Source organism: Anoplopoma fimbria, chromosome 1 (genome assembly GCF_027596085.1).
Source record: "Anoplopoma fimbria isolate UVic2021 breed Golden Eagle Sablefish chromosome 1, Afim_UVic_2022, whole genome shotgun sequence".
NCBI classification, from domain to species: domain Eukaryota; kingdom Metazoa; phylum Chordata; class Actinopteri; order Perciformes; family Anoplopomatidae; genus Anoplopoma; species Anoplopoma fimbria.
This window is the reverse complement of record NC_072449.1, coordinates 17,759,107-17,881,808: the sequence shown is the minus strand read 5'-3', so window position 1 is coordinate 17,881,808 and position 122,702 is coordinate 17,759,107. Positions and strand designations below refer to the sequence as shown.

Here is a 122,702-nt window from a genome sequence, read left to right as displayed (position 1 = left end):
GATCTTCTGTGAATTCCATGTGTAATAAATAGCATTGCATCAGCCTCTCTTGAGAGCACCTCAGTTTTGTACCATATGTGGCCATAAATGACATAACAGGTAGCTCATAGAGTGATTAGGATGGAAAAGTGACTGAAACCCAAGTCAGTACAGTAAAAAACTAGGTTTTTGTGGCAGAACATGCAGCTATTCATCACATGAATGTGTGAAAATATCATCATATATTTCATGTAGTGATAATCACCTATTTTTATTCGGTATTATCAACCATCTGGTGTAGATACCAGTAACATGAATAAATGAATTATACTAGCGTTTTCTGACATCTGATAGATGAATTACCTTTAGAGTCATCGCTGTAATAAACTGTTGACATCTGGTATGTGTTTGTCAGTTAAACGACATGTTATGCATATTGTTTGTCTTATTTTGTTTTAACAATTTTTTAGATAGTTAAAGGTAGAGGGTCAGGAAACATGCTCAGGTGCCTATTACCTAATTCTTAGTTCCTTATCATAAGTACCATTTATAAGCATTATAAAAGACACCATGTTACCTTTCACTCCGCCAAATGTTTTCAGTATTAGGTCACATGCAGTAGGCTTTTCGAAAGCGTGAGCCAGACTGCACATCTGAATATTATTATCATGAAACACAGTTTCCATGAGTGGAATTGAGATGTATAGTCATAGAGTTGAACGTTAAGTTGAATTTTTAACAAAAACAAGTTAAATGTGTATCCTGGCGAGAGAACAATTTGAATCACACAGTACAAACCGCAGGAATATCACTTAATATATTTTGTTATTTCAACTTAAGTTCATACAGATATCCGACTCAATATTGTTTTCGTAAAATGTCAAAGATCAGTCTGGATTTGGCAAAGATGCACGAGTGCAAACCCTGTCACAAATGCATTAGCTTTTAGGATGTTGGGTCCTTTTCATTGTAGAGGATAGCAACAGATGGTTTGGCTTGAAGAGGAAATCCTGTAGGGTTTATTTTTCTGTGGCTTTTTCTTGTATGATAATATTCTCATGGTGGTTAGTATTTATTATGCAGATACACGCATCTCCAAACCAGCAGGGTGTTCCAGTAACATTATGAGGAGTTCCTCCAAAAAAGATGATTCTGTCAATATCATGGAAAGATATTCTGACAGAATGCCACAAACATTGCCTCCATGTGAGAGTGATTTCATGCTTATGTTCAGAGTCAAAACTTCACAAAGGAAAAATGCCCTGACAAGTCATTGAAGCGTGTTTGGTCGACCCTGGATTGATAGAAATGTGTCAAATTACATCCTCTGATTTTAAGCAGGTGAGAAAAGCTTGTGACATAACGCTATTTTCTTCATGTAAATGCACTGACATTTTTGGAAACAAGCTTTTGAGAAATAGAAAGCAGTGTCGGATGACAACATTGTTTGGAACCGTTCTAGTCTGTGCTTACAATTTACCTCATTGTTACCACAGAGTAATCGATAAAATGTGATGTGTATGACTTCGTCCAAGAGCCTGTGTCCTGAACAAAAGTTTATAACTGTAAATCAAGAGAAAACTGTTTGCGTGCATCACAGCAGTGCTACACTATTCCAGTCTTTATCTTTGTTCCAGCTGATTTTAATTTCTATTAATACACTATGATTCCTTATTTTCTAGCAATTTTTAAACAATAATTTCATGTTGGTTTATTGTGAGACACTGATGATGAAATGCAGCATGTGTGAAATTGCTTTGGCCTACACGATAAATCAACAAAACTAAAACTTGGAAAAGGTAAGTGAAGAGGGATTTGAGCTCTGTATGGCTGAAGTTAAGGATAGGATCACTCCAGATCTTAGTCCTGGAAACTGCATTGCATTTGTAATATTTGTTCCCAAAATTGAAATTTATTGGGAAAAAAAGTTCTATCCAAAAGGTTAGCAGCACTGTTTAGTCTTCACGGATTGTCAGTATTCCCAAGGCATAATGAATTACCCAGCAAGCCATGTTTTCATTTACAGTAATCTACTGAACTCACTGTTCCACTCAACTGACTCCAAAAATACTTTCTCATATGTTCAGATAATGTAAAACCTTTCGTCCATGTTAGATAAAACGCCATTTGATCTGTACTCTTCCTGAAACCAAACTAGATTGTAAACTGCAATAAATTCACACCATTCATGGAATGTACTGTATGTTGAACCATTCTGTTGTCACTTTAGCAGTCAACAAAACAGCTGTTAGGGTCCGTGTCTTGTAGCAAAGTGTTCATGTCGGTCTGTAATACTATCTGTCTGTAATCCTACCAAGTCTCTACACAACTGCAATCATGAACACAATGTAGCAGTCCGGTTTGTCAACACATGCCATTCTTTAGCAATCCTGTTGCTGAATGTTATTTGACCGTGTATTGGGCATTAGAGTCTGCCAACCCGGCTTTGATGTTCCAATGCAATTTCATCATATGAAAGGCCAAAACACGCTCAAGCAGATGTAATCATTTGGTGCACTTTTTTTTGCCAAAATGACCTTGAAATTATGGAGGATTGATTCAGTCCTTTTGAATTTTGATGCTTCCCAGATGCGGATTCATTTTTGTGTCAACAGCGCTTTAGTATTCACTAGAAAACCCAGTTTGACATGAGCATGTTTGTCTGTTTTGTAATATACATGATTAATGTTTCTTTTTTTTTTGGGGGGGGGGTGTCACCCAAAACAAGTTTAGATTAGGTATTGCGTTTGGTATCGACATTTATTTTCTGTATCAAGTTTTGTCCAGCAGACACAATAGATTTGTATTCAGCTGATACGTTTTTTTGTAAACATTTAGATCTTATTGTAATTTATTTTTTGCATTACACTTGACACCTTGTTTTAATTTGTGTCCTTTTTGTTTGATTTTGGTTTGTCTGTCAGATGCTTAAAGAGCAAGTGTCCATCTACAGTATGTAAACACAATTTGGACATGTTCACAAAAGTTAATTGTTTCCTCTTGAATGGATAACCTGAGACACAAGTTCAAATAAATGTTGTCATACATTTGGGAGTTTTGAATTGATGGTGAACTGCTGATGATCTGTGTAATCTAAATGTACACTGGGCTTTTACCAAAGAGCAACATCTCCTTTAATTCCCCCCACAACACAAGCACAGCTGAATCAATAACCAGAGGCCTCGACCATCTGTCGAGAGGATCATCAATTCATTTAGCAGAAAACCAGTCGCACATTCGTTATCAAACCTTAAAAAAAACAGATTAGTAGCTGATGGACCGTATAACCCCTTTACTCTTTATGGTAATTATATTTTTCTTGTGAAACAAGCACAGAATTTGTACAGTCCCATTTTGCATTTGTGACAGTAGCATATAACGAGGGAAGTTTATTTGAATGTGATCCAATTTTTCTGGCTCTCTTGTTCATAAACTGCATTAATGTTTCCCTGGAAAACACATTGAGTATTTTAAATTGCCGGGTTGAGAAAAGTTAACTTATTACTTATTATAAGCACCTGATATTTATATTATATACATGGTCTTTTCTGTAATTATAATCTAAAGCTGTTAGCTACATTATATGTGTGTTTGTACTTGAAAAATGCCATTACATTCCTTAGGCACTTCACAAATACTCAGGTGATAATCTGCTCTATGATATGATGAAAAAGTTTATAATTCAGCTGTTCAGAAGTGTTTCACTCTGACTGAATTTAGCACTTTGACCAGAAACCTGTAGTGACGGTGTGGGGGTAATGATAATAGTTATTATTACATTAAGTATGTTGTAGTACTCAGCCAATGGTGAAATCCAAACCATCTAAACTTAGGGATCGGACAAAATGAAATACTAAGACGAATACTATTTATTACTTTATACTGAAATGACTTGTTACACCTCTTCCATGTAGAAAACTAAACTGTATATTGACTTGATGATGTCCCTTAAGCTCTCTTCATTACTTTATTTTTGAAAGTATATGTAATGTATAACTGTCTCTACTAGTTTACATGTGACTCCACTGTATCCTGTTACTTCACAGAAATTTTAAATAATTAACTTCAGGCTTCACACATAGTACAGTTTTAGTGGAAACTATTGTTACATTCACTGTTAAATGGGTCACAGTTTGCAGTTGTCTCATCCATAACAATACCATTGGCCATAGTTCTGTTGGTCTTTTCAATGTGACTTTTGTGATCTGATGGATCAGAACGGAACTCAGACATTCCTGATCAGATAGTGATTGGATATATTTCATGGTCAAAGGAACAATTGTAAAATGGTGGGTAAACACATTTAATTTCCTATAAATTTTCACAATAAAAGTCTGTGCAAAATCACGAAATTTGGGGTTTTCATCAGCAGTAACTCAAGGACTCAGACAGCAGGTCTCAGCTGTACGTGTGTATGGGGACCAACGTTTGATACATTTCCTCAGATTTTGACCACATGCTGTCAACATCTTACTGGGATTCACACTCAATGTGACCAAAGCCACTTTGGCCTGTGGTCTGGCTGATCGGATCTCAATGTGAGCAAGATTCAATCTGGGAGCATACAGACTCAACAGTTTATGGGTCCTGGCATGATTAGAATACAAAAGTCGCATTGAAAAGCAAAGTGTAAATACGGCTGTACTCATATGTAAATGTCGAAGTGTCCCTCCCTAAAAGAGCATTTAATCGATAATCGAATTTATGTTGAGTAATATTCCTGATATCCTCTGAAACATTTCAAACAGTAGACTATGTGTGTTCCTCCCTTCTTGCCATTACCTGGTGCCTGATGTTTTAACGGTTTATCAAAAGCTGAGGCGTGAACAGAATCTGGGAGGTTTCTATGTGATGATGTAAAGACAGAAAACAGGTGGCAAAGTTTTCAGGTGCTCTTCAGTTGATGCTCATGTGACAGACTGCATGCATCAGATTTTAAATTCCAACAGCACAAAACCAGCAGCAAAAGGTCGCTATTTATATATTACAGATACCCCCTTATAAATTGATCAAATCTATAAAGTGGATATGATTAAATTATGTAAATGATATAGATGAAAGTTTAACTGAATAGTGTGAAATTCTGTTGGAGTTGTTGGGACTTCAGTACACGCTACAGAGTGAATCTTCTCTGACCTGAGTACAGACAACGTCCAGCAGAGTTACTGCAAAGTTACAAATGGAATTTACATGAAGTAGTGACAGCAGAAGTGACGTACTGCTGGTTACGTTTGCCATTTTGACTATTTAAAGCAACCGTATTATAATTCCTTTTAGCTTTCTCTAAACAGTCGCAGGGTCACCATTTGAGGCTCCAAAATTAAAACAAGGTGTCCAAGCAGTTTGAGGGGCCTCATTACACTTTTGGTGGGTGTTCTAACATTAAAAGCAATAGATGTACTTCAAAACACGCCTGTCAGACGCTTTCAGTGCATTTGGGCCTTAAACTTTAATTTGAGTGTGTGCATCCACATGAGATCATCTATGTAGAAACTGTAATAAATGCTTCTTGTTTGGTCTCAAGCAAGTAAGATTCCAATTGGATTGTCTGCCGACTAAGGGGTGATGAAGGGGGTTCATATGAAGAAGTTGATGTCAATGTTTATTTAATCCTTAAAGTATGCATGCTAAAGGACATGACAAAGACATTCTCCTACTCTCCCATGCAATTCTTAAAAGTAATGTTCTCAGTAAATATTCCAAATAGGGCTAAATCCCACCTCTCCTTTCAATGTTGTTTCAGATGTTTGCCTATTTAGGCTTTTATATGGAAGACATCCTTTTAGGCGCAGAGTTACAATGTGTCTGCATTAGTGCGACTTTACGAATTCCTAGAGAAAGCTACTCTGCCAGCGTGCTGACAGACGGGATACCCTGCAGCACAGCACAGCTAAAAGCTTATCACTTTATTGTTTTTATTGTGTTTAGCTTTCCCAGGATGTCTTACTTCTAATGAGAGTGATTAATTAACTTCTCAAGAGGTCATGTGAAATGACTTGCTGCCTGCCAACCGGTGCTTCAATTCTCATTCATCTACTGTGAAGCTATGTGGTTTTATATGATAATCATAATAAATCAATATAAAATGATGTAGAACTCAATCAACAAGTACTGTATGTAAATATATACTCTGAATACAACTCCTGGAATATCTCATGATATAGTAAACATATCAGAAATCTCTTTCAACAGTGTGGGCAGTGGTCTCTTAGTGCCAATATTTTGGATATTCCAGAAACTGAATTGGATAAATCTGTGTGGTGGCATGTTTAAAATTTCAGCCATTGATTAGTTATATATAAGCCAGAATCAGTGATAATGGTAACTTGCTTAATCTAATACACATAAAAAAAAAAGCATCCACCTGAAGAAATGCTGTATAAAACTAGTGGCTTTACTTCGGCCTTTAGTCACTTACTGCACGTGTCAGGTTAACCTCAAACACCGTCTTGTATTCACTTTAATTTACAACGCTAACATAATTTATTATTTTAAGTATTTTTCAACCATACTTAAAAAAAAGGATGGAAACTTTTTCACATGGTAAAATCCTTCTTCCTCACTTGTCTAAAAAAATGATGTATGTAATCTCACATTTTGACATATGAAATCGAGAACAATGACAGTTCTGTATTTCTTGTTGTTTTCCCTTTTATTTCACTTGTGCACCTCACAGTTTAATAAATCCTCGCTCCGTGGTATTTCATAAATTATGGTTCGAATCAATACAATGAGAACAATAGCTTCCTTGATTTGTTTTTTTACAGTTGTTTTGGCTGCTGGAGAATCATCTTGGAGCGTAGATTAAACAAACTCTACTGCACCGCATCAACAGATTACAAATGAGTTGTTGACACATACAGACATGTGCATGCAGATAATTAATCTCAATTCCCAAAAATGTCATTTGAATCGCCAAGACTATGTTCCCTTTGATATTAAAGTCTAGACGTTACTTCGAAAGCATGACATCTAAAACGAAAAACGTCACCTTTGTGGCCCTCTCATGCTCCAAGTTATGACAGCACTCCTTTACAGTCTTGGTCTGCTTGTTTGTCTTGACAGAAAAACATCCACTGTTAGTGGTCTCCGTGCCTTCTGGCTGTGTCTCATATTGAGTTATTTCATTACATCAGTCTATGTGTTGTATTGGGCCCAACTTTCTCTTGAGCTCTTGATTACTTTTTAAATATTTAGATAGAACAAGTACATTTTTGACTAGTGATATGATGGTTAGGATTTTGCATTTAACCAGGGCTGCTATACATTTATATACTCCTAGACAGTTGCTGTTTGTTTCATGTTACTGAAAAACAGAAACAAAACTTCTGAAGTTAGACAGTGCACTATCTTTATTTAAACTTTGATTTCATTGTAAATGTTCATTATTGGACATGTTTTTAAAAAAAATGTTTTATTAAGAAACGTTACGGACACAACCATACAGAGTTTTGTCTCATAAAGATCGATATATACATTGAAGTTTTAACTTTTGATAAAAAGGCTTTTTTGTCCACTCAATTGTTACACTGATTCGCCAAAGTCATAAATTATGATGGAATAACGCATGGTGTTTACACCCTCTTTCTCGCAATTTAAATTTCATCACTCTAACTATTTCACCTTTAAACTGAACCAAATGTTGGGATGCTATCCTTGTGACAGTCATCCAAAGGACATGAAATTCTATCTATATCTGTGAATTTCTTTTTTGTTATAAAGTAATGCATGCATCTGCCCTTAAAAACGCCACACAAGTAATAGCGTAGTATTTTTACACTATATCGTAGTATTTTTACAGAGGTGACCAGAGTGAATCAGGAGCTCTCAGAGCTATCAAATAAAACATTTTAACCTCCATGCCAGCAGTTAGATGTAAGAAAGTGTCCAATAGGTGTGTACCATGCCATAGTTACACCCAAAGCATTTTTGTGTTATTTCCATGGCAAGGTCTGTGGAATAAAAATCTGTTTCGTGCTTTTATCGCTTTCTTTCAGTAACATAGTTTGTATTGCCTGTCAAAATTCATAACAAAAGTCATTCTACTCTGATGATTTATAAAGCAACTACAAAAAAGCTTGCAGTTCTCATTTTATTTTTGTTCCCATTTTGACACAAAGTGTTATTGAGCTTTGATTTAATATAACATTGACATTTGATATCACATCTCTGAGTTTATAATGGCCAGCTGTAGTGGGCTTTACTTTGTGATTAATGAGCTTATAGTGAAGTCACCTTGTGGCAGACATGATGTAGACTGACTTGGAGTTTCCATTTATGTTTTATATTTTCATGCTTGTACAGTATCCGACCACATGAGTAATTAGCAATTATTTCTTTTTACAACATATGCACGCATAGTAGATCATGAAACTCTATGGCATGTGAAATGATTCCTTATGATCTTGTTAGCAAAAAACAGGCAGCTTTTATTTTTACTTTGCTATAAATACTGGCAGGTGAGCCAACCGGCTGTTATTAGGGTTTGCACTGATCACGCACCATTTGCTGTCATTTGTCAGCCAACAATCGTTCACTCTGCCAAGCTTTCACTACCTCTCAGAGATGAGCAGACTGGACCGAACGAACCACAGAGGGCACTGATTAGATGAGACGAAAAGCATTCTGTTATAAGAGTATGGGAGAGAACATGGCAGGAGAAGCAAAAGTCAATGAGACTGACAAAGTGGGCCATAACAGTGGACAGTAACCCATGTTAAGATTCCTTTATGAACCTGTTCACCGAAAGCCTTGAGATACTGTTGAACCTGTAACATTTCAAAGGAAACTGGCAGATAGGAGTTGTAATTGGATCTGTGATTATAAAAAAATAGGTGCATGTTATGAAATGTATTCCCAAAAACAATAAGGTGAACAGTAGGACAAATTATGGTTTAACAGATGCTGTTTTCGATGCCTCACTCGGGCAGATATGAATGCATAGTTCCATATAGTGTTATTACCAATTGGCAACCTCTGGTGCTAAGAAATCAAGCCAACGCGGAAGGGCCCAAAACTGCAGTTCCTCAAATGGTCACTTGAGCCTGGCTCCTAAAGTGAGTTTATCCGCATTGAACCCCTGTGTTAAAATTACCAACTTTACAGCAGAAATAAACACATAAACAGCCTTGTACCAAAAATAGTTTTGGTCTCTATAGCTTATATCCCTGTTAATGACAACTGTACTGGGGTGGATTTTTATATAACTCACCCATTCAATTTATATTAAGGTTTAAGCCTAATCGAGGGCATGGACGTTTTGAGTGACATATGGGTGCCGTTACAGGTAACAAGCCTCTAGCTGTCTCCTCTTCTGTGTCTCCCAGGCCTGCCTCAGCGTCACCATCGATCCACCTCTTCGCACATTTTTAGAGTTAGGCTGTGTCATCACTGCCAAGATGGCGACAACTGGAGCCACCCACCTCGAGCTCTTCAGAAACCTGTGGGTGACGTCATGAAGACTACTTGAGTATTTTATACCGTCTATGGTTACCATATGTCAATTGCAATTAAAATCGAGCCAATTCCAATATCCTCAGGTGTTACGTAATTGGGTACATTTTCAGATGCAATCGAATGGGTGGGTATAAAAAAGGCATGTAAATGAGAATGAAATTGCTTTTATGAACCAAAAGCCTTTTAATTCAATTAATGTACACATTAAATCTAAATATCAAACCCATCTAATCCCTTGTAGTTATTTGGCCACCTTGCCATTTGCCTTTTCAAAGAAGGCCTACAAAATACGGAGCTGTGAAATCTGGTGCTTCTTCTGTATCTGTGTGCCCCTCCACCACCGTCACTACCCACTCAGGAGGGATTCACCTATTATTGCAACAAGATGCTCATCAAGGGGGTTAAGCTCCGGTGTACCCTTGTTAGCCTGTGAAAGTTTATGGGGAATATACCTGAGAATAATGTAATTGCTTCAATCATTTCCTTTTGTGGTTAATTTCTTTGTTGCATGTTTAGTTCAAAATATGAGTTCAATTTGATCGTAACCATTTTGTGTTTGGTTTCCTAGGCTGTTCTTGAAAAAGAGAAGTAAAGTTTTGACATGGATTGTTGAGTTGAATTTATTAACAAGTGAAGTTCCAGGGGCCCTGGTTTCCTGCTACGATCCAAAGATATAAATATTAGGGGGACTGGAAATTCCTAATTACCCAAAGGTATTGTTGTGTGTGTCTATTTATCTCTGTTGGTGCTGTGGTGGACTCGGGACAAGTTTGAGTTATTTCCATGTCTTCTGCTTAGCGAGCAATGTATATTAATTAATATCAGCACCAGGCCCATCTTGACATTGGTGGAAATCCTATTCACTGGCATCATCTCCCGTGTACAAATATGTTTTGTTTGTGAGTGCTGATTTCTTGATAGTTAATTGTTTTCCTGCATAGTTATCCAGTTACATTATTTTATTTCATGCAGAGAAAGTCTCGTGAATTTTCTTTGAAGTTTAATTCACAACAAACCAGAGAAGATTTCATTTTAATCATAATACGGCTGTCAGACAGTATTTGTTGAGAGAGGCATTGCCAGGAAATGAGTCAGTTGTGTTCCACCAGTGACTCTGAGACACGCTATTAAATGATTTACTCAACCTCTGGTAGACATAAAGTCAACATTAAATTCCACTGTTTTTATTTCTAAATATGGGACTTTTCAGACAACATTAATAGGTTTCTAGGGAACTGTCACTTAAGGATGCACATTATTAACAACGGTGAAGGTTTTATCATCACCAGAGGAAATTAGAGGAAGCACTTCTTAGTTTGAGCTGCGTGTTCATCAACATATATCTTTCTAACCGATCAGCAAATATCTACGTAAACAGATGATGCAGGGACAACATACATCAGGTGTATAGGTGGAAATATTCAGACAATCATGATCATGGATGTGGTGTGACAAATTATTGTGCGAATAAATATTTTCGTGGGGTTACTACCTACAAAATCTGAGATTAGGTTGTATGATTGTAATATTGGACATGCATCAGTGGTCCATCCTTTTGTCTCATTGGTCTATTAGCACATAAAGCTTCCCTCAGGTAGAAGTGCATGTGCAGTTTGTCGTGCTAATGTAAGAGCAGGCCTGAAAGCCACTAGATATAATTTACATCTATTGCTAGACTCCCCCCGACTCTCAAAGGTATCATGTCATTTGAGGCCCAAGCTTGTCTCCTTAGTCCATGCCTCCTCATTTACAACTTGAAAAGCCAAAAGGTAGTTGGCAAATGGAACATTGAGCCAGTTGCATCCTCTGTTTTAAAGAATGAAATGATAGTAAGTCTTAATTATTCATAATAATTCTGTTCTTAGGTGGGTGCCAATACTTTCTTTACACTGACCAGTGTGCAATGCTCACAACCTTAGAGAATAGCCAGACACAAGCTCAGTCACAGCTGTACTCCAAGCCACCCAGCAGAAAGGTGAAGGAGCAGCAACCACTGTATAGGTGCTGTGCTGGTCTGGCTGAAGCTTTACTACAAGTACAGATAATGTTTCTCAAGCTGCGTGCCCACTGGTGATGGATAATTCAAAAGCTGGTGTCCATTAATATCGCATTCTTTGCTGCCTTCTCAGCTTGCTCCTCATTGGCTTGGGGTGATGTCAAACAGGGCTATTGCCAGTTCTCAAAAATCACAGACTGGAATAGCATGCAGCTGGAAAGAGACAGTGATGACAAGAATAAGCACATCTTCACTGAAAACCATCCATATGCTTATCTGGATATGATTTTGGAAATGACTTAAGTTAGCGTGATGCTGCTACAGCATATTTATCAGTGGTCCTGTTTGATGACACATCATCTATCTCACGGCCAGAGTTTGAGAGCTCTTTGTTTTTGGAGTCATTGTCCTTTGTGCCGCTTGACAGTAAAGTTCTTTCAGATAAGTAATATGATAGCATTAATTTAGATACAAGCTGGTAAATAATCGTAAAGCAAGAGAATAGCCACATATTTAATGACAATTTTTCTCAACTGATATGGCAATCCATTTCTATTCAGCCTGTCACATCTTGAATCACAACCATCTAGGGTAGCATACAATTGTTATCTTTTGTTGAAAACAGAATCAAGAAATCGGTTCCTGATGCAGCCTCAGCATAAATATATTGTGTATTTTCAAGCTATAAACTCCCATTGTGTGCTATAAAGGCCATTTTGTAAAACATTAATTGTGGTAAAAGCAAAAACATTCCCTATAAAAGATCTGCAAACGGCCACAAGATACATGGCTCTGTGATGCTTTAAAAAAGGACGCTTCTGCTGACATTGCTGTACTTACTGAGACTCCTGAGAGGCTCTGACCTTGATTTAGTGAATTACTTTTTTAGGAAATAATAATAATAATAATTAAGCCTTTATTAGTCCCACAATGGGGAAATTCAGTTCTCTGCATTTGACCCATCCTGGAGGAGCAGTGGGCTGCAATGAAGCGCCCGGGGAGCAATTTTGGGGTTAGGTGTCTTGCTCAAGGACACCTCGGCATGTTGCCAGTAGAGGGGTTCGAACCACCAACCTTGTGGTTGCGGGTCAAGCGCTCTACCTCATGTGCCACAGCCGCCCCAATATGGGGGCAAATTATCTCTTTTGGCACAATGTACAGAGTAGGTAGAAAATGTTTGGTCTCAGGTTCAAGTTTCCGACCTCCGGAATTCTGAACAAAACATAGACCGATTACTTCATTTTTAAAGATAAGTTAGTCCTGCAGAGTCCTGTTCTGTATAGCTAAAATGACAAAGTATTTACAGAGTCCTGAAATTGAATGCAATTGTGTGATTCTTCAAAAACAAAACCAAAGTTTGTTGGTAACTGAAGTGTGAATGCACCTATAGTAATGCACCTGTAAAGTTACAGTTGTTTAACAAAGAAATGTATGCCACCTGTCACATCAGTCTATGGTGGTCAACACATGACATTGCGACAGACTGTGACAGCAGACATCAGTTCCTTCAGAAAACAAAAAGGAAAAAAAACTGGCACATCCTGGGCACGTCTTAGTTCACATTTTCCTCTCGTCATTCCCTCCAAGGCGATTACAGCTGCTGGAAAACAAGAGAACAAGAGGCACTTCAGGAGTAACAGAAAGTGGGGGGTGTCTACATTCTGAGCAAGCTGGCAGTGCTTACTTAATTAGCTCACATACAGAACAATAATGCCAAACCCTTCCTGAGCATGTTCACTGGACATATCACAGACATTACGCAGTGGTTATGCCCCATTAAGCATTCATATTTCCCTGCCAAGACCCACATCCAGAAATTAACAGGCCAGCTTATAGCTAGATGAATGTGAGACAACTGCAACAATGTGCCAAAGGAATTGTCAGGAAAGGGGCCTCTATTGTTGAATAGTACATCTGTTTCATGAGGAAATGTTCACTCTTAAGTCTTTTCTGTCACTGCCACCCCGAGTGAACACAACTAATGTCTGTCGAAACAGCAGTGCGAGTAAATATTGGCTGAATTGTGTGCTTGGAAAATAAATTCATTAGAAACATTTGCAAACCTGGCCCCAGAGTGTACCGTTTGGATTATGAGATACCATAGGTCAGCGTTCACCCAACAAGCTTGTATCTGTCTTAAAACATTAAATTCAAGAGTCTGCTCTCCTGAAGGTTTGTGAAATCAATGGAAAATGTGACTTAAGCACAAAAGGTGAGAAGAACAGTATTTGCCACAATAAAATAGCTGTTAATCATAGAAGTAGCCATCTGAAAAGTAATGTTGTTATTTATTGGTTTGACATTGGGTTTTATGTCAAAACCAGGGCTCAGTTCCCAAACGTCAAGAAAATTACTCTTATGAAACTACTATTGGGTGCTCATACTGGCTAACCTAATCTGGCAATGCCTACATAAGGCTTCCAGAGGCTCCAGACCAGGGCCCCAAAGTTTCTGAAGGCCCACAGAGGAAAATAGGTGTGCACAGCCCTTCCCTGCAAATTCAGTACAGTGTGGTGGCTAACCTGGCCTTTACTCCAGTGTAGATAGTGTGGCATTACTGCTGCTGCTGTTTAATGCAACAAAACAGGATTTACTCCCCCAAAAATATTCCTGTTAGATGCTAGTAGATAGAAGTAAATATGGCAAATTTCCTTGTGTTTAAACCAATAAAACAAAAGGGATGTAAGGTGTGATCTAATTGTATTGTCTGAACCGTCTTGAGTAGATTAAAACAGTGAGCTCAATAAAGCTATTTAATGAAAGAAACCGGCTCATTAATGCCTAAAGAACGGAGTTAAGGGATAATGTGCAGGGTACAATAACGTTGACAAGCAGCTACTTTCTTATTATTTAGTTAATCTCTCTTGTGAAAACAGACTGGAAGGAAAGAGAAATAAATACTTAATAAATTAAACAGTATGCCACAGCTAGTCAGAAGGAAAAAATAGGTGTTTTTTTAATAAGTGGAAAGCACTGGATAATCCGTCTAATAAATGTTCTATCGGAGCCTTAACCATGCACAGAATCTCCTGGGGGAAATTTGGGAACAGGGGTCATAATTAATAACAGGGCTGCAAAATCAGGCTGGATATTTCGCAATGTGAAGCTTAGCAAATCCAAATTATAACAAGACTCGAAGGCTGCAATGACATTTGTGGTGCCTTTGAGGATTATGGTGGATGATCAAACATGAATTTTCAACGTTAATGAGCAGATAGTTTTGGTAAATCACACAAACTTACCATTTGCTTTGGCTTTTTTGGAGGCATCAATCAACAGCATGTGATTGTCAAATTAGTCCTTTATATTAAACTGGTTTAGATATGTGCTTAGAATTTTAGATCAGAAGAAAAGGTTTGATTTCCTCTGCTGCACTGTGTTAAATTATTCGAATATATTATTTACAGGCCATATGTAGAGTAAAAGAAAAGTTACTGTTACAAAATGACATCCCTCCTCCACATACTGGCTATAAAGACTTCCCGTTGATAAGCCAAAGATAAAATGAGGCGTAAAGTTACGCCCCTTTTAGTTAGAAATCCCAACTATGTGATTCCAGGATAGTGTTTTCTAGCTGAGCCTTATTTCCTGGATGTTGCATTGACAAAAACAAAACCATACGCAACTACCATGACGAAGAAATAGACTTGATATGGCCAACTCACGCCGGTATCAAACTGGATGTGGAAGCTCCGACGTAAACCAGTTGGGCTGTTCATACAGGACGTGCTCACGATCTTCAGTGATTCCATGCTGGTCTTTTGTTTTTTTAATCTCTGTGTGCCATGAGCAAATCTGGCAGGAAAAGCTGATAATCTACTATAAACAAAGGAATCATATGTAATATATCATATAAATGATCTCATTCTGATAAATGATAAAATATGCATCCCATTCTTTGGACTTTACTCCCATCTCTCCCTGCTGTTCTCCCGGAGTTTCAATTACCCTGATTACCCACATGATAAAATTTCAAAATCCATCCACTATATTTATTAGAAATAGCCTGGTGTCACTGCTGTTTGTGTTTGAGGTTTTTGAACTATGTACTTATAATATGTATTTGTCGATTGTGTCAAAACAGAGCGATGATCAGACAAACACACAAACCAAAGCAGCTCTATAGAAAACAGCAGAGGAGCAGAAATGCTTGTTGACCTGTTCTGAAAAATGCTTCTAGTGTGACCAGCCACGCAAATGGTTACCACAGCTGATAACTCTCTTAACGTATATATGGCATGTCAATAATGTATTGGGGCAGACTTGAACAAATCCAAACATTTCATTTAATTTGTAATTTAGGTAAAGGTGTGTGTTAGATTCAATGTAATCATCATATTGAAAACGGCAGCGGTTTCATGCCTGCTCTTAATTGCTGATGATATAAAGTTATTGTATATTGGTGTCCTTTTGTGAACATTTTGTTGGGTGCTATGGATAAAATGAAAGTGAACAAAGCCAAACTGGCGCCCCTAACTGTCACAAGCATGTTTCTATAAATTTTAAGCCACAATTGCCCCTCACAATTATTCAAATACTGTATGATCTCTGTAATGTATGTGAGTAAGTTTCTTTCTAGTTTCTTTACTCTCTTCCATACATTTAAGCTGCACCAAAGCTAGAACAATAGTTGATCCAGTGCAGCACTGCTATCCGCTGTAGCTATTCTAGGAAATGTACATGGCCTTCTCTCCCAAACAACACATAAAATACAATCTGCATTCAGATACGGGGCGGCTGTGGCACATGAGGTAGAGCGCTTGTCCCGTAACCACACATGCCGAGGTCTCCTTGAGCAAGACACCTAACCCCAAGTTGCTCCCGGGCGCTTCATTGCAGCCCACTGCTCCTCCGGGATGGGTTAAATGCAGAAAAATAATTTCCCCATTGTGGGACTAATAAAGGCTTAATTATTATTATAATTATTATTATTATACACTTGTACACTAAATGTATTTACTGTTCTTGTGATACTCTACTCTATGACATTACGAGTGCTGGGGTTTTATCAGATGTGATCTCGCTCTAGGTAAACATCAGACCTGGCATGCAATTCTTTAGCAGCTGCACAGGGAATGTAATGACTTTTCAACAGAAGATACACTCCTTACAGAGCAGGCATATGTGCTTTATGACCAGTTTAGATGTATAGTTTGATACTGCAAAAAATGGAGAATGGGGATGAAGTTTTTCTGAAGGGGACCATTTGTTGACCTTTAATTATCTAGCCACTGCAACGCCTCCGTATCAACACTGCATATCATTGCCAATGTTGAATCAGTATATTAACCTCCTTTACCACAGGATCGAGATCTGTTTTGTTTGACCAACACAGCGCAGTTTGTCACACAGTTGCTCCTGTTATTCATTTTATGCTTCTGTCTTTATTTTAAGCAACCTGCCCCAAACCTTTTGTGTGCTCTCATATGACTCTATTTTTCTGTTTTTGTTTACTTTTTATGTGTAATTGGGTTTAATTTCATATGTAAATAACAAAAAAAAAATGAAAAATGAAATGTGAAAAATGGGATTACTGTGGGATGTCTTTGTTGCTCTGTTTCTGCTGGATGTGCATGTAGTGAGGTGTTTGCTAACACATGATAAATAAGATGATCTGTTGATGTGGCTTTGTTTTTGATTATTTCTTCCCCCTTGTGGTCAAATTGTTCATTGTAGTAGATGCTGCTTGTTTCTTTTTTTTTTGTCAGATTCATGCCCAGAACATAGATTTTACTGCTTTTGCCATACCTGTAACTGAAACCAGCTGGCATGAAGATCTAGTGACGCATCCAATCCATACACACACACACACACACACACACACACACACACACACACACACACACACACACACACACACACACACACACACACACACACACAACCTCAAGACCTATCTCTGTTTCTTTAAGCACTAATCAGATGTCAGATGAGGAGAGCGCTGAGAATGAGACACAGAAACAGAGAAAGATCTTTATTTGGTTATAAAAGTCAATTTCTTGAAGTTCCCAAGATGGATGTCGTGGTTCATTTTGACTGTTTTGAACAAGCCCACTTTTGGAAAGTGTCTCGTTTGAGGGTGTGACCCGCTTTGACCTGGTGTGAGAACTTGCTGGCTTATCTTTAGATTGGCTCAGTTTGACGCAGTCTTTCTACAGTCTGCCATTGATTCATGGTCACCCACTAATAACACACACTGAGTAAAATAAGGTACTTAGTACTTATCACACTTGGTGAACTCCCTTTTGTTGGCCACAGAGCTGGCCCCAAGAGTTCCGTTATGGGGGACATAAGGAAATTATAACAATGTCAAGGAAGTGTGTTAGTGTGCATGTTGGAAATGAGTGTCACCGCACTTAACTGAGCCCTGAGAAATGGGTCGAACTAACTGCAATCGAATTTCACTTGGGTCATTTTTTCAGAACCTTAATCTGTCGAAGCAGGAAATTCCAATTTTGTTGTTGCTTTATTTTCTTTATTAGCCTTTAATTTAGGAAACAATGGTTTAAGTTTATTTAAATGCCCATAATTTCAGCCTCACTTAATCAGTTTTCCCAAGTCTTAGGTCACCACGACAACATGTTGTTAATGTTAACATCTCCGTTAATGGTTGAGGTTAGTCTCAACATGTCTTTTGCTAGATGCGATCCAACATGAGGAAAAGTCGGTTCATCAGCATTTTATATTGCACATGAATTTGGCTACCTACACACTCTCTCTCTCGTGTGCCACATTGCTGGACTTTCCTGCCAAAGAAAGCCTGAGAAACACAAAATTAAACATTCTAAAAATATTTAAGCCTTACTTCTGTGAATCCTGTCATTTCAAAACTGTTTTCTTTTTTCTTCTTTTTTTTAGAAAGGGAAAAGTTAGAACTTCTTAGTGGTGCATGCACCGTTCATTTTTAATTAACTGGTGTGATGGAAACCATTGAGCAGATTCAGAAATTACACTCAATACAATAATGGCGATGGTTCAGTTAATTTTTCCAAATACATTTTGTAATCATTTTTACACCAAAACCTGTAAATCACTCGCTTTTAGCAATACAAATACTTTCCAAACTTCTTTCATTTATGGGTCTTTTTCCCTGTTGTAAATGTATTGACTTAAAGTGAGCACATAGTTGTTCATCATCTTAAAATTATCACCGGTATATACCAAAGTCCTGAAATGCTATAAGGGCAATTTCATTTGAAAACAAGACAATCAATATAAAACAAATATCGTGCAATGATGCTTTTGTTTTGTCTTATGTTGTAAGACAGGGGTGCATTTTGGTCCTGCTTGGCGGATCAGTGACGACCGCTTGGTTGGAGACTAATATCGGCCTACACTCTAAAGATTGACTGTAAAGAGCTCTCTTGAGAAGAGATGTGTAAACAAAGACTTAAGATCCATATTTTAAATTAATTAAAATTAGAAAGCGGTGACTAACTATCGTACAAATATGATACTTATTGTACAACTGGTAACGCTGAAACCCAGACCCTGAATCATAGACCTTGTCTAGTTTGTGGGTTTGACCTTTTTGTAGTGTCATCAGATTAATACTGATACAACCTATGAATTTATGATTAAATCGTTTACTAGAGCACAACGTTCTATAGATCTAGCCTCTTCATTTTGCTCTCAAAGTGCCCCAGAATGATGCATTTAACTTTTATTTCTCTACTAAATGCGTATTTCCAAAGTCTCTGAGTAATCATGTTAAATAATCGCGATCTTAATTCTTACCAAAATAATCTGGATATGGATTCTTTTCAATATTTGAGCAGCCCTACTACAAGGCAAAAGCTTTCCACATGAACCGACAAGAATACATTCACAGCTTTCATAGTGGTGCTCCTCCCAAACAACTAATAATGGAAATGACTGTTTAAATACACTGGTCTTGCTTATAGGATGGTGTGATGAATTATAATTTATTTTTGTATGCAAATACTGAATTTTCAAACTGAAAACACAATTTGTCTTGCCCAACAATGAAACAGAGAAGTTACACATAGATAAACTGAGTAATAATTGTCATTAAAGAAAAGGTTACATTCCTAATGTGTGCCTTAATTTGCACTATATGGAACCAAACTCTGGCTTCACCGTTGATGCGATTGTAACCCATGTCGTGAATTCCAGGATCACTGCAAAAGTTGAACGAGAATGGATAGATAGAGACTTGGATGGTTTACTTACGTATGTGCATGCAAAGCTCTCTTAAAGTTAAAGTCTTGAAGATGTTAATGCCAAACGTGAGTCACCGTGCTGCCTGGTCTGGCTCTTAACAGAACTCATCAGTTTTCCCTGGGTGCCTGAGTTTTGGTCTGATGTTCACTGGAACTTGCTTTGTATACGGAGCAATGTTAACTGCAGAGAAACCACATCTGGAGTGTGGTCTGGATGTGTGTATCGCACTTTGGATGTGAACCAGCCTCAACACTGTCTGTGTGTGCTGGTGACACCACCGACCATTAAAAGTATGACGTTTGTACTGCACCAGGGCAATCTACCAGTTTTCAATGGTTTTCACTCTGCAGTGTCCCACTGCACAAAGAAGGAGACTGTAGACTTACACGGATACGGGACCTCCATCTATGGTCTGACCATTTTGGTTGTTTTTATCAAGTTCTTTAATAGCTGAAAACAAATACAGCATGGATGGACCTCAAACCAATCTGTACAGTGTCAGCTTTACATCATGAGAAGATCCAAGAATCTTAGCATGCAACTTATGCTAGAACTACCCAACACTGCTGGCCAACTTCACTGTTTACTGCATGATACTGATCTCAGAGCTGATCCAATACAGCACCAAACAGCAAGATGTGAACACTTACCCAGTGAACAAAGGTTCATTGTCCCAATAGAAGACCATGTGTAGACTGTTAAACAATAATGTTCCCTCCTGCTACAAGAAAATACACAAAAAATAACACCATCTGTATCACTATACTAGTTGTTTGAACCCTAAGTCCATCGGAGGCAGCTAAATCAGTTCACCGTGGATGCCACCACTAGAAGTAATATGTTTCTGTTCAGGGAACAGATGTTGAATTATACCACGTCACATTATGTACATACGGTACGAGTGTGTTGGAAAGAGAAACTGGGAGCAATAGTCTATACAATTTACATAAAATTAAATGAAGTTGCATAAACATGTTGGAAATTGAAATCACCTTCTCTATGCAAAAGTGCCAGCAGCTCAGAGTAATCATTTGCCGTTATTCCAACATCTGAACAATGTGAATAAACAATGTAATAAAATCTATTTGAGAGTCACTGTCTGTTTCTCTATACAGTGAATAGTTACGAAAATCACTTCACTATTTCTGAATCTCTGTAAGCTACATGCAGCTAAACTGTGTATGTACATTGGTTGCTTATGGCAACACAGTATTTATCATAGCTCTAACTCAAAATCATTTCAAATTTCCTGTCAAGTTTACTTCACAAAAGCACATCATTTTCACATGTTATTGTGCATTGCATTTAATACTGACTTAAAGTACCTCATACTGTGCTTGATACTGAAGCGCACCTGAGGTACTGTGCTTTCTTGTGTCACCATGGCTGGATGGATGTGTGATGTGAGAACACACAGACACGGAGAAAATGTCCTGTTTGACCATTACTTCATTCCAGAAAAAATAAATAAAGTAATTAATCAAATTTTAATTGCCTCCTTATTTATAAACCAAACAAGCAATTAAGTGTTTTTTCCATAACTGCATTGACATCTATCCATGACTCTAACTCATTTCAGCAGATAAACCCAATTATCTATGTTTTTAAAGCAATGCTGCTGTTGATCAGGTCATTTTAATTCAAATATTGCAACTTGGCTGGAGTTGCATGGCTTGTCTCAAATTGGTTGCTGAACTGGAACTGAAACTAAAATGTTGTGTTTAATGTACAGGAGTAATTATTATGTCTGTTAGTAAATAAAACCTCTAGTGCCTTGTAATTTAATACACTTCTACTCAGTGAGTTGACATGGTTTCTGGTGGTTAACTCAACAGTTGTCTTTATAGACTTAATTTCCCTTCTACCGAAGCCAAAAGCACTTGGAAGGTTGATGTGGATTATGTTGTGATGCTCTGCCAACAGTGGGCCTGCAGATGGAGACCCATTAAAGCAAGGCTTTAGTAATCCTTGGTTGTCTCGAGGAGAGAACCAAAATGCCTGCACATTGGGCAATTTAAAAGCAAAATCCGCCACAGTCTCTGTGGATGTCTAATCGGTGCACTAAAGAAATATATTCCCCAGTGCATGCTATATTGACCAAGAAAGCTGATCTCTCCTGCTGCTTAGTTGTGCCAACTGTGCCTAAATGAACCAGGAAGCATTGCTCGAGAAAAAATTTCCTACGTTTTATAAATAAACAAGTTAAAAATAAATGAATGTCAATGAAGGAAATATTCTTACATCTAAGTAGAAAAATACAACCGTACACATTCTGAATTAAAGTTTCTCTCTTACATAGAACTAAGTCGTGCTTAATTGCCTTGTTGAGTCATCGTCAAACACTCTTTATTTAAACTTGACAAAAATTGAAATAAATCTTGTATTCAGTGAGATGTGCTGTTTTTCCTTCGCTGTACTCTCTGCCTGTGGAGCAGCTGCCCCGCTACAGCGGCTCCTTGGTGGCTCTCACTCATTCTTTAGAGGAAGAAATTTCAATTAGGGAATGACATTGACAACTATATCCCCAAAACACCCTGCTGGTCTTTTCCAGTTTATCTAAGGGAATCCAAAAAAGGTCTCCAGCTTGAGTGTGGAGGAAAACTTTCATGCATAGTAACAAACAGTCACGGCTCGCTCTCTGGGTTGTCGTCGGTGACAGCATCCAATGAAAACTCCCCACTCTGACATTCACTACAGCAAAATTATTCAGTTTATGTTGGCATTGGAAGGTAATTTGAGCAAAGGCTTCACCATTCGATGTTTGCTCTCAGCACGCCCGATTCTGGAAGGTCCCCGCCGGCCACATCCTCCCCGCTGAAACCTAGAGCGGCCTCCCACTGGCTGAATATGGATCAATATCAGTCAGCCAAAACATCGTAAAATGTACACTGTAAAAAAAATCCTTGTCTGTGACATTCTCTACACTCATATTTGGGGTGCCATTTTTTACTATTGGAAATGTAACTCAAGCAAAGAGACCAGGGATATTTTTGAGTGGCATTGCAATCCCTTAGCTACTGAAGCTGAAGTAGCACTCTTTAGTTCTTCCTTATCTCAAGGACGTCACTGTCATGCAACTGGAAGAAGGAAGAACAGATTTTGCAGCTACGCCCTAGAAATGATTGGCCAGTGACCTATAACTGGTGAAAGAACAACATTGGTTGTATTTGAGTTTGTCTGCTAGCTTTTAACCACACATTAGCCCAGCATAAATACTTGTACTTCCTTGTGTAAAGTTAAACAAACAGTAAAGTTGCTGTAAAGATACTGTCATGAAATACCACCAGTCTTAATTCAAAAACAAAAAGGTACAATTAAGATAAGTTATGTACACAGGTAAACTAATGACATCAAATTAAGGTGAAACAAATGACTGACCAGATTTTTCAATAGTGACATTGAAGTTGAACTTGTTAGCTGAGAATATGCCATCGTGACTGAACCTCAAACTACAGTCGAAATGTTATATTAGTTTTTCATCTTGGAAAATGGAGAAAAAAAATTGATTTTGTCGAGCTGTTACAGCAAGTGTTATAAAGAAATCACAGTTTACGGTACAATTAATAACAGTAGGATTTGCGTGACCCATCATCCTCCCTTACCAAAGTCTATGTTCAATTTCAGCCTTTTTGGCAAAAACAACATTCAACTCAGCCCAAAGACGGAATTCGAGACATGAGCTAAAATAGACATTTAGACTTGCAAATAAATAAATGGAGAAAAACACTACCCTCATCCAGAATACGCTTTTGCTTCCCAAACAGAACAGTCACCTGGGGCTTTTGGTCTTAAATAACATGTGGAAAATATATTACCATGCAGGATACAGTATTAGGTCAGTGTCCTCCTGATGTTTGGCCGTAACTAAGAATTTACTGTCATCATAAGAGTTCAAATGTTTGTTGACTGTAATTGTTTTGGGGACTTTTTCAGTGTGTTTTTTGTCATGAATCTGATGAGTTCACTGAAAAAAAAAGATGGTTCACTCTTTAGAAATCTTCATTCCAGTATGTATGATTATAGGAATATTATAGCAGATATAAATTGGCACTGGCTATGAATGAAATGTTTGGACACAATGGTACAATAGGATCACAGGTGTGCCCTGAGAAAAGCAAAGCAAAACTTAATTGTTTAATCAAAGTAAACAATTCAATGAGCGTATATACAAACCTGTTGTGGTAAGTTAAAATCCAAATTTTCCTCAGGGGGCTTTACAACATGAACAACATATGCTACCTTTTGTCCTTTTCAACCCTCCAAAAACAAACATCTTTAGTGATGGAAAAAATTGAAAAATCCTCTCCCAGGACGGACAGGCGTACAAAAGATGTTGATAGATGTTGTGTAGAATAGACCAACATAATACAATTTTTATTATAGACAATTCATGTGACAAACAGATGTCAAGTTGGTCAAGATTTTTCTTCATTTGCTTATGTTGTGTCTTTGTGCAGGTGTTTTCTTAATTTGCAGTGCATTGAGCTCTCAGGGCCACCATACACTTAATTTGTTTATATTCCTATCACCTATGTGTTTTTGACAACAAGAACTATTTTAGATTAACAAGAATAATTAATTAAACCGATGTCTGTCATTTATGTTTATAGTCTTGTCAATCAGACCCTTGTAGTTTCCATTATTTAGGTTCAATCCAACAATAATGCTTGACTTTGTTTTTTAAAGTATCTTGTGCGGTAGAATTTTTTTTTTGTTTTGAAGTTTAATTATTTTCAACTAAAAGCCTTTATTTTCCAAAAACGACAGTGCGCCTTATAATCCGGAGCGCCTTATAGTATATGGATTAATTCTTAAAAGCCTTTAATTTTCTCAAAAACCGCAGCGATTACAGTGCGCCTTATAATCCGGAGCCTGGGCACTTATATTGTATGGATTAATTCTGGTTGTGCTTTGACTGACCTCGGGCTAAACGCGGTTTTTTCACCTGTGTGGTTTTATTGTAGATTCACGGCGCTCTGTCAACATGTTTTAGTAGACTTAGTAAACTACAAAGCCAGAGACCCCTCTTGACCATCTGAAGCAGCAGCATTATCGGCCACCGTAGTCTAGGGAAGTGCCGTGATTCAGAAACTGGAGTAATACATACTGTGACTTCACCATAATATTACAGTGTGTGTGTGGTCAAAGATTATTACTAAGGACCCAACCTGTCAAGAGACACGCTTACGACACGGACTTCAAACTCAAGGCTGTCAGTCACGCAGTAGAACATGGGAATAGAGCAGCTGCGAGAGAATTCAACATTAATGAATCAATGGTAGGAAGTGGAGGACGTTTGACTGACTGACTGTTTTGTTTCGCTTAATGCGCCTTATAGTCCAAATAAGGTGCACCGCCTTATATGAAAAAAGATCGAAAATTTCATTGACAGTGCGCCTTATAATCCAGTGCGCCCTATAGTGCGGAAAATACGGTATATATAAATAACTAAAAGTGTTGTATGTTGTACAAAGTTCTTGAAATGTGCGCATTAGTGGCATGACAAGTGTAGGGTGATATTGTAAGGATGCCTGACCTTACTTTAAGGAAATCGGCATTAGGGAATATGAACTCCAATGAGGGACGTCACCACTATGAAGGATACTGTATGTCTTGGAAAGCAAAACCCATTAGCATGCTTGCAACAGCCCGGTCTGTCAGGTTTGTGTCTGAGAGAGTAATGACTTTGGCTGCAGCTCTTGCCAGTGAAAACTACCTCTGCTCAACCTCTTCTACTTGAAATCCCAAAAATGTGTCCCAGGGCAGAACAAAAAGATGAACAATGACATCCTTGTCTGCGGTGAGGTGGTTCCTTAGTTATGGCTAAACATGTTAAGGCAAGATGAATCTGCTCAAAGGTGATGGAACTCCGATTGAAATCTGCTATCGACACAAGATCTGTGAATCAGTCAATCTGTCGGGAGTCGTTAAAAGGGATTTGTTGGTATTAAATAGCCCTAAAACATACTTAAGAAAATACAGTGAGGCTTTTTGTTGCAGTTGTTTTTCTTAGCAATCATTTTTTGTTCACCAGTGCGTAAACAGGCATTTGCCAAATACTCTGCCAAAAGTGTTTAGCCATATTAAAATGGAGGTCCAACAGCCTGTGTTGGTGTGATGATACAGGTGACGGGGCATGTACAGGTAATACTAGCAAAAGGAGAATCCTGCCATTATTGATTTGGCTCAGTATGTTGAGCTCCGACTTTGAAACCCATGAAAGAAATATTCAAGCCATATTCACGATTTGGTGATTTAGTTTGAAGTTACTGTTAAAAGCACATTGGACTGGTTGTGAAGAAACTGTATAGTACAATGATTAATGGTCCATGGGTCAAGTCCTCGAGAGCTCTTGTTACAGGACTGACGATGACAATTATACTCATGAATACTCTGAGAGACTGCACAGACCTGCAGGCTGATGTTTCAAGGGTTCTTTGCTCTCGGTCATCTATGCTTGATGCCGTCGGTTTTCTTATTTTGTTACTAGAACCACTGTGACTGGCTTCCACATTTGGGCTGCCAGGCACAGTGCACTGCTAGTTCCAGCAAATTCCTACAGTCAGTGAGTTTGTAATGTCTTGCTCTGAGATTGTGTAGACAGATGCTAATAGCTGCTGTGTTCTTTTCTTTCCTCATCTTGATCACTTGATTAAGAGAAACAAAGAAAACTAAGGTTTCTGCCTGTGTTGAAAACCAACCAGTAAAAAAAATAGCCCATGGATAACATATTACCTGGGTATGTTGTTTGTTCTTCTTCAGTCTATCTTTTGACTCTTAGAGATAAGTATGCTCAGTATTCATGCAAATGCCTGGCAGACAGCTCAGTTCCTTCTGGATGAGGGAGAGGGGGGGGCTGTCTATCCCGCTCTCTCCCTCTGTGTGTGTGTCTCTTTCCCTCTCTCTCTCTTTCCTTGCTGGCAGCAGCGACTGTACTGTTGGCAGGAGTGACCAGAATAAAAACAGCAACACCAGACACAGAGGAGGGAATAAAGCAAAGTGATCTATTGAGTCGTAGGCTCTGCCCTCTCTTAATTACGTTGACTCTCATATCCTTTCCCTTTTTTCACCTATTTGCTCGCTCTGTAAGGCTTGTGGTGATTAGTTAGGAGAGAATAAAACCAGCTGATCGGGAGAGGGACGGTGCATTTTCGATCGAGATGGCTAACAGAAACATTCTGTTGCTCCTCTGTGGACTCTTCCTCTTAGCATTGATTCAGCCCTCTCTTCAAGGAGGTAAGTGTGTGCTACAGGTCAACTGAGGCATTATTTTTGCTGCATCAATCACAGACTTAGAACAGGTGCAATGTTTTTATCTCTGCCTCTTTGTCCCTCAATGACATAAAACATCTGAAGTACTTGAAAGCTTTGCTGATGATTATCAGCTATAAGGTATCAGTAAGAGCTTTCACTGAATTTGATTGAAACATTTTATACAATATATAAACCATTTATTATTTATATATTGCAGTGTAATTTAATGTAAATCTATATGAAATAAAAGTATGGTGTTTAGAGAAAAGTTTTTTTAAGTGTTTCTTTTGGCTTTATCCCATTTATAATTTAAAACAGACAGTTCTGCAATTGCATCGCTGTGTAGTTTTGGTTTGGTGACATGAATGCATTGATCGTATAAATCCACATGTTGCAGTAATGAAAATTAAAGACCCGGCTGATCTTCTGCACCCTCACTGGAGCCCTAAATAGTGGTGCTTCATCTCACTACTGTTGAAGAAGACTAATAGAAAGAGAGGAAGTCTTTCTTCCGTTGCTGCTAAGTTAGAGCTGAGGTTCAGCATTGTCCACAGTCGGACCAGAATTTTTTGTCCCATGGCTTTAATCTGTTATTGAGTTTAACATTAAGAAATAACCCTGCATCATACATTAATAATAATGCCAATTCGATACTAAGTAACTTTTCATTTGATGGTTCTCTATACTATTTTGTCAAGGATATGCAATTTTATTTTATTCAGACAGTTAAAGCACATCCATTCACACACCCATATGCATACAAAGTGTATGTTTACATGGTTGCAACCCTATACTATAACATGTCAGGGCGAGAAGGTTCTCCAGCTGGTCTCCTTTCACTTAGAAAAAAACACTTTGTTTAAATTCTCCCCAAAAGAAAGCTTTGAGCTTCTTCTCTTGAAGTAATAGCACTGTTCTGCCTATTTAAGAAGCACATTTGATGGGTTAGCTTCAAGTGCAGTTAAAATGTATGGCTTATCTGTTACAGGCAGTGTTAGAGAGCAGTGAGCATGCCTTTCCTCCCACTCTCATTCAACCTAGGAGTTTGATTTTTCTCTCCTCTCTGCATTGCTTTGATTAGGTTCTTGGTCTCTGTTTTGGCTGAGATTCTTTGAGTAATTCAGCTCCAAACTGGAAAACATGCTTATCATCTGGGGCTGGGTATGATAGAATCAAGTCCATGTTCTGTTGTATTTATTTGCTTAAAAGACCCAGCTGTTGGTGTTCCTTATCGTCCAGTGTCCTTTTAGATGCATTATGTTTAGACTGTTAGATTCCTAAAAGAAACATTTAGACCATATAAAGTCTCATTGTTTCCTAGTTATGTTTGATCACTTTTCCTTTCTTCTTTGTGCCAGCCACTTTGAGGTGCATTCAAGCAAATTATGCAGCAGGTAAAGGAGTCAGCAAATATCAAAATTGGCTTTGCAGCAAAACTTCAATCTCAAGTTAGTGTTGAGATTGTCTTCGATAACCTTTCTATGGCCCTCAAACCAATTACATCTGTGTCTGTAAACTCTAACTAGAAAAAACAACTCTCTTGAAATGTCCAAGGGTCAATCGTCTGTGAGTAACATGAACCTCATTGTCACCCAAAGCACTTGTTTAATGCCTCTGCATAGAAAACACCTCTAACACTTGTGAAATTCAACCTTGAATTATGGTGCAGTGCAGGGCAAGTCTGAATGTTTTCCTTCGACAAGTGTAAATGAGTTATGGTCCTAGAGAAAACATCTGGGAAGGCGTATGTTAATAAATATGCACCCAGTCATGTTACCCTATAAACCCTCAGGTAATGTAGTATGTTTGCTGATGCTCCCTTGTACGATGGAGGAGGATGTGTTGACGCAGCTTGGGCTCAGTGGCCTCTATTATTTATTGCAACATTTGATAACCAAATCAGACCCAGACCTTTGACGGCGGATAAAATTCTTTGAAAAGATTCCTCAATTTAGGAGTTAAATCAAGCTCACTAGGTATTTGCAGATTCTCTTCGAAATTATACCAATATTGTCGTTCATTATTTACTTTTACACTGTATCAAGTATCATCTTTCTCTGTTTCTTAACTTGATATATGTTGTATTCCTCCAGAAAACCTCATCATCCAGCTGGTGGACTTGTGCCAAAGTCATTAGTTTGGCTTTTATGACAGAAACAGTTGAGCACAATGCTGACGGGCAGGTGAAAGGTGAAAAGGGGAATATATCTGCTCTGTTCCTTCACAGTTTGCAAAGACGTATAGGGGTTGTGAGATGTTTTGTTTAGTGCTGCTAGAAGCCAGCTTGCCTCATTTGGCACTGGCCAGGTTCAGCCCTGAGATTTCAGAGGAATTCAATACATTAATCAGTGACACTTGCCTGGCTCTCTGTGAAGCTAAAAACAAACAGTGCAGATTGGCTGACATGCCTTAGTTGTCAGATGTTAGATGCCTAAACTGATTGTCTTGATTGCCCAAGCAAGTGGTGCTTCAGGCGTTATTCGTAGTGTGTGTTGTGGACACCTCTCTGGCTGTGATTACTCTTCTAGCAAGGTTGAGTGCCAACCACAGCATAGTGGATTAATTTGACACACACCATTGGCATCCCAGTGCCTAATAACTCTAAAGAAATAGGCCATCTGAGCAATACATGGACCTTTTTCCTTAGTGAGCTGTTGTTAACTTTATTGAACTTCTTTCATGCCCGCCCCACAAAGTAATTTTTAATTTGTTGATGTTTAGTGGTTTGGTCTAATTTGTAGTGAGGTGACCTCACTCTGTACTCATTTGGGAAAGGAGCCTTTGGGTTACAAGCACTGACTGACCAAGGTTGCAATTGTGAAAGACCTGTTATTCCATGTATTCATGTCTTACTCTGGCAAACATCCTGGGAATTAGGATATTGGACAATTTCATCCAAAGTTTGCAGTTTTACAACAAAGCATGTTGGCTGGCTAGGAAGTCACTCTCAAAGCACCTAGACAGAAGTGATTACTAACATTTTTCCTATCACCATTTTTACTGTAACTACTCTTAAGAGTGTTGTAGGGAGAAGACCAGAGGTTTGGTATGGATGGGTTGTTTCAATTGACATGTAATTCAAACGGACTGCATTGTAAATGTCTAGAATACAACTCCTTTGCACTAAACTCAGACTTTTTGACTGAAGGTAGTTTTATCGTTGTAACCTGATTTACTGTTTGATGCAATCCAAGTCTTTCTGAAATAAATGGCTGAGTGTAAGAATGTTTGATCATGAATCAGTGTGTCAAACGCCTACAGGTTTCTCACAAAGGCATCACTTTTATATATGCAAATATAGGGCATGTGCACAATTATTTTAAGGGTATTTACATAGTAGCAAGTCTGCACTATTGCTGAAAAAAACACGTCAATTAATAATTTCTTTAGCTCTTACTTTTTGGTTGTGGATTAATGTCAATCCTAACATCCCAGTCAGATGTTTGGTCTGCAATCAACTGCGGCCAAGTGTTCAACAAAGAAGCAAATTAACTCAAAGGATTCATTCCAGCCACTCTGCAAGCAGCCCTCACCAGGCTGTTAGCTGCAGCGAGCAGCCCCACTGGGCCAGCAATCTGAAATGACTCCCAACAGGAATGTTTTCATCTTGATCCGCCAATGCCCACTGATGTCCAAGTCCGTCCAGGTTTACAAACAACGTGACAACATAAGCACAGCAATAATTAGAAACTATTTTAATAAAAAGCCATAACGGCATCAGTGCATGATGATGAACTGATGAGAAAAGATTGTAATAAAGTGAAATTTGGATTAAACATATTACATCAATGTAATCAAAGTCCTCAATGAAAACAGTGTGGGAGAGGGCGCGGTAAACATGGCACATGAGGCCTTTGGCATCAATAATTTGGTCTTAACCAAACAGAACAATTTTGTAAGTGTTTTGTATGGTTTAAGCAACACAACTACTGGAGAACATGGCCAGTTCTCATAAATGTTTGCAGACTGGACAGGATGATCATGAATTTTGTTCTCTTTCACATAAATCTGCTATTTTATCATCCCCTGTTGAACTATGTAAACTGCTTTTGTCCTTGCCAGGATATTGTAAAAATGGAGCTGTCAATATCTTGCTCATAAATCTGATTGATGATTCCTTACTCAGTTATGTTCTTTCTCACAATTCAGATGTTGGTCTACTATTTTACATTCCAATGCGTGTTTTCAGTTTTGAAAAAAGAATCTTGCTTTATGTCCTATACTCAGTGATATTGCTGCTCCAACATCATATATATTTTGTTAAAAAAGCTTCAGATAGAGGGGAAAAAAAGACAGCACATTGAAATTTGACATCTCTCACAATAGTGAATGTAGCTCTTTACCGTCCATTTGACATTGCACCTATGGTCACATTAATTCGTTTATGGAATGGAGTCGTAATATAAATTTTTATTCCACTAGCTTTTGTGATATCACATTGCTGTTATCTTCAACCATGGCATATTCTTTCGTCATGTTCATCTCTGAAAAGCTTATACAGGAGAGTCCACTGCTGTTACTAAACCCTTTTTTTGGTTTAAAATCCATGTCTTTCCTGATTCTATAATGCTACCCTGTCAGCCCATGGGAAGACTTCACCCAAGACACCCAAAGGCCAGCAATTAAACAATGACAAGATTAAAACCAGGTTTTTTAGACTTTAAAATGTTGCCATCTGTGGGCTCTGAGTTTGTTTGTCAGTGCAAACATCAAACCGATGTTCTACTTTAGAGAAGTGTGACTAAGACAAGGTTGGGCAAGTGTAGAAAGCCAAGGTGGAGTCAAGTTTAGGAAATCTGTGGGCAGGACATGAATTTGGCATCGGAGGGTTCTGCTTTCTGTTTGCAGTTCGAGTAGTACTTATCACGTTGGAGCAGGCTTTGATTGAAAGCAGTCAAACAGATAAGCAGGTAAATGTGTGGAGAGCAAAAGAGGCGAAACACATTGGCCGAAATGCGTTCTCGGAACCAGCCGGTATTTACCGACGCTGATTTGGATTTTTAAATAAGCTTGTAAACTGGTTACTTCTGAAACAATCTGTACATGTCGTCTCTCAACTCAAACTCTATTATTGCAGCTCAAGTTGCTAATCGGACTGTACACAATGAAAAGTGCATGGAAAAGGAAGTCTTGGCCCGGATATCCGCTGGCTACGCTGGAACCCATCAAATATAGACCCTTGCCCCCAGAGTGTTATCCATCGTCTGTCCGATAGCTGATGGGTTCTGGTATTGGGTTGAGATGGGAGCAGGAAAACGATGGACTTTCTCAATCTAATTTTAACTTTCTTTAATGCTCCTCACACTGTCCTCTTCCACCCTCCACATTCTCTGGAAAATAGACAGTGCAAGGGTGGCTGATTGTGGGCCAGCTGTCACATGTCTGATAACGGGAGACATATGGGTGCCAGCAACCGCAGTGTTTGCTTCACTGCACTGTTGCTCTTGGTTTCAGTATGAGAGCTTTCCTTAAAGAGAGAATCCAAACCTCATCTTCTGGGACAGTGGTTTTGGATACATTTGAATGTAGCATGTTTGCCAAAATATTTTTTCATTTTATCAAAAGTGATGGAAAGGGTTGTGTAAATGTCAGGTGGTCAAAGTGGTGTTAATACATTACAGAGTAGTTTTCCTCAGAACTTACCAAACTCTGAGGGGTGCAGCACTCTGATCAGATATGGTGATTGTACTGTAAGTCTTTTGTAGAGGATGGAGCATGCTGTAATAACTCGTGTGAGGTTGCATGTGTGAGTGTAGTGTATGTTCTCTTTAGAGTACCATGCAAATTGATCCATCAACTCTTTGACTTTTAATTATTTGTGATAGACCAATTATTAAACAACCACAGAGCAGGGTGGTAGACATATAACATTACTCACCAGCTTGGTGTAGATGAAGTAAAACTAAACGTCTTAAAGTCACAAAGAGTCATTAACATAGGAGGAACTATGGGAAAAAAAACGTAATTGGCTTTGGCTTTATTCAATAACAAAACAAGTACTAGCATCCAATTACCTTACTTCTCTTCTATTCTGTCATTATTTATGGGCCCAATAACCCATATCCCCCATAAAAAATGTTTAAGACAGTATAAAATTGAACTAAACATAGACTGTGGAATCAGTGAATCACATTGAATCACACTGTAACATTAAAAATTTGGTTGAGTGCCAACCACAGCATAGTGGATTAATTTGACACACACCATTGGCATCCCAGTGCCTAATAACTCTAAAGAAATAGGCCATCTGAGCAATACATGGACCTTTTTCCTTAGTGAGCTGTTGTTAACTTTATTGAACTTCTTTCATGCCCGCCCCACAAAGTAAATTTGGTAGATTTGGGATTTATTAACCAAGGGAAAGTGTAAAGTGGTAACAGGACTTTTCCCCCTAAAGGAATTAATCACCCTTAAACACTTCTGTATTATAAAAAAAACCTAATGCTGTTATTCATAGTACTGGGGTTTGCTAAGGGATTCTAGGAAATGATCAAGACACCACAAGACAAAACAGGCTGAGGTAAAATGGACATTTCTTTAAGTAAATTATAACATTTTCAGACATAGTTGCAAACACAGTCCATAACGTTAACCCAGCCACCATGTCCCCGTGGGCTTCCAAATGGGCTGAACTTTGTACAACCCCAGTGAGAACCTTTACATTTGAACACAAGCTTTGTAGATATTTGTATATGCTTACAAGTGGTATGGATGGCAGCAATCATCCTCAAGGAATGTATAAAAGTAGATTTTTCTTCTTTTTTTCCCCTTACTTTTTTAACCGTGTTCAAAACTTCACTTTTTGCCTTTTGTGTGAATACTTACTGCCTCTAAAATGAGTGCTAAATCCTCTGGCTCCATGGAAAGTAGCTTATGTGGTGGTGAAATATCACATCCTTGTCCCTGCAGCAGCTACTCTTGCTGGTTGGTTGGGTTAAAGTAAATGTATTGTGAGATTGGAAAAAAACATGATTTTGAAGATAATTTATTATTTAAAATGGTAACGTACAAATATAGCACATGCACTGAGGATTGCCCATATGGGCCTCAGTCTGTTGCCATTTTGAAGATGTACTGTAGCGTTCATATCCCTTTGACTTATTTTCCTAAAGCTGTTGACTGGCGGCATTCCCTGCTTACTGACACCCTGTCCACTGTGAGTGTTATAGTTGGAGAACATTCAAGTACAAAGTGGAGTGATGATAAATCCAAATCACTGTCAGGATTCCTGTGAGTGCATGTACATCAACACCCTCTTAATGAATTCAGAGCAACTCTGGACTCAAACTGCAAGAGTAAGAAATGTCTATTCAGTTCACACATCATTGTATTTAACTGATGGCAAGAAGGCTTATTGCTTGCTGCTGTCATTTATGGATGCTTCCCTGACTTTATCACATCATCTATTTTAACAACTTTTACAATTTTCTCACATATCCTGCTGTATTACAGTGTAATGGACCTGTTCCAAGCTGAATAATATTGTTTTAAGAAAGAGATTATATCCTTTCATTCTCTAGTTTGCTAAGCTTGTACAGCACACATAAGGCTGTATTCAACATTCTTACTTTCTTATCCTTTAATAGAAAAAGCCCTTGTTTTGGCAAGATCAGGTCACTTATACAAGTCACAACATGAAAATACATTTATTCACTAACATTAATCATATTACAAAAACTCATGGCAGGCTCTTGACTGGAAATGACTGGCTCGTCTAATCTTTTCTGCTTCTGTCAGTCCCTCAACCACATTTTAGTGCATTCATATGACCTGGCCTGGTTCACAAGGAACATAAGCGCATGATGATGATGACAATAATTAAGATAATCATAACGAAATCTTCAAATGTATTGACATAGGTCAGGTCACTTGGCCGATGTCAGAATGTGCCTTATTTGGATTCACAGTCTCAATGAACCTAATGCACTCTGTAGCAGTGGTACAGTAGATGGATGGGATTCTATGCGAGAGGAAAACCGGAGCAGACACACATTCCCCTCTTACCTCGCTTGCAGTGCAGAGACAGGAAATCCTCCTTTTGATTGTGAAATGAAGGAGCAGAATTGAGAACAATCACTCCAACTGCTGTCGTTTGGTGCCTGCACCTGAGTTCCCTGCCATGAAGCCAATGGCGTGGGCAAACGAAAAGAGACACAAACACATGCACACACACATTACTTGCATTGACTTAGCTGCTTGATAATAAAATACATCACCCTGGACTTTATTATTTATTCCTCATTTTTATTTGAGCCTGCAGGATTCCGAGTGCTCTTCAGTAAGTCCTCATTATTACAAGGCCAAATCCCAAGAAAACTGATTAGTTCTACTATTCTCTAGCTCCAAGATCTGAATGATTCAGGATGAGATAAAAGTCAAGCCTCTTATCTATCAATATGTTCATTTAAGGAAGATTATTGTGTCCAAAGCCACAACAGCTGCCATAACTGTTCCCATTTACACTGCTGCTGGAAAAAACTAATTATTTCTACCCAAAATTAAGGAATTCTTCCTTTATTATTTTCTTTAAAAGCCAGATAACCAACATTTATTTGTTCTCAGAATCCTGTATATGCTGTTATATCTTCAAAACCCACCCAACAGTTGATCCTTACTTCTGGATTATGCACTTCACTGGTTTCCTCCATTGATTGGCACTCTCTGCTCATTTTCTTAACCACACCAGTACAATAGAACTGATGTGATCTTGGCACAAACCCATTAAATATGTCACAGCTTGTTAGTGAAAAGGTCAAAGCCTTCTTCATTGCAATGGAGCAATATTTGCTGGCATTCTTAATAAACTGCATAGGTTTTTGGCATTCTTTAGTGGCATGTGTCATCAATTTTCATTCAACTAAATCAGACAGTAATACCTTGTAATGTTCTTCCCCTATTGGCCACACAAGTGGACAGAACTCAAAGCACAGTGTTCACACAGTATTCATTAATAAACACATGAACGCCTTTGACATGTGGTTTAAATTAATTGGCCTCCCAACACATGCGAGGGCCATTAAACATAATCACTGTGGTCCTGCGGCCTCATTCTCTTCATTGTGTTTAGATTTTTGTGATATGAACCATGTTTTTCCCTCAAAAATATAACTCTGTGTTTTTGGCCTAAACTCACCAGTCTCATGGGGTTTAGCTGTTAGTTGTCCCAGAACAACTGGAGACACTTTTTTTCAGTTTTCCTTTCTTTCAATCCTGTTGCTGGTCTTGCATAAATGAGGCCATGATGTCTGGGATCCAGAACGACCATCTCAGGAGTTACTCTGGGCTGCAGCCAACAATCAGTTGAGAAATTAGGCTAGGGGATGCAGGTGGGGGTTGAGGGTGTCCACATTGCTGCTGCAATTTTCTGAGAAAAGGTCTCCAACTGCAATACAGAATAAAACCAATTGGAATTTCCACCTGATTAAGTCTATAAAGTAGTTTTTTGTTGCTTTCACTTTGCGTCCGGCTGGAGCTGCTTTGATCTTGTTTCATTGTGTGCCCAATCACCGCTATGACCTGGGGCAGATGTGTATGCCAAGGACAGATTTTTATTTTGATGTTTTTCATAGATGATGAAAGTGTTTAGGAATGTGTATCTATTAAATTGGGTCATTGTTCAGAAATGTTGTTGCAAGCATTATAATTAAAGAAGAATAAAAAGAAGACTTTTACGACTTAGAATAGTTTGACCACACTCTTTACTAGTGTCCCTCATGTTGGTGATAGAGGACCTTTTTTTGACCTTTTCTTTCTCTGTGTTGTGTTCCAGGTGTGTATATACCACCTGGTGCGGGGATCGGACAAGGAGGCGCTGGACCAGGAGGCGCTGGACCAGGAGCTGGATTCTTTCCAGGTAACAGAGGCTCCAATGATTGTCTGGACAGATTAAAGAAAAACAACACAGACACAACAAGCAAAGTCTGTTTGTCTTTAGTAATGTTATAACTGTTTACGATGATGTGACAGTAATTGTTTAAAAGGGCTCACTCAAAGTTAATGTGCTTCAATCTTCTGCAAAACCCCTAAACCATTAGTGCTTTTTGTCTTTCCTAGAATCACAAACTATTCATATACAATACTACAAATACTCAATGCCATTCATTTTATTAATTGGCAATTAAATGCCAACTTGCCAACTACAAAAATGAAATGCGTTCTAATCTTGCTGTACTCTTGTGTGTACTATTAATGCTTCTAAACAACAACTACCAACAACTTACATTGTATTACTTTCATTGCAATATGGTCACTTTTAGTAAGTGGAACATAGATTTTGAAGCACACACACACACACACACACGTATGAATGGACGTCTGCTCATTCATATTATAAAAACTACTATGCATACATATATAAAATGACATTACGCGCCACAACACGCTCTCCTGGTGCCCTGAAATAAATTATGACGAAAGTTAGCTGGTTTAATGATAAATTGCTGGGCCAAAAAACTGTCCATTACACCATCACATATATGCCCACCATGACTCTACTCTGTATGATTTCTGTTTTATAAGGGTCTGCTGGAGGAGTCCCTTTCGGCTATAAACCGGCTAAAGCTGCAGGTGAGTACATTACATTACAGTCATTTAGCAGACGCTTTTATCCAAATCAGTAGTATATTACATATCATTCACCCATTCACACACTGATGACAGGGCTACCATGCAAGGTGCCACCATCAGACTCTAACTAACATTCATGCAACATCCAGTCCACACCGATGGCAAGCCTTCGGGAGCAACTTGGGGTTAAGTATCTTGCCCAAGGACTGCCGAAGCCGGGTATTGCTCTCCACTACGCCACAGCCGCCCCCCCCAAATTATGTGTTGAGTAGAAGAGACATTAGATTTATGATTTATGAATATTTTACATATTGTAATGTCAGTCATAAAAACAGTGTTGCTTTCCCAGGGTCCTGATTGTCCAAATGGCCATTAAAACATTTGTACTTCATGCTCAACCACAGATATTCTATCTGGTGTTCGTCATTTCACACTTAGATAGCGGATAAACTCAGCTCTGCATGCACAGTCCACTTTAGAAACCGTTCACCATCCGTAGGCAGTGTCCTGGCATGGGTTCAGCTCCCATTTGCTGAACAAGTTTGACCTTGTTCAACCTTTTTATAGCTAGAAGTACTTAAGCCCTGACTGCAGGAAGAAATTATGTGTTGAGACTGTAATTATGATATTCTTATACTGTTAGTTGAAATTTGTTAGTGGGTTTTGTAATTAGTTTTTGTCAAAGAACCCAACGGTCTCACATTTAAGGCACGTTAACTAAAACACAAAGAAATAGTTCTACAGACAAATTCCCTCCCAACACTCAGCTTTCTTTCGGGCAGATCTGAAGGAAACAGATGGTGAGACTTCCTTGTCAAACCACCACTAGCTAAGAATAATTAAATCCAAGGGATATCGCTGTTGCAATAAACAATGTGTGTGTGGCCAACCACAGTTGTTTAGCCAGTTTATTGGAAAATACTATGAGGTTTGAGATTCGCAAATGTGAGGCCTGTTACACATTTCTCAGTGGTAAGTAATGATTATCTGGATCTTAGCGATGAAAACCCTAAATGGTAATGACATGACAACATGACATGAACATTGTTAGCAAATGATAATGATAATTTTTGAAAACAATAATAACAATGCCAGTATGGATCACAATCACACCTGTCACTATTTGCCCCTGACAGTAGGAGGTTATGGTGGTGGAGGCCGCGGTGTGGGGCAAGGTGGTCTGGTGCCAGGAGGTGTTGGGCATGGTGGCTTGGGTGTTGGAGGACTGGGTGCAGGTATGAAGATTTTAAAAAAGCCTTGCTGACACTTTCTTGTTTTAGAAGAGTCAATCAGCTTATAATGTCTATGAAAAGATATCTGCAGAATGAAGAATCTGTTTGCAACGGGACAAACTCTCTGGTTTCCATTTGTACTGCAAATAGTATTTACCAGTCACGTTTGGGTGAGCTTTGGTGTAGAGAGCAAAAAAGGCAGAAAATATTGGCCGAAATGCATTCTTGGAACCCATCCGCTATCGTCTGACCATTCTACATTTTATCAGCTAAAAAATAAACTTATAACTGAGTGTTAACTGGCTACCAATTAAATAATCCGGTCGTAGACAGCTCACAACTCTAACTCCATTCTCATGTCTCAAGTTGCTAATCGGACTGTAAACAATGACCAGAGGCTAACTTTTTGTCTTTAGACTAATAGCTGATTGGTTCCAAGATTGATCGACACACAGCTGCCTTGAGAAGCTGCTGAAATTACCAATATTCAGGCCTTTTCTCAAAGATGGCAATATCATTAATTGAAATAAGGCATGAATGCCTATGAATAGAGACACAAAAAGGATTTCACAATCTTTGAAAAGAGGAAAACTGTGTCAAACACTGCCTTTAGCCTGTAGGTCTTTGAATTGGCATTTGAATCTTGACACTTCCATTGAGACAAAATGGAACCTGTTCTCCAGTTATTAGTGTGTGTGTGTGTATATATATATTTATATATATACATGTTAAAAATGTCAATATTGCAGGGCAAAAGCATTGCCTCACATGCATTTTGCTTGTTTTCCCCCAACAGGACAAGGTGGAAAGCCGCCTAAACCAGGTAATTTGGTACATTTATCATCATTGTATTGAGTCTTGTGTAAAGTGGTGTAAAGTAAAAGAAAGAGCAGGTTTTATGTTGTATGTACTTACAATGCAGTAATAGCTGAAAAGCAGTACTGTTAGAAATTAGTTTTGTTTATGATAAGTTGGTAGGAAGGAAATATAAGGTATTGTTATGGGGTGGATAAAGTAGGTAAATGTATAGACTACATTATTTTTCACATACCTACATAATAGGAAACCCAACACAGATGCAGGGCACCAGCTGAAGAGAAACAATCTTTTGATTGGTTGTCACCAAGTTTTCCTTATCACCCCTGTGTTTTCGTCAGGGTTGGTTTACTCTGGCTTGGCAGCTGTTTAGTGTGTCTTGACTGGGTGGGACCGTGCATAGATTCCACGACTCCTACACCTCTGCTTTATTAGGGAGTGATGATTGGCAAAGTGCAAATGGCCATCAACGCCTGCCAAACAATGGTGCCAGAGCACTGATTAATGTTATTGTATCGTCGGACTCTTACAATATCTGGAAACCTCCGTGTTGAAATTTACCGCGGCACCTTCTCTCTGATATAATACAGTACATATTTTCCTTTGCCCTATCATTGTCTGCGTTGCATTGGGACTTTCGCAATGTTTAGGAATCGTTTAATTCCGTAAGCATTGCTGATACAATCTCAGCCTCCCTCTATGTGTTTAGAAAGATAAGGAACCAGGCAATAGTCTTATAGTCCTGATAAAACACGGAGCGGGTTACAGAAGGGTCCCACTGGACAGGAAAGCCATATTGTGAAAATGACCTAATATCCAGTATTTGGTTGAGGTTTATTTTGGCGGGGAGCAGCAGAAACTTACTTAGGAAGTATTAACTTGGCTTTTGAATGCATTGGAGTTTCCCTTTAGTGCATGGCATACAATGTTAAAAGCAGCTCCTTGTGTTTTTAGATAACTGCAATGTGGGTCTGGGTGCTCCCTCACACACTAGTCTCTGTTGTACGAAAAAAAAAAAGGAAAAGCTTTTACACACAATTCAGGGTCAGCAAAGGTTTTACACATTTTATTAAATTAAAGTAGTGACTTAAATCTCACTAAGGGGTTGTAATATTTTCCGCTTCATGGTAATTGTAATGGTGTTCAATATCCTGTGAATGTTGGTTTCCATCAGTGGTGACTTTTCATATTGGCAATTGCCATTCCATCTTTATATCTTCTACTGTGTAGAAGTATTACATTACTGTACAATTGTATGTCTACAGTTCACCAGCAGGTAAGCCTTTCATAATGGCAGGTTAAATATAAGGAAAATATAAGCTTCCGGCATCTACGGTGAAGTTGCAGATTGCATGCTTAGTTTCAGGTGATTATGCACCAATGAAAACATGGATTAATATTATGTTCCATTTCTGCCAATAAATTGGGCTACATCCTGCATATATCTTGCACGGTAGTTGGATTCTTGCACTGCCAATATTGCAGGATCACATTGAAATCCATCTTCTGGGTCTTCAAGTAATGTGTCTGTGTCTGGGAAGCCAGTGCACGGACAAATAACCTTCCCATGATAAGCTACACTGCCAGGCAGCTATGAGCGCAGCTTAAGTATGTGTGAGGCGACACAGAGAGGCGACAACAAGGGCTGCTTCTAACAAGGTTAGAATAAGAGTGTAAGAGTTTTATTGACAGACGGTTCATCCAATCACCTGCCAAGTACTTTTTTCAAACTGTTTTTATTAAAACTTCTTAGATGGTTTAGTGTAACAAACCATTCGGGGGGTCAAGTTACCACTCTTGTCCTTTGACCGGTAATGTATAAAGCAGGATTCGGTTACTTAAACAACAAACACTGGTAAACTACTCTTAGATGCACAGTTCCACAGACGTACACCTTGCCTGGCCAGTAATGGAGAAAAGCAGCTGGCTATGTGAGTAGCGTGACTGCAGTGAATTGCACCGTAGCTCATGCAAGACCTTGTAAATGTTAGACTAATTGTGAAGCCTGTCAGCATCCAGCTTTGACATTACACTGAAAGCTGGAAAGAGGAACTTACACTTCATGAACAGCTGTTGGATACCGTCTCCTTTCCTGTGTTCCCTGAAGCAAAGGTGAATTCAATCCTCATGGAGTTATTTCCAAAAATTGGCTTTTTTAGGCGAGCCTCTTGTCACTTTCAGGCAGACTTTGAGGCAGTTAACAAGAACCATAGCGGTAACTGTTTTTGCTTTTGGTGTAGTATTATTTTACCATTACAACAGTCTGTTTTAGATTGAGACAGAATGTTTCTGGATGGGATATCTACCGTATGAGTCCGTGCTTAGCTGGCCAGTTGACTCCCTGAGAACAATACAAATTGAAGATGATAGAAAGACAACATGCTGTCCGTCCCACCTTTCTCTCACTGTCTACAAAACTGAGCAAAACTTAGAGCAATGAAAAATCATCTGAGCTGTTAGAATCTGTAAGCAATTTAATTTAGCATTTCTTTGCCTAGATCATAGATCACATAGTAGATGGTAGAAATACTATATTCACCACCCTTGTGTAACTAATATTTTCTCCATCCCTATGATAAATGAGAGTCTACACGACTACTTATAAGACACATCTCTCATTATTGCTATGCTATGTATAACATAAAGGTTGTGGGAGGTGTGTTTCAATTGAAAATAGTGATCACTAAAGGAATGAAATTGACGGCTGGCAGAAGGTTATTTGGGGCTTCCCTTGATTTGGCATCAGCAGTTTGCCCGAGCAGACACTCCACGACTGGCCGGCCCAAACTATGTTTGTCGTGGACGTTTTTGTACTAGCTTTGTTGTTTTGTAGTTGGTCCTACCTGGAAATTGACAATGTGAGCCTGCTAATATGAGCCTACTGCTGTCCACAACCTAGCACTGTAATGCAATACGACTCAGCAGCACCCAAAACTACTGCCTCCTCCATTAAAGTAGGATTTGTTGTACTAGACTGCATAAGCTCTAGATAAGTATGCCAAATTACCTGGAGGTTGAGTTTATAAAGTCCTGACTTCTTATCTCGCCTTTATTTTGGCTCTTCACTGCCTCTTCACATAATGATGTGAAGTAATGAAAATTAGTACAAAATAGTCGCAGCAATTATGCGCAAGATAAAATCATGCCTAGAAAAACTGCAGCACACATAGAATTTAGAATGATGGATTACATTGGTCAATGCTGCAAATTGTCTCTGAGTTTGGAAATCTGGGATACTTTGGATCCAATCTTGGAGACTCCTGTGACTGCAGACCAACGTGCAGCTGACAGAGAGTTGTAGCTTCTGATTGCAGAAAATACGAAGGTGGTTTTCACAGCCTGTGTCCAACACAAGCTGGTACTCAATTCAAGGCTTTTGCTTGAAATATGGCTCATGTGCAGGTCACCACCCATCCATTCGTTTTAAAGTATACATTTTGGATGATTTTCCATAATGTACATATTTGTACAATTGAATACGTACAGCCCATGAATTCGCCTGTTTCTTTTGCTTCAAACCTTCCGATTGATATCAGCTTCATTGTTTAAAGAAGCTTTGAGTGTCTGCTTCACAATAAGAAGAGCGAGTAAAGACGGAGAAATGGAAAGATAAAATGGACACTGAAGACAGAGAAGAGACAGGGGGAAGCAAGGAGGAGAGAAAGGACCTGCGACTCTTGTGAACATACTGCTTACAGTTTATGTCTCACACACACACACACACCCACACACACAAGTTTTATATGCATTCACAGAACACACATGCTCAGAGAGCTTGCTGAAAGAAAAGAGACTGATCGATTGCTGATGAAAGTGTTTGGCCAAGATAAGATGAGGTTGGAGGAGGTTTAGTCTCCTGGAACACATATGCTCTTCATTATTGGAGCTCAGACCTGTCCTCTGAGCTGTCAGAGAGTAGAAGCATCTGCACGTGAATGTGCATAACCCTGAGTGTATGTAAATATGTTCATATGTGTGTAATTACAAACGTGAGCACATGTGCACACAGACACATAAATACTGAATATGTATCCAGATATTGGTTTGGGGACATAGAGTGTCTCAGCACACAGACACAAGCCATAAGTCAAATGTTGCTTATTAAATCAAAAGAACTGTGTGAAAGATGAATTTTCCTTTATTCAAACCAACTTATCTTTCCTCCCCGTTTTCTCAATCTGTTCTCCACTGAGACTCAGTGTCAAGCTTTCAATATCTTGGAACTTGAACTGTCTGCAAAGGAGACTTTTTTAATTTTTAAATGTCAGATCCAAACCACCCCCACCCTCGACTCACCCAATATATACACAGCTTGTTTGTTCACATTGGAAATTCCTGTTGCTTCCCCAACTCTTTTTATTGAATGATGTCACCAGATGTTGTTGTTAGTGTCTTGGATAATCTCACTAATCCATCTCAAGAATGAAAGAGATATTTGAGTAAAGCAAGCTAAAGATTAGAGCTTTATTTGTTTTTCTTAGTGTATAATCAGTCAGGCACGCCACACAATACAGTTACTAACTGTGGTATTTTTTGGCACTGCACCGATACCATCACTATGAATCTATAACAGCTCTCCAGCTTTTCACCAGCCTGATCTATGTCATGTTTGCATGATAGTTCTCTTGTTATCACGTTACCACCAGTATGATTTCCATTTGGTTAGTTGATGAGCCATCCGTTAGCATGCTCTCACAGCCTCTCCCCTGCTCCGTTTGCCAGCAAGTCTGGAGCAACGACCCAATCGTCCATCTGGCAGCACAGCATAAGTGATGTTTATGTAGTGATGGAGAAAGAGTCCATGAAGACAGATCACCAGTTGAATGACCTCGTTGTAGTTATAGGTAGAAGTTGACTCATAAATTCTAGGTTATTGGAGGAGTTGAGAGTTTCTTTTACATGCAATTTTTTTGTGTGTTCCCCGCTGGGTGAGTATAGCTGTAGCTAATCAAAATGTCCAATGCAAGGGGGAGAATGTTGCATCATAAGTTGCATCACAACCTAAAGCAATACTTTTGAAATGCAGAATGGTTTTAAATAGTCAACAGGTGTCTGTAGTAATTCTTGAATTATATTTTTGCTAAATCTTGTGTTCCCAGTGCAGTTGTAGTCATTTTTAAAAGTTGTATTTTAAAATGATATGACTCATTGACATTATCTCACCTCAGTGAGGTGTTTTGGGTTTCTGGATTTCTCAATACTTGATGATTTGTGAAGATGAAGGTTTTTTTTAAATTACTTTAGCTTTGGCCATATACAGCAGGTGTCTTGATGTGTTAGCCCATGTTGCAATACCTCTACATACATGTAATGCACAATATGGTAAACAGCTTTTCCACTGCCAAAGGCAATTTAATTTCCACTTGTTTTCCTTTGTAGAACATCCAATATGTTTGTCATATTGTAATGCCTCAGATTGCTGCACAAAGATCATAGCCTGTACATGAAATGCTTTTGAGTCTGACTTAATGAAGCTAACGTCAGTGTTTCAATGTGCTTGTTTTGAGTCGAGCCGACCTGCTGAACACTAGTTTCAACCCTGAGTTGTCAGGAAAAGTATTCAGTAGGATTACAGTTAGATGCATACGTGGACCATCTGGAGTAGGAAACACACTCGGCCAACTTTACATACCATGGCTGTGTTTGTTGACTGTTTTTTCACCCTATGCATCATTCGCACATTTGAACTTCTCTAGGCATGGGACATACTTATTAGAAATTAGCAGTTTTTCTAAACTGGATTTTCTTAAGTGCACATGTACTCTGTTTACTACTGTTTACTCTAATGCTTGCAGTGTGTTTGCCTTGTCTGCATGGCTTTACAGTACATGCTGTTAGTGTGTGTGCCAAGCTAAAATGGGCGATGGTATAAGCACTGGGTTAGTGATACTCTTCAGATAGACTCAGGGACTCAGTCTTGGCAGAGCCTTGTGACATTCCTTTAGAAGTGGATAAAAAGTAGAACAGCAGAGGCTCTCAACTCTGAAACTTGGGAAAAGGGAGAAGTGTTTGGTCGACTTGAAAGCTTATAGCATAGCTTGTTCTGCTCTATATGACTTATAGCATAAACAATGACAGCACAAACTCAGTGGATATGGGGTAACGCATGGTGTACAAATTAACAAAGTTTGAATAAAGGGACAGGACTAATGGTCTTTGCACAGATGTGTTTGAAATAAAGCATGTGTTTGTGGAGGTGAGGGACTCACAAGGATTCAGGCTTGTGAGGTCAGACAGCCACAGACGTCACTGGGAAACGCAACCTACAGTAGTTTGGCACGGTGGCAGTGCTTGTAATCCACATAGCGTGTAATGGTTACAGTTTACGTTAATTTGGGGCCATTTGTGAGACCCCTCAGAGATGATGTATGTGTTCTCATGCCAAAATGTGTGGGTTGATGAGACCTTCCAAAGTTGCTTCATCGTTGTAAGTTCTGACAACATTACGAAACAGAGCGTGTTCTCTTCTTTAGTATGACGCCATTGTCCCCTATAGAGATTTTTTAATGATGAGCCTTACCAACAATGGCTACATTGATTTGGATCTGGACGCTGCCCCAAAAGCAAAGATGTAAGAATATGAGGAGACCTTCAATCCTTTCCCTGTTTGTCTGTAAGAGCTCTGACAGTTGTGCACTTGGGGTCGTCTGGCAAAGAGGGAGGCTGAGGCTTTGGGACCTCTCATTGATAGTGTCAATGACTCCATGGAAAAGAAAAGCGAAAACAATAAAAGGCTTGCCGCCAAAGTTTGGCTGCCTCACGCCAGCCAGAGTGGAAGACGGTTTGTGTGTAGTGGTGTGACTGTGTGAATGCTTAATTAGTCCAACATGCGACCAGTCCAGCTTCTCCCTGCTCAGTGCCTGTGACTGACAGCATAGAGTACCTGGAAGTGACAAGGAGCAGGGGAGGTCACAGGAGAGGGAGGGGGAGAGGAAGCAAGGGGAGACTGAATGTGTCCACTTGTCTCACGCGATCTGGAATCACTACAGCACCTCGCATCACTCTGCTTGATCCGGCTTGTACTGCGTTACCTCGTAAGAATGCAATCCGTCCACCAACTTGGAAGTGGAACAGTGTGATAATTTGATACTGATAAAAAGTATGGTGTCATGGCAGTGAAGGACATAATGATGGGCTTTGCTTTCAAAGTGAAAACTTATATGGGACCACAGTCGAAGAACAGAATCTTCCTGTCAATTACGGTAAATGCTGATCCTCTGGGGACCTCCTTTGAAGATGAGGTTATCATGAAGATTTTCCACCAATGTATTTGCTATTGCAGCATTTGCACTGCCATTGCAGCCTCTCTGCTTCGTGCAACCGTCCTTTACTCTTTGTGTGATTATGGTTTGAGGATTTGTTCAGCAAATCCAGTGTTGAGCTAAAGACTTCCTTCTTCTGTGACTCTCATGTCATTTTTCACATTGTCCCTTGGCTTTTCAGAAAACAAACATTTATTCTTAGACTGTTTGCCTGATTAAATATGAGCTAAAATAAGTAAAACGGTGAGAAACAAGTCCCAAAAAATGTCCTGGACATTCCAGAGCTCCAGCCCCAACGTCTGCTTTCTGCAGGTCTGCCGTCAGTTACAGTGGATCTCTGCCATGGAATTCTTCGCTCTCTTAAATTAAGCCCTTCACCAGGCCCAGCTGGATCACAAAGTAGAGAGAAGGGGAGAGGGGGGTCAAATCCATCATTCACTTCTCACGTTTGGCTTCCTCTGGTTGCTGCTATTACCACCTCACGTCTGGTCGGAGCAACCCCTTCACAACTGTTGCAGTGAGAAGAGTGAGAGAAAAGAAAGAAAGGATGGAGAAACAGGGAGAACAAGAGAGAGAGAGAGAGAGAGAGAGAGAGACTGATAGCCGAAGACAATGTTTTGATTAATGTTTCTTGTACTCTGAAACAGGGGATTACCTTACCTAACCCCAACGGAGCATGAGCAAGACGTTTCAGTTTTGAGATTGAAACCAGATTTTTTTTCTGTTCACACTGGCTCACATCCATCACTTGTACTGGACCAGAGTTTGAGAACATGACTGGTCTCGCTGAAAGATCTTGTCATGCTGTCTGGCCAGTTTTATTCCAGTGTCAGACTTCAATTTAAATACCAATGCACATGACATGGTACAGCAAGAGGCAATGAATATGGCGGCCTGTCTCTCATCACATTTTCATTCCTCTAAAACCAAGACTACTTCTTTGTCAGAGAAGGTCTAGACTTGTGTACTCTCACTTTCACACCATCCAAAATTTCACCTCAACAATCTGCAGGTGCACTTCTAACTGCACAGCTGTGAAAGCCAGTGGTCTTTTTCTGAATGGAATCTGGATAGCAGGCCATGTGTCTGTCACACCTTTTTTTTCAAATCTAAATTGAGGAAACTATGATGCATTGGAGTTCTGCATCACATACCTTCCAATCTCCTTGGCCCTGAGTCCCCCCTCCTGTGTAGTATTGGGTTTCCATCCTCCCCATCTTGTATTCAGAGTTTTGACCCATTTGTAGGGTTTGCTGGTCCAAGGCCTGTAAGCAGTTGGGGTTTCAAGTGATCTGGCTTCCTTTTATACCTTGAGAGTCACAGAGAAAATAAACCACTACATTATTGTACGGATATCCTTCAGCTTGTCAGCAATCAACTAAATACTGGGAGCAGCACCAAGGAAAAGTGATAATTTGATACTAGGGTCAAGGTGCAGAGTTTCCATGTGTGTGGCTTCTGACAACAAACAACGTTAGTGTCGACTTGCAATAATGTGTTAGCGAAGACAGGTCTATTTGTGTGAGCTGACGTTCTGTAACGATAGTAGTAGTCCAACAAAAGCATGCTTGTTTGAGCTGACAGGATGGCGTAAATATGGCTAAACAGAGAGCTTTTGTACAAACACTTTACCATCCTCCCATATATACAATCGTTGGATGGATGCCAAACCAACAACGGTCCAGATTTAGTTAGTGTGTCCTCTCACTTTGACCCTGAAAATACAAAACCTCCAGAGTAGTATTTGTTACTTGAGCGCTTTTTATTTTCCCGGTGTCTAGTGATGTTAGAACTACATACTGTAAAGTTTATTTTCCTTTCTAATGTCTAAACATTGCCCAAGGCCTGCACTCATGGTCACGCACACAGACACACATCCTCTCAGGCTGACTTCTGCGTGTCTGCATCTCGTCTCCTGATCTCAAATCAGAGAGTTGAGCTCAACGTGGCAGGTGCCGGTCGACCCTGAGCGAGATGCCAGAGCCAGGTTGGGTCATGCACATGTAAGCACAGGTGGGCCAGATGATGGATGAATGAGCTTAAAGTCTCCACTGCTGCCTGTCTCGACTCTCTTCATGTTTCTCTTCCATTGACACATAATCAGGCAGACTTTGATGTATATTTCCAACACTCACAATGACAAAACGCGTACACATCATGAGACATTCTGTAATCTGGAGGCTAGACCTGACAGTGAAGTTGTAAAGAAACATTTAAATCCAGACATAGTTGTTTTAAGAGTTCCAGACATCAACAGTGTTCCTTAATTCTTGTAACTATCTTGTTTTTGTCTGTTTTCTTTCAATTATTTTATATTTTAATGGTATGTGGAGCTCACTGATAAAAATGAGACGAATAAGACAGATTCCTTGTGTCAGTGCATGACACACTGGAAAAGGGAAAGCCCTAGATCACTCTGATTTATATAAGAATTGATTACTGTTATTATTACTTCGAGGTGCATCTGGGGATGGTTGAGCAATCGAGGAGAATCGAGCTGAAAGCTTTGAAGGAGATGGATTATTGCAAGGACTCCTAGCTTAGCGTCTGGGCTCGCATTGCATGCTGAGTTTCTTTGCCAAGCCCTTGGCAAGGTCATTGCCCATATTTGTTTTGACTAGGCTAGGTCATGAAACTCCACACTTCCAACTTTCTCTCTGTCTTTCCCAGCACATTCCTCCCCTTCATCATTACCTGCACCCTGCAGATTGAAGGACTCAAAGCTCTCACCCTCCAGTCTGAACCCCCCACCGCAGCCCCCCACTCCCTTGTTCAGCTTTATTCCCATGCACACTTGCTCTCACCCCATATTTTTTGGCTTACAAGTATTGATAAAAACAAGTTCCATGGTGGACTAGCCCGCTGGCAGCATTGGAGTTTCCTCTTGTTTCAGAAGCATTCATTACTCCAACATGTTTATCTCTGATTGGGGAACTTGTTCAGCTCACAGCTTCTTTCAATACAACTCAGAGAAATACAATTCTGAGAATCATTTGCCCCGATATGTATTACAACATGGAGTCTCTTGTTAGCCCTAGAAAATAGGAATATATCACTTTGACATTATTCTGGAGAAATATCTCGATTTGAATCACATCCCCTCTTCACTCACTTTGAAGAGTATTCTATATATTATCTTTATGCATAAGGTTATTGTCTATACATTTGGACTCGTACTTTCAAGGATTGCACAGTTTTTCAATCCATGACAAGGTGATGAGCGATTTATTTTAGGTTTGTTCCCTCTTTACTTACTTTTCCAATTTCGCTGTATTCTCACATTCTTTTGTTCTTGTCAGCAAGCAGAACCCCAAGCTGGTATATAACTAATTAAATGTCATTGATAACCATTGATTAGTTTGGGACTTTTGGTGTTGGAAAAAACAGACTGCTCCCTCCAGTGTTTCAAATACAGCACAAGAAGATTATTTCACCATTGTTTTAGATGTTTTGTCTCTCCTGTTTTATATCAGTGGGGGTCAACTGCAGTCCTTGGCTCTAGAAACATAAACTTTTTCGATCAAACTTAATTAAGTACACATGATATTGTGTCATATTTTGTCTGCTTTATTTGGATTTTAATGTACAGTTTGTAGTACTTGCAAGTCCTGGAAAATGTTTTGATGAGTGATGTTTTGATGAGTGATGGGTTATTGTTATTTAAGGTTATTACTGCTGAATAAATCACTAGTATTTAATTTAAACCACAATGACTAAAGCTATGCTTCTTTCCTTTGACTCCCCTTGCCCTCATCTACAGTTTGCAGTGCAGTAATTCTCACTCCATTTCTTTCTCACTACTCTACTACCCTCCATCTTTTCCATCCAGGTTATGGCAATCTAGGAGCCGGTGGTCTTGGAGGTGGTGGCCTGGGAGGTGGTGGCTATGGAGGAGGTGAGAGTGAACTCAGCATTTACTTGACTGTAGTGTAGAACATTATATTCTCTCTATAAAAACATACAACATACAACAAACTTTGTTTCATTTAGGTGGTTATGGTGGTTATGGTGGATATGGTGGCGGCACAGGGGGCTTTTTCCCAGGAGCTGGACAGAAGGCTGCTAAAAGAGGTACAGCAGATGGCCAATGGCACCAACCAACACCTGGTGGATGGACTTCTCTTAAGTTCTTTACTCCTTTGAGTGTATTTATAAATTGAAAGATGGAAAGATGTTGCTTCAGCTGACCATAGAATTTGTCAAATGTCAAAAACTATGAATGTAAGATACAATTACACTAGAAAATTGCAGAAATCAGTTTCTTAATATTTTTAACTATGTAAAATAGTTGTGTGCATTAATATTTACTTTAGGTTTGAAGTCTTGGGTCGTTGGTTATTTGATGCCACCCTTGGAAACACCAAAAAAATCACTTTTTCCCTGACTTATAAACAAGCATTTTTTTTAAAAAGGAGGCTCAACAAAAGTGATGGAAACTCGGGGTCATCAAACATGATAATGTAATATTTTTGGTTGGAGCGAGACACTGATCCTGTACCGCTTGGATTGAGTTGTTTGTTTTGATGGCTGCAGTGATGTTTTGTAGCTTTCCAATTAGTCTCAACCTTCAAGTAAAAATGCCTCAAATTGCAGGGACCCAAGTTTGGTTCCCATATTTCTTGTGCAGAGGTGGAATGGAAATGATATGCTATTTAGAATGAACTTTTACGACAGATTATCTCTTCCTAATGTTAAACGATTATGTTTTGTGTGGTTTACTGAAAGCTTCAGCACTTTAAGGTTCAAATTGGGGGAATGAGTTATAAGTATGAGTACAGGTGCAGGAGGCCCTCTGCTACCACATGGAGGTAAGCCGATTCTTGGCCTGATGACAGACTACTGTACGAACACACCTGTGTGAACTTTGATAGATCTGCATGCTTTCATCTTATGAGAAAGCCCAAATGACTGTTTTGCATTAATGGTAACTCAGCATGAAAAACACTGTTTGGCAAACTTATTACATTTTTATGGTGTACCTGAAAACCTTGGACTGTTTGAACTTCAGCAAAGCCCAGCGTGACCTTAAGCGTGCAGCATACACGGCGATAAGGGCGGAGTGGGATTTATTGAGGCGCATTAGGGTGTATTGGGTTCAAACTACAAAAGAAAACATGTTTGTGACATCAATTACTGTTACTGAACCACTGAAATACAATATGTTTACAAAAGAAATAAAGCCTGTGCCGTGTATCTGCACATAATTAGCTTGAAATTAGACAGGGTGATTAAGCATGGCCTCTTGAGGGCCTGATCATGGCCAGGATTGTACTATGGCAAATAGCCTACTCTAAAGTATTAGTTGGCAATGACAAAACTGTAGATTCTTGAAATCAGTCTGCACTCATTTCATGACACTCAAAATATCAATTAATTCCTCTGAAAGAGCATGGATAAAACAAAACATTCCCTCACCCAATCTCCCAGGCCACATACTTAAAGGCAGTGCGCAATGTCTGTCTGGCAAAGTACAGGGAGTTTAAGATAAAAAAAGTTACAAAAAAAAGTTTAGACAAACAAACCAATGTGTTTTATCCTGCTGCCAAACTCTCTTGCAAGTCAAGCTGACAGCTCATTTCCTCCATGAGGGGATAGCCAAAGAAATGAGGCATTTGATGAGGCAAGGCGAATGCCATGCATGCTGGCTGCCTCTCCTGATTAGATTAAACTCAGCCATGTTGTTTTTGATCATCGGGTGATGACAGACCTTTAGAGCCAGATTAGCTGCTCTCAATACCAATGGTCAGTCTAAGAATCTGGCTACCTGCTGAAGAGATGAGGTCTGGCACAGGCCACACACCTGCTCATCACTGCTTCTCAGCATCACAGGGCCCCCTAGTGGCCATGACATGTTCCTCTATAGAATACTTGTGTTGTCAGGTTTTCATTACTCTGATGGTCAACGACTATGACCTCAAACCTGAAGTTGTAAATTCATATTCTGTATTTAAGTATGTGCACTTAATGCTCAAACAGGGGCTGGAGGCACTGGGCTTGGGGCAGGAGTAGGACCCGGAGGCACAGGACCTGGAGCCGCAGTGCCCGCTGGAGGCAAGACACACACGATACATTCTTTTTATGTCATTTTGCAGTGTTTTAGTTTATTGTACTGAGATTTATGCCTCCTAAGGACTTGAAACCCTGCTCACATTTCCTTTAACATTTCCACTTTATGCTTTAGGATGCTACAATGTCTCATACCACAAATTGGCTCTTCGTCAGGTATATGACTTGAATGATTTCTCAGGCCAAGAGCCACATTGTACTATGTTTGAAGCCCAATGTGGCTCTTGGCCTGAGAAATCATTCAACAAATTAAAGAAAGTGGTTAATGTTGTTGAGAGTTCTTGGGAGGCAGGAATCATAGTTACAGTTGTTTGGATTTAGCACCAAACAAGAAAGATGTGTGTATTTTTTTTCACACTGTATAAATGTTTGATGTGCTTAGTAACATTTTTTATTTTTTTCAGTGCCTGTTATTCCTCAGACAGGCCTTCCAGGAGGAGGTGGTGCTGGAAAGAAAGCTGCCAAAGTGCCAGGTTCTGTAGACTAAACAATAAACTCAAAAGGCTGAAGACAGACAGGATGCAGTTCACTAGCAGCAATTTATTTTTTCATTGCATGTGTCATATGGGTCATGAACATGGCAATTACTTTACATCATTGCACTTCAAAAACAACAGAGTTTATTTGATTTGCTTAACAGAGCAAGGACACATAGAACTAAAGAAACATGCACACATAATGTCTTGTGGGTGTGTGTATAAATAGTATATACATTATACATGTATACATACACTAGCCTCTGAAATGCAATGTCTCTTACTATTTGTTGGTATAGGTTTTGCCTAACTTTATCTCTTCTGTGCTAGTAAGAAACTATGAAAAAAATAGCTAATTTCTAAAAGTCAACTTGACTCTTCCAAAGAGGATTTTACTGATAAGATATGATATAAACAGCTGAGATATCATAAAATAAATGAGCCTATGAAGCCAAACACAGCAGCACCTCTGTAGATACAGTCAGTAGTCGCATCAAACACAGAAAGATTACAGACATATAATAATTAATATTGTCAGATGCTGGCAGCACCCGCCCGGCTTTGCTGCATCCTGCTTGGCTCTTTTTGTGGTAGTGTTTTTTCATAGTAAATGACAGGCATATAATGTTCCTTTTCTTGTTAAATTAATGCCTAAAAAATTTGATTATTAGTGCATGCTTGCCAGATCCCTCTCACATTTTTAATGTGGATGCAGAAGTGTAGTACAATCCTTTCTTTGTTTGTTGCAGGTGTGGGTGTGCCTGGACTTTACCAAGGTGGACTGGTGCCAGGACAAGGTTTGTCCTGTTCATAAATTATCTCATGCACTATTTCTCACTATTTGTCAAGTGTTTCATGTGACTGATCAATGCTTTTGCAAACAAGTACTGTACAGGGATTTAATGAGGCTTTTCTTATGGGGGTTTGGGGGTTTTATCTTATGGCTCCTTCAGGGTTTGGTGGACGTGGAGTTCTGCCTGGGGTGGCCACAGGAACTGACCTAAATTCCAAGTCAAGTAAGATTTAGTTTTTTAACTCATGATGAATTTTGAATTTCTTTATTTCCCACGGAATGCCTCTTGTATTTTTACTTTGGAGCATTATTTTCATTTTTATTAGCTTTCTTCGAAACAAAATAACAAAGCAAAACATGGGAGCACAGCAGTTCTACAAAGATGTAACGGTGTATATATATACATATATACATATACTGTATATATATTAGGGGTTAAATATATATGGATAGATGGATGGATTGATAGATTGACAATACACAAAAAACAATACTTCAATAGAAAATACAAAGATATCCTCAATAAATTAAAACAGAATTAAGTTATAAGTAGCAGTAGATATTATATCCACAAATGTCTGCAGGTTATCCAAAAACGAATGCTGCTGGACCACAATGGTACAGGTTCTAATTTGTTTCAAGGCCAGTGTCCATCTTATATTTACATTCCAACAATGATTTTTCCTTTTCCTTTTTTTCACCCCGTTAAAGGTTTTTTTGGGGGGAATCTTTCCTGTTCGGATGCATGCATCCTGCTACAGAGGATGTCATATGTTGTACAGATTGTAAAGCCCTCTGAGGCAAATTTGTGATTTCGGGCTATACAAAATTAATTGAATTGAATTCAAGAACAAGCTTGAGAAAACATAAGGCTAAAAACATGAGTGTCTGATTTCTTGCTGGCAGGCCATTCTTTCAGTGTCTGATTGGATTATGTGATTTATCTCATGCAGTTGGAGGGGGAGGACCAGGAGGTCAAGGACCAGGTAACCTTATTTATGATTATTGAAGTATTACAAACACATATGTAGTTGTATTTGTGTCAATATTATTGGTATAAGGTGACTAGGATTTAAATTGATTTATTCTGTCACAGGAGGCCGCGGTTACGGTGGACCAATGCAGCCGGGAGTGTTCCACGGATACCCCCTCAAATCACCCAAAGTGCAAGGTGTGATCTGGATCTATAACTGTGTTATCCAAGAGTTGAACTCTTCAGTTCATATGAATGATGATGATGATGATGATGATGATGATGATTACGATATATTCACAGCGACTATTTCAACTTTTTCAATGTTACAGTGCTTATTTCTATCCAGCAAACATCTTACTCGCCCTAGAAAGATTATTTTCTTATTGTTCTGGGTGCAATAAAAAAGCAGAACTTTGCCTCCAACACATGCAGTAGATGAGCCAATCTATAAAACTTTGCTAAAATATAGTAAGCTTGCCAACTCACCCATGTCCATCAGGCAGCTGAAAAATCAATGAAGGGATGACATGTTTACAAATTTATTTGAAAAGATCTATTCTATTATTATGATTTTTTTCTTACGCTTCTCTAATTTGTATCAATGTCCTAACATAATCACAGCTGTGTGATCACTAAAATAGGGGTCTTGCCTTTGACATTTTATAGATTTTTTTCTGGCATTTCTGCCTGTATTTGATGGTTAAGAGGAGAGATTGATGGTAGAAATGGAAAGAGACAGTGGCCGGACTTTTGACCGCAATCTTCAGCCATACTCAAACATGAGGTTTTCAGGGTATATGTGATGTGATTTAGATTGCTTACATTCTTTATATATTTAGACATCTGGAGAATCTGGTATGCTTTACATTTGTGTATGAGAATTACTATCTCATGGCTTGTCAATTTTGCTTAGGCTTATATAGGTCATATAAAGGCAACAGTATTACATTGAGACTGTTTCATAACCTGTTAAACATTCCTTGTATTAACTTTAACTTTTTGTTGCTTATGATTATGTGTATATATGCACAGAAATCATTACGGCTCATAATTCTCTCAAATGCTGTTTTCTCTCTTCAGGTGGCTACGGAGCAAAACCTGGAGGTGGCAAACTGCCTTTTGGTAAAAATATGTTTTTTGAATTGTATTATTATTATTATTTTATGCAAACATTTGGTATAACTGTTGCATCAGCTCAATGATTAATGAAGCGTCACATTACAATGTTTCAGGTTACGGCTTTGGAAATGGTGGAGCTGGACTTCCGGGAGGAATAGGTGGCCCTGAGTCAAGGCCTGGATATCCTGTTGGAACTGGTGTGTGTTTCCAAAGTGTATTGTTAATGGATATGGAGCAGAAATATAGAAGAAAAGACCAAAAAATACATTATGTATTTTACTTTCTGCAGGAGTTGGACCCGGGGGCATCTCACCCGCTCAGGCTAAAGCTGCCAAATATGGTAGCCGACCACTTTGATTACCAAGACAATGTTCTTCTATCAAGAAAAACATAATACAAGTTGTGTAAAATTAATACAGAACATATGTGTATCTAAAGCTTGTGCTCTCTGCTGCAGGTGTTGGTGGTGTTGGAGGTGTGGGTGGTGTTGGAGGTTTTGGCGGCACAGGTGGATTGTATCCAGGGCAGGTGCCAGGAGGTATGATGTCTAGCAAAGACATAAAAGACAAAACTCTTTAGCCATGTTGGAGGCCTCATGAGTGAGAAGTTCATTGTCTTCTTTTTTGTTTTTTTCGATGTACTTTAGTTTAAAAATGTTATTATATGCTTCCCTAATTTTAAATATTTTACAGCGGGGTATGGAGCTGGGTCCAAGGCTGCTAAATATGGTGAGAACTTTCATGTTTTTTGTATCATGTAAGCTTATTTAAAATCCTCTTTTTTTATTATCTATTCACTCATCCTGTAGCTGAAAGGTTTAGCAAAAACCTTTCCATTTATATTGACCTGTAGGAGTACCCGGAGGTGTACCAGGAGGGGTTCCAGGAGGGGTTCCAGGGGTTTCCAGGAGGGGTTCCAGGAGGGTTTCCAGGAGGGTTTCCAGGAGGGTTTCCAGGAGGGGTACCAGGCGGAGTACCTGGAGGTGGAACAGTGGTTGGTGGATATTCACCAGCAGCTAAAGCCGCCAAATATGGTATGATGTATAAATGGCATGATCATATGCACTTTTTTTGACATAACATTATGTTGTTATTGGAACTCTAAAATGTGTACTTATGTCTTCACAAGTATAAACATCTGTACACTATGTGAAGTAAGTGTAATCTATAATTGTGTTTTGTCTCCCTTGGCCATATGCATTGAAGGACAATTAGGGGCCGGAGGACAATTAGGGGCCGGAGGACAGTTCGGAGGACAGTTAGGGGCCGGAGGACAATTAGGGGCCGGAGGACAGTTCGGAGGACAGTTAGGGGCCGGAGGACAATTAGGGGCCGGAGGAGGATATTCTGCTGCTGCCAAAGCTGCTAAATATGGTATGATGTATAAATGGCATGATCAAATGCACTTTTTTTGACATAACATTATGTTGTTATTGGAACTCTAAAATGTGTACTTATGTCCTCACAAGTATAAACATCTGTACACTATGTGAAGTAAGTGTAAGCTATAATTGTGTTTTGTCTCCCTTGGCCATATGCATTGAAGGACAATTAGGGACCGGAGGAGGACAGTTAGGGGCCGGAGGAGGACAGTTAGGGGCCGGAGGAGGACAGTTCGGGCCCGGAGGAGGACAGTTCGGGGCCGGAGGACAGTTAGGGGCCGGAGGAGGACAGTTAGGGACCGGAGGAGGATATTCTGCTGCTGCCAAAGCTGCTAAATATGGTATGATGTATAAATGGCATGATCAAATGCACTTTTTTTGACATAACATTATGTTGTTATTGGAACTCTAAAATGTGTACTTATGTCTTCACAAGTATAAACATCTGTACACTATGTGAAGTAAGTGTAAGCTATAATTGTGTTTTGTCTCCCTTGGCCATATGCATTGAAGGACAATTAGGGACCGGAGGAGGACAGTTAGGGGCCGGAGGAGGACAGTTAGGGGCCGGAGGAGGACAGTTAGGGCCCGGAGGAGGACAGTTCGGGGCCGGAGGACAGTTAGGGGCCGGAGGAGGACAGTTAGGGACCGGAGGAGGATATTCTGCTGCTGCCAAAGCTGCTAAATATGGTATGATGTATAAATGGCATGATCATATGCACTTTTTTTGACATAACATTATGTTGTTATTGGAACTCTAAAATGTGTACTTATGTCTTCACAAGTATAAACATCTGTACACTATGTGAAGTAAGTGTAAGCTATAATTGTGTTTTGTCTCCCTTGGCCATATGCATTGAAGGACAATTAGGGACCGGAGGACAGTTAGGGGCCGGAGGAGGACAGTTAGGGGCCGGAGGAGGACAGTTCGGGGCCGGAGGACAGTTAGGGGCCGGAGGAGGACAGTTAGGGGCCGGAGGACAGTTAGGGGCCGGAGGAGGACAGTTAGGGACCGGAGGAGGATATTCTGCTGCTGCCAAAGCTGCTAAATATGGTATGATGTATAAATGGCATGATCATATGCACTTTTTTTGACATAACATTATGTTGTTATTGGAACTCTAAAATGTGTACTTATGTCTTCACAAGTATAAACATCTGTACACTATGTGAAGTAAGTGTAAGCTATAATTGTGTTTTGTCTCCCTTGGCCATACGCATTGAAGGACAATTAGGGACCGGAGGACAATTAGGGACCGGAGGACAGTTAGGGGCCGGAGGACAGTTCGGAGGACAGTTAGGAGCCGGAGGACAGTTAGGGACCGGAGGACAGTTAGGGACCGGAGGAGGATATTCTGCTGCTGCCAAAGCTGCTAAATATGGTATGGAACTTTTTTTGTCAACCAAAGATAAAATCCAATTAAGATCAGAAACATCATTATTTTGTTTTATACACTCAAAGACAAAAACATGTTCACGTTTTTCAACATGAAAAATGTGAATATGAAATGTTTCTAACCCATGCTGCTTATATGAAAACTGAAACTATAGCCTACAGTAACACAACCACACTCGGTTTGTCACCGTTCTCCCAAAAGCTAGCTAATTAGATAAACTTGTTTTCCACAGGAGGTTTTCACAATCACAAATTCTGGAAGATTTCGCCTTATATGCATTAATACTTTAAAACTTTTTTGTGAAAAAGAAAATTAGTTCTCTGTTTAATCCCAAACAGGAGCCCAAGGAGCAGGACTGGGAGGCACAGGAGGATATGGAGGAGCAGGAGGACTAGGAGGTGGAGGATATGGAGGAGCAGGAGGACTAGGAGGTGGAGGATATGGAGGCACAGGAGGACTGGGAGGTGGAGGATATGGAGGCACAGGAGGACTGGGAGGTGGAGGCTACTCTGCTGCTGCTAAAGCTGCTAAATATGGTAACTGGAATTCAATCTCTTGAAAAGGAATATTGCAGACCAAAACCATGCATTTTTAATAGTATTTTAAGTGAGTTTGCATGATTACATGACATTTTTTTTGCATTAAAGGTCCAGGTGGTGCAGGGGTAGTTCCAAGTGGTGGTGCAGGTGGAGGAGTAATTCCTGGAAGAGGCCCATTTTTACCAGGATATGGATGTAAGCATGCCCCACAGACCTTTGATCTACATGAGTAATAATATTCATTTAGCAAAATTCTAAGATCAAGTTTCAATCTAACCTCATCTGGGCATGTTGTGTTGCAGCTTTAGCCGCTGGTGCTAAACCTCCTAAATATGGTGAGAATGTGATCTTTACCATTTGAACTTGCAATGATAACCATGTCATAAGGTGTGGCCTGGTTTTTTTTCTCTTATACAGTGCTGATCTACTCACTATTTCATAAATCAAATGTTACAATCACAAATTCTGGAAAATGTGGCCTTATATGCATTAATACTGTAGATTAAATTTTGTTTGCTAAAATGGTAATGACAATTTACAAATAAATTCCGTCATTTGTAACTTTTTTTTTTAACAGTGAACGAGACATTATTTCTCTATTTAATCCCAAACAGGAGCCCAAGGAGCAGGACTGGGAGGAGGCGGAGTTCCAGGGGGAGCAGGGCAGGTTCTTCCTGGTGGTGGTGGCGGCTATGGAGGTAAGTCATCAAACTGATACATCAGTGCAGACAAAAAGGTTTTGTACAATGAAAGTGTTTCTACTGCTTCCTTCTGGACAGTTTGATCAAATTCATTCACAGTCACAGACATTATGTTGCCTTCCAACAGGTTATGGAGCTGGTGCTGGAGTCAAACCACCAAAGTATGGTAAGATGTTTTTGTGATTATTTTTTGACTTCCAACAGGTTATGGAGCTGGTGCTGGAGTCAAACCACCAAAGTATGGTAAGATGTTTTTGTGATTATTTTTTGACCAATTCAGCAATCTTCTGAATCATCTTAATGCTTTCTAGACCTTAACTTAAACCATTGATAAGGCGATGAAGATACTTATGTGGTAGAGACAGTTAAATCGAGAAAAACGGGATGAGCTGGAGTACCTGGTCTAGAAGGAGTTGGAAGAAACAGCAGCAGAAATAAGCACAAAGTAATTTAAATGCTACACATTCAGCGACACCTGCTTAACTCCCCTTGAATAGGAGTTTCAGGTGGAGGTGGAGCAGGGTTGGGGACAGGAGGACTGGGGGGTGCAGGAGGAGTATCTGGTGTAGCACCAGGACTAGGAGGTGGTCAATACTCTGCTGCCGCAAAAGCTGCTAAATACGGTAGGTGAAAACAGCATAAAAAATGTCTCATGAAATGAACTTAATCTGATAGGAAGGTTACGGTTTTCAAACTGAATTAGGGGTTTCAGGAGGAGCTGGAACAGGATTTGGAACAGGAGGACTGGGAGGGACAAGAGGAGCAGGAGCAGGTCCTGGTTTTTTACCAGGACAAGGAGGTGGACAATACTCTGCTGCCGCAAAAGCTGCTAAATACGGTATAATAAATAAATAAGCACACATTCAAAGACATTCAATATTGTCTTAACTTAACTTATTCTGATAGGAAACAATTTTCAATGATTAAAATGTTATTTTCTCACTTACTTTATCTCATCCGTTTGTTCTTAGATTGCAATAATTAAACTAATCATGTGACCTGCTCCATCTCACTTAATTAGGAATTGCAGGAGGAGCAGGAACAGGGTTAGGAACTGGAGGAGCAGCAGCAGGTTTTTTCCCAGGACAGGGAGGTGGACAATACTCTGCTGCCGCAAAAGCTGCTAAATACGGTATAATAAATAAATAAGCACACTTTCAGAAATGCATAAATTGTTTCTGATTCTGCCTCACTTTATCGTATCCTACTTAGATTTGATTCATTGGTGCATAAACTACATATTCATACTCATTTATTCTGTATAAACTGATTTTAATAGGTAAGACACAGTTTTGTGTATTGTACAATTAATTGAACTTCATTTATTTTCCTTAATTATGTGTAACAGGAGGAGCTGGAGCAGGCTTAGGAACAGGAGGACTGGGAGGGACTGGAGGAGCTGGAGGAGTTTTACCAGGAGGAATCGGGGCTGAAGGTACTGAATGTGCAGTGTGTATGGAAAGACAGTAGAAGCACGATGATTTGTCATCATACAAAGTGACAAAGTTGGTTTCAAGATAAAGATATTGATGAAGGTATGTTTTCATGCAGGATATCCAGGCGGTGTAAAACCACCAAAACATGGTAAGAACCTGGTAATCATTCAGTCATCTTATACTCATGAAAAGGTCATATTTCCTAAACCACCTGCTAAGTAAGGTAGCCAATACCTGACCTGTCTGGGTCTGCCTTCTAATTCTATTGGTCATTACCCAAAGCTCCTGACCATAGGTCCTCCCAATCAGGAGAGGACCCCTGAGCTAGTCTGGGTCTCCATTTCATAACCGCTTTGGATCTGCTCTAAGTCAGAATCTCACCTTACTTTTCTCTATCAAGGCCCATTGGACCAATTTGCCTTGAGTAACCATTTCATGGCTTAATACTAATGCAAAGATAGCATTTCTTATCTGCTGATAAGTTACGCCATTCAATTACTGTTTAACCTTAATTATTCACAAACAATAATGACCGCACCTTAAATATACATAATAGGTTGTTAAATAACATTAAACAGCATTTTATAGGATCAGTCCCTGACAAACAAAAAGTAAGGGCTCCTTTCTAGATATTCCATTTGTGGTGATTATTCGCCTGTCACACAGAAAGAAACACATTGCAGAGGAAGGAAATGCCAATACGAATCTTCTTTTTACTGTTGCTATCCATTCACCAAAACAAGGTAAATTCCCCAACAGAGTCAATAGAGAGAGAAAAGTTGAATACATAAGAGCCCTTATTATTGTTAGCATTGTAATTGGAAAGAAACATTCACAAAAGCAGTTTGTAATGTAAAGTAGCAGATAACAGTGGCATCGGTTCGCTGAGCTCATGCGTGCCTCTTGCAGGAGGCATCACTGGAGTTGGACTTGCAGTACCAGGAGTTACTCCAGGTACAGCTCTCAGTGGTGGCCCGGATGGTTCTGCTGTCTTTGTGCCAGGTAAAGCTGAGAATACAGTTACTTATTTTCTTAGATGAGCCCTTTTTATAGGTTTTTACATTGTGAATTCCTCTTTTTTTTGCTTTGCTTTTACAGCGAAGGACGCAGATTTTGCTGGAACTCCTAAACCAGGTACAGTGAAATGCCAAGACTCTGTATTTCCTAAGACATTTTCTGTTCACACATTTATACATGTATATTATTACAGTTGTTATATAAAGCACATGGAAGGGAAAGCGCCATTTCCACTTGTATATGGCAATTGAACCTCACGTTTACTTCACCAGTACTGTACCATCATATAGCCCTTCTACATTTTTTCTACCATTTCCTGCCCATTAAACTCACATGTTGTTTTTACTGCTATTGCTACCAGCTATTGACCACCTCTAGCTTACAGCCTACCAGCTGTGGCTGTATCATAGTCCACCTCACAGCTTCTGCCTTTTCTAGTCTCTCTCACTCTGCGCCTGCTAAAAGTACGATGTATGAAACTGGAACCTGTTGTCTTTTGGCAGAGCCCACGCCTATTGTCGCAACTGGCATGACCCCAGAGGTCCCACGGCCCAGTAAGACTCGCTGTTTGCATGAAACCTTTGACCATGAAGTAAAATCTGTGGTTTTTTTAAATATATTAAATTGTAGTTGTCATGTATTTGCCGCTCAGATTTAGTGTGGGACAGTCCTCTAAGTATTTGTTCATTTTATTATTTCTCCCAAAAGAGAAAGAAGCTTTTGTTTTGGTCATCATTTTAAGCATCATCCAAATTTAATTTTTTATCTTAATGATTTAGATCTAAAAAGCACAATCTGCTCATACAATATGAGAATATACTTATCATTTATATTTCCAAACATTACAGTATCGAACTTCAATTTCCAGATTTGAGCAATTAATGATTTGTCTTCTCAAATACTGTTTGGACTGTAAAATTCTTATTTTACTAAATAATATGCTGCTTCATTTTGGGACTGTAAAGACATGATATCAATTAACCAACAGTAGGCTCCTTGTCTTGTGCTCGCCTTTCATTTAACAACACTAACACTGCACTTGATAGATTACTTTCATGCATATGATAACTGTAATATCTTTCAGGTGGTGGGTCCAAAATCAGTGTCTTTATTTAATTCTGTTGCATATCTTAACCTATTTTATACATTTTTTTACATTTTGACAGATTCTGGTGGAATAATTCAGCCTAGTGGTAAGTTTTACATAAGAAATTTTTGATCATTGTACTAAATATATACTTACTACACAAACCTTAATTTGATGATACTTTTTATTATTTCACAGCTGGAACAGGTGTTGGTAAATATGTCAAAAAAATATTCTCATATTAAAATTTACAAACAAAAAAACCTAATTATTATTTTGCACATCTTGTATTTAGTCAATAGATATATGACACCTTGTGTATTTATCCATCACAGGTGGAGCAGGTGTTGGAGTTCCCTCTGGTGGTAAGAGCAGTTTTCTTTTTCTTTTGCATGTGAATTTAATATGATCTATCAATCTATTTAAAATATTCTGTAATATTTGTACCAAATGTAGTTTTGTTTCTGTCTAAGCTTTATTTGTTCTCAGTGAGATTGCCCTCTCTCCATCAGTTGCCATAGTTTATGCAGGATGTTAACTTTCGTATCTGAGACTTATTGATGTGAGAAATATGCGCCACACTATGATATCAACTAATCTCATTGTTTACCTGGTCATGTGACTTTCATGTTCAAAGAAAGACTGAATAAATAAATCTAAACAAATGTTTACAAGTCAATTATTATATGTATGAGAATATATCTTAATAAAAATAAGTTTCATATATATATTAATCAAAGTCATTTAGTTGCAGTTAAATCTTTTAAATAACATACAGTGAAAAGGTAAACCATTTTTAGTATTAATACTATATTAACAGTATTTGCCTTTGTATTCAGGTGTGTTTAGTTACACCTAACACATACGATTTATTTTCCTTTGCAAGCGCTGCTTTCATCCCAACCTTTTAAATGGGCTTTCTTTCTATGTTGTGTATGTTTTGTGTCCTTTTTGTCTTCATTTGTATTAATTAGCAACATTTTGTAGATAGCTCATGTATTAGTCTATTCTCTCCTTTAGTTGGAACCGGAGTCCAACAACCTGGAGGTAGGCCAATATTTATACTTTTATTGATTTAAGAACTCCATGTTGTTTTTAGCCGTAGCTATGTTTGTCTTTGAAACTTACAGTTTTCTCAATTATTTATACGCTGAAACTGGTTCTTGAGTCACAATGACCACAACCTGTAGCTCATGTACCAAACCACTGAACCACTTCTGATAACATTCAGGCACGTTTCCTGCTTTACACTCAGCTGGCAGTTCTAAACCACGCACAATTCTCATGAATAAAATCTCTTGTGTTCACATGGAACAATCTGCCATTCAACATGCCAAACTTAAGGCTCCAACTCCTCGCATGGGTAAACATTGTTTTCACAATTGGTCAACAAGCAATCGGAGCTTTAGCAAAGAAAAAAGCCACGGTTGACACATATTATTGTTTTGAAAGCAGAGTTTTACTTTGCTGGAGATTTGTTGAGTTTTGCCTTTTGTGTGTGGAGTTCTGAAAAATATGAGGTACACTTTCAGAAAATGTTAACAATTGAGAAAAACTGTAATGTGATGCAATACATCCATCTGGCCACACGGTGGAGACAAAGACAGAGTAACAGCTATGGTCATTAGTTTCTGTGACTATAATCATACTAACGTTGCTGTTTTCAGGTGTTGGTGTTGGCATAGGTGGCAAAGCACCTAAACCATTCTTTCCAGGTAATGATGGCTAACAAATCATGAATCAGAATGTATCTGTACAATGATGCATTTGTTGCAACATAAACTACTTTCTCCTTCTTGTGTCCCACAATGCATATAGTTTATTTTGCTCATTCCATGGCCACAATATCAACATTTAATTAATTGTTCATATAGGTACTGAAAGTTCAGTATTAATGTAAAATAATGTAAAAATAATCTCCCTTATCTACTTCATGTGGCTCTGCAGCAGAAAAAGAGAACAGTTGTGTGATTATCTGTTAAATGATTCATAATGTTAACCTAAGTGCTTAATTTACTTCAGATTTATATAATTTGTAGATGTATTTGTATCTATGTCTTCATTTCTAAATCCAAACATCCTAATGATGTTATCAATGCACGTTGTATCATCCTATTCCTATTCAATGTTATATATCATATTTATCTTACTGTGCACATTCTGTCTGGACAGTTAATGACTCAACTTGAATCGATAAAAACGCCTGTTTATATATTACGAAAAGCTGCATCAGGCCTTTCTCTCCCCAATTACGCCTCCAATGGACTGAACGGTCATCAGTTTTATGCATCAGCAGGTTTGCAGTTGTACAGTATTTTAGCTATTCTGCACTATTTTACCTGACATTGACTAGAGACCTGATGCAAGGTGTTTTTCTTGCATTTCATTTAGTCCAACTCAGTCAGTCAAAAATCAAGATAAATATTATTGTCCCTGAGAGGGAAATTTGGTCGACTGCAGGAGCATCCAAAAAAGACAATAAAACAAAACAAGAAACATTGAATACTAATGTTAAAACATTGGAAGCTATCAAGATGAAGATACAATACATATTACACACTTCTCAAGGCAGAGTGAAACAGAGGGGGAAATATTGTAGCCTTCATAACGTTATGAGTGGCATTCAAATTTTTTTGTTTTATCTCAGTTTTCCAAGTGATACCCTGTTTAATGAAACAATTAATTTGACTAATTAACTCAATGAATAGTGCGGTGCTTTTTCAAAGAAGGTAATCTAATAGGAAGATATAGCTGCTGATGATGAAGTCAGCATGAACGATTTTAATGGGGACTACTCAGTTAAATCTTCACACCTCCAGTCTTCACACACTTTTACTCCATATGAACAGGAGCAGGTGTTGGTCCAGCCGGAGGTGGATATCCATATGGTGGAACCTATGGAAGCAAGTTCCCTATATTTTCTCAAAACATTTAAAGGCTTGGTATAAATTGTAGTGACTATTACTTCTTTCCTGTCTGTGCTCCAGTTCCTCGCGGTGCTGATGCCATATCATGTGCTGTTTCCATGTGAAGGCTCCAACTTTGTTGTGTTGTGCTTTTTTGTAGCTGGGGGTGGAGCAGGAGGAGGAGTAGGAATCCCACTAGCAGCTGGTGGTTATCAAGGTAATAACTCATCAACATTTCATTTAACATATAAAGTTGACCTTTTTTTTTTTTTTAACCCTATAAACAATACAGGTGTCAGTTAATGGAAAAACATAAGGCACACACACTTATTTCCCCTTTCATGGTAAAATTATAAAAATAAATATATATATATTATATATATATATATTTTTTTCATGATAAGACTGGTTAAATCATTGACATTTCATGGATTGGGCAGCCCCCGACACAAGCTGTAGAAGATGAGCTGACCAAACAGACAATAATGCTACTTTTCTCTGTCATCATGATTCAGGGGGATACAGGCCATATCATCATGGTTATGGTCAGGGTATGTATGAGAGGAGATGAGGCTGACAGCACTGTTGCACAATGTTCCCCCCTGAGTTAAAAAAAGAAACTAGAACGTTCTGCTCAGTGCTCAAAGTGACAGTTGGTCAGGAGATGCCATCGCATCGCACTTCCTGTGCAGGAAACTGACCAGCATGCTGATAAGTTTGGGGCTTAATTTCAGGAAGGAGAAACCAGCTGGATACTTTGATGAAGGAAATCAACTGGTGTTTTAATTTCCAGTTTTTCTGTGCAGGAAAGCTATGGGTGAACCATGTAAAAGTCTTTATCACCACATCTAAGCCAGTTTTCTTTCTCTTGCGACAGGTGGGTTGACTTATCCTTCTGCATATGGACTGGGAGGTGGTGGTGCTGGAGCTAAACCACCCAAACCAGGTAGTGTAACAGGCCTGTTAGTGTTACAGCACATGGAAACACAATGAAAGTCTTGAGCTGATGTTGGCAAACACTGTTTATGAAGATCCATACTGATCCCTGCTTCCCACATTAATATTACTAGAAGATTTTAAGTACATTTGTATAGTTCAGAATCAAGTGTTAGTCAAGTGCTGTTTTGTTTCCTTTTATTATTGCAAAATGTATTTACATTTATTGTATTAAAGAAACATTTGCAGTATGAACATTATCTTTTAAGTATTTTATGTGCCTAAGGAAAAATGTATTAGTAGAGTTACATTTTACAGAATCCAGCTCTACCAAAGGCAGTAATCCCTGAAGTATTACAGTACCGTTAGCAGTTTGTAAACGGAGCAAGTCAACAACACAACATTTCCTGATGGCGACTGATTACTGTTATAGTTATACTGTGTGCAACATCAAAGTGTGACTGTTTGAAGATAACACAAACCCCCGGAGAGTCCTGCCCTGGAAAACAAACGTTTGGATGAGGTTGTTAATGTGACCTCAGCTGAGCCTCTGGTTACGTGTCACAACAGCTATAGGAACATAAAAACTGAAAATTCGTTATACCCAATGCACACAAAGTACTAAAAATAGACACATTATCATGATTTCTTTATTTTCCTTTCATTTGACCAGGCTACGGCAATCTTGGAGCCGGCAGTGTGTATCAGCAAGGTGAGGAGCGTTGCATGTTTGTTAGATATTTTCTGCTCCTTTCCTCCTGTATTATCATCTCTTTTTTTTTCAAACAAACAAAAGAAGACATATCAGAGGATTAATATGGCCCACATTTCACTTCAGCTGTCCACAACACACTTTACACTTTGTGCAGTGTAGCTTCTGGTCCTTCCTCTCCTCCTCCGCCCATCAGTGAGGGATGAGTGTAATCACACAGCAGCAGCCGACGGTCCGGCCTCCGCTCACTGCCCCGCAGATACGATACAAGCTAGTCATTAAAACTCATGGCCCTAATCCTCCTCCCAATGGCCGGACAGATATTTGTCTGTGTGAAATCCTTCCACAGATGGTTTAATAACTTGTCTCATTTGCCAGTAGAGGGGAGAGCTTTGCCAAATGGTGAATAATTATTGGCTTTCCAGAAAAATAGGTCAAGTTGTCATATTCACTGTACATACTGCATGTGTCACTAGGTTATTTATTCAGAATTAACCTGATGATGTTTAACGCTGCTAGATTTCCTAACCAAAACTAATTATTAAATGGTGCAACTCATATTGTCAGTTTACACACTTATGACATTTTACTGTCAATGAGTCTCTATGGTAACTGCTTTTTAATATTACAGGTGTGGCTCCTGTGGCTCCTGGTTATGGAGGAGGTTACCCCCAGCAGTACTACCAAGGTACTAGTGCTGCTCCCTGTGCTTATTTTCTTTGCTGATGACTCAGTATTGGTGGTGAACATGGTGGCATTCTTAGTAGTGACCTTTGAGGACCATCGGTTGTGTCATAAATCAGTGAAAAGGTCCGAACAGACATCAGAATAGGGTCATTTATCTTAAAGGAGGTGGAGGTAAAGGAAGAAGACAGTAGTAGGATACTGTGTGTGTGTGTGTGTGTGTGTGTGTGTGTGTGTGTGTGTGTGTGTGTGTGTGTGTGTGTGTGTGTGTGTGTGTGTGTGTGTGTGTGTGTGTGTGTGTACCTGTTTAGAAGAGCAGTTAGTGTCATTTCTTGTATGTAGAGTAGAGTAGTATGACATAATTTCGATTTGGTTTAATGTTGATTTATCATATTTTCTATTCTTTCTGCTCCATGAAAGTACACATTACCATTTTAACTTCGTTATAGTTACTTAACGTTTTAGTTTGTCATCATTGTTTTGTTGCTACTGGAAGTCAAACATTTAACCAAACACGTAGGCCAAACTGCTTCCACGTAGACAAGGATATAGAGGATTAGTTTATGGCTCATATTCCATGTATGTTTGTCAACTTATATTGTCCCTCTTATCTCCTTCCCTTTATGCTGGAAATTGTCACTTAGACACAATTCAACTTCAGTTTTTGCACACTTCTGCTTTGTGGGTTTCCATGTGATCTTCACTAGTTGGCATGAGAGATCACAAACTCAAGAAATTTCAAATTTAATTTGAAAAGTCCTAAATTTTTATGATGAGATGATTTAATTTTATCATGAAATCACATAAAAACACAATCTGATACAAACGTTAATATTATGGAAATTCATATTTTTATCTTTGGCTCATGCAAGCATAAAGGCCTTTTCACTTTTACCAATTTATTTGTAATATCTCAAACACAGATAATTAGATTGTGTTTGACTAATGATGACCTGCCTTTTTCTCCTCTGAGCACCTAATTACAGAGAGATGAATTTGATTACTATACACAGTGGAAGAAATCTGCAAAATACATTTCTGTTTCAGAGGTCACGTTATTCAAATTTGATCAGCTTCAATGGGCAAAAACACAACCCTTCCCTCTGCTTAACTTTAACTAAGATTACTTTTCTGTGTCTTTTAAATGCAAAACATAAACGTGAAAACATCACTGTGAATGAAAGTCTGGTTACTTTAATACACTGACAGCATCTCTGGATCAAACAGCTCAGCAGATCTAAGTGACTCCCATGTGATCTACTACTAATGTCAACAGATTTCCCTCACCACACCCTGGACAGGATAAATACTGTATATCAAGCACTGTGACAGATCCAAAGAGGTTTCATCCTGGCATTACTCTAATGGTACTATCTCATCTCTAATTTGTCTCTGATGTTGTCTAGGTGGATATGTACCAGCCCCACTGACGCCTCAACAAGGTACCAAACACCCACCTCCTCACATCTCTCTATGCACCCAAAAACACCACGTTAGAAAGTGATAATAAGTAGTATCAGTCATGAAAATGTCCCTTGCACCTCAACCTATTTTCCAATTTCTTCTCGTGGGAGACACGTAAGATTATTTGGATGAGATTGGAAAAGAGTGGGATGTCACTGTGTGTGCTTGTCTGTGCAGATGGCAAAGCACAAACCAGCACATTGAATTTATGATAATCTGCATTTTCCTGAACATCTGAGATTACGGACGGTGGGATTATTTCATAGAAACATGTCTGGTTTCTTAGATAACTACAGTCACCGCTTTGATCTCTCACAGTAGCTGATGTATCGACAGCTTTCAAGGACACCTGTGTGAATGTACTATATGTATGAATGACTGAAGTTAATTTCCATCAACGGTTTGTGAACCAGTTTCCTCCCACAGCCCAAAGACATGATCGGTTACTCTAAATTGCCTGGACAGTAGGTGTGAATATGAGCGTGAATGGTTGTCTCTGTGTCTGTTTCATCGTCAGTCCTGTGATTGACGGGATGGATGGATCACACATAGGATAACATTACACACAGTAATATAACATATCTAGTGATTGACATTTATGTTCATAAGAAAAGCAATCATTGTGGATGTAAAGAAAGTACATGGTTGACTCATACACAGATAAGAATTTACAAAATCTATTTTTTCTAATGAATGAAGGCTTAGCAGGAATGCCATCATTATGTATATTCATATACAATATGGTCTAGCTAATCCTTGTTATTTTAGATGGAACAGGGATATGAAATCAGGCGTTGCTACATTAACAGTATGAAGGCCCTGATGTTGGGAGGATTTTTGTGTGAGCCAGTGACATCATACAGTCTGATTGTGAAAATTCATATGGCAGCATTTTACTTGACATCCCATACATATACACAATTGAGAAAAATTCATTCCCAAACATTTGAGAAAAACGTCTACTAACTAGCATTGGAAAAAGCTAGTGGAACATCAGGATTTTTCAATCTGGATTTTCCCCCTAGTTTCCATCAATAAATCCATCTGTAGTTTAACACACAGCACCTGTGTTTGGTTCAGTGGTAGTGGACATCAATAAGTCTTCTGTCTTTAGTGTATAACAGCTTCTCTGGGAGGTCGGTGGTACAGTATAGCTGCTGTGTGGTGCTGTAGTCAAGCACCGCACATCCACTAATCGTAAACTCCAGTCAACCGTAACAGCGAAGCAAGGAGACCTCTTGTGGAACATGATAAGCCAATTAACAAGTATATAGCATTAGGGCATGTTTGATTAAAGTAATTAGCTGATTCATTTGTTCTTTGTGTTGTTCTGCAGCCAAAGCAGCCAAGTACGGTCCATTGCAGGGCTTCCTTGGTGGTGCAGGAGGAGGAGGAGGAGGAGGCTATAGAGGTAAAAGACTATTTACCATCTCCAGTCAGTTTGGCCAAAGTACATAGGCAGGAGCCGTCTACATAAAAGAACAGATGTGTGTGATTTTGCATAATCTCCTCATACTAATCCTGATGTTCTTTGCTGCAGGTTGAGTTGCAGGATGCCAGGGCAAATACTGTGGCAGGAGGAAGTAGAGGATTTCCTGAGATCCAGTGTGACCTCAAGACACCATGGTGCTACTGCATGATCTAGAATGTACATTTTATATGCAAACAAACCCCATTAGAAAACACGTAGAGACGTTTTGTTTGTTTTTTTTACTTACTTGACTTCAACGTCTGGTTTTATACGAACCCACCGACCCTGAATTTTTTGTACACGCTCTGATGTGACACATGTTATTGATAGTGGCTGTAATCAATAATGTGGTCAAGTTAATCAGCTTTAACTCCCCTTACTGCACCCGCCCACTTAGACTATAAAGAGTGTGTGTCTGTGTCACCATGTGTTGTTCTCGTGTATGAATGTGTGTGTGTTTAGTGCGAAAGACTGACTGAACCATTGACTGTCAATGTGACCTATGAATGATTTCTGTTCTCGGTTTGAATCATAAAGCAAGGTGAACTGTTCTCAGTGTAACAGCCCACACTGTCGCACCTCGCTGTGCAGAGCTTGTCATCTCTCTGACATGTCAGAGGGGTTGGGTGGGTCGAGGCCTCGTCCAAAAAACTGATGAAATCTGGCCAATCTCAGTGTCGTCTCTAGCTCCCCGTCTTCTCTGCTGCTATTTTTAGGCCTGCTGGGTAGAAAGCAGCGGGAATTGGGGCTCTGGCCAACCCATCTGCTCTCAGTAACTTTGCTGATTCTAGTTGCTACGCAGTTCAGTTTTTGCTGCATTTTTAATGTCGCCAAACTTGTGATGTATGAAGAGCAGTTTCTGCTTTGAGTAACGGCATGCTGAAGACAATCAAAAAGCGTTTGATTCGATACAGGATGTTTAAAAACCGTGGGAAAGCCTTCCAAGTAGATTAAAATGTAACTCTACTACTCTAGCATTTACATTATGTATGTGTGAATGTTTCATTATGTGTCTTTAACAGAGCGCTTTAGTCTGCTTCAAATGTTTAGTCTCATTGCAGCAGTTATTTACATTTATGAATCTTGTCATTACATGATTATTCAAGATTTTTTGCACCATGCTTTGACTCATAGCTTCATTGTCATCAGGAATGTGTGAGGATAAAACAAGAACAATCCTTTGCTTTTGCATTTATTCAGTGTTTAGAATTGTAATACAGAATAATTTAATGGGAGAGACGACATGTTAATGTGAGGCATGAACTCCCATTGTTCTTCATTTACTTGAGCTGCTTTTATAAAAGGCTTACTGACCAAAGGTTCATGAGCGCTGTTGCCAAGTGACCCCATCTCTTTCTCTAATTGTGTATTGTATTTTGTACTAATTTGATAAACGCTGGCTTCCGTCTCTTCACTCGGTGCTGTGTAAGAAATGTGTTTGAGCCTCGCTGGGTCAGACCTTGCCTTATGTGCCATGGGATACTCTTCATCTTTATTTAAAATTGTTTTTATAAGGAGGAACAGTGTGGTTTTGCACTTTTTATAATTTCCACGACACACATGTGACTTGTTCCTGGAATCCAGCATTTATTTGCTTCATTAAATAACAAAATACAATGTGTTAAAATATCTTGTGTTGTCCTATCTGCTTTGTTTTGTTTTCATTCTTCTTCATGAGTGCATTCCACTGCAGCAGCAGTTTGACCTGTTGATGAAAAACACCTGGCTCAGAGTGTCCCGGCTGCTAGAAAAGTTCGCTATACGCCACATACCACAAAGCCATAATATCTCAGGTGCAAGTGTTGTTGCATCTCAGTTCAGCCACATCTTCTCTGTTTGTACCACTGGGCTAAATGAATCAGGAACCATCAATTTAGTGTATTTTAAGATCACTAAATCGATGGCCAGAAGTTGGCAGAGCGCTTCATAATAATGACAACAAACAGATTAGGGGCAGACATTTTGCCTCAGCTGTAATTTAGCTGACTGTTCTTGTTGTGCCAGCTGGAAATAATGAACTCATGTTGCTGTTCTCTGAAGATCTCTTGGGAGAACCACTGACCCGTGATCCGCATCCTGTAGAAGTAGCTTACACAGTTGTTCCATCTGCAGAAGTCTATTAATGTCCCACTTTAGAAATAGTGTTACTGCTGAACTGCAGTAGTATGCTGTTATACATGTGTGTTCTGGTACAGTATATTTCTAAAAGAGGGTAACTTCGTGGTACCAATAATTGGGAAACATATTTTGGGACTGTCCTTATATTGTGTGCTGCCTTTGGATTCCGTTGTCCAATTCAAAAGTGATTTTCTTTTTTTTTTAAAAAGCATAATTTAAATCTGAGAAAATATGTATTCATCTTTAACTTTTTACTTATTCCTCCGTATTTGTTAAATTGTGTGCTTGCCTGTAAAAAAAAATCCCACGTGTTCAGCCTCACACTGAAAGATTCAACTAATTTAACATTTTACACCCCTGACATCTCAGTTGCTTTCAGTGCACATTGCAGCAAATCAGTTGAAATTTCAACTAATTTTACCCCTTGCTCATCTTTAACTCCTTAATTTCCCTAGCAAATGGAGAAAATAAATAATGTATTGTTTCGAAAGATATTTTTCTATGTTTATACTCTTCTTGTTATCAATTGAAAATAGCTGTAAAACAGAGAGAGGTTCAGTAATTATGTAGTTCTTTAGTTATTGCTAAGCCCCACACAGTGGTGTTTACTGCGCTGCTCTGGGTTCCTCCTCCCCGCCCCTAAAGCCATGCATTAATCAAAGCAGGGAGTGTTCCTGGTTGGCCGGCTCCTGTCTTCCTCTCCCCGGCTCGGCTGCTTCATTGGTCGGCAGCTCTCTTGAATGAAAGCGCCGCAGAAACGTGCAGAGAACCGGGAGGAAGCTGTGTGGGCCGCCGCAGCAGGGAGGGACCGAAGCACAGCAACACGACAGCCGGTGGCAGGACACCGGTTATCTGTCGAACCAGAGGCGGCTGGCTCTCTACCGGAGCTCGGTGTCGGATATTGGATGAGGTTAATGCTGCTCTGCTGCACCTGGAAGGACGAACGCATGGGAGAGGAGGAAGGTGAGGAGCCGCTGGGGGTTGAGGAGCCGCCGGCTGCAATGGGGCGGGAGATGGAGAGACAGGATGCTGAACCGAAACTGGCAGTTATTATCATGCTTTCCGCTGTGTTTCCTACTTTTGGTGTCGTTTAATGTCAGTCACACACGGACAACAGTGTTGCATTGGTTGTATTTGCAGCGTCAGGCTGTATTATCATATTTTGCTGCAACTGAAGCCATGTTTTCCCTCGGGTTGATGCACCCTAATGTTTGGATGCAGGGTTCACCCTCAGGCCATGCACACTAGTCTAGTCCTAGATCTAGCATATAAACAGATATTCTGTTTACAAACAGAAAGTTACTTTCATATTAAAACGAGGACTATGGTGTGATTAATGGAAATGACACATTTATAAGGTGCAGCTTGAAGTTATTGTGTTGCCAAACATCATCTAAAGGTTACACAGAGTGGATGTGATGAGGAGCTGCAGCTCCTTTGGCAAAGGCTCATCTAATAGCATCAAAGATTAAAATCCCCCCCAACGATCCTCAGCTATCTCCTTCTGTGTGAGTGGTATTGACTTAATAATGGCTCTCAGTAGATGATAAAAAAGTTTTACCTCAATCTAATTTGTTAAGTGGAACATTAACTGAAGGAAACATTCAAACACAATGGTTTCAAACCTGACACCCACCATGATTGCGGGATGTGAGCTATTTAAAGATATATTCATGCTGCATAAAGCAATGCTCCAATGCATCTAATATTTACTCTTTTTTTATTTGTAAATTACTTTATTTTTCTTTGTCTGGACGTTTTAAACAAGGAAACATTTTGTGAATTTTGTTATGTTTAAATAAATGTTGGGAACAATTGCTCTAGAACAAGCTTTGATATAATAATCTGTGTATCACTCTTTATAAATACCTGCATTATGTTACAGTACAATTAGAGATACTATTGTGCTGTAACTGTCAGTCAGGGCTGATCTTGAAAATATACCTTTAAGGTGATGACTCACTGTTCAAGAGGAACTGCTGCAAGAGTTTCTGTGTGTAATGAGTTGGGAGGGGTGGGACACCTGCACAGGTTACAAAGTACAGAGTGTGTGTGTGTGTATGTGTGTGTGTGTGTGTGTGTGTGTGTGTGTGTGTGTGTGTGTGTGTGTGTGTGTGTTTAAGAATGCAGGTGCATTTGTGTACCTTTACTGAGGTATTTGCGTCCTCTTTGCAGACCTTTGCAGACAGCAGAGGTCTAATTATCAGATAAAGAAATGGCATGATAAAGAGATGATTTTAAACATATTCATTAGTTAAGAGGTGAGGTGAAGGGAGAGCAGAGAAAAAGCCATCAGCACAAACCGGACTGCCTTCAAGCCAATCGGATCAATAAAACTACTACAGCAGGGCAGCTCACTCAGTCATTACAGAAACGAGCCGACCGCACGAAACCTCTGCCAACACAGTTTTCAAATCGACGGATGGACGAGTAATCAAAGCTGCAACGATACTTTCTCCTGTGACACAATATTGATCCACAACATACAGACGTCGTGTTGCAGATTGAACTCTGAGCTGATCTGTGTTCAGCTCTGTTTAATTTGTTTATAGTTGTTTTGCATTTGAGAGATGGCACGCAGCTACATACTGCTCCCAACCTGCAGAAGAACTTTGTCACTTTGTTTTAGTTTCAAGTTAATTGGGCATAGTTAATAATGGTTAGGATATATCTTCCTTAATTTTGATTTGATGAAACTTGATTTTAGAAACAATTGAATTAACATTTCATTATATAACGTACAATAGTGTGAAGAACGTTTACATATTATTCTGTATTAAAAGCAAAATGTTTCTACTATTTTAGCTAAATGTTATGATTTGGTTTGAATTGTTGCACACCTGCTGCTGATGTTCGTGTTGAATGTTGTCTGTAATGATGAAGCATTTTGTCTGTTGTTTGTTTGATATCTGGAATCTCATTAAGGATTTGCATTGAAGGCGAGATAAAAACAGAGATAACAGTCACATGCAAACACACACCAGCAATTATTTCTCCCCATCAAAGAGCTGCTATTGATTTCATGCATATTGAACTATAAAGCCCTGGTTATCATTTCATCCTGTAACTTCCGTCTCTCGTGTTACAGCTGGAGGAAGTTTGCCCGTCTGTGCGGGATGCAAACAGAGGATCTACGACGAGCAGTACCTCCAGGCCCTCAACAATGAGTGGCACACCGTCTGCTTCAGGTCTGTTCAACACTAACTCACCGCCCTACAGCTCCAACGTGTTCACATGAGTTCACAAGTCTTTTAAGGGCAGCGATAGAGTGTCTCCCTGCCTCAGTGGATGAATGAATGGATGAGTGTGGAGCTGAAACAATTAGTCCATGACAGGATTGGTCACTGGACAGTAAATTAATCAACCCTTTGTTGCATTTCGTCTCCCGTTCGCTCTCTCCTCTCTTTCTCTGTCCTCTTTCTACTCTCCAATAATGCCAGAATATGACCATAAAAAAAGAAAACAAATTATTATAAATAAACACAAGTAAGGAGCTTTGATAAACACACAATACTGGGTAGTTTGAGTGAAGTTTGGCTCCAACAATGAATCTTTTTTTCCTTCGTCAGACATTAGCACTAACAGTAGCCTTTTAAAATTGCTTTGCAATGTATGATAGCAAATAACATAGCTTTTAGTTTTGTATTGTTGTAATAAAACAAGCATAACATTTTCAGCAAATAGGTTTATTAATCAAGAGATTAATCAGCAGATGAATCAATAAAGAAAATCCTCCTGTTTTCTTAAAAGACTAGGGAATTGTTTTTGCTGCTGAATCCAGCCCAGTTTGCTTCTGCATGACAACAGGCACATTTGTTCCTTTTGTGTCCTCTTGGCAAAGTTTTGCATACTCTTTTGTGTTTAAACTCTTCTGCGAGTCCAACTTTTTACTGTACTGGTAATATGAATAATACTCTGCCACCTTCTTGTCTTTTTTTGTAAGAAAATCTTCTTTATTTGTGTCTTTTCCTCTTTCTCAAGAGCCTTTGCTTTTTGTTGTCAGGAGATTGTGTGACTTTTCTCCTTTTGGGTTTTCTTGTCTTTGAGTTGAACTCAGGTTCAAAAGCATTGTTTGGATATTGTTACGGTATCAGCCAAGAGACATTTGACTTTGACATTGACTTTTATTTCAAAGTTTTTTCTAGACCCTCCTTATCAACACGTGTAAGCTGTAGTTTGTGTTGTGTCGAGCTCTCAGCATTTGACCTGCAGCTGCAACCAGGAAAAACATTTCCACAGGTTTTACTTTCTAAAGGTTTTGTTTGTGGGAGAAGAATAGGCAGGTTTGTGTTTCAGTCTCAGGCAGGTTTGTCTCTACATCTCATTAACTATAGATCGATAAGATTGAAAAGCTTATTTGTAGAGTAAGTGTGTGAATATTTAAAACGTTTACAAGATGCCTTCAGTTTCTTCTCATTTCGATTTTTGATAAATTGTTATGCGTGTGTGGGCAGTGATACTTCATGTGTCTCTGTGTGAAAGCAATCTATTCATCACATTGTTTGGATTTCAACCAATGTGTTGATTTTAACATTGAGCACAAATGTTGTCTGTTGTTGAACTAATCAGATTTTTTAGCAGACACCTTATTTGTGTCTTTGAATGTTACAGTCACTAAATCTTCAGATCAATACAGGCGCCTCGGGTCATATAACACGATGCATTTGAGAACATGAATATATAGAGATTCACAGATGGTGGGAACACACTAATGGCCATTGATTCTTTCAATACTCTGCAATAAACTGCAATTTGAGACTTCCTCCTTTTATCAGATTTTAGATTCTTATATTTGTTATTTGGAAGCATAAAGTATCAAACAACATTTTTTTTTTACGCTGGAATATCCCCTTATTAGATGAAAACAAATATTTATCGTACGTAGCCCTACGTAAATAGAAATTTAAATACAAAAATAAATAAGAAGAAACTGACCTGTTTAGTTTGTTTGTTGTTTGATGCGTTTTCTCTCACACATCCAAGGCACCTGCTTAGCATCATGCTAGTGCCTTTAAGTGTTTGTGTGTTGTTGTTTTTATATGTTATAATGACACTGCAGCAAAAACATTACCAAGCTCTATGACTGATAATTCAGCACTGATAATCTCATTAAGATGAGTCAGGAGGAGTTATTTACTTTGAAAGTAGGCCAGTTTTTACAAGGCTCCTGTATATATAATTAATAGGACACAGTTGTTGTTGTTGTTGTTGTTGATGTTGCTGCAGCTTTTGTTCCAGATGATCTTATGTAATATCTCAACCTCTTTCCCTCTGTCTCTCACATCTCTTGTAGAGCGAACTTTTCTGTCAAGCAGTAGATCAAATAATTTCTTGTCGAGCTGTTCTTACTGAAACATTTAGTCATTTGCCTCATAACATTTAGAAATAACCTTAGTTCCTGAAAAGAGATGGCTGTCATTTAAAGTTGCACTCAGTGATATTTTACTGCACCACTAGATGGCAGACTGGAGAACCACAGATATTCCACAAATCCTTTCATTCTTTCACCCACGATGCAGCTTGCCCACGGACAGTTAATTTATCAGTACAGTGTATCAAACATTAGCCACATGTGCTAATATTTGTTGGTGATGCATTATGGCCAACGCTAGCTCGCCACAACACATTCAGTAATAGTTCACAAACATCTTGTCTAGATATACCAGACAATTGGAGTCGAACGACAGCAAGAACCGCCGCTAACAACCCCCGGCCCTCATATGTCCTGGACTCGGACAGGCCAAAACAGAACCATCTATCTAGATTCGTGGGGACGTACCGTGATGCCATGTAGGGATAACATGCTGTTATTGGGCGTTGTCATCTAAGAGGCTGCTCCGAAGGTGCCTGGTCTTGTTAGCAACCATGTTGTTGTTGTAGACTTTTATAAAAGGATGAAGATGAGAAAGTTTTAGATACAGCATAAGAACTCTAAGTTAGTTTTTACTTGCTTGAGGCGCGCAGAGCTGATCAGCTCTGGGCATCTTTTCTCTAAAGTAATCAGTAAGCTCGAAGGTAAAAAAAAGTAATGTGACTCTTTTATTTAAATGTTTTTGAAATGCTCCATCTGCATTGTCAACGTAACTCCTGCTTTCACTCTGTTAATCTGAGCTGGTTGGCAGATCGCTGTGTGGAAAACTCACCTCTCAATGTGTCATTAATGATTTCCCCCGGCTGGATGTCTGAATGGGAAATCTGAGGAGGGTGTCTGTGTCTGTGCTTGTGTGTGTTTGTGTGTCTGTGTGTGTGTGTGTGGTGTGTGTGTGTGTGTGTGTGTGTGTGATGAGAAGAGAGAGTTTAGAAATGGAGCTACATCTGGCTGCCTCAGCGTGGATGAACGAATTGCAGTTTGTCTCAGTGCGGTGTCTTTTTAGATAAAATTTATTTTTGCATTTCTCTGTTATTTGTTTGCATTTTTATGCACTTTGTACTTTGACCTAAAATAAAAGCACTACTTTGCATTTCTTTATAACTGTACCATCATTAGATGCAAACTTGAGCGTGGTGCCAGCTCCCTCAAACTCCTTTTGAGGTGTTTGATATCATCCTGCAGCTTTCAACCCTTCTGTGACACAACCGAAACCAGTACAGTTCAATTAATGTGATTTTGTTGGCCATGTGAGCAACAAAATCTGTTAATAAAAGGAATAGAGTTGTAATCTCCTAGAAAGTGTTGCATCCTCCTAGAAATCCTCCAGATTTTTCCCTACCTCCCACACCGTGTCTAGAAATTATAGGGAATATTTCTTTGACCCAGATCCAAAAACTCAGAGAGGAGCAGGATTTTCATAGAAAAAGCGGATTTAATACAACATGCTAGTCAGACTTCCGTGGACAGTTGAGTGGGAATGAGGAACGGAGCTTAAATCCCCCCCCCAAAAAAAATCTGCAGAGCCCGCTGCTGCAATGGAGCACTTCTCCAGTGAAAAGGAAGTGAAGATGATAATAGCAGAGGGGAATGCAGAATTGTAGTGCTCCCAGTGTTGTTTGATGACTGCAGGGTCCCAAGGGTGAAGAGAAAAATAGTCAGAAAATAGCAGCGTCTCGCTGTATATACAGCAGCCTCCATGGGAAACATTCTATTAACGATCTGTTTTCACATTGTCTACTTCTGTTTGTCACAAAACTCAACTGTAATTGCAAATGCCACAGTATCCTCTTTTTAGGATCGTCCCATACCATTCATTTATTGTGAGTACTTGAGTACTTTTGTCAGGTAATTTAACATGTAAGATCTCACAGAGCTATGTGAAAAAAATGTGTTTGTGTTTGGCCTTTGATATGGTATATCCAATATTCTCTTGTATTTGAGTTTTGAAGGAGTAGTAATCTGTGATGTTCTTGCATCTCAGTATAGCTGCTGTCTTACCAGTTTCACACAAATATAACTTGAAACCAGTTTTGACAACATTTTCGTCGTGACAAATCTCCTATAAAGACATTACTGCGACACTGGAACAGTGGTTTGTTTATAATAAACAGCAGAAGAACGGAGCAGTAAACATGACCTGAATATAATCCTCAGTGGTTTTGAATGACAATCTGTGAAGTGTTGGGAAAAAAACTCACACAGCTTTGGAGCAGGACCACAGATGGTGGCATATCATGTGAATATCAACAAGAAAAAGTCCCAGACTCAGGAATTTTATCACAAAAAGAAGACGTGACACAGATGGGACAAGAAACTCAGACAGTCAGACAGTCAAACCCAGAGGTTAGACAAACGTATTTTAGAGAAAATAAAAGTAACACGTGTTGTAAAGATCCATCACAGCCTACAGACCGACTTCACACTTGCTAGATATTTTACCAACATTATTTTTTATATAATTACACCTGTGCTTTTCCTTGTGAAAATATATAACTTTAAACAGTATATAAATAAAAGTTGCGGGTAATAACAATTTTTAAGTGCCAAATTTTTTTGGCCTTGATTTTATATTCCTTACAGCTCTGCATTGTGACTAATAACTTGCTTCTATGTTAAATTAAACAGTTTTTCAAAATTGTAATTTATTTATTTATTCACTATTTCTGAAAAGGCTCTCCGGATGCCTCTCAGTGGGAGCTCTTATCGAGAAGCCCCTTGGTGAGTTTTATTGCCTTCAATGTGGATTTGAGGGCATTAGTTTAAAGCAGCTCTTGATATTTGAGGTAAAACACCAGATGTAGTAAGAGGGTGTGTAGCATCGTTATGATAGGACTCTGGAGACAGCCCCAACTTTTGGTTGCCTTGTGGGAATAAGGAATAAGAGGATTTCTGGTCCTTTGCTTATTAGCATGATGATCCTTTTGGCTTCATGTTTTTCATTCACTGTGTGGAATTTGCATTTTACATTCTTGTCCTGTTATCTTCAGTCGTTATATGATCATCGGATTATGGCAAATTTATTTATTCATGTTTGTTTCCATTTGTCTGTAATTATATTGCTAAGAATAGCTTTAGAATTGTGCGTTAAACAAAGTAAAGCAGATGAGATTCATCATCTTATCAATATGTGCTTGTTTTTGAAAAAAATAGACCCGTGCTGCAGTCTCTCTGCAGTACAGCGCAGCATCGTCCTGCTCCCAATGAACTATTTCTGCTTCAACAGCCATCCCAAAGGACGACGAGGGCTTCTGCTTTGTTAGCACTTTAGCTAACAACCTCCTCTGTTATGAAAAGATAGTTAAAACTGTTCAGGCAAGGCCCCTTTTTTTGAAGGAGGAGCTGACACTAAGCTTGCAGATCCTCCACAGCCACCATGTGCTGTAGGACACATGTCTGCCTCCATCTGTCCCTCTACACACTGACTCACTTCTGAACGAGCAATATTACAGACACAGTCTAAATAAAAGATAAAGATCACTAAGTAATCACGTAATCATCATGCGTAGATGTAGCAGAGTCTCATCTACACCACACCTTTCCTTGCAGCTCTCTGAGTCAGTGAATATTGGCTCAGATACAGACAACGTAAAGGGCTGCAGTGACTCAGCTGTTTCTACCTGCAGATGAAGTCTGCCTGGTGACAGAAGCTGCAGAACATGATGGACGATTCATGGCTCCTATGCGTCGCATTGTTTACCGAGCTGAGTCAATAAAAATAAATCTGAATACAGGACCTCAACACTGAACTCTGACAGTGTTGATGGTTCAGTGATGTTAATGAGGCGAGACTTACTGTTTCAGCTCCTCGCGTGAGGATTTGATGCTTTTCTTGATGATATATCATATACGAAATTAAAGAGAAATACCTCTGGGCTTCATATGTAAATCTGAAATTGTAAAAGGCCCCCTATGTTTAGTTTTATACATCATGCAGAGGCCTTAACATTTATTTAAAGGTGTTACTATAGAGAACTGTGTGTCTATGTTACTATAGAGAACTGTGTGTCTATGTTACTATAGAGAACTGTGTGCCTATGTTACTATAGAGAACTGTGTGCCTGACTAATACGACAGTTTTGAGGCAGATATTGATATTTTAGAGTTTTAAGAAAAAGACATTGGCTGAAATGTTTTTTCATTTTAAAAAGTTACAAAAACAAACTTTTTTTAATAAGGACCACTTCATTTTGGTTATAAAATAAATTTTTCAGAGCTCTATCGCAGACAAACTATGTGACATATATTTATTTGTAAACATGTATTTGACATTGGTGAACTGTAATGTCTTTTAATTGGATTTGCAGACATACAAATAATACCAATATATACTGTATATATTAGCCAGAAGCTGATATCAGCTGATATACTGCATTTGCTGAATTATTCGCAAGGCTCTTCCATGTGTCAAGATGTCTGAGAATGTTTGGATCAATCTGAGCAGTTGGTCGATGACGCTGATGGAAGTGTATCTGACTCAGCTGGTTTATGAACAGACGGGTTGCAGCCTGAATGAGACTTTTTGTTTGTGTATCTGTGAATCAAGTTACGCCCTTAAATTTGGTAATTCTTCACAGATGTCAACTTATGTGATAACCGTCGTGTGAGGAGGATGGTAGATGAAATGAGTTGAGAGGGTTTAATAGATGATGCATAATAGCAAAATGTGATTTGACTGAGTGTATTGAAGAATATTAAATGAAATAGGGAGTTCACAGTAACAGGGTGGATCTAATGAGGATAAAAAGAAGAAAAGGATGTGAAGTGGGAGGGGCAGAGGACAGGAAATAGCTGATGGAGAAGCATGACCCCTCTGTGCAGCTGCACTGAGAGGAAGTAGAGGAAGGGAGAAAGGGAGATAGAGAGAGAGAGACAGAGTCACTAACGGTTGTGACAGCAAGGCTGGTAGAGCATCAGAGCTGCTGACATGAGTCTGTCTTCTGACTGTCAAAACAGGACCGTCGCTCCCACGGGTGACATGTCAGCAAAGAACCAACGCAGCAAGAGGCAACTCAGAAAGTAAGTTGACCGGTGGAAGTACGGGGCTGGATGTTGATAAGTTTTTAGTTGAGGAGGATGTCACTCAGGCCTAATAGAATTAAGATTTTGGGGGGTAATTTGGGGTATTTGACAGATGGCAGCGTAGAAATGTGGGGAAGAAGAGAGAGAAGGGTGTGACATGCAACAAAGGTCCCGGGCCTGAACTAAACCCGGGACGTTACAGTTATGTTATGGCACACTGTCAATTACTGAGTGAAACAAAACTATCTTAACTTAAGGTCAACTTACCTGCTTGTTCCTGGGCTTTTGACCGTATCACAAGGTCTTCTTCAGGAAATGGAGTTTGCTTTGTGACCAAATAGAATAATAGACGTTCAAACTTTCCATTATTCTGAGCATTTATATGACTTTAAGTCTCTTGTTGTCCCTTTTCCAGTTTTGCAGTCTGTTAAATAAGACTCTAACAATCATTGTCATTATCGATTATTCTGACTATTTTCCTGATTAATTTAGGAATGGTTTGGTCCGTAAAACAAGGTGATATCTTTAAATGTCTTGTTTGTCCGACAAACAGTCCAAAAACCAAGAATATTAAATTTACTATAATGTCCATGTCCTTTGCATGTGTTGCTGCGTGACCTGCTATAATATGTTTGACCAAGAAGAGAAGCAAATTCTCAAATTTCAGAATTCATCATATGTTCTGCATTATTGTTTAAAAAAATGAAATAGTATCCAAACATTTCTTCTTTTGATTAACTAATCAATGAATTGTCTAACAGCCCAAGCTCTTTTGAATATAACAGGGAATACAGGTGAAATTGAGATTTAGGCAAATTTTTCCACAGTTATATACTGATTTGCACAGTTTTTATCAAATATACAAAGTAAAGTGAGCTATCAAAACTTGTTCAAACACTTTTGAAGTTTAAAGTACTTTCTTATTTCCTAATAGAAGTTGCAACCAATGATCATTATTGACATATAAATCGTTTGGTATATTAAATATACTATCTCATAAAACAATAAAAAAAGAAACTAGAAAAAGGTTGTGGGAAAAATAACTTATATGGTTTCAGCTGAAAACCAAAGTTTATTTTTTTCGATCAAGCAGCTGAGAGTCTGTTTCACTTCAGCACAAAGCGCAAAACTTCATCTTTCAGTGTTTGAATTGCACACAGTGTCAAATCTACAGTATCTTGTAATAGTGAGAGTTTGTTAGAGGGATGTATAGACTGAAAGGTGTTTCTCTGTGGGTTCAGGTGATTTACCCACTTCTCTTTAAGTTGTCTCTCACTTCCCTCATGACTTGGCAAACGTCAGTCACACTTCTGTCTCTGGAAACAAAGACACATATTTCGTAGTGACTTCCCTCTTTCGTCAAAGCAAGACAGTGAATCAAGCCCTGCTGTCCTACATGTGACTGACATTGTGTGTATTGTGGACTCATTGAATGTTGCTATTATACATCATCAGCTGTAATCTCACTTATTTGTGTTTTTCTGAGTAAAAATACTTAACGGTGACCTTGCAAGTCTTTTGTTTCTCAGACGTGGAGCTGTGCGTGTGTGTGTGTGTGTGTTTGCATGTGTGTGTTTTTTAAAGCAGATAAGCATGTTATCCAGCACTACCAGGCTGTCAACAGGAAAACTCATTTGTTCATCTCAAACTTCTAGTTTTTATTTTACTCCAAGAAAGCCAGTAATAACATTGTCCTTATGTTTATTTATAATTGTGTAAATATGTACGAACAGTACAGTACTTTGTTTTTTGCCATGACGCTTGGCCGATTTAATATATATTTTTTTCTACTTTTTGACTCTTATAATGACATTGCATGTTTCATTGCTTGTTTTTATTTATTCTCGATAAAGCACTTTGAGCTGCATTTTATGCATGGAAGGTGCTATATAAATAAAATTAATTTGTATCATTATTTAAGGAATTTGGCCATACTTGAGAATGCACCATGCATGTCAGATTTTTGGGGATGGCATTTGTGATTTTTTTACAGTTGACCAATCAATTATTAATCCAGCTGCAGACAGAGACGATGCACATCATATTTAACAGTTTGTCTAAATGAATAATTAAATCATTTTTTGTAAAGACAAAGTCAAATCTACAGATACCTGTTGTTTAGATTTTTCAATAGTTATACCGAAATAATCTGAATCCTTGTTACAAACCTGAAACATTTCCTACTATACAAACCTATTTTCTTTCCTTTACGTATATATGTGTTATTTCATATGAAACTTAATTTGACCCTACCTAAAGTATGTTGTTTTGAGCTACATTAATATAATTGTATCTTCTATTTTTTTTCAATCAAAAAAAAGGTTAAGTGAGTAAGTAAAGAGTAAACTTCATGAGAGAAAGAGTTCTATTGTGACACCTCCAGTCCATCACATAAACCATGTGATACATTCATTATTATATATAATGTTATCATTTTTGCACTGAAAGCTGTAAGCTTTTGGATGAATATTCTCTTTTTCCGCTCATCCAGTGACACTTTGCTCTGTGTATGCACCAAGAACTCCTCGTCCTCCTTGCCGTAATGTCACCAGAGTTCATACCTGCTGATAACACTTTCAGAGAACGGAGTCGTCCTGTGTGTTGGAACTTTTAGATTAATCACCTGTTCCCGAGCTTCAACCTTTGACTCTCACTACAATACTTTAATCACACTTTGAAAATTCAATTTTGTCCTGTTTGCACCTGATAAACTCCAGACTTAAACCCTGCATGTGAAGAAAGGAAGATTAACGCCCTCATTTTCTCTCTATTTTGTGAGTCCTGTCACTTTTCCATTTGACCTTGATAGTTTTATAAAAGTATTTGTCTGTATCAGAATGCAGACACTTAAAGATACCTTATCATACAAAACTAGCCTGCACTCTATGATTTCATTGAATGGAGTCTGCTCAGGTGTCATGAAAACACGTTTGTATACATGATGGCACCTTTAGGACTTCCCTGTTGGCTTAAAAGTTAAGCATTAAAGGTCATTACTGAATTCCACTTGGCTGAACCTTTACTGTGACACAAAGCGACGTCATCTAACAAGGTGCTGCTTTTTCTTATCAAAAGCACACATTCCTGGTAGATTATTTTGTAACGTGAATGCTGTATTTCTACCATTTACGTCATGCTAAATGATAAAATAGTTACTGTTGTGATAACTGTGAGTATTACAAATGCATCAATCTGTTTCTCCAATTGGTCTTTCTAGATCTCAATAGGCACGCTCACCGCACAATTCATTCTGGTTAGATTTCTGTTCGACTTAATCCCAACTGTCTCTGACATGATGCAAACATAGGCGCCGTTAAGCTCTCGAGATCAAGACAGCTGAAGTTTTATTTCTTGGATCAGGTGCTACTTTTGTATAAACTTTGGATTTTTTGGGAGAAAAATTGTAAATATTATTTTGGACTTAAGTGGTGGCCAATATATTAGAAGATAGTTCCTATAGACTGCTTACTATCTATGATAGTTCCCGTTACATTTCTAATTTACATTGTGAAGTATTCAGTTTCACTAAACTTATCATGAAGCCTGTTTAATGTTTAATTCACAGCTTTGATTATTAATATTTGTATTTAATTATTTCAGCCTGAAGTGACTCACTTGGCTGTCTTCACCCACCATGAGGTTCACTTCATGTATCAGTTTCCTCTGTTTGTGTCTAAACTGTCAGAGACGCTCTAAACTACTCTGTTAAAGACCTGATAATGAACAGGAGCTCTGATGTCACTCCTTAATCCTGCTGAAACACTCCTCATGGTTTTCCAGAGTTCGCTGAATTATCATTTCCTCTCAGTGGAACAAGTGAGACGGCCCCAGACCGACTATGCTGACAGCCAGTCAGTCAGGGCGGCTTAATGGTCACAAAGGAAACTGCTGCAGTGCTCATCATTCACTCACAGTCTGACGGGGCTCCTGTTTACCAGCTGAATGGACCACAGGGCCACACACAAAGAGATTGTCTCCCAGAGTCAGAGCAGAGCCAAAGCTACTGAGGGCGCAATTATAACTGCTGTTTAAAATGCACAACCAGCTCTCCTCTACCATGTTTTAGTTAGTAAATTGTAGCAAATACAAATTCCTCGAGGGGTTAACGCAGGTCTAAAAGCTGCTGAGCTTGTGTTTGACAAGGTCAAGGGAACAGACTGAAGCCTGATTGGCTGAGGGATTTCCTGGTAGAGAAAAACCACCCAGTGATGAGGTAATGCTTCTGTTTTATGTGAGAGGGTGACATCATGGCTGTGGCATTCTGTGTTGCCATGGTGAAGGAGGAGGGTACGAGAGGGGGGAAGATGAAATAAGGGGAACAAAAAAGGGGGCGCGTGGGAACGGGATGAATGTGTCCTTGAATGTGTGTGTGTGTGTGTCTGTGTGTGAATCAAACCTAACAAATTCAGCCAAATGAATGTAAATGGTAGATTTTGTTTGTTGGTGTGCAAACACACACACTCGCACGCAAATACACACACATTGGTACGTTCATCCTCGTCTCCACGTGGGAATCTTTCATTTTCCTGAGCAGTGAAAATCTTGGCACTGGACCAGGAATCACCATCTATTTATGTCTCCTCTGAGGGGAGAGAGAGGGGTCTCCCCCAGACAGTCTCTCACCCGTCTGTGTGTGTGTGTGTGTGTGTGTGTGTGTGTGTGTGTGTGTGTGTGTGTGTGTGTGTGCGTGTGTTTATCCCTCTAACCCACAACCCCCTCATCTCTTTCCCAAAGGTTGTATTTTCTCTTTGTCTGTGAGGATTTTGGCTTAGCCTGCAAGTAACAACAGCTGAGTACTTTTTCTCGCAGCAGACACATTTATTATTCTCGAGTTGCTCAACGTTTATTGTCTGACTGTCCTGATTTTACTGGAAGGCCCGGCAGACCTGTGTATCGGCTTATTGATCAGAAGTACTAAACAGCATTTCTGCTGTCTTTGCAGATAGAGAGGAGATGGATGGTTCTTCTGAGCTCGGCACAGATGCTCGAAGATTTTAATTATTTATGAGGACGTGCACATGTGTGCATGTGTGTGTCGGGGGGTATTTCAGAGGTGTGGCTCCTCGTAAATCTTTCAGCTCTGCATCTGTCAGTTGGTAATGAAGATGCTCGCACCTCCACCAGAACACACACACTGTTTCCTTTTGACTCCTCCTGCTTCCTGTGGCGGTGTTAGCCCACGCGTCATTTAATGACCTGTGGCTACATGAACACACACACACACACACACACACACACACACACACACACACACACACACACACACACACACACACACACACACACACACAAACACAAACACAAACAAACACACAAACACACACAACATAACATGCTGACCAGAGCTGGATGGTCAACTTGATTTGTCATGTATTTATTTCACTGGAAATCATTTGAGGGTTTATCTTGAAAGACGTCACACTGTGAGCCATGAATATAAAATACAACAGCTGTATGTTTGAATAAAGTAGCTGCACTGCTTTGTTCAGGTTAGAACTGCAACCATTAGTTGACTAAAACTAAAACATTTTGAAAAAAAAGGCAAATAGTACATTTTCAGCTTCTTTTTTTTAACTTTGCAAAACAAATTGCAAAAGTATTCAATAATAAATAAATTAAATGAATAATGGTTAATTGCAGCCCCGGTTAAGATATGGACTATATGGTAATAGCACATAATAATGTGTCAGAAAACAAAAATACTACATCTTAGTGTTGTTTAGCTGATCAGCTGCAGGGCAGACTCAAACATGTTACACCACACAGCTCTGCATGCTTCACCAACAATCGAATAATGGAAGCATTTAACCTTAATTAATAATTAATTGTCCATCTGCATGTCTGCCATTTCCATGCGCATATGCGTGTGTTTCTTTGTGACCTCGGCTTTGCCTTCATTTTGATAGGCAGTTAACTGTAAGCCTGGCACTAAAACATGTTTTTATTATTGATAATTCTGCTGATTATTTTACATTTTGAACGGAAACTATGAAATAATTGTCAAATGAGTTAATGAATAATGCTTGTTTCATTGTTTTAGTGTAAGTATGTAAGTTCTCCGTCAATGAATTTACTGATCCTCTTCAGCAGTACAATCCCTCAGGGAATTTGATTTCATTCATTCATTCAGACCTGATGGGGTTTTCATTCAACTATGAAGCTCATTCACATCAACTGGGACATATTAATCATGTTAGGTATTGACCCGGGTCAGGCCGCCTGCATGACTAATAGGATGCATGGTCATTCAAAAACATATTAGATCATGAACCTGTCCAATGAGACTTTCTCACTGGGAATAATAAACATAAATTATAGTGCACTAATAAAATGCAGCATATGGATAATTCATCTGGCGTACCATAATTAAAAAAATATAAAATTTCAGTCCTTACAAAACACACGCCCACAACAAACACACTTATTCATACTTGTTTGTGTGTTTATACTAAACTAATGCTTTTTTTAAGGTGTCAAATCCACATATTGAGAATTGCAACAAACATTTTTGCCTTATGACCCCTAAAGTTTAAAAGAATATAGACACCTCATCACATGTTACATATGTTCAGAGAGTGATTTTACATTCTCAGATTTTTTCATTTGAAGGGGTGAAACAATCTAATAATCAACAATATGTTTGAATGTTTTTGGTCAATATTGATTGGTCTACCACTTCTTCTCATTCATTGTCTTTGTAAGATGAACTGTATAAACTGATCCCCTTACTTTTCACCTAGCAGCATCATCCCGTCAAATGTAAAATTTGCAGTATCCCAAAACCCTCCAGATTACCAGTATCTTGTGAAGTAATTGTGACAGAACCCAGCTAGAATCAAATCTTAGCGAACACAGAAACAGGAAGGTTAGAGGCTGCCTCCTCTTGACCTGGAAAAAGGAATTTATTTCCCTCTCACACACTTTTAGCTAATTCCATCAGGGATTTGAGCAGGAGGGGGGACAATTGCAGATTTACTCACTCGACTCCCTCGTTCTCATCCTCTCTGTCATTGGTTTTTTGCGGATCCTCGGGGGGATCCAGCTGGTTTTCATGGCGTCTGAATCTGCTCTGCTGCCTTTCACTTCAGGGGAGTTATTTATGTCTGGACATCCTGCTTTTTGTTTTCTTTTGAGTTTTATGTCCTTGGTCACTGCGTCTTAAATCAATCAAACGCTTGTTATTTTGTCTTTATTGTCCTTTTGTCTTATTCTAGTCTTACAGATTTTCTCAAATTCATTTATTTTTCTGTCCTTGAACAACATCACTGATTTTTTTTGCTGAAGGGCATGTAATATTTATTAGATTTTTTTCACAGTCAGGTGTAAGAGAGAGAGACTGCTAAGCTTTGTATCCAGCTAGATATTTTAGGAGGTTCATTACAGAGTGGGCAAAGACGCTATGAGTCTTTAACACTGATAATCCTCTTACACGTCCGTGCCGATGCACACACAAACACAGTCATATAAAAAACTCAAAATGAGAGCACAAACCCACGTTGAAACACTAACTGGAAAAAAAGCTTCTTTTTTTATCAGGATGGATGTTTTTTATATATTCATTGAAGTTTTGAGCATTGCCGCCTGTCTCTGCCGACTCTGAGATAAGATTCTTGTCCTGAAGGCAGAAATTTGGCGTCTTCATCTGGGAGCCGATAATGTATTCACTCATACCGTTGGTACTCTGCTGCCACTCCCAGCTCTGCTCCGAGAGGTTTTACGACGAAGGAACTGAACCTTAGAGCTCAAAGATCACTCCTCCCTCTGTGTGTGTGTGTGTGTGTGTGTGTGTGTGTGTGTGTGTGTGTGTGTGTGTGTGTGTGTGTGTGTGTGTGTGTGTGTGTGTGTGTGTGTGTGTGTGTGTGTGTGTGTGTGTGTGTGTCTATATGCACTTGTGTGTATCCTCCCTAGGTATGACTTTGCCCCAGCAGGGGTTCGCAGGTTGCATGTGTGCAGGGAAAGGCAGTTATTGAGTGGCAGAGAGCCAAGACAGCTGAGTAGCTCCTGGCTCGGTGCTGCGGACGTCTCCTGAAAGCCTTGACCCACTTCCAAGTCTCCTCCTCCCCCCATGCTCACCCAAACACGCTGCATACTGAAGCAGCCCTGCCTCAATCTGCAGAGCTGCAGTGAAGCTCCGCATGCAGATGCTGGGAAGAGTGGGTGTGCCTGTCTGTCTGGTGAATAAATGGTGTGTGTGGGTCTGCATGTGCTGCAAGGTTATATTTGTGTATGTACGGGATTATACAGAAGCTGCAACATCTCTGGCAAAGTCAAAGGGAGTTGCTGCATCTGCTGAATATTTAAATTAGTTCTTAGTTGTTACTTTACCAACCAGCCACAAACGTGTTCAACAGCAAAGTGTCTTCTTGTCTCTGCTGCAACTAACCACTATTACTAGTATTATTATTATTGATTAATCAGCAGATTATTTTCTTTATTAATGTATTCATTATTTGGTCCATTAAATGTCAGATAGAAATGAAAACTGCCAATCACTAGTTTCCGAAAGCCCAAATTGACATCTAGAGTCAAATAGGACAAAGAAAATAAGTAAATCACAAATGAGAAACTTGTGCTGCGAAATGTTTGTCATTTTGTGTGAAAAAGAAACAATTAATTGATTAGCATATAGCTAGCGATTAATTTTCTTGTTGCAGCCCTGCGTGAGTGTAAAATGAAATCATACAAGGACAAAGTATGCATTGTAATCAATATATCATTATTTATTTTAATGTTGAATGTAATGTTTAATTTTAACGTTTGTAGGTTTTGCCAGAAAGTTAGACAACCAGTGTTTTTATAATTGTCACATAAGAGTGAGACACTTAGAACTCACTAATGTCAATAAAATGAAGAAATTTTAATCATATGTAAATGTAAACAGCAAATTTTGGATGAGATGAGATCTATATCTTTAAAATTCTCAGAGCAAACAGTCCTGGTTTTAAGCTGCCATGAGCTGGGAGGCCAGACAGCTGGCCGATGGGAGGGAAGCTCCACTGGGAAGGAGTGGAGACACTCACTTAGTCATGGCCTTCATACACAGACGGATTTATACAAGCCTGCAAGCACGCAGATGCAAGTGCATTAAACTCACATACAGAAATGCTTTTACCATAAGCAAAGGGATTAGCACACATTTTGATTTATGGCCACATGGAGAGCAAATGTCCCGGCTTAGCCACATCAACGAATACATAAAGATATATTAATAACAAGGCATAATGAAAATGAACACATAAAGACACATTTTCTAATCAAGGGAAGACCAGTAAGGTGCTACCTGGATTATCCCTGTTTGTCTTTCCACCAACAGATGAGGCCTGAGTTACATGGGATTGTTGACAGCTTCTTTCTTTTATCATATGTCATTACTTACCAGGAAATAAAGTTTTATCACTGTCTTGCATATCAAAACCAGATTTTGCAGAATAATGTGTTTGTTTATTTGCATTGTCTCTTGACTAAATGTGTGTTTTTTATATCCTCCCCTCATTCTTGTCTCCAAATTATCACACATTGTCTGTCTCCGACTCTTTGTCATCCGACCTTCACTCTGTCAGCATCTGATGTCTATCAGGCTGACATCACTCTGGACTTTTACAGACAGACCAGACAGAGCTCTACTGATGACTATGTCTGATGCTCAGACTGTCTGAGCAAAAGTATATTGAAAACAGGTTCAATTTCAGATTTTTTTTTAATTAAATTGTACTGTAATTTCAATAAATGAGAGACACTTTTTGTGAAAGGAAATAAGATAAGATTCAACTTAATTGTCAATTGAGAAAACGACATGCACTAAAATTTGTCCACAGCCAGGGAATCAAACTCTCGGTGATTAGAATGGGAGTCTTGCATAATATCTCTACACCAGTGGTGTTATATTAATAAAATTAGTACTGCAGCCATTTGAAATTGGACATTTCTTCCTTGTTTCAAAAGAGGATTAAATCTTTTTAGCCACATCAATTGGTGGAAACAGCATTGACCTTGGTGGGTACCAACATGACAACTGTTGACTGATGTCTGAGAGGCGGCGTTGCTAGGAGACGCGCTGTCAACTTCCGTCATAGCCTGTTCGTAATTTACGGTAATGTCTAGAGGAACGTCATAACCCTGTACATCCAACAAACACTGATACGAGACGCATTGGTTATATAACGTTATATTTACTATAAAAATCGACCAATTGATATTTGGTGGGACTCCTCCTGCTGTTTAGTTTGATTTCCACCCTGAAAGTGAAGCTACCAAGACGGCCAAATTGCAGAACTTTCAAAACGGCGGTCCACAAACCAATGTGTGATATCCTGGTGACTACATCCACTTCTTATATTCAGTCTATGGTCAAAACAAACCTCAAGGATATACAGATTAATATAAATACGATTGGGATTAATATAAATAAGGATGTTGGTTGATGAAAATGTTAATAAATGTCACAGACAGCACTGTAAAGCATGTTGTTATTTGCTGCAGTTACATTGTTGTTTTGTGTTCGTCCGTTGTGCCATTACTATGTTTTCTTTGGTCCAGTCATAGTTGTGTGTTTTGGTTTGATCTCTCATTTGTCCGTTCCACCTCATGGTGGTGTGTGATAGATCCACACAGGGATTATTATCACCATGAAAACTATAATTTGAGGCCCTGCATGGTGTCATTAGAAGAGCCAAGTAATGTTTAGAGAGTGCAGTACAACATCATGCTCTGTCAACACACTAACATTTTAAAGTACCTGGAAGTCTGAACTGCTGTCAGACACTGTGTTTCCTGTTTCAAACGTAGAAATACATATGATACAACTAGTGCTGGAAAATAATAATTGATTAATCAATTACTTATTTCACGGGCATTAATTAACAATTTTCATCAAGAATTGAGTGTTCTAGTCATTGTTTTCAACAAGTTTCAACAATGTATTCTTGCTCCAGCTTTTCAAACATGTTTTGTAAATTGAATAACTTTGGGTTTTGGACTGTTAGTTGTGCATTTCAGTACATCACTCTGAGTTCTGGTACCTTAAAGTGTTCACTATTTTTTGAAAGGGTGTTAATTAATTGCTCAGCTGCTCATGTATCTCTTTTCGTCTTTTCTGTCAGGTGCTGTGAGTGCAGTGCTTCGCTGTCCCACTGGTATTATGAAAAAGATGGACGGCTCTTCTGCAAGAAGGACTACTGGGCCAAATTCGGGGAGCTTTGCCACGGCTGCAACGACCCGATCACCACCGGCCTCATCATGGTAAGAGGATCCACCCGCTGACTCTCATCTCTCATCACCTGACTGGTTCTTTGTTTGCTGATGAACCTCGAGTTACAGCTTTCAGCTTTGACACCCACACAACGCACATACATGCCAGACGACAAACACACACACACACACACACACACACACACACACACACACACACACACACACACACACACACACACACACACACACACACACACACACACACCTGAGTCCATGCATGCACAGCCTCACCGGTTGGTGTGTGACAACATACATACATACATACATACACGAAGGATCTGTGCCAGACCAGTAACTGACCCTGAGGCCTTTGGCTGCTTTATCAGATTGTCTTACAGACCACCAGTGAAAGTCGGAGCTGTTGTTGTGACACAAGAGAGCAGAGAGGTTCGTGTGCAGAATAGATGTGGTCAAAGGGCCGGAAAGCAGATAAACAATACAGTGAGCCTCCGCTGAAAAGTGCTGCTGCATAATAGAAAAGACAAGATACAAGCATCAAAGGAGAGTCGTGTCTATTTGTTGATTAGTGATGGAATCACACACATTCAAAGCTTGAGGAAACTGATTAATACTGTATGCTGCTGAAATAGAATATGTTGTCAAAGGGCTCTGTTTTCCTTTCAGTGAAAAGCAAGCAGCAGCACAAATGAAGGTGCAATGTAATTTTCCTCAGGTAGTGGTGTATTTTTTGTGCCTGTCTGGTCATCTCCTGCTCAGAATGAACTCACCCCCGCTGAGCTGGTTGGGGAGGTTCAGCTGAGGTTGTGTCAAAGCAGTGCAATTTAGATGCTTTGTTCAGCCCCAAACACTGAGCTTTGAGTACCACCTCTGAGTACAAATGCAAGGTCATTTTCAGGGCTTTGGTTTGCAGAAGCACACACACACACACACACACACACACACACACACACACACACACACACACACACACACACACACACACACACACACACACACACACCTCTACAAAATCACATACAAAACACCTATGATGAATGTTTAGTTTAGCATCTCTCAATTTACTAAACCCGTTGTCATACTAAAGAGTAAAACGACCATTAAAACACAGCCTAAACGCAGTTAAGGCGTGTCTTATTGTCAATTAGTTAATCAGCAACTATTTTGATAATCAATTCATCATAAATATTGTTTATAGCAAATATGCCAACCACTCTCGAGTCCCAACTTCTCATTTGTAAGGATTTGTGTCTTTGTGACAATAAACTGAATTTAAAGAGACAAAATAAGACATCTGAAGACATCTCTGTGGCTTTTTGTAATTTGTGATGGGTATTCATCACTGCTAAACTTTGTATAATTGTTTTTTGTAATCCATGTTGTGTTGGAATTATCAGCCATGGCAGCAGACGATATGAAAACTTTGTCAACCGTATGAGGCTCATATTCGGGAAAAAACTACCGCCTGTCTACTTTACATGAAGCTTATATGACAGGAAATGATCACAGGAAACACTAACTCAGCATTTGCATTCATTAGTAGCAGACACACCAAAATGTTTAAATCCTTTCTGAAGTGGGATTTAACTTCCTTTTTTTTTTCAATTTGTGCTGGTAAATTATACTAAATTATGGGTAATATGTTATGTGTTTTAGATTTATTTTAGACAAACTATCAGTACTGGTAAGTATTTGTTATTTAAATGTTTCTTTTAGATCATCTTAAGAAAGTAAAATGGGACTGATACAATATATGTCCTGGCCAGTTGAGGCAATGAGTGGTCCCTAGAGCCTCCCAAAACCCAGACTATGGACTGAATCAATAATTCACTGACTGTTGGTGGTCCTTTTAAAGGAGAAGCCGGTTAAAATAAAAAGCTGAGTTCATTCGTTGCACATGAAGCATCTTCTTTGACACATTTTCGCCCCCGGTCAGATACAGCAGCCAGCAGCTTCTGGCAGGTCACCATGTGTCATGGTCACCATGACCAGAAATCATTCATGGCTTGGCCTTTCTCTGCATCTCTGAGTGTGAGTGTGTGTGTGTGTGTGTGTGTGTGTGTGTGTGTGTGTGTGTGTGTGTGTGTGTGTGTGTGTGTGTGTGTGTGTGTGTGTGTGTGTGTGTGTGTGTGTGTGTGTGTGTTTTATCATTTACTTTGCCTCCAGACAGTGCAATCTCAGTAATGAAACATATAGGAGACTCTAAAGGGAATTAGGTTGAGAGATTGCATCCCTCTTCTCTCTCCTTCTCTGGTTTATTGCTCCTCTTACAGTGCAAAGACACTGATTTTAGTAAATTTGATATCGGTCAGCCAATCAGCCTCTGCCAAGATGGCCAGACCAATTGTATAACTATGTAGAGCTGAAGGTCAGCTTCATTCGTCTGTGCCACACCCAGAAAAAAGGAATCCACTCCAGAGCTTCAAAGTCACTCTGATGCAGATTTGTAGGGAAACACAGTCCTATTTTTAAGATGACTGATGGCACTGCACCTGAAAAGGTTTCTGTCACAATGAAAACAATTCTATGATGCTATGATTCAGAGTCCGTGGACAGAAACGTAGAGCAAATGAAGGTGACTATACTCTATACATGAGTCTTGCACTTTAAAAAAAAAAATCAATGTTTGGGAATAGTTTTCCAAATGTTCAATCATAACCCTGGTATCCGAGTGGTTACAGTACATAAGAAACAAAGCACCAGCTCTCACAGATAGAGGTTTTTTTGTATGTTGTGAGCAAAAAACAAACGCCAGAAGCTATGAACAGTGTCAACGCATCTAGCTGAAATATGTTTGTTTTTTGCCCATAATAAACACAAAAACACCCTTTATTTGTCAGTGTAGTTACTTTGTGTCTTCTGTCCTTGCCACTTCTGTGCACCCGATACTGTTCAAGATTTGGAGCCGTTCTCGCTGCCACCTTCTATTATTTGTTTACGGTACAAGCCATATGACCACTATGACCTTGGTTCGATTCCAGCCATGGGACCTTTTATAAATGTCCTAGTCCCTCCATTTCTACCCGTTCTACTCTGTCAGATAAAGGTGAAAAATGTCAAACAATAAAAAAAACTACACTCTTGCAACATTATATAGACTTCCACCAAGGAGTTCAGATTTTCGCCACAGATTGTTTGTCCTTTTGTTTGATAACTGTAATGTTTGTTGATGATGAGAAATTAATGAGGAAGCCTTGAATCAAGACACAAGGGATTTGTTTTTGGTTTTGGATTTAGCCATTTTTCAACATTTTTACAATTTTCTCACGGACTATTGTACTCTCTTGATCTGGCCTCTTTCCTCACTCTGTATTTAAATACAGCAAATTGTGGGCGTCATGTTGCCCCAGTGGATCAGGATGCATGCCGTGTAGCCTCAGGCCTTCCGTGTGCCTCAAAAGGGCTTTTCGGATTATCTGCAGTTTATAACCCCCCCACCCCTCCCTTCTCGTCCATGTTGGTTCAAGTGTTGAGTGTTCCAGATCAAGTGAGTAAGTGAACCTAAAGTGCAGATTGTTTTGTTGACTGTTGCTTCCAACCTCAAGGATGAGTTGTCAAGCTAAAAATAACTTTGCAGTGAACACAGAAACACCAAAAGTTCTCTCTCTTTATAGTTTTATTGTGTATCTTTTTTTACTGACCACTGATGGGGCCGTGTTCCTAATTGATTATGATCTCCTAGACTGTAATATTATATTAAAGGAATCGCCTGTGTGTTTGTGCGCATGCTGGTGTGTGTATGTTTAGGTGCAAACAGGTGTGTCATCGTCTGCTGCTTCTGCTCCAGTCAGCACCTTCAGCCTTGAGTAAAGTGGTAGTAATTCAACCAGAGGAAGTTACTCAGTGATTCACTGCCCCCACTGAGACTGATTTATGTGCTGAATACTAGTTACCTGATGTAATTGAATTTCATCTCCTACCAACCCTCCTTCACTCTAAACATCCAACACACCTGTTACTGACGGATGAATGTGCAGTAATCTCAGCCAGCTCCACACTCAGTTTAGAGTCGGTCAGCCATTTCTGTAAACACCTCATGTCTGAGAGCCAGCGGATGGGAGCGGGGCCAGACTTCGACCTGGGCCTGTTAGATAAAAACTTTGGTTTCACGGTTTCTCCCCTCTTACTGCATTATCTCTGCCACAACACTCTGTATCAGTCTGCTCTACAGCTTCCACACGTCCATTTGACCAGCAAGACGTTACACCTTGGATTAAACCTTCTTGAATTTAATAGAGATGATGTAGGTAAAATGAGATAATCCTTTATTAGTCTTTATTAGGAAATTTGCAGGTGAGTTTATATTAGTGAGATAATGAACTTGTGAGTGAAATGGACTTGTGGAAAAGTGGATAAAACAGATAAAATAAATGATACAGGAGTAACCTTGACTAGGCTGGGATTATCTTGAATAAGTAGATAAAAGGCTACGTGTTTGACATGTGTGAAGGCCTGGTTATGCTAGAAAAGAACTGCTTTGTATAAGTTGTTGTTCGTCAAACGTTGGAATGAAAAAGTGTTAATAGCTGTTCTGAACAGCCCAATTCAAAGATGGGCTGAAATCCTCATCACAGAGGGGGGAAAGATGCAATATATTAAATATGGAGATAGTGGCGCTCATTTTTAGATAGTCTCTCTTGAAAGGCTTCCATAATTAAACCTTGTGCTGTTAGTCCATCAGGTCGCATTATTGTCATGACCAATCATGAATTTGCTGTTGTGTGTATTTTCTTCATGTGAGTTCTTACAGAAAAGCTACTGGGGATTTTGACTTGGGAACTTCCTTAATTTCTTTTTCTCTTTCTTTGTTGAAGTTCTGAAATAGCAGAAGGTGAAATCCAAGACGTTTCCCCGAAATCACAAGTGCTTATGATTCTTTGGGTCTTTTTGGCATGATATGTGATCAAATACAGATCTGAAAGTTACATCATGGGCTGCACCGCTCCCCTCATCATATTGTTTCTGTTTCACTATGATTGATACATTTGAATATTTCCCTTATTATTATTTCAAATAATAAAAGGAAAGCAATGAGCAAAAAAAATAAAGCATGCACGTCATTGTCTTAAATAACTGACCTGGTCTGATATTCATAAGTGAGACTAATAGTGAAGTTTGTTTCATTTGAAATGTGCTGGGATTTTACTCATGAATAGCATTTTCAGTAATAAATAGATAATTAACATGTTATAAGTCATTAAATGGTTCTATTTAAAGTGCCCAACAGTGAGAGACAGCAGATTTGGGTTCAGTTGCATTGAAAAGATTTTCACTTTATGAGTCTTGTACAAATATTGTCCTACACGTACACACCTACATGTGGTAAATATTGAGAAATTGAGATGTTTTGGGAGGGTTGGCCACCAAACCAATGGAAAGTCCCAAATATTTAGTGTACTTTCTCAACTCCCAGTGGTGTGAGTTGTTTTTAATAAATGCCTGATGATTATGTTTGTGTGGGAAGTGTTGGGAAATCGTATTTGTCAAGATGTTGTTGCTGTTCAGGTTGAGAGATTGTTTTCCTAGCAGCAGGATCGAATGTTGATGATCTCATCAGTGATGTTGAACACAGTCTGGATACACAGCTCTGCCACAGTGTAGAAACTTGTTATGCACAATATTTAGCATAAGGGAGAGTTATCTTTTCATTAAAACTCCTGAGGTAGGTCAGAGGCCATATAAAGAGGGCAGTCTAATACAGCTCCAGGGGTCTCAATGCCTTGCTAAAGGGGATTTTAGCTAGATGGTTCAATGCTGTGATGAAAGATCGAACTCAAGTCTTTATGTTGATCTTCTGTTTTGAATTAAACATTGCAGTCAACACTGGGATTAAGAGGGATCATAATCTGAACAGTGACCTTCACTAAAGTGTTTTATTGAATCTTGTTTAGCATTTCCTTTTTCCAGAGTGGAAACTGTGACGAGAGCAGCACCCCCCCTGTGGGCTGCTGCCACGGGGGATTTCAGGCCACAGAGCTTTCACTTCTGAGCTAACCGCCTGCAGGTTTGACATGAAGTCACTGAAGAAATCTTGCTCTACTCTGAACTTTACATGAAAAACATACAAACAAACTTAGAAATTCAGTTAATGACTGTACAGAAAGAGGATGTTAAAGTTATATATGATGGTGAAACTGAAGTTAATAACAAAAGACCCCCAAAAAATAGCCTTTAGACTATAACGCTGATGCTGAGTGCTGTTACCACACAGTAAGTTCTGTAAAGAATCTGGTGATTCAAATGGAACATTTACACAACTGTTGTTGTATTTTCTGTTTGTTGACCTTTAGTCTGGATGTGTGTGGATTTATCTGGAGCAGTTAGTGAAGCAGCTTCCACAAAGTAATTCCCACGCTAACATATTCATTTTCTGTAGCAGCCATCTCTCTCTGCATTCTGCCCCTGGTGCTTAAAGATAGTAACCAACAGGCAGAGCAGAGAGTATTAATATCCTCCCACTCACATGCTCTTCTGAGCGGTCAACACATGGTATGCAGGACATGTTAGGGACACGAACAAATTGAGACAGCAAGGACAAGTGAGACACAGAGGCAGAGAGAGGGGCGGAAACAGAGTGACGCAGCAGCAAAGATAAACCTGGGGAGAGAGATACGAGGCAAGAGAGAAGAGAAAAGTGAAGGGGAGGGTTAGAACTAATAAGTCATATTAATTTAGATCACACAATTATATCTTGTGTCTTAATTTATACTAAATACTATGTGATTGTGATTTGTTCTCTACATTTAAAGAAAGATAATAACATCACACTTATTCTGAATGTGGCTTTGGACTGTGTTTCTGTCAAGGAGTAAATTCTTGTCACTTTCTTTGTTTAATTTTTATGTGGTCGTCATCTGATTAGTGTGTAACAAGAGAATTAACTTATCTATTGACTGTTTATCTGATTATTTAATTAAGCAGTGTGCAAAATGTCAAACAAGGATTTCTTTGGTCAGCCAGACCGTTTTAAGAAAAATATAAGTGACATAAAAACACACTGTTCAAAAAAAATACATGAAGTTACAATGAAAAATAGCTTATGATCGTTTATGATCATTAAAGTTGTTCTAGTAGTTCATATAATTCATTTCACTTGGAACTATAATTAGGACTCCTTAATCTGGTGATATACAGAAAATGAATGGCTGATGGTTGATTTAGATAATCAATTGAATAATTTAATTCACTTATCAAACAGAAATGTCACAAATATTTCTTTTCATTTTTTCGACATTTTATCAGTTAATTGCAAATATAATGGACCTACTAAACGATAATGAAGATAATATTTTCTCAGCTTTGCTAAGAACGTGTCGTAGTGATCAGAGGAACAGAATGGCACATACAGTAAAATATAAGTTATGTTATTTACTGCAGTGTGCAGCACTACATATGTTGCTTGAAACAATGCTATTGTGCCTTTTCTTCCACTTTTACAAAATAAAAATGAAATTCCACACATAACAGAAACTAATGTAGAACGTAGAACATTATTCCCCCACGTCATACCCCATGAGTCAAAGCTGTAACTGTCACTCTGCTAGTTTCACTGGTTTGGAAATGTGATTGCAGGAGCGGGGGCAGATGAGAAGGAGTGAGGAAATAACTAAAGACACCAGGAGATGAAGGGGGGTGGTAGGGGTGTGTGTGTTTGTGGTTGAAGCAGCCGGGTGGCGCGTGTGCAAGAGTGGGAGGGGCCAAACAGGAAACGATGAGGTCATAGCAAAAGTGAGAGAGAAGAGGAAGGAGGGGGGGGGGGGCAGGAGGAGTGACATTGATTCAGAGATGAGCTCAGCTGCAAAGGCGTGGGCTGCTCCCTCTCTCTCCTCCCTCCCCCCTGTAGCTCCGTCTCTCCGGCCGGTTTTGGCTGCTGCCAGTGTTTTGTTGTGACAGCAGGGAATCGCCTGCCTCAGTAGAATGAACTAGAGCAGCGAGGAGAGTCACCAGCTCTCGCTGACATGGTGGGAGACCTGTTTTTATGGAGCTTCTGCTGTCTCAGGCTGTGGAAGAGGGATAAGAAGGTGAGTCTGTTCACTGCTGCTTCTCTGGGTTACCGGATGTCTATTGGGTGATGTAGAGTCGTACAGGAGCCGGCGAGGAGGCAGGGAGGCTGACTGTCTCAAGCCACTGCTTGAGATGGTTTGCCAGTTGCTCCTGCAGAGATTCTTTCCATCTTTATCTCTTTGATTTAAAAGCTGAAGCTAAAGTATGATGTTGTCTACACTGCTGTGTTTTGTGTGCCATTTTTAAAGTGGGTCAGTGTTTTGCCTGTGCCGGATCATCACAGATCTGCTCCTCCGTTACTGTAGAGCGCTCTAGCTTTTTCTTTTTTCATGTCATGAAAAACTGATGAGCAATGGCACGTGTGCATGCATGCTATTTATAGAGAGCATTCTTCCTCTTATAAAAGTAGGATTCAAAGTGTGAGAGTGCACACATTCAGAGATGAACAGCAGTGTCTGATAACTATGTTATTTGTATTTACACCACCTACATGCAGGGCCACACTGTAAATCACAATGGATGTGTGACCAACAGAGAGGAGGGAACAAGCTGAATACATTAACAGCATTTCTAAAGCCGAGGCCAGTTCATACTGTGATAGTTTGTAGCTGAAGGGGGTTTCCATTCAGACAGCATCAATGTGGCCCACTGTTTTCTCTCTCAGGCTTTCAGTGCAATTGTATTTCCTTAAATGAAGTCTAAAAGGGAACCAGGATCATGTCTTCCTTTGACTTCTACTCCAACTGTCTTGATTTCAGCATTGTGAAACAAATCTAGATCACACATTGTATTTCTATCAGTCTTTAGGAATTATCTTAGACACATTTTGGGGATCTGACCCAGTTGTCAGCTCTATCTGTGGGGAGTAACAGGCTCTGAATAACACGTGGTGTTATTTTTCTTGAAAAAATCTGCATGATGTCATTTTTTTAACCCAACTCTAAAGCTACGTGTTGATTCTTAGTCACATATGGACTGTGTCTGGGTTTAGCCAATGAAGGGTGGCTTTTTAGGTAAAGTTCATTACATCAAACACGAGGGTTAAGCAAAGCCAGATCTCCCATAATTTCGCAAGGCCCTTCAGAAGCACCTTCAGCGGTGTTGTTATGAGCTCATCGTTCCACATTTAGCCGGAGCGGAGTGAAGTCAGAGGGTCCAACTGGTGTTTATGTGGGACTAGTTGAGGTAAAGAGACCAGCAGGCATGTAGAGGTTCCTGATGAGGTCCTGCTGTGTATAAACACATGCACTTATACACATAAGTCATGTCTTTTATATATAATGCTCCTTATCACTTCCAACCTCAGTGTGCTCAGCAAAAGCTTAAACCCAGCAGAGCTAGTTCAGAGACTGGAAGCAGTTGGCTTTTTGTACAATTTATCAATTACCAAGATAGTTGATTCATTGACTTATCGATAAAGCAACTATTGTTTTTAGCTCAACTCAGGGATCTTTTCTACCGTTTTCCTGCGGAGTCCCTAAGCAACAGAGGCCCAGTCTGATGAGTCAAATGTATAACAAAATACATAAACCAACACCATGAATAATGTAAATATTAAAAAAGTGAAATGGGTTGTGTTTTATGAAATGTCTTTCAAACATATCATCAGCCCCTCGAAAAACACGACAGGCATCTGAAAATCCCCTTTTATTTACAAGTAACTTCTTTTATATCTGAAAAGTTGGTGTCTATTGATGCTCTTGATCTTTCTTTTTTGTATTACTGACGCTTGGCAGACACACACTGAGGCCCCTTTTATCCGTATATATAATCAACAAGGGAAATGTGAAGTAATGTGAGGAAAATGAAACAGGAAAAATCTGAAAAATGTTTTGAGGGCAAAATAGAAACTATATGATTCAGTTTGAAACATAACCAATAATAAGAGAAACTAAAAAAGTAGAACTGAGAGAGTGGGAGATGTTTTATCAACTTCTTAAGGAAAATGTAAAAAAGGTGTTCATTCAAATTATTTATCTATGTTTTATTTAAAAAGATTCAGTTTTACTTTTGAGTCATCTGGTAGCCTGAGTCACTGTATAGTTTTCAACTCAAATTTTAAATGTAACATTAGCTCCAAACTAATTATAATATCCAGAGAAGTGTTAACCTAGACCTTAGCTCAGGAAAAGTCAACATGGGTGACTGGTGGTCTGGAGGAGTTGGAGCACCCCTGACTTAATACCAACATGTTTCTTCACTGTTTAGTGTCGCTGAGAGCATTAGACCGCCATAAATTACTCCAAATTGCTTAAAATGGTCCGTTCACATTCCACAACTAACTTAAGGTCACACAGATAAATCATTTAAAACAAATAAAGCTCAAGGGCCCTGACACGCCAAGCCGACAGTCTGACCATCGCATGTAGTCTCTTTAGGGAGTCCGGCACCGATGTCTCAGGCCGGTCCTCATCAGCTTGAGCACGTTTGCATTGACAAAGACATTATTTAGCATAAATGTGTCAGGAGGCAATTAGTTAGAGTGAGATCTTCAAGTTGTACCAGCTCTTCTTAAGTTCAAACGCATTTAGCTTTGTATTTACTAAGTGCAAATTCACTTAACAGTAAATGAAAATGGGTTGCACCTTTTTTACGTAGAGATGAGTTGTGACTTAATATCAGCACCCAGCCAGTAACTCTGCGTAGCTACACTAACTAGCTAGCTGACAAACCAAACGTTAGCTTGCTAATAAGACTCATATCAAAGGTAATATAGGAAATATTGACATATTTGGTCCGACACTTTATTAATGATGTGAACTGGGAGGATTTTAAAAGACATTTCACAAAAATAACCAAACTTACCCCTAAATTACAAAGCGCTATGGCAATAACATATCACTGAATTAGATAAAGATAGTATAATCCGATACCTCCCACATCTCCAAACTGCATGAATACTAACTCTGAAACACACACGTATGTTGTGATTTTTGGCAGATATGTTACAACACACAATCCAATCCAGGCCTCTAAAAGATCAAATTAAACGTCTGAGGAGGTAAAATTCCTCTGTGGTTGAACTGTTAGCAACTCATAGACAATTCAAGCATAGTGGAATAGCAGACTTTGTATTAAGGGGTCAGAAGAAAAAACATTGGTAAATACAGGACTAAGAAGTTGAGTGTAATAACTTGAGCACTTAAGCTACAGAAATGTAATTAATCTCTTTTTGCAAAGTAATACTTTCAGTTAAAACACAGTTTTCTGAAGTCAAGGTAACTATGTGACTGAGATCCTTTTCAAACATGGCAACTGAACATTTTTCTGCAACTTGACACAGTTACTCCTGGACCCCGTCGACCCACTCACCCTTCCCCCGGGGAGACACATGTACTCGGTTTGGGTTGTTGTCACTAGAAAAGGCCACGAGGCTACATGACCGAGTTAAACCCAGTAACTCACTCGCGAGCATGATGAGCTAATTCACAAATAATTAAATACTGTTCAGGTCTTGAAGATTTTATATCACTTAGACTGAAGATTTATCAGAAAATTCTCCTTCTCCCTATCTGTCTTTATTTTTAAGGTTTGGACAGGAAGGATGTCTTAAATGTGAGCACAGCAGCTGTCGTCTGTCAAATGTGGTTTAAGAGAGATTGTGTGTGTGTGTGTGTGTGTGTGTGTGTGTGTGTGTGTGTGTGTGTGTGTGTGTGTGTGTGTGTGTGTGTGTGTGTGTGTGTGTGTGTGTGTGTGTGTGTGTGTGTGTCATGCCTGCCTGGCAAGCAAATGGCAGCCACAGTGTAGAGCCACACACCCTTCTCATCTCCGTCCAGCTGTCCTTTCTTCCTGTCTTTCCCATTTGTGGGGCTGCACCTAAGTGACACACACATACACACACATACACACACACACACACACACACACACACACACACACACACACACAAAGTGAGATAAATTCACAGTCATCCACAAACAACTCTGATGCTAAAAATAATAAAACAATGGTATTTAACTTTGAAATGATCTTTCCATCCCACAGTATTCTTATTTTGGTTAAGATTTACTTCTCTCATGTTTCATTCACACTTTGGATTTTCTGATGTTTTTACTCTTGCTGGCAATATGAGAGAGTTATTATTTATGGTTCCTTTTTATGAAGCTTCTTGAAGGACACGTAAAGAAATGAAGTCGGTCAATAAGCCCTACAGCTGCTTTCTTCCGTTATCCATTACAAAGCCATTACATCTGTTTGCTCCTCTTTCTCTCTCTCTCTCTCTCTCTCTCTCTCTCTCTCTCTCTCTCTCTCTCTCTCTCTCTCTCTCTCTCTCTCTCTGCAATGAACATTAAACAAGGTGGATAAGGAGGACAATTTATTCATCTGTAAGTTGCCTATTCTGTGTCTCCTGTTTGTTGCAGGGTCAATCTTATTGTTTTCACTCCAAAAGAAGAAACATTTTGAGGATAGAAAACCCTTCCTTCACAAAATACAGCAAAGTGGGGATGTTATCTTAATCCTTTTATAAAAAAACAAGTGGTGGCATGTTTTGCTGGAAGGTTTTGCTCAGATTAATGACTTAAAAAGCAGTTAATTAATATTCTTGTACAGTGTCTTCCTCCCTGCAGCCAGAGGGCCGTCAGCATGTGTTTATCTGTTGGTGGTTTCACTGCTGCTCTCCAAGGAGGGTGGGGCAGCAGACATATGGCTGTAGTGATTTTATTGATTCTTTGATCTTCACATTTTCTTCCTTTTTGTCTCAGTTACCCCGTTTAATTTAAGCTTTATGGACCAGTTAGAATTAGCTTTTCTTTTTTAGGGTGATAGGTAATTCTGCTGTAATTTTCCAGTAACTTATAAGGCATCTCAGTCTTCTGTCTGCATCAGTGAGCTCATGTTTTGCTCTGCAGTGATTTTGGTGGTTTCATATTTACAAATATTAGTAAACCTTTTATGATCTAGATGTTTTCTCTGAATTATGTATTTTAATATATTCTAAATATGCATTGTATAAAGAAATAATATGCAAATATGAGTTTTCTCTTAAGATAATGATACTACAAAATGTTTCTCTTTTGCATTTAATTGATTGTTCTTTGTTCAGCACCCCTCAATTAAATGCCCCACCTTGGTTTTCTGAATTAGCAATGCAGATCATTGCAGTTGAGAAACGCTGTCAGAGGGCTTTTTCTGCCACTTAAAGCAAAAAATGAAACCACGAACACCGCCTCAGGGGAGTGAACAGCTCTGGTGGACTTGACAGATTGTAGCTCATGTTTAATCATAGAAGTCATCAGGTATTCGAGTGGGTGGGTCATTTACATTGATGGGCACAAAAATTACCTGAAGGAGTTAAAAAGGGGTCGATATTGATATATGTGGAGGTGTAGGCCACTTAAATGATTTCTCAGTCGATCAGAGTCACGAGCAACGACAAACAGATTTAATGAGCAGCAGTAAAAGTGGGAAGGTTGTTACTCGGTGGAGTTGATATTTTCATTTTGTCGTGATTTGTGTGATGATTTTTAAAGTGTTTGGTTTTCTCTCGTTGGTCTGAAGAACATCTAAAGCTGAAACCTCTAGCGGCAGCATCGTCCTCAGATCTGATCTGCCAGTGTGATTAATCTGCTCACTGCCTGCTCTGCTTTTTGGCCATAACTCAATTCCCTCTCTTGTTTGCAAAACTGCCCTAAGCTCTCGGAGGGGGATCTGGCCGCAGCAAATTCAATCTCCCAGCTCTCAGTATTACCCTCAGTGACCAGACCTCGCCCTACTTCCCCGAACAGTTATTAAAGCCTCATGTTGCCTGTTGCTCCGGTCACATCAGAAACACTGTTGAGAATTCCTGGCCTGCAGTGTTTTCACTAGAGATCAGAAAACAATCACTTTGACATCCTTGAACATCACATTTTCACAGCCCAGAGAAGACAGAATTTCCTTTTAACTGTGTCTTTTGCTTTTCTCCTAACAGGTTGCAGGGGAACAGAAATATCACCCAGAATGCTTCACCTGTCTGAACTGCAGGGCATTTATCGGTGATGGCGACACATACGCTCTGGTGGAGAGATCCAAACTCTACTGGTAAGCCTCAAGCAGAATATAACAAGACACGCAAACACCAGAATATCAAAGTCTGTCAGAATCAAATCACACTGTGAGATGTAAACCTTGTTAAATTCCTCTTTAATTTGCCTAATGTTTTATATATGGCAAATCAAAGCCTGTGCACTTTTATGGTGTGGCAGCTACGTTCCCCAACTAATTTACCAAACTATTTTCTTTTTTTAGTTAGTTCTCTCTTCTGCAGCAAACTAATCCACTTTAAATCCCTTTGAAGTATAACAAATCCACAACAAAACGCACGAGAAGTTAAAGCTGCAGTTGATTGACAAAATCTTAAATTTAAATTTATGCATCTTAAATATATGCAGTATTTCAAAGACTTTTTGTCGACACTAAGACCAACTGTGGTGACAACTGACTCAATGCTCAAAATACAGTTGTTCTAAGCTGTTGACAGAGATGTACTGTGGTAAATCGCTCAAAACACCATAGATTCAGAGAATATAATTTATATTTGCAGCCACAGTCTCTGTTTAAATGGCTATAGGCGTAAAACCTGAAAATACAAAAATCAGTTTATTATGGAAATCGTCTTTTCCTGTGTCTGGTTCTGGTTGTTCTTGACTTGTTAAGCTCCGGGGTTGTGTTAGTGTGACTGTCAGCGTTTAATTTGCAACACACTGCACAACACAGAGATACAAACAGACAGAACAGCCTTTGTCCTCTTCTCTGAATTGAAGTGGATGATGTGTGAATGTCTCAGAATCATTATATTTATTGAGCGGTTTACCAGATTGGGTCAAAATGGGCTGTGTGTTTTGTAGAAAGGTCGTTCAGATTAAACTTCATCTCTGGTGTGTTAGTTTTGAATCATTTCATAGCTATTTCATGAGTCTTCCTTACATTCTGAGCATTCTTCATGTTTCAGGAAATTTCCAAACTAAACAAAGCAACATCTTGTCAACATGTGATGCTGTAAAAGATGCAGTAATTAGAACTCTATGTTCCTCTTATGATTACATAGACAACATAAGATCCAGAAACCTCACTAGGATTCACATTTTCTTTTTTTGTAACTTCCCTCCTCCTTTCCAATCTATCCTTCCCTCTCTGGCTCCAGCGGTCACTGTTACTACCAGACCATCGTCACACCGGTGTCTCTGCCGGACTCGCCATGCTCACGGATCCCTCACACGGTAACACTCGTGTCCATCCCAGCGTCCGCCGAGGGGAACAACGGACGCAGAGGACGAGGTTTCTCCGTGGCCATCGACCAGCCGCTCAGCCCGACCAACGGCTTCAGCCCTGAACATGGACCCACTGTCAGAGTCTCCCAGTGAGTCCATCTGTCCATGTGTGTGTGGGTGTTTTGTGAATTGTGATTGTGTGAAGAGAGGAGACACTAACTCTAGGAGAAGAGGTCAGTGTGGTGGATGACTAAAGGATGAGGAAGGGCAGTGTGATAGAGTGGAAGGAAATGAGCAGAAATCTAAGCCACTGTTATTTTAATGAGCTGAGATTTTATCATATTACAGGTCTGTGTCCAACTAAAATGTTTCAATGTGTGCAGAAGGGTGTTCTGAAGAGATTTTTTTTTTCTGCTTTTCTTCCTTATTCAGAGTGGAACCAGACTGCATCAGCCCAGATGTGAAAAACTCCATTCATGTTGGAGATAGGATCCTTGAAATCAACGGGACGCCCATTCACAATGTCCCTCTGGATGAGGTATTGACCACACTGAAAGATTTTGACTTTATTGTAAATATGCAAATAGATTCTTTATCTCATAGCATGTCAGCAGATTTCATCAATTAGGGAATTTCTCCAGCTATAATATTGACCTCTGCTGTTCTAAATGTGGACTGACCAACCTCATCTGAACTCTTCCTCTCCAGATCGACCTGCTCATCCAGGAGACGAGCCGGCTGCTGCAGCTCACTATCGAACACGACCCTCACAGTCAGGAGGGAGGCTCCTCAGAGGCTGAAGATCAAGTGGACGGCCCCCTGTCCACCCCGCTGTCGGAGGGCCCCAGCCCCATCCTGCCCATCACACAGCCCCCCAACCCCGACATCAACAGCCTGAGATCCCGTATCATCACGTAAGAAACAGATTTAGTGCTAGTTATGGCTGATTGAGATGTTTTTGCTATTTGCTCTACCTCCTGAGCCAAAGCCACTCCTACAACTAAATGTGTAGATTAAATATTTAATTGCCAAAAATGAATTCCTTTAGGTTAAGCTCTAACTTAGGTTAGTAACATCTTGCTTCCCACATACACTGCACCTGGCCTTGATAAGGATAAGCTTAGATGAAATCTTCTGTTATCCCAAATGAGATTATAGCAGCAGCAAACAGTAATTAAATACTCTGCTCCCCTCTAATTAACCCCTATTATTCCTTTCCTCTTCTTCTCTCTCTTCCTGTCACTCTTCCCGTCTCCCTTCTCACCCTCCAGGAGGAGCTACAGCATCGACAAGTCACCGGGCTCCAGCAATGCAGCGTCCCCCATCTCCCAGAGGAAGGACATCAATCGATCAGAGTCGCTCCGAGTCGTGTCCAATCAGACACATCGCATCTTCCGCCCGTCTGACCTCATCCATGGAGAGGTGCTGGGGAAGGGCTGCTTTGGACAGGCCATCAAGGTAGATTTGGGCGCAGGGATACATCAAGCTGTATGTAAAGTACATGTTCAGCAATCAGCAACGTTTTAGAGCACAAATGTAGACATTCTCACAATGTCCAGAAGGTGGCAGCATTGAGACGAGAAAGAGAAGTGTAGAGAGGCAGGAGGTCAAATGTTTCAAAATTTTCCCATGATGAATGTGGAATGAAACTCTGACACCCTTAATGTTTAACATTGCCTCGGTCTCCAAGCTCGTTGCTCAGCTTGATTTGTTTGCATCATCGCGTCTTATAGGTGACCCACAAGGAGACGGGGGAGGTGATGGTGATGAAGGAGTTGATTCGATTTGATGACGAGACACAGAGAACATTCCTGAAAGAGGTGAGTGGAGATGGACGATCCCTGATGTGAGGTCATTAAGTTATGAATGATTAACTCAGTTTTCTATTCTGTTTCCTAAACAGAAATATGAAATCTTTAAGTGTTGACCTCAGATCATAAAATAACCAGTATGTTCATTAAGAATTTCCTTGAATACAGACATAATTTTAGTCTGTAAAATGAGGGCAGTCTGTACCCTAAAGTTAGTGAAGTGAGTTTGATCCAGGATTGAATTTCTAGACCAAAATCTGTGCTGAGGAGGTAAAAGAAAAATGTTTGACCAGAAGCTGCAATTGTAGTTAAAATTAGCAGCTCCTCTGTGTGAATGTAGGACATGACTGATTAAAAAAGGAAGAGTTCTCTCGCCTGAATGAATGGAAGTAAAAAAAAAAATGAAATTACCTCTGAGATAGGTTTGAAATGGAATGTTAACACAATCCTCTCTCCCCATAACGTGGTGGATGAGCAGAAGTCATATTCACTGCTACACAAAGCTTAATTTTTCTTCCTGTCCTTCCATTCTGTAATTCTTACACTTAAAGTGATCTGAATTACTTCTGATGTTCATGTTTTATTTTCAGTATTGTAGACGCACTCACACATCAAGTTAACAACCTTCTAATTGAGATGTTTGAAGTTCAGGAAAATTGTTTCCATATGTTCTGGGTATTAGATTTATTTTTAGGCTACCATAATAGAGAGTCTTTGCTTTGTAATTGGTGTAGACGATGACAGAGTAGAAAGAGGGGCTATAAAACAAACCCCGACCACAAGTAAGCATGATTATTACTCCCGCTGGCTGTTTGTTTGTTGGTGGCTCAAGTCTCACATAACTCTTGTGATCTGGTTTGAGCAAAGGAATGCACCAAACATTTCAGACAAAGACATCATGAGACTTGAGGGATAGTATTTCAGGTTAATGTGTGTGTAATATAGATCTGCCTCCTCCTCCTCCTCCTCCTCATTCACACCACTACCCTCAGGGTGGGAAAATATTTTACGAGGTGTCATACTGTAGTAGTGCTGTGAACACAACTTGAAACCTCCAACACCACACTAGTTTGGCAACTTTGTCTTTGCTTGGCGCTCTGTGTTTATTTAGCAATTCTGAACAATGCAGGAAGTTCCGCCGTTGCCTTGCTTATCAAAATAAATAGAGCAGAAAACTTGTAAGCATGTGTCGTCGGGACCAGTGACAATGGGACAAAAACAATCAACTAAAGCTGAAATTTAGATAAGTCCACTTGCTTAAACTGAGTCTGCACATTTAATCAACTGATTAACCATCAACCTTTTGACAAACAATAATGAGCAAGAAATAGTCCAGCTCATAACCTCATGTAAAACACAGCTGGGTGTTTTTACACTTAGTTTTTTGTGCAGATTAAACAAACAAGATATAACAGGTTTTCTGCATTTTGGCTACAACCTAATATGCTGCAGTTACAATTAAATATGGGGTGGCTGTGGCTCATGGGTAAGTGCGCTTGTCCTGACACCACAAGGTTGGTGGTTTGAACAATGGCCTCTACAGTCCACATGCTGAGGTGTCATTGAGCAAGACACTTAACCCCAAGTTGCTCCCCGGGCGCTTCTTAGCAGACCACTGCTCCTCAGGGATGGGTTAAATGCAGAATTATTATTATTAATTATGTGTATGGGAGTGGTATGGATCTTCTTATCCAATGGCAAGATAGTGAATATTTGTGTTTTTTCCAAAATGGCAAACTATTCCTTTCAAACCTAATATGTTTTGCAGTTTCATCTTGTCCAAAGTCAGACTGTCAAGATTCTACAGTAGCAGAATTCAGCGAGTGTGTAAATAATGTCTGTGTTGTTTCATCAGGTGAAGGTCATGCGTTGTTTGGATCACCCCAACGTGCTCAAGTTCATTGGAGTCCTCTACAAGGACAAGAGGCTCAACTTCATCGCAGAGTACATAAAGGGAGGCACCTTGAGAGAAATCATCAAAAAAATGGTGAGAGGGCAGTGTGTGCTGGCAGACTATAGTCTGCTCAGTATTCATAATGCATTCAGTAGAGCTATGTATGTAAGTAATGGAGGAAATGGTCTGGTCTTGCACTGTCACAAGTGGAGTTTATATTATATATTGCCATTGCAACTGAAGACAATGACATTTGACTTTGATTTTTGCTCACAGGACAGCAACTATCCCTGGAACCGACGGGTCAGCTTTGCCAAGGACATAGCTGCTGGGATGGTGAGTTCAATGACTGAAAATTGCATGTAATTTTAATAGTTACAGTCAACTGTGAAGCCTCCTCCGACAGTGTAATTCCTTAAAATAGAGGAAGGTGCATTGCTTCCTGTTATCTTCACTGCTGTCTCCCCCTATTGGTCGTGTTAGTGAGTTGCACACACAACACTTCTGCCAATAATGTGCATTATCTAATCCTGAATTCCTGCAGGATTAGACCATTAGTTCCTAATGTGCTCCCTCGATATGACTACATTGAGGAATTTTGTGCATGCCTGGATTATTGTATTTACAACACCAGCTACTTGAGATGAAACAAGGCAGGATTGTTCCTCTTGTCATGGGTTTAAGATTACAGCACCACTCAAAGCTTCTATTTTTTCTGTCTATTGTTTTTATTCTTACTTCCTTTCTGTCCTCTTCTGTCTGCCTGCCTGTCTATCTGTCTGTCATTCAGACATATCTGCATTCCATGAACATAATCCACCGGGACCTGAACTCACACAACTGTCTAGTCCGAGAGGTAAGAACTTGTATTCCTGTGCAAGCGTGTGTGTGTTTGTGTGTTTTAGGACATACCTCATGTTTATACACTATGTTTTCTTTGCGGATTTAACACCTGGACACCTGTCATTTGCTGGGGCACCTCAAAAAACTTTGTTAGCGGTAGCTCTTACAGACTAAGCCTCTTCCCAAGTACCATGAAGGGGAAACTTCCCGCTTGCCCTACTAAAAACAGAGTCAGTACATGTGTCACTTGAAAACAAAAGGTCTGTATTGTAGAGCTCAGATCTGAAGTGTTTGGAAAAAAAATTTACCCTAAGAGAAATGAGAAGCTTGGAGTTGAATTTCGGGCTTTATAAAGCTGTTTACCTTGAAGCTCTTTAACGCTCTCCCTTGTATTATTAGGCAGTATGTATGCCTGCGGCATAGCAATAACATTTTATGATGTGTCTATTTGTGTAGAACAACACAGTGGTGGTTGCAGACTTTGGTCTGGCTCGGCTCATGGTGGACGACAAGCGTGAGGAGAAGTTGTCTCAGGGGAAACTGCCCGGCCTCAAGAAGCCCGACCGCAGGAAGAGGTACACGGTGGTGGGAAACCCCTACTGGATGGCTCCTGAGATGATCCACGGTATGATCTACAGGGACACTTGTGTCGTCTTAAGTTATATGAAGATACTGATTTATTTTTTTAAACCCATTCTCGCCTTCCTACAATGAATAAAACTACAGTTGTTGATGTGGCTTTCCTCCTAAAAGTTAACAACAGCCTAATTTTGTCTTTTTCCCTTTTCAGGGAAGAGCTACGATGAGAGAGTAGACATCTTTTCCTTTGGTATCATGCTCTGCGAGGTGAGTGACCTTCCACTCTCAATACCAATAAAAAAAGTAACTAGGTTTTTCAGAGGGGTTACTGTTCGATTAGCAGAACTAAAATTGCTTCATAGCTTTTTTTTCCAACTCTCATTTGTTAAAGTTGCTTTCCTTGTTGTTACTTTAAAATGAAATGTTGCCTTAACATTCTAAACTTTGAAATTTGACAGGTTTTGTGCAAAATATGGAAAATGTAGCCATCTGTCAAAATGTCCAGTCCTCCCAATACTAATAAAACATCTATTTAAATTTAAGAGGGAAAAGTCGTTCTCCAAAATTCCAGATATTTGCTTTCCAAATTAAAATACGGTCCAAAAGTGTGGTAAGCTTTGGGCCTTGCCACACACCATCAACATAATTTATGCCCAACAGTTTAGTTCAGTCACTCTGAAGCCCCAGAATATGAGTTTCCCAGATGGACACTATTAGCCAGAGAATATTTTAGGGATTAGAGGGAGCAGAAAAGCAAAGTTGTTTTCATGTGGCTTCTGACGGGCAGACACACGGTAGTTGTGGTTTTCTGGGAACGATCAGCTTTAGTTTGGAGGGTTTGAAGGTTTCAGCAGATCGGCGAAGGAGAATCCATGTTAAATTCTTCTTTCTCATTCTCTCGTTTTTCTATATTTTATTTTTTTGCCCTCTCCAGATAATTGGCAGGGTGAACGCAGACCCAGACTACCTCCCCAGGGCGATGGACTTCGGACTGAACGTGTCTGGTTTCCTGGAGCACTTCTGTCCTCCTGATTGTCCCCCTGCCTTCTTCCCCATGGCTGCTGTGTGCTGTGACCTTGATGCAGACAAACGGTTAGATATCTACAATAGATTTAAAGAATTTTTTTCTGATATTTTTAATAAGAAACAAGAACCAGCAAGTCATTTTTATTTTACCTTGGAGTTAATGTAAATATATTGAATAATATTTTAAACTGAAGTGTCGTCTGATTTCTGAATCTTTAGGCCGGCTTTCTCCAAACTTGAGGAGTGGCTGGAGAACCTGAAGATGCACTTGGACATTGGTCTACCTCTGGTGTCTGAAGTGGACCAGCTGCACAAGGCCTTCTGGGTGAACCACAGCATCCCACGTCCTGAAAACGGCCTGCACACCCACCCCGAACAGCCGGAGTAAGGCTTAACACGACTGGAGGGGTGGGAATTTGGAGTAAACCCCACATGGGCAGCGATACTCTGCCTCATGGCGGAGCGGAGGAGTCGTGTATATACTCCTCCATGTTTGAAGCTGCGGGCGTAGGCCTGCTCAGGCTTAACGAGTAGACTCAGGGGGAAAACATGGTCTCTGAAATGCCACCTGTGCAAGACACACACAGGCATTCAAAGTCAAATCAAGAGACATTAACTACGAAATCTTGATTCTGCTGCACCCAAAGCTAAAGTGGATCATGTCATGCAATCAGACCCAACTTTCAAATCATGACTCAACTCTTGAATCACGTAGATTTCACATTAGCGGTCATACCATTCAAAAATACTAACTGTAGTGTGTATATTCATATGGACAAAGTAGTCCATCAAACAAGGCGTAAGGCAAACCTTTAGCCACCTCACTTGGGGCCTCTACATTGTACAGTACTGTACGTGTTTCCAGGTGTTTCTGTGTGAGTTTGGTTTGATTTTGCTTTTGGTTTAGAACTCAAAACTTAACTTAGGAAAAACGCAAAGGAGAGGGGCCAAGGCCAAAGGTCAAGATCAACTTGCTGACCGCTTGTACAAATCAAACAAAACCTTTCAAGCTTTAAATAATTCACTGAAGAATGCATGGGTGTAAATAATGCTGTCAGGTCACATCCTTGTTCATCGTGTCCTTCTGACCTCATTTGGACATAAACTACGAGACCTACATGCGTCTATGGCCTCTCTCCCTCACTCATTGTGTAGCACTCACTTTACATTGAGATACACGTCTTTGGGATAAATTGGGTACGTTGTCTCCCAATTTAAAGAGCTGTTAGGGCATCTCATTCACATTCACGTGGCATCTCATATATTCAAACACATACCAGTGTACATTGTAAATGTTTTAAATATTGTAAATGTACAGACATATTTTATATACGTACGCTACATTGCCATATTTTTATTGGCCGACCAGTTGAAGTAAAGGAGAGTAAAAGTTTGACTGCAGTCAATAGGGCACAGCTGAAAGCTTTATTGGTTTTTTTTTTCTACATTGTTGCTACTGTGGCAGGTTAGAGGCTTTTAGCATTTGAGATAAGAGGAATCCCATCACCACAAACTATCCCCTACCCTCAGTTCAAACTAAGTAAATGTTACAGTCTGTCACCCAAAAAGTGTTTCTCAAACATTTGATCTGCCATCCTTTCATGTGCTGGAGTAAATTTTATTGTAATACTGAATTGTTAAATCAAATCAAACTTGCTGAAGTGAATCTGCATTATATCATCAACTCTAATTATTAGTGATTTTAGAATTTTGAGGGCAATTAAATGTGAATTACTCTCTCTCTCATGTACTGTAAAGTAGTTCAGGTGTGATGAGGTACTGCCTCGTCATGTCAGCTGTCTGTCCACATATTTTTCTCTTTCCTCCTGTGGACGATCCTCTGTTTGATTACATGTACATTTCAGCTGTAAATATGCGTCTGTCTGTCCATCTGTCTGCGTGCATTGCATAAATATGTGCACTCCTCAGAAATCATTTCTTCCACTGTCAGATATCCCTTTTGCACCTTCTAACGATAAGGATCTGTCCCTAATCTAAAAATCTTTTACTAGAATCTTTTTTTTTTTACCTGCTGTTTTCTCAAACATGATGTACTCGCTCTGCTCACCTTCTACACCAAGCTATTTTTTGTCTCTAAATGATGTAATTTTAAATAAGAAAACAAAGAGTGAAAGACAAAAAGAGCTAAGAGAGAAAGTCAAGCTAAAAAGGAAATGAGAAAAAACACTGCATCTGTTTTTTTTATATAAATATATAACCACTGAAATCTTTTTGTATAGATTTGAGTACTTTAATTTGCACTATATTACCAAATGGCGGGTTTAAGCCATGTTTGTTAATTTCCTCTCTTGGGCTACTTGTGATAAGGAAATAAATGATGTCGGTTCAGGTAGATAAATGAATGCAAGACACTGATAGAGCCTTTCAACTGTAAAAATGGGATCTGGGAAATGCATCCTCTTGACAGCAAACCGTTTCTGATTATTTACATGCACTTTTGTGCATGGTTCAAAATAAAAGTCATATATCTATGACTAGCATGACTATATTTTACTTTTCAAGCTTTGGCACCAAAATGTCTTTGCCACCAAGAGGATGTGTTGTCCCAGCTCTGCCTGCTGCCTACAGACTGGTCCTTTGCGAATGATGTTCTGTGTTTTTTTCTGACTGCTTGGTTTTGTGTGTGATGCCCACAGAGGCTGCAACAACTGCTGGTCTTTCTGATATTAGAGCACTTAAACTGGCCTGTCTCACCTCTGTTAACTCAGCAGCTTAACAGGAGAGCAGGATTCAACACTTGACAGTGCGACTCAAAGAGCATGTAACCTTCTGTCAATAACAAAAAATATGCTTCTGTAAAACAAGCCCCTACTGGTTGATGTGTTTGTCCGTGGGCATGCACTGTACATGAGTGGCTTTGCCGTGTGTCTGTCCTGTCAAGCATGTTAGGTGTGTCTGTGAGGACGTGTTGAGGATCACTGAGAATGTCGCCGCAGCACTTCTTTGCAAAGGATCGTTACCTCTGAACAATGCTGTGCCTTTGATGTAAGCTAGCCTTGCCAACGACTCGAAAAACGTGAACTGATTTCCTTTTTTTTATGTATCATAAGTGCAAGCCTGATTCAAGTGGATTGAATATCATTGCTGATACAATGTTGTATGAGATCTCATCTCGTTCTGTATCATATTTATGTTTTCCAGATCTCCATTGTTACTTTTGATATTTTAACATTATGTCTTCTTATTTAATTTTTTTTTTTTTTTACAAGCTGTGAAAACAATTCTGCACTTTAATCCTGAACGTGAACATTTAGACTCTGAGGAGGCAACTGTTTTTTCCCCCCTTTTGTCACAGCTACAAATAAAACTGTTGCTTCTAAAAACAAACCAAAGACTCAAAGTGTTTGTACAATAATGATGATGTCGCTTTGTCACTGTTAGTCTATTCATTATCACTCTATCAACTTTCTCTGCATTTGTGATACTGAAGCACACACAGAGAACACAGTGTGACAGCTACAATAAAACGTGTAAACCCTGCTGAGGTCACACTAAAAGAGAACTGCATTATTGGCTGTCATGTAATGTGTGGGCTACATTAATGTGGTAAAAATAGTGCTTGCATTTGCTTGGAAAAGAAAAGGTGAATTCATGAGAGATGTGTTAACAAATTGTCCACTAGATGTCATTATTTATCTCGTTTTTTCATTTCTTAGGTGAAATGATATAGAAATAAAAGCATAAAATGCAGCTACACTTCACCCTACCTGGTGGACAGTATATATGTATATTTCTTAGTGTTGCTCATTCAACAACTACAAATACTACAGTACGGATGTATTATCAGCCAAATATAATATAAAGGATCAAAAATAAAAGTTCTCATAATGCTAGAAAAAAGTCCAGTTAATAGTAGTATATGTTATTGGATACTGTTATTGAAGTACTGCTGTGTAAGCAGAGGTCCATTTTCATGCAGGTGCAAGTGAACCTTTCTCTCATCGCATCCACGTGCGATTGTTTTCATTCCGACGCTGCTGCAGCGGCTCCGTGACGTCACCGGCAGGGCTGTGTGTGTGTGTGTGTGTGTGTGTGTGTGTGTGTGTGTGTGTGTGTGTGTGTGTGTGTGTGTGTGTGTGTGTGTGTGTGTGTGTGTGTGTGTGTGTGTGTGTGTGTGTGTGTGTGTGTGTGTGGCTCGCACACAAGGGGGACGGACATACACAACACACGGGCTGTCATTTCACCGCAGTTGCGTTGGGATTGAGAGAGGGAATTAAGGAAATACCAAAGAAGAAGAAGAAGAAGAAGAAGGAGATAAAACAAATAAAACGAAGCAGAAGAAGAAGAAGAAGGTCGCAGCGTAAACAAACTTTCAGAGATGGACCATTCATCCAGCAACAACCGGTTTCGGTCCACAATCTTCAACCACGGTGAGTAACATTATCCTCAAAGCTGTCACTGCATCTGGGATGTTTTATCACTGGGATGATGCTATTCTAGTGTCGTGCATCGGACTGGCCCCAAAATGAAGTCTGCACCTTCCCTTTAAATCGTGTTTATTTATTTATTTATTTATTTATTTATTGAGGACGCACGGAGCTCTCACGTTCACATGCACCGTTAAAACTCGTCAAAATACACCCAGGTTTGTAGTTCGATGATAAGACGTGCAGATCGTTCAAGTGTGCAGAGACATGATGACGCTCTCCCCGGACCAGAGGGACGGAAGAGTCCCTGTGAAGCCTGGCAGTGTGAGCTCCACACGGGACACGGCAGCAGCACACTGTGATTCCACAGTTATGCAAGAGTGGTACCAAGCCTCGCCACAATACACTATTTCTGGATCATGAAGATATGAGTTAGTGTTAGCTGTATGACTGAGGGCTGCATGGAAGGCTCGCCCCACACTGTTTGCTGTATTTACCATGCAGCAGTCGTTAAACAAGCAGTTCTGTGTCAGGAGGCTTTACACTGGAGCCTAAATGAGATGTGTTCTCTGCCTCAGCCTGAGTAATACTGCATAAAAAAAGAAACTAATAACATAAACAAAGATTATAATGTTCCCCAAAATGTTTTTGTTTTTTCCAGAAGAAGTGTGACCACAATGTTCACTTAATTTTGCAGGTCAAAAATAACAATTTGGCACTTTCTTTCCCTCTTATCAGCCAACATACAGTACCAGTCAAAAGTTTGGTCACACCTTCTCATTCAATGGTTTTTCTTTATTTTTATTGTTTTCCACATTGTAGATTAATATTGAAGACATCCAAACTATGAAGGAACACATATGGAATTATGTGGTAAACAAACAAATGCTCAACAAACTCAGAATATGTTTTATATTTTAGATTCTTCAAAGTAGTTGAATGAGAAGGTGTGTCCAAACTTTTGACTGGTACTGTATATGCCTCTATGATATATCTTCAAAAGCTAATATCAGCTGATCTATTGGCCTAGCCTATTAATCCGGCTAGCTCTGCTCCATACTTCCTGTCTGGTGGCATCAAAGAGATTTAGTATCCTGTTTCACACACTGTATCAAACACAGATCACCTGTAACTTACCACGTCTGAAAACAATGTACGCTGTCCGTCCTATGAGCTCCGGTCTGTTCAAAGAGAGTAGTTCATTTAATCAGTTTCATGGAGCAGTTGAGGCTGCATAAACATCTGGCTCATTGAAACAGCAGCCCTGTGGTATATGATACTTCTGTGTTGGAGACCAAGAAGGAGAGGAGATCGTGGGAGGTGATGACAGCTCTCCCTATGCAGG

At 39.4% G+C, this 122,702-nt stretch overlaps 2 protein-coding genes across 3 annotated transcripts; both read left to right on the top strand.

The window, feature by feature from the left end:
* The first annotated feature begins 56,344 nt into the window (after window positions 1–56,344).
* elna (elastin a) lies at window positions 56,345–73,529 on the top strand. The gene is made up of 37 exons (XM_054600658.1): window positions 56,345–56,372; window positions 56,465–56,515; window positions 56,633–56,713; window positions 56,868–56,903; window positions 57,028–57,208; window positions 57,381–57,548; window positions 57,721–57,897; window positions 58,070–58,246; window positions 58,419–58,610; window positions 58,783–58,938; window positions 59,292–59,489; window positions 59,601–59,687; window positions 59,795–59,827; window positions 60,107–60,190; window positions 60,398–60,436; window positions 60,691–60,816; window positions 60,897–61,031; window positions 61,215–61,325; window positions 61,542–61,628; window positions 61,745–61,777; window positions 62,539–62,631; window positions 62,728–62,763; window positions 63,150–63,200; window positions 63,813–63,839; window positions 63,932–63,946; window positions 64,069–64,098; window positions 64,754–64,780; window positions 65,401–65,448; window positions 66,583–66,636; window positions 66,800–66,856; window positions 67,155–67,190; window positions 67,517–67,585; window positions 68,249–68,287; window positions 68,919–68,975; window positions 70,378–70,413; window positions 71,772–71,846; window positions 71,976–73,529. Exons 2-37 carry the CDS (start codon window positions 56,513–56,515, stop codon window positions 71,978–71,980), a joined length of 2,859 nt encoding a protein of 952 aa, XP_054456633.1. The 5' UTR covers window positions 56,345–56,372; window positions 56,465–56,512; the 3' UTR covers window positions 71,981–73,529.
* A 1,400-nt stretch (window positions 73,530–74,929) lies between these two features.
* On the top strand, window positions 74,930–120,302 carry limk1a (LIM domain kinase 1a). Of its 2 annotated transcripts, XM_054622641.1 has the most exons (16): window positions 74,930–74,987; window positions 77,113–77,212; window positions 95,514–95,652; window positions 109,538–109,647; window positions 110,750–110,965; window positions 111,249–111,354; window positions 111,525–111,730; window positions 112,088–112,274; window positions 112,550–112,636; window positions 114,483–114,614; window positions 114,798–114,857; window positions 115,312–115,377; window positions 115,821–115,989; window positions 116,155–116,210; window positions 116,878–117,035; window positions 117,189–120,302. In XM_054622641.1, the coding sequence occupies exons 1-16, from the start codon at window positions 74,930–74,932 to the stop codon at window positions 117,355–117,357; spliced, it is 2,019 nt and encodes a 672-aa protein (XP_054478616.1). In that variant the 3' UTR covers window positions 117,358–120,302. The 2 variants fall into 2 exon arrangements, with proteins under 2 accessions (XP_054478616.1, XP_054478699.1); XM_054622724.1 differs by lacking the exons at window positions 74,930–74,987; window positions 77,113–77,212 and adding an exon at window positions 84,304–84,411.
* The last annotated feature ends 2,400 nt before the right edge of the window (window positions 120,303–122,702 follow it).

Coding starts and splice junctions, on each gene's coding strand:
- elna (XM_054600658.1), top strand. Junction 61,326..61,541: donor CGCAAAAGCTGCTAAATACG/GTATAATAAATA, acceptor TATGTGTAACAG/GAGGAGCTGGAGCAGGCTTA. Junction 67,191..67,516: donor TCATCATGGTTATGGTCAGG/GTATGTATGAGA, acceptor CTCTTGCGACAG/GTGGGTTGACTTATCCTTCT.
- limk1a (XM_054622641.1), top strand. CDS start 74,930: ATGAGGTTAATGCTGCTCTGCTGCACCTGGAAGGACGAACGCATGGGA. Junction 77,213..95,513: donor TGGCACACCGTCTGCTTCAG/GTCTGTTCAACA, acceptor CTTTTCTGTCAG/GTGCTGTGAGTGCAGTGCTT. Junction 114,858..115,311: donor AGGACATAGCTGCTGGGATG/GTGAGTTCAATG, acceptor TCTGTCATTCAG/ACATATCTGCATTCCATGAA.